Below are 115,970 nucleotides of genomic sequence, written 5' to 3'. Positions count from 1 at the left end.
CCTGGCCCGAACCCTAGGCTCCAGATGTTGTTGGAATGTCCATCAGGGAACTTAACTTGTCTGCCCACTGCCCTGTATGTTTAGCCCATGCTGCCCCTAGCAACCCACCACCCTAACTGAACTTGAACTCCACTCCACACTTCATTGGCTGACACTGAACTCCTCTAACCAGGAAGTGTTCCCCTTCTAATCAGCACATAGTGACCCCCCACTGGGCTAGTCCTAACCTCTGGGCTTCCATCAGGTCATTACTGCTTTTACTGCTGTATAGGGCATTCTTTTATACACAGGTGAGGTTTGTCAGGGCAGGTGTCATATGGATAAGTGGTGTCTTTGCGTATTCCCCTTCTGTAACACACTTGGCATCTTTTTTTGCGACCTTCCTTTCTTCGTGCTTTGAGGGACCTCACTGGGGAAGTGTGAGCTTGGCACAGTACAAGCACCTTCACTTCCTGAAGTACAGGGGCCCGCTCTTCCCTGATCGCCGAAGATTAGGGCCTTGATTACTATCCTGGAACTGAGGGTACTTACCGGTCTGGCCTCCACATCGTGATAGCACGAAAGCGTTGCACAATGCCATCTATACGATGTATACAGCCAGCATCTTGTATAACACTTTGGCATTTCTCATGGCACTATACAGCTGGAGAACTTGATCAGATAGATCAACTCCCCTCATATTTGTATTGTACCCCAGGACACAGTCTGGTTTGGTAACCTGTGTAGAGGTACCTCGTACAGCGGTGGTGGTGCTGCCATCACCACGTATAGTGGTCAAGAAAAGGATATTCCTCTTTTCCTTGCTCTTGACCACCAGCAGTTGTTGCTACATTGGGCTCTGATCTTACCCCGAGCAGCTGCCCAATTAGCGTCTCAGGGAGGGCTCTCTGATTTTTGCGGACAGTACCTCATGCTGTGGTAGCTCACGCAGAGAGGGACTTGAAGAGTGGGATTCTGGTATAAAGGTTATCTACATAGAGGTGATAACCTTCATCCAGCAGTGGATGCCCCAAATCCCACATAATTTTCCCACTCACTCCCATTACAGGTGGAGACTCAGGGGGTTCAACCCGGGTGTCATTCCCTTCATAAACTCTAAACCTGTGGGTCCGGGTCACCCCCCCTCTTTTTGCTTATGCTCACAGGGCCCCGCAGAATAGACGCACAGCTCCAGGGTTCACTCTACCTCTTCTGTGACTCGCTGGTGATAGTGCTTATGCAATGACGTCATCGCGTACGTGCTAGCATGTAATCATGCCACTCACCAGTATAACAGAAGTGGAGCTGTGCCTGCAGGGGATCGTTAGATAGGTAAGTGTGAAAAACTTTTTTTTTATAAAATTATTAAATGTTTGCGGCGAGGGGTGGCAATGAGGATGAATTGAGACTGGAGGTTGGGGTACAGCAAATGAGGATGAATTGAGACTGGGGGATGGGGAACAGCAAATGAGGATGAGTTGAGACAGGGGGTGGGGAACAGTACAATATGGTGGCTTGTAAAATTTTGGGCACCCCTGGTCAAAATTACTGTTATTGTGAACAGTTTAACAAGTTGAAGATGAAATGACTTCTAAAAGGCTTAAAGTTAAAGATGACATGTATTTTAGGAAACATACACACACATATATATATGTATATATATATATATATATATATATATATATATATATGTATATATATATATATATATATATATATATATACATATACATACAGTGGGGCAAAAAAGTATTTAGTCAGTCAGCAATAGTGCAAGTTCCACCACTTAAAAAGATGAGAGGCGTCTGTAATTTACATCATAGGTAGACCTCAACTATGGGAGACAAACTGTGAAAAAAAAATCCAGAAAATCACATTGTCTGTTTTTTTATCATTTTATTTGCATATTATGGTGGAAAATAAGTATTTGGTCAGAAACAAAATTTCATCTCAATACTTTCTAATATATCCTTTGTTGGCAATGACAGAGGTCAAACGTTTTCTGTAAGTCTTCACAAGGTTGCACACACTGTTGTTGGTATGTTGGCCCATTCCTCCATGCAGATCTCCTCTAGAGCAGTGATGTTTTTGGCTTTTCGCTTGGCAACACGGACTTTCAACTCCCTCCAAAGGTTTTCTATAGGGTTGAGATCTGGAGACTGGCTAGGCCACTCCAGGACCTTGAAATGCTTCTTACGAAGCCACTCCTTCGTTGCCCTGGCGGTGTGCTTTGGATCATTGTCATGTTGAAAGACCCAGCCACGTTTCATCTTCAATGCCCTTGCTGATGGAAGGAGGTTTGCACTCAAAATCTCACGATACATGGCCCCATTCATTCTTTCATGTACCCGGATCAGTCGTCCTGGCCCCTTTGCAGAGAAACAGCCCCAAAGCATGATGTTTCCACCACTATGCTTTACAGTAGGTATTGTGTTTGATGGATGCAACTCAGTATTCTTTTTCCTCCAAACACGACAAGTTGTGTTTCTACCAAACAGTTCCAGTTTGGTTTCATCAGACCATAGGACATTCTCCCAAAACTCCTCTGGATCATCCAAATGCTCTCTAGCAAACTTCAGATGGGCCCGGACATGTACTGGCTTAAGCAGTGGGACACGTCTGGCACTGCAGGTTCTGAGTCCATGGTGGCGTAGTGTGTTACTTATGGTAGGCCTTGTTACATTGGTCCCAGCTCTCTGCAGTTCATTCACTAGGTCCCCCCGTGTGGTTCTGGGATTTTTGCTCACCGTTCTTGTGATCATTCTGACCCCACGGGGTGGGATTTTGCGTGGAGCCCCAGATCGAGGGAGATTATCAGTGGTCTTGAATGTCTTCCATTTTCTAATTCTTGCTCCCACTGTTGATTTCTTCACTCCAAGCTGGTTGGCTATTGCAGATTCAGTCTTCCCAGCCTGGTGCAGGGCTACAATTTTGTTTCTGGTGTCCTTTGACAGCTCTTTGGTCTTCACCATAGTGGAGTTTGGAGTCAGACTGTTTGAGGGTGTGCACAGGTGTCTTTTTATACTGATAACAAGTTTAAACAGGTGCCATTACTACAGGTAATGAGTGGAGGAAAGAGGAGACTCTTAAAGAAGAAGTTACAGGTCTGTGAGAGCCAGAAATCTTGATTGTTTGTTTCTGACCAAATACTTATTTTCCACCATAATATGCAAATAAAATGATAAAAAAACAGACAATGTGATTTTCTGGATTTTTTTTTCTCAGTTTGTCTCCCATAGTTGAGGTCTACCTATGATGTAAATTACAGACGCCTCTCATCTATTTAAGTGGTGGAACTTGCACTATTGCTGACTGACTAAATACTTTTTTGCCCCACTGTATATATATATATATATATATATATATATATATATATATATATATATATATATATATATACAGTTAGGTCCATATATATTTGGACAGAGACAACATTTTTCTCATTTTGGTTATAGACATTACCACAATTTAATTTTAAACAAAACAATTCAGATGCAGTTGAAGTTCAGACTTTTAGCTTTCATTTGAGGGTATCCATATTAAAATTGGATGAAGAGTTTAGGAGTTTCAGCTCCTTAAGCTGTGCCACCCTGTTTTTTAAAGGGACCAAAAGTAATTGGACAATTGACTCCAAGGCTATTTCATGGACAGGTGTGGTCAATCCCTTCATTATGTCATTCTCAACTAAGCAGATAAAAGGCCTGGAGTTGATTTGAGGTGTGGTGCTTGCATTTGGAAGGTTTTCCTATGAAGTAAACATGCGGTCAAAAGTGCTCTCCATGAAGGTGAAACAAGCCATTCTTAAGCTGTGAAAACAGAGAAAAAACCCATCCGAGAAATTGCTACAATATTAGGAGTGGCAAAATGTACAGTTTGGTACATCCTAAGAAGGAAAGAAAGCACTGGTGAACTCAACAATGCAAAAAGACCTGGGCGCCCACGGAAGACAACAGTGGTGGATGATCGCAGAATAATCTCCATGGTGAAGAGAAACCCCTTCACAACAGCCAACCAAGTGACCAACACTCTCCCGGAGGTCGGCGTATCAATATCCAAATCTATCATAAAGAGAAGACTGCATGAAAGTAACTACAGAGGGTTCACTGCACGGTGCAAGCCACTCATAAGCATCAAGAATGAAAAGGCTAGACTGGACTTTGCTAAAAAACATCTAAAAAAGCCAGCACAGTTCAGGAAGAACATTCTTTGGACAGATGAAACCAAGATCAACCTCTACCAGAATGATGGAAAGAGAAAAGTATGGCGAAGGCTTGGTACAGCTCATGATCCAAAGCATACCACATCATCTGTAAAACACGGCGGAGGCAGTGTGATGGCTTGGGCATGCATGGCTGCCAGTGGCACTGGGTCACTAGTGTTTATTGATGATGTGACACAGGACAGAAGCAGCCGAATGAATTCTGAGGTATTCAGAGCCATACTGTGTGCTCAGATCCAGCCAAATGCAGCAAAACTGATTGGTCGTCGTTTCATACTACAGATGGACAATGACCCAAAACATGAAGCCAAAGCAACCCAGGAGTTTATTAAAGCAAAGAAGTGGAATATTCTTGAATGGCCAAGTCAGTCACCTGATCTCAACCCAATTGAGCAGCATTTCACTTGTTAAAGACTAAACTTCAGACAGAAAGGCCCACAAACAAACAGCAACTGAAAACCACCGCAGTGAAGGCCTGGCAGAGCATCAAAAAGGAGGAAACACAGCGTCTGGTGATGTCCATGAGTTCAAGACTTCAGGCAGTCATTGCCAACAAAGGGTTTTCAACCAAGTACTAGAAATGAACATTTTATTTAAAATTATTGAATCTGTCCAATTACTTTTGGTCCCTTTAAAAACAGGGTGGCACAGGTTAAGGAGCTGAAACTCCTAAACCCTTCATCCAATTTTAATGTGGATACCCTCAAATGAAAGCTGAAAGTCTGAACTTCAACTGCATCTGAATTGTTTTGTTTAAAATTCATTGCGGTAATGTCTGTAACCAAAATTAGAAAAATGTTGTCTCTGTCCAAATATATATGGACCTAACTGTATATACAGTATATATATATATATATAGCATTTTTTTGCATTTTAAAAATTACAATAAGGAAAATGGGCTAATGCAAAAGATTGAGCACCCTTTGCGATTTGTGTTCTCAGATAACTTTGGCCAAGATTCCAGTCCTTAATTAGCCTGTTAGCGTTATGGCTTGTTCACTATCATTGTTAGACAAATCCAGGTGTTACAAATTTCCCTGCTTTATGCAACCCAGCCAGCCCTAACCTTGTGCCAAAAAAACAGCTGCCTAGCACTCTGAAAATAAATATTGTGGAGGCCCACAAAACAGGAGAAGGCTATTAGAACATAGCGAGGCGTTTTCAAGTTTAAATTTCCTCAGTTCGAAATGTAATTAAGAAATGGCAGTAAACAGGAACAGTGGAGGTCAAGATAAGGTCTGGAAAACCAAGCAACATTTCAGTAAGAACTGCTTGTAGTGTTTCTAGAGAGGCAAATCAGAACCCCCACTTGACTGCGAAAGACCTTAAGAAAGAATAAGCAGACTCTGGTGTTGTGGTACTTTGTGATACTTTGTTCTACTGTTCAGAGACACCTGCACAAATATTGCATTCATGGAAAAGTCATCAGAAGAAAACCTCTCCTGTGTCCTCTCCATAAAAGTATGCAAAAGAACATCTAAACAAACATGATGTATTTTGGAAACAAGTCCTGTGGACCGATGACGTTAAAATACAACTCTTAGGCCACAATGATCAAAAGGATGTGTGGCGAAAAAAGGGCACAAAATTTCAAGAAAGGAACATCTCATCAACCAATACGCATGGGAGTGGATCAATCATGCTTTAAGTTGTGTTGCAGCAAATGTCACGGGGAACATTTCACAGGTAGAGGTAAGAATAGATTCAATGAAATTTCAGCAAATTCTTGATGCAGACATAACACCATCTGTAAAATAAAAGCTGAAGTTGAAAAGAGGATGGCTTTAACAAACGGATAATGATCCTATACATACATCAAAATCCAATATTGATAACCTCAAAAGGCTACTGCTGAAGGTTTTACAATGGCCCTCACAGTTCCCATGATATGAACATAATTGAAAATTTGTGGCCAGACCTCAAATTAGCAGTGCATGCAAGACGACTTAAATTTTCCAAAGAAGAACAGATGAAAATCCTTCAAAAAAGAATTGAAAGACTCTTGGCTGGCTACAAAAATTATTTACAAACTGTGATACTTTAAAAAGGGGGTGCTACTATGTCATAACCATGCAGGGTGTCCAACAATTTCAAAGGCACCATTTTCCTTTTTCTAATTTTTAAAATGTAAAAGATAAAAAAAATATATATTTTTTTTGCCTAAAACGCAAAGGAAATGTGTCATCTTTAACTTTAGGCCTTTTAGAGATCATTTAATCTTGAACTTGCTTAATTTTTCACAATAACAGTAGTTTTGACCAAACTTTTACATGCCACTGTAAATGATGATGAATTGAGACTGGGGGATGGGGTCCAGCCGGCGTTGGACTGGGGTGCCCTGGACCCACAGGAGGATCTGACCCTGTTAACTGTTATCCCCGTTATAGTGGAGCATCCACTGTAAAACAAAAGTGTCTCCTGCACATCTATTGTGCACACATCATAACTGGGATATACAATTAATGTTTGCATTAAAGAGGTTCTTTGGTTAAAACACACTGATTCATGGGCTCCACAGGATAGGTGATAACTTATTGATCGTTTGGGTCCGACCATTGGAATTCACACCGATCAGAAGAAATGGGAAGTTTTATGCTTGACAGGACACTTTTATCCCCATTTTAAAATGTAGTAGCAGGTGGGATGTCTAACCGCAGCCAGAAAAAAACAAATGCAGAGCTCACAGGCATTGAGGGAATGAATGGATCAGTGGTCAAGTTTAACATGCTGCTCCAGTCTAATGAGGATAAAAGATCCACATTCTGCCAATTGGTGTGGGTCCCAGCAGTTGGACCCCCACCAATCAATAAGTTATCACTTATCCTGTGGAAAGGTGATTACTTGTTTTCACCGGAGAAGGGCATCTTGTTCCAAGTATTTCATCACCAATGGAAATGGAACAATTAACCGTCATAGACAACACAATCTATTACTGCAAGACCAATAATACCACATACAAGGGAGAAATACTGTCACACTATGACCAGACCACATATTACCACAACATAGTAAACGAATATTATATACAACGGAGAAATACCGCCACACTCGCCACTGAAGTAAAAATAAACATGGCCCTTTAGGCAAAGACAGGAAATTAAAACAAAGGGGTAGCACAAAGAACAGTTGTTGTGGTAGCGGAGATCCACCAGCTTAGGGTTAGCAAAACACACGGTTCAGCACAAACATGAACACTTCTCTGGAAAAAACCTCTCCTGACACTCTGAACACTGAATGCCTCAGGAGGCCAACTATTTAAACTCCAGACCACACCTTGGGGTGGAGATAAGGTGGACAACTTCCCACCTGCTCTATGGTTGTCAACAAAAACTCAGCCCTTAAAATGGCCGATTAACTCCTCTCAACACGTAGTGTGCTGGAGCAAACTTCTGGCTTTCAAATCACTAAAGCTAATAGCCTTAGTGAGACATATCTCCCCTCCAGCACTTTGCTAGTGACTTTGTCACTGTGGGAAAGTGCAAATAATGAATTACAAAATTACTCTATTTAAAAAATTAATACCCCCCTCAAAGTGATCAAAACCACATTCAAGAAGTTTACTAACCCTTCAGGTGTTTCACAGGAATTAAATGTGGAAGAAAAAAATTAAAATTTTACCTTTTCCAACAAAAATGTTACTTTAGTCCAAAGATTTGCTTTTCACAAGGCTAACAAGAGAAAATTCAGTGTACAATATGTTGTGCAATTTCTCCTGAATACACTGATACCCTATATGTGGAGGACACCTACTGTTTGGGCACAAGACAGGGCTTGGAAGGGAGGGAACATCATTTGACTTTTGGAACGCAAAATTGGCGTCATGGGTTTACCGCGACAGATAGGAACCAGAAGACAGCGGCGTCTGATTTTTTCTACTCCTGCACAGGATTCTTATAGCGGTGCAGGGGTTAATCTGCTCAGTTGAGAGCTCTTAGAAGCTTTCCTGTATTAAGGCTCTCAGCTGTTCATTGTCAGCCACTCCCATGTCCTATATAATCTGGGCTCAAGCAAGCACTCATTGCCAGAGCTAGCTTATGCTGCATGGTTAGGAAATGGTGGTTTGTTGTAGTTTTTTGAGAAGGCGTTTGGTGGATTTATCTGAGACTGTTGCGAGGTTTTGGGTGTGTGCTAATACAGTTCTTCTCCTACTTTGGTTTTTCCTCTGTTGTTTGTGTATTTTTGTATGATTGGTATTTTCCTTTATCCCAGTTTGTATTACCTTGTTAGTCTGGTTGGTGTATTATAGTACACTATTACTGCCAACTTCCCTCGGTGGGGGAAGAGTAAAGACTGAGGGCAGATTCAGAAGCTAAAGCAAAGTACGTGACCCCAGCATCTTCACCATCAGAAGTAATCTGGGGAAGAGGGCAAGCTAGGGCGCCTCTAGTGTTGAATGTGACAGGGAAGGAGCCCTGGTCCCGGGATACCATCAAAGAGTCATGACAATTGGCTGGGATAGCGGATGCCATGTAGTATTTGCAGAGGCCCTGATGTGCCTAAACAGTGGAAACGCCCCACAAGTGACCCCATTTTGGAAACTACACTGTTCAATGAACTTATCTAGATGTGTGATGCGCATCTTGAACCCACAGATGCTTCACAGAATTTTATACAATTGGGCAGTTAAGAAAAAATAATTACATTTTTACAACAATAATGTTGTTTTAGCCCCAGATTTTACATTTTCTCACAGCTAAATGGGTAAAAATGGCACCAAAATTAGTCACACAATTTCTGCTGAATGTGGAAATACCCCATATGTGGCTGTAAAGTACTGATTAGCAACACAGCGATACTCGAGAGGGACAGAGTGCTATTTGTCTCTTGTTGACTCTTGGAGAACACATTTTTGTAGAATAGTTAGTAAACTCCATTAACCAAACACATAAATGCCAGAAGAGCAGAATCATCCCTCAAGTGACCCCATTTTGAAAATTACACCCCTCTCAGATTTTATCTCCAGATGTCGTGATGATTTTGACTCCATTTGGTTTTCGAGAAACAGGCAGAAGTGGATGTTGCTAAGTGGAAATTGTAAATCTGCCATTGTAGTGTACCTATATTGCAGTGCCCAGTACGTTGTAGTGCGTAGTACATTATGCCTAGCTCATGTTTCAGGAGCCATGCACCCGTAAATTAAATAGGCTCTCATAGCTACAAAACTGCCAAACATGCGGACGCTATATGTGGCTTAGGCACACTGTGGGGCTCAGAAGGGACATTTGGATATATGAGCACAAAATTTGCTGGATTTCTTTTGGGGCGAGGAGCAATAGCGTTTTTTGTATTATAAGTCACAATGACGCCCCCTATATTCTCACTAGATGGAGGCCGGGAGGGTGGTGACGTGTCGATGGGGGCATGCTGCAAAGCCTGCCCCCATCGGCACATCACCACCCTCCCAATGCAATAGCATCGGGCCTCCATCATAGTATACGGTATTTCTCTGGAGCCCCGCCTCTCACCGTCTCCGCTCCTTGCACCTCCGCACTCAGGAGCCCCAAAATCAGCAGCGCGCAGAGCAGCATCTCCCCGGGATCCATCTGCCGCGCCTGCTCTCATACATGTGAGCGGCGATCAGCACTCTGTCCCGCCAACATGGCCACCGCCGCTAGGATTGTCGGTGGGAGGAGTGAGGGGGGACGCGGGCTGCAGAGAGGAGCGAGGTGAGACGGGGAGCGACGGAGAGGAGCGACGGACAGAAGAGAGGGGAGACGAGGAGAGACGGAGAGGAGCAAGGGGAGACGGGGAGCGACGGACAGACTGGTACCACCAGCGGGTACCATATTGGTATACCCATCACTTGGGTATTCCAATATGGTGGTCGGCGTACTTCCGATGCGGCGCGGTGCATTGTGGGATTCGAGGACGTCCAGGTGGAAGTCGATGACAGACAATTTAAGGTAATTGTATAAATAGATTGACAGGTGACGGACCTGTGTGGGGACTTGTTTTTTTTTTGTAGATTGAGTTGAAGCTTTTATTGGGCACATTTTACATAATATTTGGGATCACATTTATCCGGCACTCTACGCTGAGCATTTATGTTTAATCTGGTTTTTATTGAAAAGATTTTCAGAACAAGCAAGTAACAAAGGATTCAGCCACATAATGATTACTGAGTACAAAAAGAAATCTCATTTACAACTGTATATCAAGACCTGTAACCAACAAGTCCCAAAATAGTAGAACAGGACAAAAGTCATTTTCCTTCAAGTCCAACAAAATCTGAAAAGAAAAATAAATCCATGGCGGAAGTAGGAATCCCCTATCCAGGGAGACTGTATGACCTTTGGCGATACATGTGAAGTGTCCGCTGAAAGAGAGCGACCCAAACAATAGAAGCTAGGGCACTCCTAATAATAATGGTATAAACATGAAAGGAAAGAATGAGACGAAGAGGAATAAGGGGGGGGGGGAAGAGGAGAGAGAAAGAACAACAGGCGGGAAAGGCAGTGAAGAAACCATGAAGTCTGATATAAAAGGGGGCAACTTGAACCCCTATAATGACATCCGTCTAACCCGTATTGTTCAATTTTCCTTATGGCCTAGAAAAGAGGGATTGAAAATCCTGAGTCCATATACATATTTCAAGGACTACGCTGAGCATTTACATCAGGGTTTACATCTAAATCTCCCAATGGCGTGATTCAGATGAAACCTGTCATGCTGCTGCAGTGCACCTAACAGAGCTTACCTGCAGCGCAACAATGAGGCTACCACAGGTGGCAGCAGAATAGTCAAACAAGCCAGGTCAAATCCTAGACTGTAGCGCAGTACCAAAGGTAAAAGCAAACTCGAGGTCAGAGGCAAGCCAGGAGTCAGTAACAGTTAGGAGGGGATAAGCCAAAAGACAAAGGACAGAAACAGGTCAGGATACATGCCAAGTCAAAACAAGGGAGTCTGCAAACTAAAGGGGAACACTGAGTCAAGATGGGAACAGGGGAAAACAGAGACACGGGTTCAGACAGCAAACGCAGCAGGACAAATCTGAGCATTCACTGTCAGCTTACAGCATCACTAGGCAGAAACTATAACTGACATGATTTGCAGGACATAGCGGGGCTAAATAGCAAACCTGAAACCAGACTGAAAAGTTAACCCCTGTCATGATCAGACCGGGAAAAGGGAAGACAGGACTCAAAACCCGGTCTGGATCATGACAAAACCCCAGAGGGATTCATTCACTATAATGAACCAGCAGTTACTCTGGAGTCCGTCTGGCCTCTGTTCAAAACTGTGATGGACTGCGCCGTTATGCATACCTAAAAAGACTGACACTACTGGATCATAGGTTAGACGGTGTCCACAGTGCCTCCATCTGCCTCATTATAGGGCATCTTACGCCTGGGGTTCCATCTGAATCACCTATTTCAGAGAATTACACAGAAACCTCGGATTAAGCCCTCAGCGTAGAGTGCAGGATAAATGTTATCCGAGAGTTACTGCAATCTCTGGGAGGCAGAACAAACAAATCAACAGCAGGTGAAGAATTGTTTTTATTTATTTTTTATGCCTTTCCTCGTTCGGTATGTGATTACACGACTTTATTATTTGGGTTGGTGCGATTACAGCGATACCAGATTTATATCAGTTTTTTTCTGTTTGGCTGCTGTCACACACTAAAAGATGTTTTTTGTTGTTGCAAAAGCTGGTTTTTGCATCACCATATTTTGCAAGCTATAATTTTTCTAGATTTCTGCCCACAGAATCATGTGAGTGCTTATTTTTTGCAAGACGAGTTGACATTTTTATTGGTATCATTTTCGGGCACATAACATTTTTTGATCACTATTCTATTCAGATACTCCACAACTCTACCTTCAACCAAGCGGTATTCTCCTAGGCAATCTGTGAAGTGATGAAGATCTGGTGACATAATTTTGGCTTTGACACACGATCATGTTATCTCTTATTGCTCATATTCCATTGCTTAATGTAATTGAATGTGGCCACATAATGACCAGGAGTTGCTGTGGCTGCTACTGTTAAAAAGAGCCAGCCAGCTCGGAGAATGCTATTTACCTGCAAAAATAGGGTTAATCTACAGGTAAATAAAGTCACAATGCTGCCCGGCCATTTAACTCAAAGCCGCCGGCTTTCAGTCGTGAGGTTGAGCAGCTACAATCATTGCTCACATCACTATTGTATACTAAACTGTTATCAACACTTTGAATGACAGCCAGTTCTGCAGCGCATCTGTGCAGAGCAAGCTGTCAATCAAAGTACGGGCGGGCGTGCTTACAGTATAGTATACAGTATAGTGATCGGTGACTGTAACTGCTCCACACACTCCCCCATGACTGAAAGCCGGCAGATCCCAAGAAGAAATAAGTACATTTTCTCCCAGTAGCTGCATCTTCAGTAAGGCAGCAATGTAATGCTATTTACCTGCAGATTACCCCTATGGCCGGCGTCACACTCAGCGTATGTAAATACGGTCCGTTTTTTACGGCCGTAATACGCAGAAAAGTCCCCAAAATAGTGATCCGTATGTCATCCGTAGGCAGGGTGTGTCAGCGTATTTTGCACATGGCATCCTCCGTATGTAATCCGTATGGCATCCGTACTGCGATATTTACTCGCAGGCTTGCAAAACCGACATCTAATGGATTTATGTGCTCAAATGTTCGGTAAAACATATATACAGTATATATATATATATATATATATATATATATATGTCATTGAGACACACACACATATATTCTGTATTTATATTTAATTCAGCGCAATATATGTGAAAAGCCGGTAATTCAATTGCCGGCTTTTCATTTCTCCTTCCCAAACCCGACAGGACACGAGACATGGTTTACATACAGTAAACCATCTCATATCCCTTTTTTTTTGCATATTCCACACTACTAATGTTAGTAGTGTGTATGTGCAAAATTTTGGCGCTGTAGCTTGTAAAATAAAGGGTTAAATGGCGGAAAAAATTGGCGTGGGCTCCCGTGCAGTTTTCTCCGCCAGAGTGGTAAAGCCAGTGACTGAGGACAGATATTAATAGCCTAGAGAGGGTCCATGGTTATTGGCCCCCCCGGCTACAAACATCTGCCCCCAGCCACCCCAGAAAAGGCACATCTGGAAGATGCGCCTATTCTGGCACTTGGCCTCTCTCTTCCCACAACCTGTGTCTTTATTTCATTAAAGGACTTTGTAATTATGTGTGTGTGTTTTATTAACTATTTCGTACTATTGTATTAATAATGGATACGTGTCATAATTGACGCCTCTCCATTATTAATCTGGCTTAATGTCACCTTACAATAGCAAGGTGACATTAACCCTTCATTACCCCATATCCCACCGCTACACGGGAGTGGGAAGAGAGAGGCCAAGTGTCAGAATAGGCGCATCTTCCAGATGTGCCTTTTCTGGGGTGGCTGGGGGCAGATGTTTGTAGCCGGGGGGGCCAATAACCATGGACCCTCTCTAGGCTATTAATATCTGCCCTCAGTCACTGGCTTTACCACTCTGGCGGAGAAAATTGCGCGGGAGCCCACGCCAATTTTTTCCGCCATTTAACCCTTTATTTTAGCAGCTACAGAGCCAAAATTTTGCACATACACACTACTAACATTAGTAGTGTGGAATATGCAAAAAAATAAGGGATATGAGATGGTTTACTGTATGTAAACCATGTCTCATATCCTGTCGGGTTTGGGAAGGAGAAATTAAAAGCCGGCAATTGTATTACCGGGTTTTCTCTCTAACACCGGTTCGTATTTCTCGCAAGTCACACTGCTGGTCTGTGTGTAATCCGTATTTTTCTCGCCCCCATAGACTTTCATTGGCGATTTTTTTGCGCAATACGGTGACAAACGCAGCATGCTGCGATTTTGTACGGCCTTAGAAGACCGTATAATACGGATCGGTAAAATACGGCTGATAGGAGCTGGGCCATAGAGAATCATTGGGCCGTGTGTTATGCGTATTTTACGGGTGTATTTTCTGCGCTCATACGTCCGTAAAACTCGCCAGTGTGACGCCGGCCTATATGTGCAGGCAAATAGCTTTTTCCAAGGTGACAGGTTCGCTTAAGATGCAAAAAATCCTCTCAGTTTTGATTTTGTGCAAATTTTGTGCTGTGCTTGGTGAAATTAGCTTTTTGCCATGTGACATGTTTCTGTACTCCAGGCTGTGAGGACGCAGCGTACTGCGATCCTTGGCCGCGTTGTGAGGGTCATGGCCAAGGTACCTGGTAAACCCTAACCTAAGGGGGGGTTCACATTTTTTCTGGGGGTCTAACATGCCGAGGTCTTTAACCCCTTTCTGCCAGCTGACGGAATAGTACGTCAGCTGGCAGATCCCCCGCTTTAAGGTGGGCTCCGGCGCTGAGCCCACCTTAAAGCCGCGACATGTCAGCTGTTTTGTACAGCTGACATGTGCGCGCAATGAGCACGAGCGGCATCGCGATCCGCCCGCGCCCATTAACTAGTTAAATGCCGCAGTCAAGCGCTGACAGCGGCATTTAACTAGCGCTCCCGGCCGCGCGGCCGGAAGTGCTCGCACTGCTGACCCCCGTCACATGATCGGGGGTCAGCAGTACATCGCCATAACAACCAGAGGTCTCCTTGAGACCTCTATGGTTGTTGATGGCCGAATGCTTTGAGCGCCACCCTGTGGTCGGCGCTCAAAGTACATGACCATTTCTGCTACATAGAGGTGATCTGTATTTCACCTCGATGTAGCAGAGCCGATCGAGTTGTGCATGCTTCTAGCCTCCTATGGAGGCTATTGAAGCATGCCAAAATTAAGAAAAAAAAGTGTTTAAAAATATTAAAAAAATAAAAAAAATATAAAAGTTCAAATCACCCCCCTTTCGCCCCAATCAAAATAAAATAATTAAAAAAAAATCAAACCTACACATATTTGGTATCGCCGCGTTCAGAATCGCCCGATCTATCAATAAAAACAAAGGATTAACCTGACCGCTAAATGGCGTAGCGAGAAAAAAAATCAAAACGCCAAAATTACGTTTTTTGGTCGCCGCGACATTGCATTAAAATGTAATAACGGGCGATCAAAAGAACGTATCTTCACCAAAATGGTGTCATTAAAAACGCCAGCTCGGCACGCAAAAAATAAGCCCTCACCTGACCCCAGATCATGAAAATTGGAGACGCCACGGGTATCGGAAAATCGCGCAATTGTTTTTTTTTTTTTTTTTAGCAAACTTTGGAATTTTTTTTCACCACTTAGATAAAAAATAACCTAGACATGTTAGGTGTCTATGAACTCGTAATGACCTGAAGAATCATAATGGCAGGTCAGTTTTAGCATTTGGTGAACCTAGCAAAATAGCCAATCAAAAAACAAGTGTGAGATTGCACTTTTTTTGCAATTTCATCACACTTGGAATTTTTTTCCCGTTTTCTGTTACACGGCATGGTAAAACCAATGGTATCGTTCAAAAGTACATCTCGTCCCGCAAAAAAATAAGCCTTCACATGGCCATATTGACGGAAAAATAAAAAAGTTATGGCTCTGGGAAGGAGGGGAGCGAAAAACGAAAAAACGGAAAAAGCTCCGGGGGTGAAGGGGTTAAGTGTAAACTGCTAGTGTAACACCCCAGGTTCCTGGTTGTTACAGTGGCATTGCTTTCCTCACGCGGAGAGTGATGTTATGCTTGGAAGTGAGAAAGGATTCCTTTTATCAGGTATTCACAAACATGCAACATGTTCTTACTCCAGGCCAGAAAGGGGAGCTCTGATCCAGCTTATGGGTGGCTCCCCTATATATATTTTGGCTGGAGGGGAAGTTAGCGAGTAGTTTGTCAGAGGGACAAAGGAGAGAGCAGTGAGAAGTCAGTAAGACTGAAATGGGCCGTGCAGCCACGTGAGGTGCTGCAGCTCCTGGACGGGAGAGAGAAGGGCGGAACAAGCTGTAGAGAGCGCGAAGGAGGAGAAGAAGCACAGGGGAGTTAAGAGCTGGAGAGAAGCTGTGACTGGGCTTCCTCCATGCTGAGCGCAGATACCGGTAGCCGGAAGACCGAGGTTGTGGGGGTAACTCTATGCCCCACGGCAGAAACTGGCGGGACAGCAGATTGCAAGTTACCTGTCCACCATTGACACCCGAGGACACAGTAGAAGATAGAGCCTGGGTCGTGATAGAGATCCTGTAAAAAGGCTCGAGCTACCTGTTGTACGGGTAGTGTCCCACCTAAAGGGGGACAGAGAGAAAACGTGAGGACCATGTGAGAGGCCTAAGGCAGCAAGGGACTACACCACAGCGCTAGAGGGAAGGCTTCCAACCCCACCTGGTAAGGGTGATTCCAGACTCGCTTCCAAGCCAGCCGGACCATCGACACCTGTGACCCGGTACCCTGGACTGAGGCTGCCTGAATTCATCAGTAAAGAGACTGCAACCCTGTGCCTTCCGTTTCTTCCTACACCACCTACCACCTGTCCCAACTATACCGGGAGCCCTGGGGACCCAGCTTCACCTGTGGAAAGCCATACCATCCCTGCTGCCATAACATCACCCCAGAGGATCCCTTTAAGCAGCGTCGGTCACCCCTGACCGAGAACCACAGGTGACATCCACAAACTTTTATTATTTTACAAACCCCATTAGGCTATGTGCCCACGTTGCAGAATAGTCGATTTTTCCTCATCAAAACAGCATGTGGATTTTGATGCATTTTTAACTTGATTTTAATGCGTTTTTTTCTAAGCGTTTTCGAGCACAAATAAAGTTGGGACAAAAAAAAAAAAGGCTCCTATGAGGCGATCATACCAGTCCATACCAGCCATCATCCAGGAAGACTGGACTGACCTGGGATTCTTATCTTCCTGGATTATGGGATGCTCATGGGATGGCATGATGGGATGCCCATGATGTCACTTCCTATTTGCTGCGGTTTTGATTTACAAAACCGCAGCAAATGCGCTTGAAATCCGCAAACATTTTTAATATTTGCGTATTTCAAGCTTTCAAATACAAATCTATAGCGACGGAATTGCAGCGATTCCGCAAACTAAATGAACATGCTGTGTATTTTACCGTGATGCGATTCCACTGCAGAAAAATATGCATGAGCACAGCAATTGTGGAATGCAATTAAAATTAATGGGATGCAAAATATCAGGTCTCAAGATAAATGTTGATAAGTCAGAGGCCCTATTCGTTAACACCTCAAAGACTGATCAAGATAATTTGATTTCACAATTCGGCTTTACAAGAAAGGAACATTCCCTATCATACTTAGGAATTAACCTTACGACCCATAGATCTTCCCTTTTTAAGTGGAACTATTCTCCCTTAATTGCAAAATTTAAGACTGACATAGCAAAATGGTCTCGTTTAAAAATTTCATGGCTTGGCCGGTTACACACTATAAAGATGGTTACTTTGCCGAGATTCCTGTACCTATTTAGATCGCTTCCCATTGCGGTCCCTTTGAAATGTCTCCGAGAGATACAGTCGATCATTTCCAAATTTATTTGGAATGGAAAAAGACCCCGTGTCAAACAAAACATAATGTGTTTACACAGAAAGTATGGCGGCATGTCAATGCCTAGTCTCTTGACATATTTCAAAGCAGCCCAAATAGCTCAATTGTCCAAATTATCTTCTAACAGTAATACTCCCAGGTGGGTGCAGTTAGAATCTTACTTCCTGCAACCTTATTCTCTTTGTGGCCTCTTATGGTCCACGGTGAGACTCCCGCCAGACATTCAGGTCACAGCTCCCTTCTCCGCCCTCTCTTTAATCATTTGGAGAAAGGAGAGATTCAAGCACAATCTTCAATCTAAATCTTCACCCCTTACAACACTGTTCTGTAATCCTATGTTTCAGCCGGGGTTAGAGCCTGCATTGTTCTCCTGGTGGATCGGGAAGGGGATCACCATGCTAAAACACCTTTGCTCCCCTTTCAATATTTTACTCACTAAGCAAGAATTTGTACAATGTCATAGTCCCCCAACTGGAGAGGCTATGCGCATCAATAGAGTTTTTCACTTTGCCAGTCAACATCTGTCACGGGGGACCCCTTTTCGGCTCACTGGTTTTGAACAAAGGTATTCTGGAAATCCTATGGGTAATGGGGTAATCTCACTGATATATTCCACGATGAATGCAGCTCATGTATCAGAGAAACTAAATTATATGCTGCATTGGGAGAACGACTTGGAGCTCGTCCTGCCCCTGGAGACGTGGCATAGATGTAGTGAAACCCTGTCGAGAGGCTGTCACCAAACATCTCTGACTGAAACATCACTTAAGGTGTTACATAGGACATATTATGTCCCAACCAAATTGCATGCCATTTATCCGCACATCTCTAAAGACTGTTTTAGGGGTTGTAATATCCCTGGAGATATGCTCCACATTTGGTGGAAATGTCCGATTGTTGAGAAACTTTGGCAAGAAGTTAATTCAATTATTATCCAATTATTTGGTAAACCAATTATCATAGACCCCACAGTACTCCTATTGGGTAAGATGCCATATGGTTTCTCGAAGAGTCTTCAGAGATTAGTGAATACGTTGTGCATGGCAGCTAAAATTCATATAGCTTCTAAATGGAGAACTCAGACACTGTCCATCTCAATGGTGAAAGACAGAATGAATGAAATTTTAATGTGCGAGAGAATTCAGGCAACTAGGAGCGATGACATGGATGCCTTTCTTCGAATCTGGAGCCCTTGGCTTGATCTCGATCATAGCACCCCACTGACTCGAACCCTCCTACTGTCTCCATAATTTTTTACATCATATATCTATGAATGCTCTTTAACATTTTTGGTTTATGGCAACAAATCAGCTCTCACCTACTTATCATCATCTGATGACACGACATGTTGAATTTCCCCCCATAATTAGTAAAACGAAGTGATGTTATTCCCCTTGTTGTTCCTATCCCTAGTCTGTCCTGTCTTGTCTTTCTAGTCTGGTTTATATGATTGACCTTTATGGATATGGTTACTTTTACATTTCTGTCATGATGTTCTGTAAATAACTATGTCTTCCTTTTTTTTACATGGAAGGTCAATATTGTTTTATACTGTTATGAAAACTTTAAATAAACATATTGAAACAAAAAATTAATGGGATGCGTTTTTAAGCGTTTCCGCAGCGGAAAAACGTGGCGGAAATGGTTAAAAAATGCAACGTGGGCACACAGCCTTAAAGACCGTCCCTTTTACTTGGGCGCCCAGGGCCACAGACGACCGGGTCACTGCCGCCGTGACACATCCCTTTAAGTAATTAAGTACCGGACCCGGTACAGAGCACGCCACGGCCCTGGCCGGCGTTCCACTTCAGATGTACGGAGCTGCTCTCTGGCAGAACACGCCGGAAGAATGGATGCACCACGGTTGTTACAGTAGCTGGAGAAATAATAGGAAGATGGATTCTGTACCGTTTGTGAGCAAGTTTTTTTTTTTGTTGGAACAGACTAACTCAACTACAGTGTGAACAAAACCTAAGGGGCGACACGAGGTTTTACCGGGCGCCTGGGACTTTGGGACCACTACAGTAGTGGCTGCTCTGACCAAACTGCAGACACAGTGCCGGCAATGAGATGGTTACACTCCTAAAGGGAATGAGCAGAGTTTCTGTCACAGCGGGTAATGGCGGAGTTCCCACGGGGCTGAGAAACCCTGCCGCAGCCCACCAGCCAGGGACGCGGACTAGTCGCACGGCAGCACGGAATACTCGGTGACTGCATTTCCACAACAAAGATGTCGGCCGCCAATCAGCTGCGCAGCCTGCCGCCCCGTCACATCGTCTGCTACCACGTGACCTCATGACACGGAAGCGCTGCAGCCTCAGGACGGGTGGCATCTGGTGAGGGGCGCAGGTAAGAACAGAGGTGGGTGACGCAGTACTGCAGGAGTGGGCTCTCCGCTGCCGGCCACTCGTGGGCTCTGGCCTGTGCGGCACTTACCTACCTGCGCCTTACATTGGGGAGCAGGCTGCTCTTACTGCTGCTGGTACATGGCAGGATAGTCACATCCGTGATCACCAGGGGCAGTGTCATGGCTTCTACTGATGCTCCAGTCACTGCATGGTATCACCCAGGGGCACAGCCCTCTTACTGTGGCCACGGCGCTTGTACTGGGGCCACGGCGCTCGTACTGGGACCACGGTGCCCACGTACTGGATCCCCACGGCGCTCATACTGGGACCACGGCGCTCATACTCTGACCACGGCGCCCACGTACTGCATCCCCACGGCGCTCGTACTGGGACCACGGTGCCCACGTACTGGATCCCCACGGCGCTCATACTGGGACCACGGCGCTCATACTCTGACCACGGCGCCCACATACTGATCCCCACGGCGCTCGTACTGGGACCACGGTGCCCACGTACTGGATCCCCACGGCGCTCGTACTGGGGCCACGGCGCTCATACTCTGACCACGGCGCCCACGTACTGCATCCCCACGGCGCTCGTACTGGGGCCATGGCTCTCATACTGGGACCATAGCACCCATGTATTGGGGCCAGGGCGCTCGTACTGGGGCATTATCGCTTCTATTGGGGCATCACAATCACTGCGCTGGTCCTGGGGCACTGCTGAGTGGCACTTACTACTGATGTGCAGGGTACACCTGGTGGCACCCTGCCATTACGGAAATCTTTAACACCCAGTCGCCCAGTTTTTCTGCTATTTCTACCATTGTGGTAGTCCGACTGGTGACAAATTTTAATAAATTCAGAAAATCGACAGATCGCTTCTCACCTGGTATCCAGCGCTGGATAGATTTCCCTGCTTCTCTATTCTGCAACCTGGCAGCCCCCCGTGTCATCAGTGTGGCACGTCTCACTCCCAGCTCCACCTATGGAACGTATCTTTACATATATAGACTGAGCCTTAGGCAGTTTTATCTGTCTGCAGATGAACATGGGAAAAATTGTCCGAGTTTTATCCAGAAAATTGTCATTTGTTTTCTCATTTTCTTCCAAGCGCCATCAATGTCTGTTTCTGTGGTGTCCGTGTGCGATCAGTTTTCATACATCTGCACTATAAAATGTACATGATCACATACAGTTCCTTAGGTTTATAATAAAAATGTATCTCTAAAAATTGGATATCACACGGATGTTCTGTATGAGATATTTTTTTCTTTTTACGCATTCATTGACGGGAATGGCTGAGTCTCATCCAAGAATTGGATGAAAGTAATGCATACTGCAATTTTTTTTTCTCTAAAGCTTTTTCAGTTATTTTTTTCCATTTTCTGAAAATTTTAAGCATCTTATGGGGCAAAAATATTTTAACCGGTTGGTATCTTTAAAAATCTGAAGCTAGTGGAAAAAAAAAAAACTTGCCAAAAGACCGAATGTACAGTGCATAAGTTTTAGGCAGGTGTGTGTTAAAAAAAAAAAAAAAAAAAAAAAAAAAAAAATTGCTGCAAAATAACAATGCATTAAAAAAAATATAAGTGTTCATTTACTTTTTATCTACCTAAATGCAAATTGAATAAATAAAAGAAATAAGAAATATAAATCAAATTAATATTTGGTGTGAGCACACTTTTTTTTAAACAGCCTCAGTTCTTCTAGATACACTTACACACAGTTTTTAAACCCCTTAACGACTGCCAGTACGCATTAAAACGGCTTGTAAGGGGCCTTATTCACTCGCTGCTGTTTTAAAACTGCAATTTGGGTATAAGGTTATAGCTACAGAATGCTGTAGATAAGCCCATGATGGCTGTGGCCGCAGTTTATAGCGGCAAAATGGGTGACAGATTCCCTTTAAGGTTTTTTTTTCTAAAGTAAAAAATAAATAAAAATGATGATGACTAGTGTTGAGTGCACGTACACTACTCACTACTCATGTTGTCATCAGGGGCACTCGAGCACCTGCGATATCTGGTGCTTACCTGAGCACCCAATGCAAACTCAAGTATCAAGCACTCACACTCAACACTAATGCCAACATATTCAATATGACAATCTAATGTTAGCAAATTCTGTGTAGTACCTTAGGGTTAAGAATCCTCATTATACCCCTGGATAAAATCCTTGATGGGTGTAGTTTCCAAAATGGGGTCACTTTATTCCCGTTGTTTAGGAACATCAGGGGTGTCTATCGATTTCAGCCATTTTTGCGTACAAAAAGTCAGTGCTGCTTCCTTTCTGAGCCCTACCGTGCGCCCAAACAGTAGTTGTTTCCACATATGGGGTATCGGTGTACTCATGAGAAATCGCACAACAAATTTTAGGGTTCATTTTCTCCTGCTACCGTTGTGAAAGTAAAAAACTTGGGGTAAAGGGCAATTTTTATTAAAAAAAAAAAAAGTTAATTAGTCTTTTTTTTTCCTTCCATATTCCATTTATTCGTGTGACGCACGAGATGAGTTAATAAACGTCAAAAATGTGGTTTTGAGCTGTGCAGTTTTTAGCATGGAGTCACGTTTGGGTATTTTCTTTCATATAGACCCCTCAAAGTCACTTCAAATGAAATATGGTTCCAAAAAAAAAAAAATAGTTTTGAACAGGCAGGGAACTGGATGCACTTCCGAAACTGCCTGTCTACAGTGGCTAGTGGCAACACGCTTTTGTTTCAAAATGTATGTGGTCACACTCTTATAATTGGTCTGATAAGCAGGGCTGGGGAGTTGATAAGCCAAACCTCCCCCTCCTCAATTTGCCTAAGGGTACCGTCACACAGTGAAATTTCCATCGCTACGACGGTACGATTCGTGACGTTGCAGCGATATCGTTACGATATCGCTGTGTCTGACACGCTACTGCGATCAGACATCACGCTGAGAATCGTACGTCGTAGCAGATCGTTTGGAACTTTCTTTCGTCGCTTGATCACCCACTGACATCGCTGGATCGTTGTGTGAGACAGCGATCCAGCGATGTGTTCGCTGGTAACCAGGGTAAACATCGGGTAACTAAGCGCAGGGCCGCGCTTAGTAACCCGATGTTTACCCTGGTTACCAGCGTAAACGTTAAAAAAACAAACAGTACATACTTACATACATTCCGGTGTCTGTCCCCGGCGTCTCAGCTTCTCTGCACTGTGTAAGCACAGCGGCCGGAAAGCGAGCAGAGCGGTGACAGCGGTGACGTCACCGCTGTGCTTTCCGGCCGCTGTGCTTACACTGTGCAGAGAAGCTGAGACGCCGGGGACAGACACCGGAATGTATGTAAGTATGTACTGTTTGTTTTTTTTAACGTTTACGCTGGTAACCAGGGTAAACATCGGGTTACTAAGCGCGGCCCTGCGCTTAGTAACCCGATGTTTACCCTGGTTACCTGGGGACTTCGGCATCGCTCCAGCGCCGTGATTGCAAAGTGTGACCGCAGTCTACGACGCTGGAGCGATATTCATACGACGCTGCGACGTCACGAATCGTGCCGTCGCAGCGATGGAAATTTCACTGTGTGACGGTACCCTTACTCCAACTCCATCATGCATGGCTCATTTTAAGTGATATATTTACTGTAGTAAAATGGTAACATCAGGCTTTTCATCACCATTAGGATACAAAAATCAAGCTATTAACTTGCCTTAATCCTGTAGTCCCGGTCACCCTTTCAGTTCTGAGATGAGTGCAGTCATTCCTTCCCAGTGCCTTTTTTCCTCTGATCTGTAGAGAAGGAGGTCACTGCTGAGCATGTACATAAAGTGCAGCAAGGATTCATCTCAGCTAAAAGCCGAGCTCCTTAGATTAGGAACAGAACAGACATTTATAGGACATTTCATAACTTTACCAAATTCTTATGAAAAAATGTACAGCACATCCTGCGTTGTGCTAATGTACCAAATTTATTATACATTTGACGAGTCTGAGTCAGTTCATTTTATACCAACTCCACCAAAATGGACACTGACTCCACAGCCCTGCTGATAAGGACGTGTTCTAGATCTGTATAGCCTTGTGTAAATGAAAATGAAACTTGCACATACAGTGTGAAAGTAAACGCTGCTCCTTTTCACCACCAGACATACTGTTCTATGATTAAGCAAGGAACCCTCCTCCATTATACTATCAGAATAAACATATATCTCATCTGTTCATATATAGAATGAATGTTTGACTATTTTACATCATGTTTGAAGCTTCCAGGATGTCTTGATGTATCGGTGTAATGTTTTGTGGTTTTTTGACAGTAAACCTTTTGGAATATTGTAGTCTACATTACTACACAAATCAAAGAAAGGTGTAAGGCTATGTATGTGCACATGGTGAGTAAATGGATGCAGACATTTCTGCATCTCTTGGCAGGAAAAACGCAGCTGCAAAACCGTGTGTTTTTGCTGCATTTTTGACCTGCATTTTTTTGACTGATTTGAGTGAGGTCAATGGTGGAAAACGCACAGAAAATTGACACCCCAAATATGCAAGTCAAAAATACTCACGTATACATGGGATCTAAGGGGTAATGTTTCTCCTTGTGGAGAGTGACATACCAGCTGGCTTGTCAAGGTAAGGAGGCTTATTCGCCGTGCAATGCTCCTCTGGGAAATTAAATATGCAAATTGCCTCTTCTGAGAAAAAGAGGACTTAAACTCTATAGCGCCACCTGTTGGAAGTAGCGATCCTACAAGTCCCAATCAACCCTTTAACGAGTTGATTGTGACTTGTAGGATTGCTACTTCCAACAGGTGGCGCTATAGAGGTTAAGTCCTCTTTTTCTCAGAAGAGGCAATTTGCATATCACGTATGCATGACACTTTGTTTCTCATTCATGTTGCTGGCATCAAGATGGCTTCAGTGTTATCTAGAAAATCTGCAAGGAAAAAATGCACAAAATCTGTAAAGTGTGCACAAGCCCTTAAAGCGCAGTTGAGGCCAGAAGGATACTCTTGGTCTCCATTGTGTAATTACATCTTAGGCCTCTTTCACACTAGCGTCGTGCACTGCACGTCGCTATGCGTCGTTTTGTTGAAAAAACGCATCCTGCAAAAGTGCTTGCAGGATGCGTTTTTTCACCATTGATTTGCATTAGCGACGCTTTGCCACACGTCGCAACCGTCGTGCGACAGTTGCGCTGTGTTGTGGCGGACCGTCGGCTGCAAAAAACGTTACATGTAACGTTTTTTGCTGCCGACGGACCGCCATTTCCGACCGCGCATGCGCGGCCGGAACTCCGCCCCCACCTCCCCGCACCTCACAATGGGGCGGCGGATGCGCTGGAAAAACAGCATCCGCTGCCCCCGTTGTGCGGCGCATTCACTGCTAGCGTCGGTACGTCGGCCCGACGCACTGCGACGGGCCGAGTACGACGCTAGTGTGAAAGTAGCCTTTACATAGTTACATAGTTACATAGTTATTAAGGTTGAAGGAAGACTGTAAGTCCATCTAGTTCAACCCATAGCCTAACCTAACATGCCCTAACATGTTGATCCAGAGGAAGGCAAAAAAACCCATGTGGCAAAGAGTAAGCACCACATTAGGGAAAAAATTCCTTCCCGACTCCACATACGGCAATCAGACTAGTTCCCTGGATCAACGCCTTATCAAGGAATCTAGTGTATATACCCTGTAACATTATACTTTTCCAGAAAGGTATCCAGTCCCCTCTTAAATTTAATTAATGAATCACTCATTACAACATCATACGGCAGAGAGTTCCATAGTCTCACTGCTCTTACAGTAAAGAATCCGCATCTGTTATTATGCTTAAACCTTCTTTCCTCCAGACGTAGAGGATGCCCCCTTGTCCCTGTCTCAGGTCTATGATTAAAAAGATCATCAGAAAGGTCTTTGTACTGTCCCCTCATATATTTATACATTAAAATAAGATCACCCCTTAGTCTTCGTTTTTCCAAACTAAATAGCCCCAAGTGTAATAACCTATCTTGGTATTGCAGACCCCCCAGTCCTCTAATAACCTTGGTCGCTCTTCTCTGCACCCGCTCTAGTTCAGCTATGTCTTTCTTATACACCGGAGACCAGAACTGTGCACAGTATTCTAAGTGTGGTCGAACTAGTGACTTGTATAGAGGTAAAATTATGTTCTCCTCATGAGCATCTATGCCTCTTTTAATGCATCCCATTATTTTATTTGCCTTTGTAGCAGCTGCCTGACACTGGCCACTGAATATGAGTTTGTCATCCACCCATATACCCAGGTCTTTTTCATTGACGGTTTTGCCCAGAGTTGTAGAATTAAGCACATAGTTATACATCTTATTACTTCTACCCAAGTGCATGATCTTACATTTATCCCCATTAAAGCTCATTTGCCATTTATCAGCCCAAGCTTCTAGTTTACATAAATCATCCTGTAATATAAAATTGTCCTCCCCTGTATTGATTACCCTGCAGAGTTTAGTGTCATCTGCAAATATTGAAATTCTACTCTGAATGCCCCCTACAAGGTCATTAATAAATATGTTAAAAAGAAGAGGGCCCAATACTGACCCCTGTGGTACCCCACTGCTAACCGCAACCCAGTCCGAGTGTGCTCCATTAATAACCACCCTTTGTTTCCTAAACCTGAGCCAGCTCTCAACACACTTACACATATTTTCCCCTATCCCCATTACTCTCATTTTATGTAACAACCTTTCGTGTGGCACCGTATCAAAAGCTTTGGAAAAGTCCATATACACTACGTCCACTGGGCTCCCTTGGTCCAGTCCGGAACTTACCTCTTCATAGAAGCTGATCAAATTAGTCTGACATGAACGGTCCCTAGTAAACCCGTGCTGATACTGGGTCATGAGGTTATTCCTCTTCAAATACTCCAGCATAGCATCCCTTAGAATGCCCTCCGGGATTTTACCCACAGTAGAGGTTAAGCTTACTGGCCTATAATTTCCGAGTTCAGTTTTTGCCCCTTTTTTGAATATTGGCACCACATTTGCTATACGCCAGTCCTGTGGTACAGAACCTGTTGTTATGGACTCTTTAAAGATTAAAAATAATGGTCTATCAATGACTGTACTTAGTTCCTGCAGTACTCAGGGGTGTATCCCATCCGGGCCCGGAGATTTGTCAATTTTAGTGATTTTTAGACGCCGCCGTACTTCCTGCTGGGTTAAGCAGGTAACCTTTAATTGGGAATTTTTATCACTAGTCATATTGGCTGCCATGGGATTTTCTTTTGTAAATACTGATGAAAAAAAGTCATTTAGCATATTGGCTTTTTCCTCATCCTCATCCACCATTTCCCCCAGATTATTTTTAAGGGGGCCAACACTGTCATTTTTTAGTTTCTTACTATTTATATAGTTAAAGAATATTTTGGGATTATTTTTACTCTCTCTGGCAATGAGTCTCTCTGTCTCAATCTTTGCTGCCTTGATTTGCTTTTTACAGAATTTATTTAATTTTCTGTATTTATTTAATGCCTCCTCACTACCTACTTCCTTTAATTCTCTAAATGCTTTCTTTTTGTCCCTTATTGCGCATTAGGATATGTTTGGCATATTAACATTAACATTAAGGATATGTTTGGCAGAAAGACCTGTCTAATCATTGTCTGAGTAGAAAACTTATAAACTAAAAACACCAAGTGTCATGGAAAATATACTTATTAATAAAAGTCAACAATATGTTGTACTTCATATCCTAAGCGTACAAGAAATATGTGAGAAAAATACAGCAAAAGAAAAGCAAGACACAAGCTTAATATTCTACAGTAAAATGCACATATAAGCTTAATAATGATGTATCAAATGCTGTCATCACAGTACAGTATCATATATAAATTTGTATTGAGTTCCTCTTTTCTGTAGTTCAGTTGTTTATTTTTTTTACATTTTTTTTAAGACCGTACGTTTTCATTATATTTTAGTTCTACAGGTTTTGTTGGTCTAGCTCAGGGGCCCCGACTTGTTGCTTGCGGGCCCATGGTGTGTGGCTCCCGCGCCTGTGATGTGTGACTCGCGGCTGTCTGCCATCTTGATGCATTAGCACCAGGTCTAACAAATGGCTATTAATAATAGACCACCAGATGGTGAATTTTGAGAAAAGCCCTGCACAAAAGAGCAGATCTGGATGCACATATTTTGGGGTTTGGAGATAATTTACGGTAGGTATGGTAAGCTGGAGACTGGATGATGCTGTCAGACGAGGGGTTTAAAGCTGAATGAACAGTGTGGTGGGAGTGCTTGATGGGGGTATTGTGGGAACCTCTGGATCTTGGTATACTGCCTCAGTGTGATGTCTGTGGAAAAGCTTTGGCTGGCATTATACCAGTAATGGGGTCTCTGTGTTGCTTCTGTGAGGGGGGTGGGAGCTGGATGTGGCTCGCGACTCTCTTAGACCTAAATGTGGCTCAAGACACTCTCTCAAATCTGAATGTGGCTCTTGAGATCAGAAAGGTTGGGGGCGTTATCCTTCCAAAATGTATATAGTTGCCTAATAATTTCCTGTTTCTTTCTTAGGCAATTGAAGTATTCATTTTGCCATAAGTTTTCTAATATTCCACCCAGATATCTTAAGAAATAGACACGCTAAGGATTTACACTGCATGTTTAATAGGAACGAGTGTGAACAGGCTGCCAATCATCTGACATTAGCAAAATGCTCGTTCATTAGGTGCAATAATTTTTAAGCTCGCTTAGAAGTTGCTTATTGTCACATCTTCCTTTGTTAACAGGAAGTGCTGCTCAGAATGATAACTGTCATGGTTCCCAATGGCAAGGGAACGTCAGAGAACTTAAACAACAGACTAGCTCTTGGGTGATGGAATCTCGAGCTGACCGTGAGCTAAACCTACCACACAACTAACAGTGGCCGGGTGACGTACCTACGTTTTATCCCTAGACGCCTAGCGCCAGCCGGAGGACTAACTAACCCTAATAGAGGAAAAGACAGACCTGGCTTACCTCTAGGGAAATTCCCCCAAAAAGGAGACAGAAGCCCCCCACATATATTGACGGTGAGTTCAGAGGAAAAGACATACGCAGTATGAAGGTAGGTTCAGCAAAGCGAGGTCCGCTTACTAGATAGCAAGAAGATACAATAGGGAACTTCACGGTCAGCTGAAAACCCTATTAAAATACCATCCCGAAATTACTTTAAGACTCATGTGTCAACTCATGACACCGGAGTGGCAATTTCGGCCCACAAGAGCTTCCAGCTACAGAAAAATAACATAACTGTGAACTGGAACAAAAATGCAAAACAAACTTAGGACTAAGAGTCCAACTTAGCTGATAGTAGTCTAGAAGCAGGAACATGCAACAGAAAGGCTCTGGTTACATTGATGGCCGGCAGTAGAATAACTGAGCAGCAAGGCTAAATAGGATACACCCATATCCTGATGGAAACAGGTGAACAGAGAAAGTGAAGCACACAAGTCCAGTACCACCCGTGACCACCGGGGGAGCCCAAAAACCAAATTCACAACAGTACCCCCCCCCCCTCAAGGAGGGGGCACCGAACCCTCACAAGAACCACCAGGGCGATCAGGATGAGCCCTATGAAAGGCACGGACCAAATCAGAGGTATGAACATCAGAGGCTGTCACCCAAGAATTATCCTCTTGACCGTAGCCCTTCCACTTGACCAGATACTGAAGTTTCCGTCTGGAAACACGGGAGTCCAAGATCTTCTCCACAACGTACTCCAATTCACCCTCAACCAACACCGGAGCGGGAGGCTCAACGGAAGGCACAACCGGTACCTCATACCTGCGCAATAATGACCGATGGAAGACATTATGGATAGAAAAAGATGCTGGGAGGTCCAATCGAAAGGACACGGGGTTAAGAATCTCCAAAATCTTATACGGGCCGATGAACCGAGGCTTAAACTTAGGAGAAGAAACCCTCATAGGGACAAAACGAGAAGACAACCACACCAAGTCCCCAACACGAAGACGAGGACCAACACGACGACGGCGGTTAGCAAAATGCCGAGTCTTCTCCTGGGACAACTCCAAATTGTCCACCACCTGTCCCCAAATCCGATGCAACCTATCCACCACAGTATCCACTCCAGGACAATCCGAAGACTCCACCTGACCAGAAGAAAAACGAGGATGAAACCCCGAATTGCAAAAGAAAGGAGAAACCAAAGTGGCAGAACTAGCCCGATTATTGAGGGCAAACTCCGCCAACGGCAAAAAGGCAACCCAGTCATCCTGATCCGCAGACACAAAACACCTCAAATAAGTCTCCAAGGTCTGATTAGTCCGCTCAGTCTGGCCATTAGTCTGAGGATGGAACGCAGACGAAAAAGACAAATCAATGCCCATCCTAGCACAGAACGCCCGCCAAAATCTAGACACGAACTGGGTCCCCCTGTCAGAAACGATATTCTCCGGAATACCATGCAAGCGAACCACATTTTGAAAAAACAGAGGAACCAACTCGGATGAGGAAGGCAACTTAGGCAAGGGCACCAAATGGACCATCTTTGAAAAACGGTCACACACCACCCAGATGACAGACATTTTCTGAGAAACAGGGAGATCAGAAATAAAATCCATAGAGATGTGAGTCCAAGGCCTCTTCGGAATAGGCAAAGATAACAACAATCCGCTGGCCCGAGAACAACAAGGTTTGGCCCGAGCACAAACATCACAAGACTGCACAAAAACTCGTACATCTCGAGACAGGGAAGGCCACCAGAAGGACCTAGCCACCAAATCCCTGGTACCAAAGATCCCGGGATGACCTGCCAACACAGAAGAATGAACCTCCGAGATGACTCTACTGGTCCAATCATCAGGAACAAACAGTCTACCAGGCGGGCAACGATCAGGTCTATCCGCCTGAAACTCCTGCAAAGCCCGTCGCAGGTCTGGGGAAACAGCAGATAATATCACCCCATCCTTAAGGATACCTGTAGGTTCAGAATCACCAGGGGAATCAGGCTCAAAACTCCTAGAAAGGGCATCCGCCTTCACATTTTTAGAACCTGGTAAGTATGAGACCACAAAATTAAACCGAGAGAAAAACAACGACCAGCGCGCCTGTCTAGGATTCAGGCGCCTGGCAGACTCAAGATAAATCAAATTCTTGTGATCGGTCAATACCACCACCTGATGTCTAGCCCCCTCAAGCCAATGACGCCACTCCTCAAAAGCCCACTTCATAGCCAAAAGCTCCCGATTACCAATATCATAATTTCGCTCGGCGGGCGAAAATTTTCGTGAAAAGAACGCACAAGGTCTCATCACGGAGCAGTCGGAACTTTTCTGCGACAAGACCGCCCCAGCTCCGATCTCGGAAGCATCAACCTCAAGCTGAAAAGGAAGAGTAACATCAGGCTGACGCAACACAGGGGCGGAAGAAAAGCGGCGCTTAAGCTCCCGAAAGGCCTCCACAGCAGCAGGGGACCAATCAGCAACATCAGCACCCTTTTTGGTCAAATCAGTCAAAGGTTTAGCAACATCAGAAAAACCAGTTATAAATCGACGATAAAAATTAGCAAAGCCCAAAAATTTCTGAAGGCTCTTAAGAGAAGAAGGTTGCGTCCAATCACAAATAGCCCGAACCTTGACAGGATCCATCTCAATGGAAGAGGGGGAAAAAATGTACCCCAAAAAAGAAATCTTTTGAACCCCAAAAATACACTTAGAACCCTTCACACACAAGGAATTAACCCGCAAAACCTGAAAAACCCTCCTGACCTGTTGGACATGAGAATCCCAGTCATCCGAAAAAATCAAAATATCATCCAGATACACGATCATAAATTTATCCAAATATTCACGGAAAATGTCATGCATAAAGGACTGAAAGACTGAAGGGGCATTTGAAAGACCAAAAGGCATTACTAAATACTCAAAATGGCCCTCGGGCATATTAAATGCGGTTTTCCACTCATCCCCCTGCTTAATTCGCACCAAATTATACGCCCCACGGAGATCAATCTTAGAGAACCACTTAGCCCCCTTTATTCGAGCAAACAAATCAGTCAGCAGTGGCAGAGGATACTGATATTTGACTGTAATTTTATTCAAGAGTCGATAATCAATACACGGCCTCAAAGAGCCATCTTTTTTAGATACAAAGAAAAAACCGGCTCCCAAGGGAGATGAAGAAGGACGAATATGTCCCTTTTCCAGGGACTCCTTAATATATTCTCGCATAGCAGCATGTTCAGGTACAGATAGATTAAATAAACGACCCTTTGGAAATTTACTGCCCGGAATCAGATCTATGGTACAATCGCAATCTCTGTGAGGAGGTAGTGAACCAAGCTTAGGCTCCTCAAAAACATCACGATAATCAGACAAAAATTCCGGAATCTCAGAGGGAATAGATGACGAAATGGAAACCAAAGGTACGTCCCCATGAGCCCCCTGACATCCCCAGCTTAACACAGACATAGCTTTCCAGTCAAGGACTGGGTTATGAGATTGTAACCATGGTAATCCGAGCACCAAAACGTCATGTAGATTGTACAACACAAGGAAGCGAATCATCTCCTGATGGTCTGGATTCATACGCATAGTCACTTGTGTCCAGTATTGTCAATACCCTTCAGAGGTATAGGAACTTCCAGAGGCTCTAGATCAAACCCACAGCGCCTGGCAAAGGACCAATCCATTAGACTCAAAGCGGCGCCAGAGTCGACATAGGCATCCGCGGTAATTGACGATAATGAACAAATCAAGGTCACAGACAGAATAAACTTAGACTGTAAAGTGCCAATTGAAATAGACTTATCAACCTTTTTTGTACGTTTAGAGCATGCTGATATAACATGAGTTGAATCACCACAATAGAAGCACAACCCATTTTTTCGCCTAAAATTCTGCCGTTCGCTTCTGGACAGAATTCTATCACATTGCATATTTTCTGGAGCCTTCTCAGAAGACACCGCCAAATGGTGCACAGGTTTGCGCTCCCGCAAACGCCGATCAATCTGAATAGCCATTGTCATGGACTCATTCAGACCTGTAGGTGCAGGGAACCCCACCATAACATCTTTAATGGCATCAGAGAGACCCTCTCTGAAATTCGCCGCCAGGGCGCACTCATTCCACTGAGTAAGCACAGACCATTTACGAAATTTTTGGCAGTATATTTCAGCTTCATCTTGCCCTTGAGATAGGGCCATCAAGGCTTTTTCAGCCTGAATCTCTAAGTTAGGTTCCTCATAAAGCAACCCCAAAGCCAGAAAAAACGCATCCACATTGAGCAACGCAGGATCCCCGGGTGCCAATGCAAATGCCCAGTTTTGAGGGTCACCCCGCAGCAAGGAAATTACTATCTTAACCTGCTGTGCGGGATCTCCAGCGGAGCGAGATCTCAGGGAAAGAAATAATTTACAATTATTTTTGAAATTCAGGAAACGAGATCTTTCCCCGGAGAAAAATTCTGGTATAGGAATTCTAGGTTCAGATATAGGAGCATGAATAACAAAATCCTGTAAATTTTGAACCTTCGTAGCAAGATTATTCAAACCTGTAACCAAACTCTGAGGATCCATTTTAATCAGGTGAGATCAGAGCCATTCAAGGATTAGAAGGAGAGAGAGAGACAAAGGCTGCAATTAGAGCAGAAATGCAACTGAGTCAACTAAAAAGCAAACTCAGAAGGATAAAAAAAAAAAAAAAATCTGCAGACTTCTTTTTCTCTCCTTTCTTCTGCCAACGGTTTTAACCCTTGGCCGGCCATACTGTCATGGTTCCCAATGGCAAGGGAACGTCAGAGAACTTAAACAACAGACTAGCTCTTGGGTGATGGAATCTCGAGCTGACCGTGAGCTAAACCTACCACACAACTAACAGTGGCCGGGTGACGTACCTACGTTTTATCCCTAGACGCCTAGCGCCAGCCGGAGGACTAACTAACCCTAATAGAGGAAAAGACAGACCTGGCTTACCTCTAGGGAAATTCCCCCAAAAAGGAGACAGAAGCCCCCCACATATATTGACGGTGAGTTCAGAGGAAAAGACATACGCAGTATGAAGGTAGGTTCAGCAAAGCGAGGTCCGCTTACTAGATAGCAAGAAGATACAATAGGGAACTTCACGGTCAGCTGAAAACCCTATTAAAATACCATCCCGAAATTACTTTAAGACTCATGTGTCAACTCATGACACCGGAGTGGCAATTTCGGCCCACAAGAGCTTCCAGCTACAGAAAAATAACATAACTGTGAACTGGAACAAAAATGCAAAACAAACTTAGGACTAAGAGTCCAACTTAGCTGATAGTAGTCTAGAAGCAGGAACATGCAACAGAAAGGCTCTGGTTACATTGATGGCCGGCAGTAGAATAACTGAGCAGCAAGGCTAAATAGGATACACCCATATCCTGATGGAAACAGGTGAACAGAGAAAGTGAAGCACACAAGTCCAGTACCACCAGTGACCACCGGGGGAGCCCAAAAACCAAATTCACAACAGATAACCTATGTACATCGATTGTATTACTGAACGTTATTTAAGGTACCTTCACACTAAACGATATCGATAGCGATCCGTGACGTTGCAGCGTCCTGGCTAGCGATATCGTTGTGTTTGACACGCAGCAGCGATCTGGATCCTGCTGTGATATCGCTGGTCGTTGGTTAAAGTTCAGAACTTTATTTGGTCGTCAGATCGCCGTGTATCGTTGTGTTTGACAGCAAAAGCAACGATACCAGCGATGTTTTACACTGGTAACCAGGGTAAATATCGGGTTACTAAGCGCGTCCCTGCGATATTTACCCTGGTTACCAGTGTAAAATGTAAAAAAAACAAACAGTACATACTCACCTTCGCGTCCCCCGCCGTCCGCTTCCTGCACTGACTGAGCGCCAGCCGTAAAGTGAAAGCACAGCACAGCGGTGACGTCACCACTCTGCTGTTAGGGCCGGCGCTCAGTCAGTGCAGGAAGCGGACGCCGGGGGACGCGAAGGTGAGTATGTAGTGTTCGTTTTTTTTACATTTTACACTGGTAACCAGGGTAAACATCGGGTTACTAAGCGCGGCCCTGCGCTTAGCAACCCGATGTTTACCCTGGTTACCCGGGGACCTCGGCATCGTTGGTCGCTGGAGAGCGGTCTGTGTGACAGCTCTCCAGCGACCAAACAGCGACGCTGCAGCGATCGGCATCGTTGTCTGTATCGCTGCAGCGTTACACATCATAAGTCCTGTCGGCTTGTCTCAAGGCTATTAACCCCTTCCCGACATTTGACGTACTATCCCGTCGAGGTGGGGTGGTCCCCCATGACCGCCGACGGGATAGTACGTCATACGCGATCGGCCGCGCTCACGGGGGGAGCGCGGCCGATCGCGGCCGGGTGTCGGCTGCATATCGCAGCTGACATCCGGCACTATGTGCCAGGAGCGGTCACGGACCGCCCCCGGCACATTAACCCCCGGCACACCGCGATCAAACATGATCGCGGTGTACCGGCGGTACAGGGAAGCATCGCGCAGGGAGGGGGCTCCCTGCGTGCTTCCCTGAGACGATCGGTACAAGGTGATGTACTCACCTCGTACCGAACGTCTTCTCCCTGCAGGCCCCGGATCCAAAATGGCCGAGGGGCTGTATCCGGGTCCTGCAGGGAGCACTTCCGGGTCGGAGCAGGCTGCAGATGAAAGCTGCAGCCTGCTCCGATGAAAGTATGATCGCCGATCTGATAGAGTGCTGTGCACACTATCAGATCTGCGATCTGTGATGTCCCCCCCTGGGACAAAGTAAAAAAGTAAAAAAAAAAATTTCCACATGTGTAAAAAAAAAAATAAAAAAATTCCTAAATAAATAATAATAAAAAAATATATATTATTCCCATAAATACATTTCTTTATCTAAAAAAAAACAACAAAAACAATAAAAGTACACATATTTAGTATCGCCGCGTCCGTAACGACCCAACCTATAAAACTGGCCCACTAGTTAACCCCTTCAGTAAACACCGTAAGAAAAAAAAAAAAAAAAAACGAGGCAAAAAACAACGCTTTATTACCATACCGCCGAACAAAAAGTGGAATAACACGCGATCAAAAAGACGGATATAAATAACCATGGTACCGCTGAAAACGTCATCTTGTCCCGCAAAAAACGAGCCGCCATACAGCATCATCAGCAAAAAAATAAAAAAGTTATAGTCCTCAGAATAAAGCGATGCCAAAATAATTATTTTTTCTATAAAATAGTTTTTATCGTATAAAAGCGTCAAAACATAAAAAAATGATATAAATGAGGTATCGCTGTAATCGTACTGACCCGACGAATAAAACTGCTTTATCAATTTTACCAAGCGCAGAACGGTATAAACGCCTCTCCCAAAAGAAATTCATGAATAGCTGGTTTTTGGTTATTCTGCCTCACAAAAATCGGAATAAAAAGTGATAAAAAATGGTCACGTGTCCGAAAATGTTACCAATAAAAACGTCAACTCGTCCCGCAAAAAACAAGACCTCTCATGACTCTGTGGACCAAAATGTGGAAAAATTATAGGTCTCAAAATGTGGAGACGCAAAAACTTTTTTGCTATAAAAAGCGTCTTTTAGTCTGGTTTCACACTTGCGTTTTTATCTGCATGCGTTTTTTAAAAAAAACCACGTGTGAAAAAATGCATGTAAACGCGGTAAAACGCATGCGTTTTTATAGAAAAACACAAGAAAACAAGAAAAAAACAAAAAACCCTAACCCTACCCCTAACCCTACCCCTAACCTGAAATACGTGGCACTGAAATATACGTTTATATACGTATATACGTATATAAGTGCCACGATATTTCAGTGGCCACGTATTTAAGTGCCACGTATTTAAGTGCCACGTATTTAAGTGCCACGTATTTAAGTGCCACGTATTTAAGTGCCACGTATTTAAGTGCCACGTATTTACGTGCCACGTATTTTTCAGTGCCTGAAATACGTGGCACTGAAATACGTGGCACTGAAATATCGTGGCACTGAAATATCGTGGCACTGAAGTATTTACGTGCCACGTATTTTTCAGTGCCTGAAATACGTGGCACTGAAATACGTGGCACTGAAATATCGTGGCACTGAAATACGTGGCTCTTAAATACGTGGCTCTTAAATACGTGGCACTTATATACGTGGCACTTATATACGTGGCACTTATGACTGTCAGAAAATGTTCAGTAAACGGTTAGGGGTGAGGTTAGGGGTAGGGTTTCAGGTAGAATTGGGGAGTTTCCACTGTTCAGGCACATCAGGGGCTCTCCAAACGCGACATGGCGTCCAATCTCAATTCCAGCCAATTCTGCGTTGAAAAAGTAAAACAGTGCTCCTTCCCTTCCGAGCTCTCCCGTGCGTCCAAAAAGGGGTTTACCCCAACATATGGGGTATCAGCGTACTAGGGACAAATTGAACAACAACTTCTGGGGTCCAAGTTCTCTTGTTATCCTTGGGAAAATAAAAATTTGGGGGGCTAAAAATAATTTTTGTGGGGAAAAAAATGTTTTATTTTCACGGCTCTGCGTTGTAAACTGTAGTGAAACACTTGGGGGTTCAAAGTTCTCACAACACATCTAGATAAGTTCCTTGGGAGGTCTAGTTTCCAATATGGGGTCACTTGTGGGGGGTTTGTACTATTTGGGTACATCAGGGGCTCTGCAAATGCAACGTGACGCCTGCAGACCAATCCATTTAAGTCTGCATTCCAAATGGCGCTCCTTCCCTTCCGAGCTCTGTCATGCGCCCAAACAGTGGTTCCCCCCCACATAGGGGGTATCAGCGTACTCAGGACAAATTGGACAACAACTTTTAGGGTCCAATTTATCCTGATACCCTTGTGAAAATACAAAACTGGGGGCTAAAAAATCATTTTTGTGAAAAAAAAAAATAATTTTTATTTTCACGGCTCTGCGTTATAAACTGTAGTGAAACACTTGGGGGTTCAAAGTTCTCACAACACATCTAGATAAGTTCCTTGGGGGGTCTAGTTTCCAATATGGGGTCACTTGTGGGGGGTTTGTACTGTTTGGGTACATCAGGGGCTCTGCAAATGCAACGTGACGCCTGCAGACCAATCCATTTAAGTCTGCATTCCAAATGGCGCTCCTTCCCTTCCGAGCTCTGTCATGCGCCCAAACAGTGGTTCCCCCCCACATAGGGGGTATCAGCGTACTCAGGACAAATTTGACAACAACTTTTAGGGTCCAATTTATCCTGATACCCTTGTGAAAATACAAAACTGGGGGCTAAATTTCATTTTTGTGAAAAAAAAAAAATAAAATTATTTTCACGTCTCTGCGTTATAAACTGTAGTGAAACACTTGGGGGTTCAAAGTTCTCACAACACATCTAGATAAGTTCCTTGGGGGGTCTAGTTTCCAATATGGGGTCACTTGTGGGGGGTTTGTACTGTTTGGGTACATCAGGGGCTCTGCAAATGCAACGTGACGCCTGCAGACCAATCCATTTAAGTCTGCATTCCAAATGGCGCTCCTTCCCTTCCGAGCTCTGTCATGCGCCCAAAAAGTGGTCCCCCCCCACAAATGGGGTATCAACGTACTCCAGACAAATTGGACAACAACTTTTGGGGTCCAATTTATCCTGATACCCTTGTGAAAATACAAAACTGGGGGCTAAAAAATCATTTTTGTGAAAAAAAAAAATAATTTTTATTTTCACGGCTCTGCGTTATAAACTGTAGTGAAACACTTGGGGGTTCAAAGCTCTCAAAACACATCTAGATAAGTTCCTTAGGGGGTCTACTTTCCAAAATGGTGTCACTTGTGGGGGGGTTTAATGTTTAGGCACATCAGGGGCTCTCCAAACGCAACATGGCATCCCATCTTAATTCCAGTCAATTTTGCATTGAAAAGTAAAATAGCGCTCCTTCCCTTCCGAGCTCTGCCCTGCGCCCAAACAATGGTTTACACCCACATATGGGGTATCAGCGTACTCAGGACAAATTGCACAACAATTTTTGGGGTCCAATTTCTTCTCTTACCCTTGGGAAAATATAAAAATTGGGGGCGAAAAGATCATTTTTGTGAAAAAATATGATTTTTTATTTTTACGGCTCTGCATTATAAACTTCTGTGAAGCACTTGTTGGGTCAAAGTGCTCACCACACATCTAGATAAGATCCTTAGGGGGTCTACTTTCCAAAATGGTGTCACTTGTGGGGGTTTCAATGTTTAGGCACATCAGGGGCTCTCCAAATGCAACATGGCGTCCCATCTCAATTCCAGTCAATTTTGCATTGAAAAGTCAAATGGCGCTCCTTTCCTTCCGAGCTCTGCCATGCGCCCAAACAGTGGTTTACCCCCACATTTGGGGTATCAGCGTACTCAGGACAAATTGTACAACAAATTTTGGGGTCTATTTTCTCCTGTTACCCTTGGTAAAATAAAACAAATTGGAGCTGAAATAAATTTTGTGTGAAAAAAAGTTAAATGTTTATTTTTATTTAAACATTCCAAAAATTCCTGTGAAACACCTGAAGGGTTAATAAACTTCTTGAAAGTGGTTTTGAGTACCTTGAGGGGTGCAGTTTTTAGAATGGTGTCACACTTGGGTATTTTCTATCATATAGACCCCTCAAAATGACTTCAAATGAGATGTGGTCCCTAAAAAAAATGGTGTTGTAAAAATGAGAAATTGCTGGTCAACTTTTAACCCTTATAACTCCGTCACAAAAAAAAATTTTGGTTCCAAAATTGTGCTGATGTAAAGTAGACATGTGGGAAATGTTACTTATTAAGTATTTTGCGTGACATATGTCTGTGATTTAAGGGCATAAAAATTCAAAGTTGGAAAATTGTGACATCTTCAAAATTTTCGCCAAATATTCGTTTTTTTCACAAATAAACGCAAGTTATATCGAAGAAATTTTACCACTAACATGAAGTACAATATGTCACGAGAAAACAATGTCAGAATCGCCAGGATCCGTTGAAGCGTTCCAGAGTTATAACCTCATAAAGGGACAGTGGTCAGAATTGTAAAAATTGGCCCGGTCATTAACGTGCAAACCACCCTTGGTGGTGAAGGGGTTAAACAATCGCTGATCGGCAGTCGTTTAATGTCCCAGTTTGTGTAGTGTAAATTGGCCCTTAGGCTAGATCAGTGTTCCCCAAACTCCAGTCCTCACGGACCCCACGGGTCATGTTTTCAGGATTTCTTAGTATTGCTCAAGTAGTGGAAGTATCATCATGGCATCAGGAATTGTCTCACCTGTGCAACACTATGGAAATCCTGAAAACCTGACCCGTTGGGTCCGTGAGGACTGGAGTTTGGGAAATACTGGGCTAGATTCACACATCCATGTGAGTGTTACCATCCAAGAGAAACGGACCACTCTTTTTTCCTTAAATGTCATTCTAGTTCTATCCTAGTTGCTTCAGTATTTTTCTAATCCCTTTTTTGTCACTGAGGCAAGTAGACTTTCGTCTTTTTTTAATTGACTTTTGACAATGTATCAGTTAGAAACAGATGAAACTCTGATAGAACTCTGATCAAACTGTGTTTTCCTAGTTTCATCTATGTCTTACAGATCCACATAGACTTCAATATCCAAGTCTGATCTGCAGAGCGGACTAGGATACCACATGCCATGAGTCTCACAGACAGGACACACAGACCCATTTTTTTAAATGGATGTATGTATGGCTCAATTGATGTAAATAATTTTGTGCCAAAAAGGATTCTAGGAGTGATACCTTTATCATGGCTAACCATCACTTCTAGAATACTTTTGTCTTTTTTGGGCATAAAAGTATTTTCTGGTTAACATGGTAACACAATATAACTTTTCTTGTACATCATGTATAGCCCAATGAAACTGTATGGGTCAGTGTGCTGTCCGAGAAAAAGACTGACAGCGCCACGACGTGTGACACGGATGTGTGAATGTAGCCTTTCACACTGTGTCTGTGCACTTAGTCTACGCTATACGTAGGGAGTTGTTCCTGATTATTTTGTTTTTCATAGGTCACCATTCACTAGACGGAGATCAAACGTGTGTTCTTTCAGCTTCCTTCTGGCAAGAGTGTGCCTGCATACTGCTAGTTCTAATATATACAGGGTGGTCCAAAAGTAGGTGGACAGTATGTGTAATAGGGTTATGAAGGGGGAGATTTATCAAACATGGTTTTTGGGGTTCAAAGTGCTCACCACACATCTAGATAAGTTTCTTGGGGGTCTAGTTTCCAAAATGGGGTCACTTGTGGGGGATTTCTACTGTTTAGGCACATCAGGGGCTTTGCAAACGCAACATGACGCCCGCAGACCATTCCATTAAAGTCTGCATTCCAAAACGTCACTACTTCCTTCCGAGCCCCGACGTGTGCACAATCAGTGGTTCCCCCCCACATATGGGGTTTCAGCGTACTCGGGACAAATTGGACAACAACTTTTGGGGTCCACTTTCTCCTTTTACCCTTGGGGAAAATAAAAAAATTGTTGCTAAAAGATCATTTTTGTGACTAAAAAGTTAAATGTTCATTTTTTTTCTTCCATGTTGCTTCTGCTGCTGTGAAACACCTGAAGGGTTAATAAACTTCTTGAATGTGGTTTTGAGCACCTTGAGGGGTGCAGTTTTTAGAATGGTGTCACTTTTGGGTATTTTCAGCCGTATAGAACCCTCAAACTGACTTCAAATGTGTGGTGGTCCCTAAATAAAATGGTTTTGTAAATTTTGTTGTAAAAATGAGAAATCGCTGGTCAACTTTTAACCCTTATAACTTCCTAACAAAAAAAAAAATTTGTTTCCAAAATTGTGCTGATGTAAAGTAGACATGTGGGAAATGTTATTTATTAAAGGGAACCTGTCACCCGTTTTTCCGTATGAGATAAAAATACCGTTAAATAGGGCCTGAGCTGTGCATTACAATAGTGTATTTTGTGGACCCTGATTCCCCACCTATGCTGCCGAAATACCTTACCAAAGTCGCCGTTTTCGCCTGTCAATCAGGCTGGTCTGGTCGGATGGGCGTTGTGACATCGCTGTTTCTTCCCCCAGATCTTGCTTATTTTTCCGTTGGTGGCGTAGTGGTTTGCGCATGCCCAAGTTCCGAATCCACTGCACAGGTGAGGAAAAAGAGCGCGAACTCGGCTTCAGGAAAATGGCCGCCGTGATCTCCATCTGCGCACGCGCGGCATCCCGCGGCCATTTTCCTGAAGCCCCGGGCAGCAGAGTGCTCCCTCTGCGCATGTGCGGCCACAGGAAGATGGCCGCGCCCACCGATCACCAGGGGAATAGCGCAGATCGCGCTCTTTTCCTTCAGCTGCGCAGTGGATTCGCCTGTTGGGCATGCGCACACCACTACGCCACCAACGGAAAGATGAGCAGGATCTGGGGGAGAAACAGCGATGTCACCACGCCCATATGACCAGACCAGCGTGAGTGACAGCCCAAAACGGCGACTTTACAAAGGTATTTCGGCAGCATAGGTGGGGAATAAAGGCACAAAAAATACACTAATGTAAAGCACAGCTCTGCCCCTATTTAACGCTATTTTTATCTCATCTTGAAAAAACGGGGTGACAGGTTCCCTTTAACTATTTAGTGTCACATAACTCTCTGGTTTAATAGAATAAAAATTCTAAATAAATAATAATAAATCAAAATAAATGTTATTATTTTCTGTCCACCTACTTTTGGACCACCCTCTATATATAGGAAAGCTATATATGAAAGCTCAATATGTTTCCTTTACCGAGAGCCACCCCCAAAAAGGCATGCATTTCACAATATACTTTTTTTTTTTAAATGGCTTTCTATGAGGAACTGATATTAAAGGTATTCATTGAGATGTGGCTACTGTGTGGGTGATGACAGGCGCAGTGTGTCTAGTGTTACTGTGTCAGTGATTAGAGTAACCAAAGTACTTGGGTAAAGACTCTGTAACATACAGCCATATTGTAAATATCTCATCTGAGCTGGTATAAAGCTAAGAAATGCTTTTAAGTGTTTGGTTTTGTTACATTTTGCACCATTTGGTGTTTAGAGACCTATTCGGTGACTTTGGACTGCCAAAAAATCATGGTCACTAACAACGTTTGCAATATTTTTAACCAAACTCTGTAGCTCTAGACTTTATTAATAAACGGTCAGCTAGAACTTATGTCATTACTTTTTCTTTTCCAGAATAATTAAGGAGCCTTCTGACCAGGCAAGATGCAGAGCACTGCAAATTATCTATGGCTACTCTCTGATATACTGGGACAAGGAGCCACTGCAAATGTATTCCGTGGTCGTAATAAGGTAGAAAGTGTAATCTTTTTGTTTAAAATTCTTAATGATGTTAAAAAGGCATTTTTTTTCGTACCTCAAATGTCAAGCAATATTCTAGCCATTCTTCGCAGGAGGACAGTCCCTGACTTACTTTGAACACAGTCTACTATGTCTGAGTGTCTGCCTCCAGTAGCCGTACATTCCTGAAAATGATGCACGTTCGCTCTGCCTGCAGCATTATAGTCTTCAGCGTATACGTCTGAATCCCATTTTGCGGGGCGTCCGGACGTAAGCCCCGACGGTACCAACAAAGGGGTGCTAGAACGCAGTATGAAAGTATCCTTACAAGCAGGAGGCAGGCTAAAGCTGCAGCATGAAGAACTCCTTTCCTGCCAAGTCACGTTGCAGATTCCTCAGAATGAATAGCAGTGGATCTGCAGTCCCTGGCATCCAACACTGCACAGTTGATGGAGCAACTGCTAATTTCCGGCTGCTACCATAATTGAGATCAGCTATCATTGGGTGTGCTGTGTGTCAGAACCCTACAGATCTGAAATGGATGACTTGTCATGCAGATAAGTCATCGATGTAGAAATAGAAGAGCAACTCTTTAAAGGGTTTACCTCATTATCTTGCTTCAGGAGCAGATTTCTCCCCATACCTTTTATTTTATTCAATCTCTGATATTGATGAAGATGACTTTATTATGTTTGCTATTTAGAAATGTTGGTATTATAATTGTTGAATAATACAGTCAGTGATACAGAATATATAATGAATCTGTAAGTTGTTAAGGTTAAACTAAGAGTACCTGTTTTTATCATAGAAAACCGGAGACTTGTATGCTGTAAAAGTATTCAACAACCTAAGCTTCCTCCGTCCTGCAGATGTTCAGACACGGGAGTTTGAGGTTCTAAAAAAGCTTAACCACAAGAATATTGTCAAACTTTTTGCTATTGAGGAAGAGGTAATATTTAGTCTGACATGTTTTTTTTGTTTTTTTTTATAAGTATATTCACATTAACGATATGTCCATTCTATTTGTTTTCAATTTATTGCATTTCACCTTTTATTAACACTATATCCTTATTCATAAAGATGACTTTTCCCAAATGCTGGAATAAAACTCTTCGAAATGTCCCAAAATGTTTGGGCAACCCAAATTTGCGTTTTGTGTTTTTATGCTTATCTTGGCCTGCTCTGCCTAAAAAAAATCATTACTTTCTCTATCGCCTCTCATTGGGGGACACAGGAACCATGGGTGTATGCTGCTGCCACTAGGAGGCTGACACTATGCTCAAAAAAAGTTAGCTCCTCCTCTGCAGTGTACACCCCACCGACTGGCATTATGCACTTCAGTTTAGCTTAGTGTCAGTAGGAGGTGGACACGGGTCTTTCATTAGACCCTTATCTACCTCAATGTGCGTTGTTTTTCTTTTAGGTTTTCCGGAGGGATACAGGGTGAACAGTCACACCTGTAGTCCCACAATACGGACTATGAGTACGGCGTGTACTGCCACCCCGTATCCTCATAGATCCGACCGCAGGACCATGATCCTAGCACACAAGCGTGCTCAGAAGTCCGGTCCTGCCTCCGTCCCCTACCCACTCGTCCACCAGAACCTGTCGGTTGCAGAGACGAGGATGTCCATCAGCTCCGTGAACGTCTCATCCCTTTTCAGGTTAGTACCGGCGTGGGATATTTGAGGTGAGTATTTTCCCATGCATCCCATCCCAGAAAAAGGGGGTGCTTTATTTAGGGGCTCTCAGATGCGGGTCAGCCTCCTAGTGGCAGCAGAGATCCCGACCAGAGCCTTAAATGCGGGCAGATGTAGGGGCCTTTTCCTGGAGCATATGCATTTAATAATGGGCCTCCCATCTCTTCTCAGCTGCCGCGCCGCATAGTGGCTGCGGCCGCCCTGCTCCGGCGCGGCTGCCTTTTGGATTTCCGTGCCACTTTCTTGCCCCTGTGACCGCGCTGTTCCGGCCGCTTTCAGTGGCCACTTTACCATCGGTACCAGCGCGGCCGCCGCACCGCTTCGGGTCCCTGCGGCTGCGCTGCTCCGGCCGCTGCAGGCGGCTGCCATGCCTTTTTATCCAGCGCGGCGGCTTTGCTAGGCTGCCGCGCCTCGTCCTCCCTGCGGCGCTCCGTTCCGGCGCCGCGGCCCTTCACTGGCGGTCACCGGTCTCTAATTTAGGCCCCAGCTTCTGCCCGGGCCTACTTCCGGTGCCGGACTCCGCCCCCTTCCCTCTTTCATCGGGCGGGCTTTTCTCCCGCCCGACAATTTCTCACTGCAGCACCTTTCTCCGCCCACCAGCGCCATCTTGGGACTCCCGAACCACGAGTCCTCTCCTCCCTGTACCGATGTTTGGCGCCACATCTCAGCGGTCACCATCCACAGATCGGTCCCAACTGCGACAGGAGCCCATACCACCCTCCTGCCTAAAGCACTACTTCTCGCCAGAGGTCCATCTCACAAGCCGGACAGCTTCCTCCGGAATCCGTTTTTTTTCGTCTGCTGTGAGTAGCTCTGCACTGCAGACTGACACCCCCCTGTCCCCTAACCCTCTGGCATTTTCTTCAGGGACATTTTTCAAAATGTCTACCTCTAAAGGAGGCCGCTCTCGTCCTCCTACTTCTTCCTCTAAGTCCTCTGCCTTAGTCAAATACTTTGCATGTTCGTCTTGTAACTGCAAACTTCCCTCAGGTCAGTCCTCTCCACTCTGTCAGGCCTGCAGCAACCCGATTGTTCCCACCGCCCAGGATGCCCCGGCTGCTCCGCTTGAGAGTGATACGCCCACCCCAGGCTGGGTTTCCTCTCTCTCACAATCGGTGGCGGATCTAACACGGGTGTTTCAAACACTGGTGTCAGTGCTGGACCGTTTACCCCTGCAGACTCCCGCAGTAGCCAGCGGGTCACTGGAAGCTCCATCCGAGCCGTCCAGCCGCAAAAGGTCCAGACAGGAACGCCGGTCTGAGTCTTCTTCTCGCTCCATCTCACCACACGGTCCTTCTCTGCGGTCGACTTCCCCCCGGTCCTCCTCCCCTGAGTCAGGCGAGGCGTTCTCTGATGCGCCTTCGGAGGATGTTTCGGAGCTGGATTCGAACCAAATCGCTACCATGAGAGATATGTTTCAGAATCTCATTGGAGCGATAAATCTAACCTGTGGCATCAAGGAGTCCTCTACGGAACCTGCAGATCAGGCGGTTTTGTTTAGACGGGCAAAACCACCTTCTACGTTTTTCGCTCCTCACCCGGAATTCGAGGAGATTATGACCAGAGAAAGAGAGAACCCGACCAGACGCTTTCAGAGAGGAAAGCGACTTGGCGTTTTATATCCCTTTTCTCCGGAGCTCACCGCTAATTGGACTGCTTCTCCTTCGGTGGATCCTCCAGTTTCCAGACTGTCCACCAACACGGTCCTTCCACTGTCCGGCGGAGCATCTCTGAAGGATTCCAACGATAGTCATAGAATCCTTCGCGAAGTCAGCCTTTGAAGCGGCCTCAGCTAAGTCTTTGCCCGGCCTTTGCTTCCACTTGGGTTTCAAAGTCCATATCCAAATGGGCCAAACAACTCAGTCGGGGCATTCTGGACGGGGTTCCACCCGGACGGCTGGCGGAACTTGCCAACCAGATTTCTCACGCGGGTGAATATCTGGTCTCCGCCTCCCTGGATGCCGCGTCTTGTGCGGCTCAGGCGTCCAGCAACGCGGTTGCCATCCGCCGGACCGTTTGGCTTAAGGCCTTGCAGGCGGATTTGTCTTCTAAAAAGTCCCTTACCAGCCTGCCTTTCCAGGGGTCTCGTCTCTTTGGTTCTAAGCTGGACCAAATCATTAAGGACGCCACCGGGGGCACAAGTTCTCTTCTTCCCCAGGCCAAACCTCGTCGTCCTCCTCCTAGACGTCAATTTCGGCATTTTCGCCGCTTCGCGGCGTCAAACTCCTTTTCACAGCAGCAACAGAGGCCACAGACAAGTCAGGAGAAGAAGCCAGTATCCTTTAGGCCCACTCCTTCCTGGCGTCCTCGCTACTCCCAGGGTAGATCCTCCAGGTCCAGGACTGGAAGATCCACCTCGGCATGACTCTCGGCAAGACCCCGGCCCACCTCCCAGGCTGGGCGGCCGTCTCCTCTTCTTCAGGGACGTCTGGATCACCTCAGTAGAGGACGCATGAGTCAGGGAAGTTGTATCCTCGGGATACAAGATAGAGTTCGTTTCACGACCCCGGGATCGTTTCTTCGAATGCCGACCTCCAAGAGACCTCGCTCTAGTTCCGGGTTTCTTCGCAGCCATCGCTTCTTTCCTCAAAGCCGGGGTAATCGTCCCCGTCCCAGAAAAAGAACGGTTCACAGGTTTCTATTCAAACCTTTTTGTGGTACCGAAAAAAGACGGCAAGGTTCGTCCCATTCTGGACCTCAAATTACTGAACAGGAGAGTTCGTCTGAAGCACTTCAGGATGGAATCCCTTCGTTCAGTAATTGCTTCCATGGAGGCTCAGGAATTTCTGTGTTCCATAGATATTCAGGACGCCTACCTCCATGTCCCGATATTCCCGGGACATCACCTATTCCTGCGCTTTGCGGTGCTCCAGGAACATTTTCAGTTCGTCGCCCTGCCGTTCGGTCTTGCAACCGCCCCAAGAGTTTTCACGAAGATCATGGCAGCGCTGATGGCCATCTTGAGGGTCAGAGGCCTGGTTCTGTTTCCATACCTTGACGACATCCTCATCAAGGCTCCATCCTTTTCTCAGGCTCACGAAAGCCTGTCCATCGTTCTCGACACCCTAGCCTGTTTCGGGTGGCTCGTCAACCGGAAGAAGTCCTGCCTTATTCCTTCTCAGCGCATCCTCTTTCTGGGCACGCTCTTCGACACTCATCAGACCAAAGTCTTTCTTCCCGAAGACAAGAGATCCATACTTCGTCGGGACATACGCTTGCTCCAGGGTCCTCGCCCTCCCTCCTTCCGATCAGCCATGAAGGTTCTGGGGAGGATGGTAGCAACATTGGAAGGGATTCCCTTCGCCCAATTTCATTTGCGACCCCTCCAGCAAGCAATTCTGTATCAGTGGAACAGGTCTGTCTTCTCCCTGGATCGTCCGATCCGACTGTCTCCCCGGGTCAAACGGTCTCTCAACTGGTGGCTGACGTCACCTCTCATCTCCCAGGGCAGGTCCTTCCGTTTGGTTCACTGGCAAGTGGTGACAACGGACGCCAGCCTGCTCGGCTGGGGTGCGGTGTTTTGCCATCTGACTGTTCAGGGCCGTTGGTCGACGCAGGAGTCAACTCTGCCGATCAATGTCCTCGAGATTCAGGCCATCTTTCTGTCCCTCCGTCACTGGGAAAGGATTCTCAGGGGCCTACCAATCTTAACCCAGACAGACAACGCCAAGGCTGTGGCTTATGTCAACCATCAGGGGGGACTCGGAGCTCCTTGGCCCTTGCCGAGGTATCCAAGATCCTCCTCTGGGCAGAGGCAACGGTCCCGGTGATATCCGCGGTGCATATCCCCGGCGTGGACAATTGGGCCGCCGACTTTCTCAGCTGCGAGGGTCTCACGGCAGGAGAATGGTCCTTGCACCAGGAAGTCTTCCATCAGATTTGCCTTCGATGGGGGACTCCGGACGTGTACCTCACGGCGTCTCGAACGAACAGGAAGGTTCCTCAGTTCGTCTCCAGGTCTCGCGATCCTCTTGCAGTGGGCATCGACGCTCTGGCCATTCTTTGGTCACAGTTCGCGCTGCCCTACCTGTTCCCACCCCTTCCCTTGCTTCCCAAACTGCTGAAAAAGATCAAAGTGGAAGGGGTGCCGGTCATTCTGATCGCCCTGGATTGGCCCAGGAGAGCTTGGTTCGCGGAGATCGTCAACCTTCTCGCGGACGCCCCCTGGCACCTTCCAGACAGGCACGATCTGCTGTCTCAGGGTCCAATCTGCCACCCGAATTCTCGGTCGCTCAGTTTAACGGCGTGGCTGTTGAGACTGCAGTTCTAAGAGCGTCCGGCCTTTCGGACCGGGTGATTCATACCATGATCCAGGCTCGGAAGCCTTCGTCGTCCAGGATCTACTATCGTATCTGGAAGGCTTACTTCCGTTGGTGCGAGTCCAACCGCGTTCCATCTATTTCCTTTTCCCTGCCTTCCATTTTGGCCTTCCTTCAGGCAGGACTGGATTCGGGCTTTGCTCTTAGTTCCCTAAAGGGCCAGGTTTCTGCGCTCTCTATCCTTTTTCAGAAGACGTCTTCTCGACCACAGGTTAAGACCTTCCTTCAAGGAGTAGCCCATGTGGCTCCTCCGTACAGGACCCCGGTGGATTCATGGGATTTAAATCTGGTCCTGGACGTTCTGAGGGTGTCCCCCTTTGAGCCTCTCAGGGAGATTCCCCTTTCAGTTCTATCATGGAAGATGGCCTTTCTGGTGGCCATCACTTCTATCCGCCGCGTTTCCGAGTTGGCGGCCCTCTCTTGCCGACCCCCGTTCTTGGTCATTCACCAAGACAAGGTGGTCCTCAGGCTTCCGCCTTCCTTCCTTCCTATGGTGGTTTCCACCTTCCACCTCAACGAGGACATCGTTCTACCTTCCTTTTGTCCAGCTCCGACTCATCCTCTGGAGCGATAGTTGAACAAGCTCAACCTCGTCAGGGCAGTGAGGATCTACCTGACTAGAACGGCCGCTTTCCGGAAGACGGATTCTCTTTTCGTCATTCCTGATGGCATGTGTAGAGGCCTGCCGGCTTCCAAAGCGACTATTGCTCGCTGGATCAGAACGGCAATTCTGGAGGCTTACCGGGTCAAGAACAGAGTGCCCCCTCCTGGGATAAAGGCTCACTGTACCCGGGCAGTCGGCGCCTCCTGGGCGGTGCGCCACAGGGCTTCCGCCCTACAGCTTTGCAAAGCAGCAACCAGGTCTTCCATCCACACGTTCGCCAAATTTTACAAGGTCCATACCTACGCTTCGGCAGACGCCAGCCTAGGCAGAAGGATCTTGCAGGCGGCAGTGGTGAGTCCTCTGACCTGATGGAAGTCCGTTTTTTCCCACCCCAGGGACTGCTTTGGGACGTCCCATGGTTCCTGTGTCCCCCAATGAGAGGCGATAGAGAAAACAGGATTTTTGGTCGCTTACCGTAAAATCTGTTTCTCGGAGCCTCCATTGGGGGACACAGCACCCTCCCATGTTATTCAGTTTCTATTGTTCTGTGTTCTATGACTGTTCTCACGTTTACAGTTCTCATGTTTGTGGTTATGTTTCAACCTTGTTGTTTTTCTCCTACTGCTTTCTCACTAACTGAAGTGCATAATGCCAGTCGATGGGGTGTACACTGCAGAGGAGGAGCTAACTTTTTTGTGCATAGTGTCAGCCTCCTAGTGGCAGCAGCATACACCCATGGTTCCTGTGTCCCCCAATGGAGGCTCCGAGAAACAGATTTTACGGTAAGCAACCAAAAATCCTGTTTTATTGACGTTACTCATGTCACAAATGTTATTCCTATCCCTAACGAAGCTGCATGTCACCGAGAAGATGCACACAATTCATTAAGTGATATACGACTATTGGTGAATTCAGCTCATCTTATCCCACCATGCCCCCAGCGTATCTTGTCCCAGCATGCCAAATGCCAATCTTAGTGAATCTGCCTCTTTGTGCATTTAAAATGGACTGACACGTAGACCCTTAATGACATAATGTACATGTACGTGTACCTGCCTTTGATGCAGGCTCGCAGACCGAGCCTGCATCTTTCCTGGCACGTTCTTTTAACAGCTGCAAGTGGAGCTCCGAATGCGGCTGCTCTACCCGTGACTGTTAACCTGTTAAATCGATGTCAATTTAACAAGTGCTGGGGGGCGCGTCATTCCATTTGTTCATCGGCATGCCTGTGATGTGATTGCTGATGCACTGTTGTGTATAGCACAATCGATCAGATGATTGCAACTTCAAGTTCCGTAAGGGTGTGTGTCCACGGGCCGGATTACATCCGGATTAGCTGTGGATTGAACACTGCATACAACCGCAGCGTTCATGTTACAGCATAGTGAAGGGGATTTTATGAAATCCCGTCTCCACTATGCGTGCGAACACGCATCCGGCGGCCCTGCGTTTCCGGACATGCAGCGCGTCTTTTTAGAACACAGCAAGGTAAATAACAGGGTCCTATGTATAGGGTGCGGCAGTGGACAACGCACCCTAAGAGGACTTTTAAAAGCAGTAAAAAGTTATAACAAAAAAAGTTTTTAAAAATATGAAAAAAAAGCCACAAGTTCAAATCACAACCCCGTTAAAAAAAAAAATACACACATTTTGGTACTGCTGTGTTGATAAAAGTCAGATGTATCAAAATATCAAATAAATGAATCTAAATGGTAAGTGGAAGAACTAGATTGAAATCAACGTGCCAGAATTAGGATTTTTTTTTGGCCACCACAACATTGCAATGCAATGTTTCAATCACCTCCGAACGCATCGTATTTACCTCAAAATAGTGTCATTAAAAAATGCAAATGAGGGTGCAAAAAATAATCCATCCCCCAAAAATTAAGTATTTATGCATGTTGAAAAATGTTGACAAAAGCAAGAATTTTTATTTATTTATTTTTCACAAATTTTTTAAAAAAATTTTTGCCACCCCCCTTAAAAATAAATAGATAAAAACTCTGCATGCTTTCTATCTGTGTACTCGTACCCACAAGGAGAATCATATTGCCAGGTCCGTTTTACCATATAGTGAACATGGTAAATGAAGAAAAATAAATTGTGGAATTGCACTTTTTTTTGCAATTTCAACGCACTTGGAATTTTTTACCCGTTGTCCACTATACTATGCGTCAGATTGAATGGTGTCGTTCAAAAGTACAACTCATCCTGCAAAAAAACAAGCCCTCATGCGGCATATTGACAGAAAAATAAAAAAGTTATGGCTCTTGGGAGGAGGGGGGGGAAGGGGAGAAAAAATTAAAACAGAAAATTGCCATGTCAGGAAGAGGTTAAAGACTCTTTAAAAATGCCTGTTTTTACATGTGTTCCAAACTATTGTAAGTGCAAAAAAGTGTTCAGAACACAGAGTAAATTTGATGTACAAAGTGAAGATTTACGTCTAGGAGTTAATTAACTATATGAAGAAACTATGATTTGTTCTTCAAGCTAATAATATTGAGATAGAAAATGTATAGGATCCATCGGTTTGCGCCAAGTTTACTTGGGTGTGCCGCTATTGGAATAAGAAAACAGCCCTTTCTGGTCAAGATCAGTGGGGTCTTTGAGGTCAGACCTTCACAGATCATAAACTGATGCCATTTTCTGATGAAATGTCATCACTATGAAATATGCCGTTTTTTATTTTTAAGGAGTTATTCCTATTATCTTTCAATACTTGATAATTGTGTATTCCAGATGTCCAGTCGGCATAAAGTGCTGGTCATGGAGTTTTGCCCATGTGCGAGCTTGTACTCTGTGCTTGAAGAACCCTCAAATGCATATGGATTACCAGAGTCGGAGTTTCTTATTGTTTCACGGGATGTCGGTATGTTATTTCTTGTTAATAAAGTGTTTTTCTCCTTTGCTGAGCTAATCATTGTCAGAAAATTAATATTTTGCTATTGTTGATATATCAAAGCATGGGCCATACATTTTCTCAATGGAGCAGGCTTTCCATTATTTTGCTTGATGACTGCTGGTCAGGTTATACCATATGTACACCATTAAACTGGTTAGACTTCTATGTTTAGAATTCATCTTTACTGAGAAATGTTCTTTAAATTTAATTTTTAAAAGTTCTCCCAAGATGTCAACTTATAATCTCTCCTTTGTCTGGGTGATAAGTATCTGAACGCTGGGGGGGTCCAGTGGTCAAGAGGACTTGGGTCCAGTATCCTTTGAATACAGCGCTCAGCTACATTCATCAGTCCTGCATAATTTGAATGGAGTGACAGTGCACATGAAGGCCACTGCATCATTCAACCATAGGACCTCCACTTTCATGATTGGTGGGACCCCCATCTGTCAAGACACTTATTGAATATTCTGTGACGAGGCGATTAATGTACATTGGCAGCATTTTTTATTTATTGGTCATTCTTTTTAGTAAACGTGCTGTGATTGTGCTGTAAGGCTATGTTCACATTTCTGTTTATCTGTTCTCATATAAAATACCGAATTCATTGGCAAAACAGATCATCTGCATTACTAATGCAGATGGAGGTAAAGGAGTTTCATTGATTATTATGGGCTCATCTGGGTTTCGGAACGTCTGTTTTTTAGAAAAAATTTGTTATGCTGAATCCCATAAAAATCAATGAGTTCCCTCTGCTTCTGTTTGCATCAGTTATGCAATGGATCCGTTTTGCCCACAAATTCCATTTCTGTACCACTGTGCAAATGGTGATGTGAATGTAGCCTATCTGTTAAACAATGAAGCCAAGTTCTATATTTTTGTTTTTGTCTGACATTTTTCAACAATGACTGACATTTCGATCTTTAGTGGCAGGAATGAACCACCTAAGAGAAAATGGAATAATACACCGAGATATCAAGCCTGGGAATATTATGCGCGTCATCGGTGAAGACGGACAGTCAGTTTATAAATTGACTGACTTTGGTGCAGCACGGGAATTGGAGGATGATGAGCAATTTGTGTCCCTCTATGGCACTGAAGAATATCTGGTAATTGATCGTGCCAAGTCATAGTAACATAGTTATTAAGGTTGAAGGAAGACTTTAAGTCCATCTAGTTCAACCCATAGCCTAACCTAACGTGCCCTAACATGTCTGTAATAATTATAGGGGATAACTCAGGAGACTCTTTGCGTGGAACAAGACAACTACAGGACACAGTTTTATAAGTGGTAAAGTCTATATTATCACACGGTGATTCAAACAGGTGCAGAGAGAAACTCAAGTCCACAACACTTGGTGCAAATAATAAACGCAGCTTAGCAGTCTTCGGGAAACTTCAGAGGAAAATGCAATCACGCAGAAAGTCTATAAAGCGCAATTATTCTTGAGGATACTTGACACGAATAAGTCCTTGCTTAGTCCACAACACAGATAGATATGCTTATAAGGCAGTTCAAATAATATCTTAGCTCAACCAGGGAGGTCTGGGTAATAGTCTCAGGTTCTTGCAAAGCAGAAACAGCTTACATGTTCAGCAAATGCAGATGGAAGTAAACACGAGCAGCAGATGAAGGAGGATTACTGGAACTGGTGTATGCAGCAGGAACTCAGAGCAGAGTAGCAGGATCACCACACAGGTTCACAGAAGCAGGTATATAGCCAGGGAGTCTCCAGAGGTCAGCAGCTGGATGCAAGGCAGAATACTCTAGCACAGACTGAAGGCTGGGGTGGAGTTTTATAGCAGGAAGACACAGTGCACATGAGACCACATGAGACCAAAGACGCCATCTTGGAAAAGGGCAGTAATGCACAAAAAGGTAATAAAAAAAGTTCAGAGTCCTGACAATGTCATTTATTAAAACAATCTCTATCACAGTATATGCCTTTTTATTGTTTTATTCTCTCTGAATTCCAGAGTTATTACCGCATAATGTGACACTAGTTAGATTTGAAAAGTGGGGCTTTGTCTGTATGGTGGAAACTGACTTGGGCTGGAAGGGGTTAAACCATATTGTCTCTTTAAACATGTCAGTGTTTCAGACTAAAACAGAAATATGTATTTTTAAGACTTACTTACTTGGATAACCCCCTTCTCAATCTCTGTCTCCCTCCCCTCTTGTATAATAATAACAGGGGATAATAGTGATTGAGAAGTGATTGTTCTAGTAGTGAACAACTCCTTTTAATACTCCTGACCGGCAGTGATTCTCATATAATCTCTTTAACCCCTTTCTGACATCTGACGTACTATCCCGTCGAGGTGGGGTGGGCCCGTATGACCACCAATGGGATAGTACGTCATATGCGATCGGCCGCACTCACGGGGGGAGCGCGGCCGGGTGTCAGCTGACTATCGCAGCTGACATCCAGCACTATGTGCCAGGAGCGGTCACGGACCGCCCCCGGCACATTAACCCCCGGCACACTGCGATCAAACATGATCGCAGTGTACCGGCGGTACAGGGAAGCATCGCGCAGGGAGGGGCTCCCTGCGTGCTTCCCTGAGACGATCGGTACAAGGCGATGTGCTAACCTTGTAGCGAGCGTCTCCTCCCTGTAGTCCCCAGATCCAAAATGGCCACGGGGCTGCATCCGGGTCCTGCAGGGAGTTCCTCCGGGTCCACAGGAGGCACTGGTAAGCCCGCACGGCTGTATGTCAGATCGCTGAAAAAATTTCCACATGTGTAAAAAAAATAAAAATAAAAAAAAATTGCTAAATAAAGAAGAAAAAAATATTCCCATAAATACATTTCTTTATCTAAAAACAAAAAAAACAATAAAAGTACACATATTTAGTATCGCCGCGTCCGTAATGACCCAACCTATAAAACTGTCCCACTAGTTAACCCCTTCAATGAACACCGTAAGAAAAAAAAAACGAGCCAAAAAACGCTTTATTATCATACCGCCGAACAAAAAGTGGAATAACACGCGATCAAAAAGACAGATATAAATAACCATGGTACCGTCATCTTGTCCCGCAAAAAACGAGCCGCCATACAGCATCATAAGCAAAAAAATAAAAAAGTTATAGTCCTCAGGATAAAGCGATGCCAAAATAATTATTTTTTCTATAAAATAGCTTTTATCGTATAAAAGCGCCAAAACATAAAAAAATTATATAAATGAGATATCGCTGTAATCGTACTGACCCGAAGAATAAAACTGCTTTATCAATTTTACCAAACGTTGGAACGGTATAAACGCCTCCCCCAAAAGAAATCCATGAATAGCTGGTTTTTGGTCATTCTGCCTCACAAAAATCGGAATAAAAAGTGATCAAAAACTGTCACGTGTCCGAAAATGTTACCAATAAAAACGTCAACTCGTCCCGCAAAAAACAAGACCTCACATGACTCTGTGGACCAAAATATGGAAAAATTATAGGTCTCAAAATGTGGAGACGCAAAAACTTTTTTGCTATAAAAAGCGTCTTTTAGTGTGTGACAGCTGCCAATCATAAAAATCCGATATAAAAAACGCTATAAAAGTAAATCAAACCCCCCTTCATCACCCCCTTAGTTAGGGAAAAATAATAAAATAAAAAAAATGTATTTATTTCCATTTTCCCATTAGGGCTAGGGTTGGAGCTAAAGTTAGGGTTTGGGTTGGGGCTAAAGTTAGGGTTAGGGTTGGGGCTAAAGTTAGGGTTAGGGTTTGGATTACATTTACGGTTGGGATTAGAGTTAGGGGTGTGTCAGGGTTAGGGGTGTGGTTAGGGTTACCATTGGGATTAGGGTTAGGGGTGTGTTTGGATTAGGGTTTCAGGTAGAATTGGGGAGTTTCCACTGTTTAGGCACATCAGGGCTCTCCAAACGTGACATGGCATCCGATCTCAATTCCAGCCGATTCTGCGTTGAAAAAGTAAAACAGTGCTCCTTCCCTTCCGAGCTCTGCCGTGCGCCCAAACAAGGGTTTACCCCCACATATGGGGTATCAGCGTACTCAGGACAAATTGTACAACATCTTTTGGGGTCCATTTTCTCCTGTTACCCTTGGTAAAATAAAACAAATTGGAGCTGAAATAAATTTTGTGTGAAAAAAAGTTAAATGTTCATTTTTATTTAAACATTCCAAAAATTCCTGTGAAACACCTGAAACTTCTTGAGTGTGGTTTTGAGCACCTTGAGGGGTGCAGTTTTTAGAATGGTGTCACACTTGGGTATTTTCTATCATATAGACCCCTCAAAATGACTTCAAATGAGATGTGGTCCCTAAAAAAAAATGGTGTTGTAAAAATGAGAAATTTCTGGTTAACTTTTAACCCTTATAACTCCCTAACAAAAAAAAATTTGGTTCCAAAATTGTGCTGATGTAAAGCAGACATGTGGGGAATGTTACTTATTAAGTATTTTGCGTGACATAACTCTGTGATTTAAGGGCATAAAAATTCAAAGTTGGAAAATCAAAATTTTCGCCATATTTCCGTTTTTTTCACAAATAAACGCAAGTTATATCGAATAAATTTTACCACTAACATGAAGTACAGTATCTCACGAGAAAACAGTGTCAGAATCGCCAAGATCCGTTGAAGCATTCCAGAGTTATAACCTCATAAAGGGACAGTGGTCAGAATTGTAAAAATTGGCCTGGTTATTAACGTGCAAACCACCCTTGGGGGTAAAGGGGTTAATAATAATCTATATAGCGCCAACTTATTCTGCAGCGCTTTACAGTGTTTTAGCACACATTATCATCGCTGTCCCTGATGAGGCTCACAATCTTAATTCCCTATCAGTATGTCTTTGGAGTGTGGGAGGAAACCCACGGAAACCACTGAGCCACCGTGCTGCTTGTATCTCCAGTGTCATTTTTAAGACTGTGATGTTGTATTTTAATAGCCTGCAACCAAAATATCTATATATTTTCTTGGTAATAGAAATGTCTTTTCTAGCACCCAGACATGTATGAACGTGCGGTGCTTCGCAAAGAACACCAGAAGAAGTATGGTGCCACCGTGGATTTGTGGAGCATTGGAGTGACCTTCTACCATGCAGCAACTGGCAGCCTTCCTTTCAGACCTTTTGAGGGTCCTCGCCGTAACAAAGAAGTCATGTATGTCTGTAATTTTCCTGTTGGTACAGTTGCTGCTAGTATGAATAGACGTTGATGAGAATCGGATCCTTGTACAATATTTACTGGTCGTTAGACAGCTGCCTTGACAATTTTATGGCCCAACATTGAGAGGTGCCTCTCCACTTCTAGTGTCAGATTGGGTGGCAAAGTATGCCTGCATGACAAGTTTAAGGGAGCGCTTTGGGCAAAACTGATGTGCTATTCCTAGTGGGTAGTCTGTAAGGGGTGGTACATGACACCGAGAACTTTCTCTTTGGTTACTTTGATCAATGCCCTGCATTAGGCATAAAATAGTGTCTACGTTTTTCCTGGAGTGTTCCTTTTAGTGGGAACGCTTAATTACTAGATGATGTAGAGCTGCCAAACTTGTGAGGCCACCAGTACTACAGTCTTATAGAGATTTCATGTCTTTCTGCTATTGGTTTCCAATCTTTGAAGACCAGCAACATTGATAATATGCGGTCATGAGGGAAATACTTATAAGTAAGTGTAATGTTATTTCTCTTCCTGCAGGTATAAAATTACTACTGGGAAACCATCTGGTGCAATATCCGGTGTCCAGCGAGCCGAAAATGGTCCGATAGAGTGGAGTCGGGAATTGCCCCTTAGCTGTAATTTATCCTTGTAAGTACTTAGAATTGCATTATAGTTTTCATAATCTTGTTAAGCAACATGAGAGGGACACTTTGCCGTGTACATGGTATAATCTGTTAATATGTGTTCTCACACAAGTCATTGATAATTACAGAGTCGCACACTGTATGACAAAGACTAATTAAAGGCTATGGGCACACTGCGGCTTTTAGGCACTGGCTTCCCCACCGAGTTTTGCAATAAACTCTTCAGGAAAATGTCAGTGGTGTTTTTCCTGAAACGTCTTTGTTTGCTTTCTCACCAGTTGCTTTTTGAAGCAAATTCTCCACCAGTAGTTTTGTTTTTCTCCTTATATGTATTAAATAGCGATCTGCTACCGAGCGGAAGCCGCCTGAAGAATAGGCAGGTCATTTCTTTTATCTGCTTGGTGTCTTTGGAAATAAGAAGTGGTTTAAGGGGACCTGTCAGCTGCCTGAGCCTCCCCTATGTCTGTATTGCACCTTTTTCCTGTATTCTAACAAGCCTCTTTTTGCTGTTTAGCGATTGCTGTACAAATGTTAAATTAACCTTAACCAAATATTCACACACTGTAGTGGGAGAATAGTCGGAGGAATGTTGATTTCCTTGAGTACCCCCTCCTTCTTTTTTTTTTTTTCTTTAGTATTTCTGTTCCTCTTTTTTAGGTGGGTTATAGCGTGTACCCACTTGAAAAAGATGCTGTGTGCACATAACCCTAGTGCTATTCCCCTTTCAGAATCGCTCAATACCTGGGTAGTGTTTGCAGAAAAAAAAAAAAAAAAACCTTGTTTTACTCCCTTTCGTCATGGGAGCAGGATTTTCTGAAAGATGAATACCTCTTTAACCCATTCCTACACTAGATTGTTAATACACGTCTCCCACTCCTTACGTGGTAGATGCCGGCTATAATGCATAGCCAATATCTGTATTGTATCGAACAGCCACGATTGAAGCTCAGCCATCGTGAGGTTTACTATGGCAGTTGAAGGCCTGTTGAAGTTCAGCCACAGTCCAGCTCCATAGGATACCATGATTATTCCTATCTACTATATAATTGTCTAAGGGTCACTTCCGTCTCCGTCTGTCTTTCTGTCTGTCTGTCTGTAACGGAAAACCCAAGTCGCTGATTGGTCGCGGCAAAACAGCCACGACCAATCAGCGACGGGCACAGTCCGGCGGCAAAATGGCTGCTCCTTACTCCCCGCAGTCAGTGCCCACTCCATACTCCCTCCAGTCAGCGCTCACAGAGGGTTAATGGCACTCCCGTTAACGCTGCTATTAACCCTGTGTGACCAACTTTTTACTATTGATGCTGCCTATGCAGCATCAATAGTAAAAAGATCTAATGTTAAAAATAATTAAAAAAATAAAAAATCGTTATATACTCACCGTCCGTCGGCCCCTCGGATCCAGAACAGGCCTTTCCCGCTCCTCGCGAAGCTCAGGTGACCGCTCAATGCATTGCGATCTCGCGAGATGATGACGTAGCGGTCTCGCGAGACCGCTACGTCATCATCTCGCGAGACCGCAATGCACTCTTGGGACTGGAGCGCACGAGGAGCATCGGTAAACGGTTCGCCTGGATCCGGGGGCCAACGGAAGGTGAGTATATAACTATTTTTTATTTTAATTCTTTTTTTTAACAGGGATATGATGCCCACACTGCTATATACTACGTGGGATGTGCTATATACTACGTGGGCTGTGCTATATACTACGTGGGCTGTGCAATATACTACGTGGGCTGTGTAATATACTACGTGGGCTGTGTAATATACTACGTGGCTGTGCAATATACTACGTGGGCTGTGCAATATACTACGTGGGCTGTGCAATATACTACGTGGGCTGTGCAATATATTACGTGGGCTGTGCAATATACTACGTGGGCTGTGCAATATACTATGGGCTGTGCAGTATACGTGGCTGTGCTATATACTACGTGGCTGTGTTATACACTGCGTGGGCTGTTATATACTACTTGGGCTGTGGTATATACTACGTGGGCTGTGGTATATACTACGTGGGCTGTGGTATATACTACGTGGGCTGTGTTATACACTACGTGGGCTGTGTTATACACTACGTGGGCTGTGTTATACACTACGTGGGCTGTGCTGTATACTACGTGACTGCTATATACTACGTGGCTGTGCTATATACTACGTGGCTGTGCTATATACTACGTGGCTGTGCAATATACTACGTGGCTGTGCTATGTACTACATGGCTGTGCTATATACTACATGGCCGGCCGCGAACAATCAGCGACAGGCGCAATCCGGCCGGGAATTGCCGCGAGATTTGAACCATGCTTCGCTAATTGGTCGCAGTTGGCCGAATCCTGTGTATTCAATGTATTATTCTAAAATCTTCATAAATAAACTACATTTATATTCTAGAATACCCGATGAGTTAGAATCAGGCTACCGTCTAGTACTACAATACTTTTCTATTGCAGAATATAGTACAAGCACTAAAATGATCACAGGTTTGAGTCCCCTAAGGCAACAAAAAAATAATACACTTTTTTTATTGTAGCATCTTTAAAAGTCCAATCTATCAAAATGTAAAATTATAAAAAAATAAACATTTAACCACCAGAATTACGTTTCTTTTGTCACCTTGGCTCACTAAAAAAATGCAATAAAAAGTGATCAATACATTTTATGTATAACCTAAATTGGTATCAATAAAAATGTCAGTTCACTACGGAAAAAAGTAAGCTCTCGCCCAGCTCCATTAACGGAAAAAGAAGTGCAGATCTTGCTACACAAACCCAAATATTTTTCCACACAATTCTGATTTCTTTTTTCAAGCACTTAAATAGAAGAAAAATTGATGCAAGATAGTTATAATTATACCGACCTGGACAATACGGTTTCAAGATCTTCTTTATCATACAAAGAATGCAATTAAAAAAAAAACTAATGTTGAAATTGTAATTTTTCTTACCCATTTAATCCCACTTGGAATTCTATTAATGTTTGTCAATACAATTGTATGGCAAAACAGATTACGCCATTTAAAGCTACAACTTCTCCCGCAAAAATGAAGCGTTCTAATGATTGTTATTAAAATAAAAAAATAAAAACGTTATCGCTGTGGAAGATGGGGAGGAAGAAATCGAAAGCGTAAAAATGGAAAATTCCATAGTTTTTAAAGGTTTAATGATATTGTTTAAAAAATTGTTTTACCTGTCTGCATTCCACGTTTCAATAAGGAGATATATTTGCTACTTTATTAAGACCACTGTCGATTGTTTTCGAGTAGTAAATTGCACAACAAGGCAGTTTAATAAAATTCTGTTCCTATTCTCTTTTTCTAGTGGCCTACAATCACTTTTCACTCCAGTACTGGCAAACATCCTAGAAGCTGATCAGGAGAAATGTTGGGGATTTGACCAGTTCTTTGCTGTAACTAATGATATTTTCCACCGAACTGTGATCCATGTCTTTTCTCTTCAGCAAATGACACTCCACAAGATATACATCCATGCATATACCATGTGAGTTTGAGATTGATGGTGAGAAGTTGAAATACTTTTAAAGGGTTAAAATGTTGCTGGAATTTGAAGTGACGTCCATTATTTTGTGCTAAAGGGGCTCACCAAACATGTGATATAAAGGCCCCCTTCAAACAGCAGCTTGTCCTAGTCATGTGCCAGGACTGGCTGCAGTCTGAAGAAACAAAGCTTGTGAATCAAATAGGAAGCAGGTGTAATCCAGCGAGAGACTGTCTTTTGGATTAAAATATAGATTTTAATGAGCCATTAAAATAGAAAAAATACAGCTCTGGCAAAAATTGAGACCACTGTAAAATGTTCAGTTTGTCTGATTTTTCTCTTTATAGGTATATTTTTGGTAAAATGTAAATTGTTCTTTTATTTTATAAACTACTGAGAACATGTCTCCGAAGTGCCAAGCAATACATTTTGTATTTATTTTCTGAAAATGAGAAATAGTCAAAATAACAAAAAAATGCATTGCTTGCAGACCTCAAATAATGCAAAAGAAACAAGTTCATAATCATTTAGAAACAACAATACTAATGTTTTAACTCAGGAACAGTTCAGAAATCAATATTTTGTGGAATAACCATTATTTTTAATCACAGCTTTCATGCGTCTTGGCATGCTTTCCACCAGTCTTTCACACTGCTTCTGGGTGACCTTATGCCATTCCTGGTACAAAAATGTAAGCAGTTCTTCTTTGTCTGATGGCTTGTGACTATCCATCTTCCTCTTGATTACATTCCAGAGGTTTTCAATGGGGTTCAGGTCTGGAGATTGGGCTGGCCGTGACAGGGTTTTGATGTATTGCTTGGAACTTTGGAGACATGTTGTCAGTGGTTTATAGAATAAAAGGACAATTTACATTTTACTCAAAAATATACCTATAAAGAGAAAAATCAGACAAACTGAACATTTTGCAGTGGTCTCTTAATTTTTGCCAGAGCTGTATTGTCACTGACTGTGAACCACAAAAGCAATACAGCACATTACAGCTACATACACATAGTGCAGCGTTTCAACCAATGCATTTCAACCACCATCTTAATCATGGTGATGTGTGTTGTTAGACCACATGGTTTTGACAAATCACCCTTTTGCACTGCTTTTAGATTTCTTAAAATCTGACTTTGGTCGAGTAGGCTGCAGGCAAGCCACAATGTTCTATAGGTGGTGGAGCTCATACTAATGAATAGCCACTCGCACCTACCATTTCTGAAAAAACGGCTGATTAATTATGCCATTGCACACCGAAAGTGTCAGTGACATGGTTACATGTATTGCACCATTATGGCTAGCAGTGTACTATTTTTACTGATACAACAAAGTCTAGCAGCCTGCCTGGGGCCTCAAGTAACAGATTGTCTTTTTTACATTCACTTTTACTTTGTTTCAAAGAAGCTTAAAGGCAGTCTGTCAGTAAGATCAGTCCCCTCCAGCCACATATATGGACAAACAGGCTTTTCAGAGCTAAATCCATTGACGCCTTTATATCGTCTACCTGTTGCTGCATTTCCAAACAATCAGCTTTTAATTTATGTGCAATTGAGTCATTAAGTGCTTTGGTTAGAGCAGAGCACTTCTCCAGCCATTGCCTCCCGAGGTTGGGTTGTTTTCCTGCCCAGCACCAGCCTCTGTAGCTTTATTGATGGTGCACTACCTGTGTGAAGTTTGGTGCCTGGCAAGGAAATCAGACAGGGAGCTGTCAATCAACATAAAGAGGCTGCAGCTGGGCAAACAAACCACCATCCAAGGTAGTGTCACACCCAGAGCACTTAATGCCTTATTTGCATATTAATTTTAAATGCTGGTTGCTTAGGAAGTGCAGCAACAGATATAATGGTGTTGATAAATGTAGCTCTCAAATTCCTTTATGCCTATATATGTGGTGTTCGGGTGAGCGGTTAATCTTTCTGACAGATTTCCTTTTAAGGTTTTTAACACTTTTATTCTGATTATTGGTAGTCTAAAATCAAAGACTTTATTAATGGGAACTTGATATAAATATATTCATGATTTGCCTGTCGTTTTTGGCTGGATTTTCCCTGTTTAAGCAGATGATGTTGGACACATCACAAAGTATTCTGATCCATGTATTCTCATTTTTTTCTCATTATTTGTGATGTGCACACTGTTAGGAACAAAACAATTGCAAATGACACCAAATGGAAGTGAATATTGTGCCCACCCTAGAATATTGTGTGTTGTTGTTTCCAGGCCTACAGAGTTCCATGACTTGGTGTACAAACAGACAAAGATCCCATCTCAGAACCAGGAGTTGCTTTATGAAGGCAGACTTCTAGAGCCCATCAGACTAGCCCAGCATTTCCCTGTGACTACAGAAGAAAATCCTATTTTTGTGATAACTCGGGAAATGATGACAGTCATTGGACTGCGATATGAGGAAAGTAAGTACATTTATTAAGGCGACAGAAACACTGTACTGCAGTAGGCCACAACAGTACCAATCATTCACCAAGTCCACTCCGCATCAGCTGTGACCGCTTTACCAAATACAAATGTCCCCCAAATTAGGCTTTGGTCACACTGTACTTAGGTTCTGTTCTTTCTTATTATTATTAATATTTATTTATATAGCACCATTAATTCCATGGTGCTGTACATGAGAAAGGGGTTACATACAGGGTTATAGATATCAATTACAGTAAACACGTTTACAGTGACAGACTGGTACAGAGGGGAGAGAGGACCCTGTCCTTGCGGACTTACATTCTATGGGATAGTGGGGAAGAGACAGAAGGTCAGATGTGCTGCAGCTCTGGCGGTGGTGAGGCGGCTGCTCTGGTGATGGCGAGGCGGCAGAATGGTTATTGCAGGCTGTAGGCTTTCTTGAAGAGATGGTTTTTCAGGTTCCGTCTGAAGGATCCGAGGGTGGTGGATAGTTGGACGTGTTGAGGCATGGAATTCCAGAGGATGGGGGATATTCGGGAGAAATCTTGGAGGCGGTTGTGTGAGGTACGATTAAGTGTGGAGGAGAGTAGGAGGTCTTGGGAGGATCGGAGATTACGTGAAGGAAGGTATTGGGAGATTAGTTCAGAGATATAGGGAGGGGACAGGTTGTGGATGGCTTTGTAGATCAGTGTTAGTAGTTTGAACTGGATTCGTTGGGGAATTGGGAGCCAGTGGAGAAATTTGCAGAGGGGAGAAGCAGGGGAGTAGTGAGGAGAGAGGTGGATTAGCCGGGCAGCAGAGTTGAGGACAGACTGAAGTGGTGCAAGAGAGTTAGCGGGGAGGCCACAGAGGAGGGTGTTGCAGTAGTCGAGGCGGGAGATGATGAGGGCATGCACAAGAGTTTTGGTAGATTGTGGGCTGAGGAAGGGATGGATTCTGGCAATATTTTTGAGTTGGAGGCGACAGGAGGTGGCAAGAGTTTGGACGTGCGGTTTGAAGGACAGGGCAGAGTCGAGAGTTACCCCGAGGCAGCGGATTTCAGGTGCGGGAGAGAGCGTGATGCCGTTTACCATAATAGATAGGTCAGGTAGGGGGGATACGTGAGATGGGGGAAAGATGATGAGTTTGGTTTTGTCTACATTGAGTTTTAGGAAGTAAGAGGTGAAGAAGGAGGATATGGCTGACAGACACTTCGGGATTCTGGACAGCAGAGAGGTGACATCTGGGCCAGAGAGGTAGATCTGAGTGTCGTCCGCATACAGGTGGTACTGGAAGCCATGGGACTTTGAGTTGTCCTAGGCCAAGGGTATAGATGGGAAAAAAGTAGGGGCCCTAGGACAGAGCCTTGAGGGACCCCAACAGAGAGAGGGCGGGATGAGGAGGTGGTGTGGGAGTGGGAAACACTAAATGTGCGGTCGGAAAGGTATGAGGCAATCCAGGACAGGGCAAGGTCCTTGATGCCAAGGGAAGAAAGAATCTGTAGCAGTAGGCAGTGATCGACTGTGTCAAAAGCAGAGGACAGGTCAAGAAGGAGGAGGATGGAGAACTGTCTGTTAGCTTTGGCTGTGACTAAGTCATTAGTAATTTTGGTCAGAGCAGTTTCGGTGGAGTGGTGGGGGCGGAAGCCAGATTGGAGGTTGTCAAGGAGAGAGTTAGATGAGATGTGGGAGGAAATTTGAGCATGGACATGCTGCTCAAGGGGTTTCGAAGCAAACAGGAGCAGTGATATGGGGCGGTAGCTGGGCATAGCAGTTGGGTCAAGGTTAGTTTTTTTGAGGATGGGTGTGATGGTGGCATGTTTGAAGGCAGAGGGGAAGGTACCAGAAGATAGCGATAGGATGAAGAGATGGGTTAGGGCTGGAATGAGCATGTTAGTGAGGTTGGGGAGCAGGTGGGAGGGGATGGGGTCAAGTGCACAGGTGGTGAGGTACGATTTGGAAAAGAGGCGAGTAAGCGCTCCTTCAGTGATGTTGGAGAGGGAGGTTATTAGGGAAGGGCAGAGGTCTGGTATATGGAGTGGTTGGGGTGGTGGAACAGTTAGGGTTTGCCTTGTTTGGTCGATCTTGTTTTTGAAGTAGGTGGCAAAGTCCTCGGAAGAGATGAGGGGAGTTGGAGGTGGCAGTGGTGGGCGGAGAAGGGAGGTAAATGTGCTGAATAGTTGTTTTGGGTTGTAGGATAGTGAAGATACAAGGTTAGTGAAATAGGTCTGTTTAGCGGAGGTGAGGGCTAATTTGAAGTCAAATGTAGCTTGTTTGAAAGTAGTGAAGTCGTCTGGCAGGCGTGTTTTCTTCCAACGCCGCTCCGCAACCCTGGATGCTTGTTGAAGTTTTTTTGTGAGATTGTTATGCCAAGGTTGCCTATTGGTTCGTCGCACTGTGCCATGCATGAGAGGGGCGACTGAGTCTATGGCTGATGTCAGGGTGGAGTTATAAAAAGCGGTGGCGCTGTCCGTGTCGTGGAGTGAAGATATGGAGGACAGAGGTAGAAGAGCGTCTGGGAGTCTGTGAATGTCTAGATGTGCGAGGTTTCTGCGAGGATGTGGTAATGGCTGGACATGGGGGGGCGGGTGACGAGGACAAGGATGAGAAGGTGAGTAGATGGTTGTCAGATAGGGGGAAGGGAGAGGTTGTGAGGTTAGATAAGGAACAGAGGCGGGTGAAGATGAGGTCTAGTGTATGTCCGTCTGTGTGGGTGGCTGTGGAGGACCACTGAGTGAGTCCAAAGGATGAAGTAAGGGCCAGGAGCTTGGAGGCTGCTGGCTGGCGGGTGTCAGTAGGGATGTTAAAGTCACCCATGATGATGGTGGGGATGTCAGCAGAGAGAAAGTGAAGGAGCCAGGTGGAGAATTGGTCGATGAAGGCAGTGGCTGAGCCCGGTGGTCGGTATTTGACAGCCATTTGGAGATTGGAGGGAGCGTAAATACAGACAGAGTGAACCTCGAAAGAAGGGAGGGTCGGGGTTGGATAGGGTTGAAGGAACAGTTTTTAGAAAGAAGGATACCCACTCCTCCACCATGTCTGTTGCCAGAGCGAGGAGTGTGGGTAAATTGGAGGCCACCGTAACTCAGTGCAGCAGGGGAGGCAGTGTCAGGGGGCGTCAGCCAGGTCTCAGTGAGGGCCAGAAAGGAAAGGTTGCGGGAAGTGAAGAGATCATGGACCATGTGGAGCTTGTTGCAGACAGAACGGGCATTCCAAAGTGCCCCAGAGAGAGGAAGCAGGGGGGTGGGGGTCAGTGGCACAGATTTTTAGTGTGAGGGGTTGCGATAGTTTCTCATAGTGTGAGGAGGATAGGGGTGATGATTAGTGATGAATGAGGCGGGGGGGGCAGGATTGGGGGGATGTGTCGCCAGCAGTGAGAATAAGCAGAGAAAGAAGCAGGTGGGTGAAGGAAAGTGATTGGCTTATATTATATTTTGGTGGTAGAGGTCTGAGGTTAGAAAGCAGGACTGCAGATGGAGCGAGGTGGGGGGTAAGAGAGAGGGGGAGATAGTTATGTGGTTTGAGGGTGCAGGGGTATGGGGTTAGTGGAGATTAGTGGAGCAAAAACAGTGGGGGAAATGTGAGCATGGTTAAAGAGCAGGGAAGAAAAGAAAGGTAAGTAAAGTTGGAATACAGTGATTAGTCTTACCATCTGGACGATTTCTGGACTATTTCTGGTATATTTATCATATTACTAGCTGAAGAGCCCAGCGTTGCCTGGGCATAGTAAATATCTGTGGTTAGTTATAGCACCTCACCTCTATTATTTTCCCATCACGCCTCTCATTTTTCCCCTCACATCTCTCATTTTCTCCCTCGCACCTCTCATTTTCCCCTTCTCTCCTCTTATTTTCCCCCTCACTCCTCTCATTCCCCCCTAACACTTGTCATTTCGACCTCACATCTGTCATTTTCTGATCACTCCACTATTTTCCCTCATTCCTCTCATTTTACACTCACACCTTTTCGTTTTCACCTCACACCTCTCATTTTCCCCTCGGTATATACATGTTTGTGATCTCCCTTATATATAGTATACACCTGTATGTCATCTGCTGTATATAGTATATACCTATATGTCATCTCCCCTGTATATAGTATATACCTGTATGTCATCTCCCCTGTAAATAGTATATACCTGCTGTATGTCATCTCCTCCTGTATATTGTATATACCTATATGTCAACTCCTCCTGTATATATAGTATATACCTGTATGTCATCTCGTCTGTATATAGTATATACCTGCTGTGTGTCATCTCCTCCTGTATATACCTATGTGTCATCTCCTCTTTTATATTGTATATACCTGTATGTCATCTCCTCCTGTATATAGTATATACCTGTATGTCATCTCGTCCTGTGTATTGTATATACCTGTGTGTCATCTCTTATATATAGTATATACCTGTATGTCATCTCCTGTATATAGTATATACCTGTAAGTCATCTCCTGTATATAGTATATACCTGTATGCCATCTCTTATATATAGTATATACCTGTATGTCATCTCCTCCTGTATATAGTATATGCCTGTGTGTCATCTGCTCCTGTATATAGTATATACCTGTGTGTCATCTCCCCTGTATATAGTATATATCTGTGTCATCTCCCCTGTATATAGTATGTACCTGTATGTCATCTCCTCCTGTATATAGTATATATGTGTGTGTCATCTCCTCCTGTATTAGACCTCGATCACACGTTATTTGGTCAGTATTTTTACCTCAGTATTTGTAAGCTAATTTGGCAGCCTGATAAATCCCCAGCCAGCAGGAAGCCCTCCCCCCTGGAAGTATATTTTAGCTTACACATACACTTGATAGACAGGTCATGTGACTGACAGCTGCCGTATTTCCTATATGGTACATTTGTTGCTCTTGTAGTTTGTCTACTTATTAATTAGATTTTTATTTTTGAAAGATAATACCAGACTTGTGTGTGTTTTAGGCCGAGTTTCATGTGTCAAGTTGTGTGTGTTGAGTTGCGTGTGGCGACATGCATGTAGCGACTTTTGTGAGATGAGTTTTGTGTGGCGACATGCGTGTAGCAACTTTTTGTGTCTCGAGTTGCATGTGACAGTGTAGCAAGTTGTGTGCAGCAAGTTTTGCGCATGGCGAGTTTTGCGCATGGCAAGTTTTATGTGTGGTGCATTTTGAGGAGGTGCAACTTTTGTGTGAGGCAACTTTTGAATGTGTTGCAACTTTTGTGCATGTGGCAATTTTTCCATGTGTGCAAGTTTTGCGTGTGGCGAGTTTTCCATGAGGTGAGTTTTGCTCATGGCGAGTTTTGAGTGGCGACTTTTGTGTTTTGACTTTTATGTGGCGAGGTTGGTGTATGTGTGGTGAGGGTGGTATATGTGTTCAAGCTCGTGGTAGTGTGTGGCGCATTTTGTGTGTGTGTTCATATCCTCGTGTGTGGTGAGTATCCCATGTCGGGGCCCCACCTTAGCAACTGTACGGTATATACTCTTTGGCCCCATCGCTCCCATTCTTTAAGTCCCCCTTGTTCACATCTGGCAGCTGTCAATTTGCCTCCAACACTTATCCTTTCACTTTTTCCCCATTATGTAGATAGGGGCAAAATTGTTTGGTGAATTGGAACGTGCGGGGTTAAAATTTCGCCTCACAACATAGCCTATGACGCTCTCGGGGTCCAGACGTGTGACTGTGCAAAATTTTGTGGCTGTAGCTGCGACGGTGCAGATGCCAATCCCGGACATACACACACACACACACACACTCAGCTTTATATATTAGATTAGAAGATCCACACCAATATGAATAAATAGTTCCCTATGGTAGCAATGGGTAATGAGCCGTAAAGGGTAGTTCCCGTTCAAAATACTCTAGCCCGCTGACTGTGTTGCCTTTAAAAAAGAAAATCAAATTGTACGTACTTATCCTCTCTGGGTCCAGCGCTGTGTCACCACCACTCGCCCAGTCTCTGTAGTTTGTCACTGTGGCGTCAGACTGCACTACAGCAAATTACCGAACTTAGCGGTTATGCCAATGTACGTTGTAGTTGCTGATTGGTTGCAGCGGTGACGTCCCATCTATAATGCTTCCGCCAAACATTGAGCTCAGCAAGCCATGCCGTCTAGATTGGCAGAAGCCCAACGATTTAGGTGACATTATTGCTGCTACCAAACTACAGAGACTGGGCGAGCAGGGAGATATGGAGGTAGACCCAGGGAGGATAGGTAAAGCTCAGTTTATTTTTTTTTTTTCTGCCTATTAAGTTTTTTTTAAAGAGTGCCACTGTTTTAAAATCAAAAACTTTATTAGTAAAAATATTGTGTATAATGTCTGATATTAATGTTAAAGGGAATCTGTCGGTAGGATCAACACTCCTAAGCCATCTATATGGACATTCAGGCCATTGGAAGCTGAATAAAATGATGCCTTGATATCTGCAATCCGATTATTATCCTATTCAAAAGTAATCTATATTTTTATTAACATGTAAATGAGATGTTTAGAGCTATGGCCATCTGCCTCCTGGACATATTTTAACCCCTTCACCCCACCTCCCAAGCCTGTTTTCATTTTGATGACCAGGCAAATTTTACAATTCGAACCAGTGTCACTCTGGAATTCTTGAACAGATCCCACTGATTCTGAGATTTTCTCATGACATATTGTACTTCATGATAATGGTAAAATTTGTTTAATATGGCTTGCATTTATTTGTGAAAAAAACACATTTAGCAAAAAATATAAAAATTTCTTAATTTTCAAACTTTTAATTTGTATGCTCTTAGACCATCAACCACGTGTCTACTTTACATCAGCACAATTTTTGAAACATAATTTTTTTTTTTGTTAATCTTTTAGCTCTTTTAACTTCCTATCAGCAATTTCTGTAAATTTTGTTGGAATAATGAGAACCATTTGAAGTGGCTTTAAGGGGTCTATATGACAGGAAATACCCCAAAGTGACACCATTCTAAAAACTGCACCCCCTCAAAACCACATTCAAGAACCTTATTAACCCTTCAAGTTCTTCACAGGAACTGAAGCAATGAGGTGGGAAAAAAACAACATTTTTTGCCACAAAAATATTACTTTGGCCCCAACGTTTTTTTTATTTTCACAAGGGTAACAGGAGAAAATGGACCCTAGAATTTGTGCAATTTCTCCTGAGTATGCTGATAACGCATATGTGTGTGTGTGGGGGGGGAACTACTGTTTCTGCACACAGCAGGGTTTGGAAGGGAAGGCATACCGTTTAGCCTTGAATGGCTGGAAATGTTGCGTTTGTAGACCCCCCTGATGTAACTAAACAGTAGAACACTCCCCCCTCCCCTCTACTCCACAGGTGACCCCATTTTGGAAACTAGACCCCTCAAGGAATTTGTTTAGATGTGTGATGGGTACCTTGACTTCCCAGGTGCTTTATATAAAGCCGTGAAAATAAAAAAACAAAACAATTATTTTTTCCCACAAAAATGTTCTTTTCGCCCCAATTTTTTTTTATTTTCACAAACCTAACGGGAGAAATTGGACATAAATTTGTTGTGCAATTTCTCCTAAGTACGCTGATATCCCAAATGTGAATAAATACCTACAAACAAAGGCACCACATGCACAATATTGTTTATAAAAAATCCTTTATTAATGACAGATAAACCATCAAAGTGGTCATAAAATTGCCTGATGCGGCAAAGGTGAGACACAACAAACACAAAAGGTGGACAATTAGACCTAAAAATAACAATACTTAATGTAGATTTGAACAAGATGCTATACACATGGGAACTAGATATGAGGCAAATAAGATATACAACATAGCAGGGCACATAATAATATATATAAATATGACACAGCAAAAATAGTTGTAACATAAGTACTTAGGACTGGTATATGACACGTGAAAATCACATAGTTTAAGTAAACCACACATACTGGTCCGTGAGCTGTGTAAAAAAAGCCCTTGTTAAGCCATATGGCCACAGGAACTACCTAAAAACAAATGTTATACCCACATGAAGAGAGAGGTCCAGGAGTCCACCACACCCATGGTTTATCTGTCATTAATAAAGGATTTTTTATAAACAATATTGTGCATGTGGTGCCTTTGTTTGTAGGTATTTATTTATGCTTGGCTAACCACGATAGGATTTGTTATTGGTGTTGTATCCCAAATGTGAGTTAAAATTGCTGTTTGGGCGCATGGCAGGGATCAAAAAGGAAGGAGTGTCGTTTTGGAACACACTTTGATGTGGTCTGAAGGCATAATTTAGCTTTTGTCAAGCCCCTGAGGTGCCTAAACAGTGGAAACCTCCCACGAATGATGCTATATTGAATTGATCTACTGTTTTCCTGGTATGTGACTCTTATAATGTGGCATATGTGAGTTGTGTAGTGTACGTCAGGGTGGCATACGTGAGTTGTGTAAATCAGAAACTTAGTAGTCCATGGGAGTGAGGGACAGTTGGAAACATTCTTTTATACACAGGGCAGGTTTGTTGGGGCAGGTGTCATATCACCGAATGGTGTCCTATCTTATCCCTCTTCTGTAACACACTCTGCAACATATCTTTCTTTGCTGTTTGAGGGACCTCACTGGAGAAATGCTGTCCTGGTACGATACGGCCACCTTCAGTTCTGGGGCCTGCTCCTTTCTGACTTCCAAAGATTTGGGCCTCGATCACTACCTCCCAGAGCTGAATGAAGGTCCCGGTCTGGCCAGCACATCGTGACAGCATGTAAGCACTATACAATGCCATCTGTACGATGTGCACTGCCAGCTTCTTGTACCATATCTTAGCTTTGGCACTGTACAGTTTGAGGACTTGATCAGGGAGATCAACTCCCCCCCCCCCCCCCCCCCCAGTACACAGTGTGTAGTGGTGCCTCGTACAGCGGTGGGAGTGCTGGAGTGCTGTCATCACCATGTATGGCGGTCAAGAAAAGGACATCCCTCTTATCCTTGTACTTGACCACCAGCATGTTGTCACTATCTTGGGCTTTGGTCTCACCCTTTTTTAGCAGTTGCCCAATTAGCAACTTAGGGAGGCTTGTCTGATTTTTCAAACAGTACAGTAAGCTGTGGTAGCTTTGGCAGAGAGGGATTTGAAGAGTGGGATGTTGGTATAAAAGTTATCTACATAGAGGAGAGAACCTTGATCCAGCAGTGGGTGCACCAAATCCAACACAATTTTCCCTCTCGCTCCCAGGACGGGGGCATTCAGGGGGTTCAATCCTGGTGTCCTTCCCTTCATAAAAGGTACTCTTGCACAGCATGTAGAGTTTCATTCTGTACCTGACCCTCTTACTGGGCAAGTATTGAAATGTATTAGGGACTCATCCACGCAGATGTCCCTTTAGGGAAAGTACACCTCAGCAAACGTGTGAAGTACTCAATGACTGGCCAAACTCAGGAATCTGTGGCTCATAATCTTCTGGAGATGAGGTCCATATAGGGTCACTAAGTGTCAGTACTGGTGCAGTTTCTGTCCTGGGGCGGCTGCGTGGCGGTTCGTTATCACTTGAGGAGAAGGAGCATGAAAAATAAAGGAGTGTGGCATCCTCTCCCTCACTATCCGTGTCGGAGGTAAGGAAAGTGTATGCCTCCTCGGCTGAATATTCTGAGAGGGATGATGCAAACAAGTAATGCTTCTTTCAGGAACAACTGCAGCAGAAGTGTTGGCACAGGCTTGAAAACGTCTGTGGCACCAAAAGACCCAGCAGATGTGCAACAGGACACCACAGTGACAGCCCTGCATTGTCTCCAAGCTGGAGTGAGGAAGTGCAGAGTGGTCACTGTGAGGTCAGACCGTGTCTGCACACTGGTGACGCTGCCGTTACCTAGCATCAGACTATGGTCCGTGCTGTTAGGCTGTGTGCACACGATGCGGATTTAGTGTGGATCCGCAGCGGATTTTTCCGCTCAGAAACGCTGCAGTTCCGCACTGTGATTTACAGTACAATGTAAGTCAATAAAAAAAAAAAAGAAAAAAAAAGGCTGTGCTAATGGTGCAGAAAAATCCGCATGAAAACCGCTGCGGACCCCTTCCATGATCGAAATCCGCAGGGGGAAAAAACGCACAAAATCCGCAACAAAAACGCACAAAATCTGCGGAAAATCCGCGCCTACTTTTTCTGCCAGGAGATGCGGATTTTGTGCGGATAATTCTGCACCCCAATCCGCAACATGTGCACATAGCCTAAGAGCACAGATCATTGGCTGTAACACTGAAATCACTGTGATTGGCTGTTCAGAATTGAACAGCCAATCACAGTGATCGTAGTTTTGGGGGATGGCGACACCCTAACGTGATCACCCTGACTCCGGTCATAGTGCTGCTTTTTCTCCAGGACGAATCCCATACGTCCTAAACCAAGAATTTCTTCCCTTCCATGACGTATGGAATACGTCTAAGGTCGTTAAAGGGTTAAATGATGGGGGGCATTACTAAGGTCAGCCAAGTAATGACTGACAATCTGCTCTTCTAATCTACATGTTTTAACCTGGTAACTCCCCTTTTATTTAAATAAGCTATGGAGTCAGATTCTCATGCAGATCTGTGCCTATCTTACAAAGCGCATTTACATATTAAGAAAAATGTGATTTCCCCCACAACCTGTATCTCAGACTTCAGATATCATTGTATTCAGCTGCCTATGACCTACATGCCCAACTAGCTGGTTTAGGAGGGTTGATCTTCCTGATGATTTCCTTTAACTTGTAGCAGGATAGTTGCAATTAAATGCCGTCCCAAAGATCCTGTAAAAACGGTTTCTCCTAGGCTGAGGCAATAGCTTTAGTGTGCCCCAGCTATTTCATTCATTGTAAATGGGATTCTAAGGAAAGTCCTGGAATTAATCATCTGTTTTTCCTCAGTATCAATCCCTAAACTTCACTCACATTATGACTTGGACATTGATGCCAACATGGCTAAGGTTTGTGCCTTACTTCTTAATTTTACTTATAACATATCCATTTTCTGTTGTCCTGCTATATATGTCCTACTTTGTTCACCAGGCTGTAACTGGGGTCGTCTGCTACTACTGCCGAGTAGCCTCATCTCTGCTACTTACACAGGAACTGACACGAAAAGGAATTTCTTGGCTCATGTAAGGATTTGTTTCTTTATTATGGTGTAAAGGGTTATTGCAATTTATCTAGGTTTTGGCATAGCTACAATAACACGTATAACTGTTTTTCTCCTGAGAGCACCCTGTACTGCAGTGCATCAATGTTGAGGGATGGAAAATATGAAAATGGGAAAGAATTAAACGGAATCTGTCACCAGGTTTTTGCTATGTAATCTGAGAGTCCCATGAGATAGTGGCAGGGAGCCTGATTCCAGGGATGTGTCACTTACTAGGCTGTGTTTTGCTGTTTCAATAAAATTAGTGTTTTATGAGCAGGAAATTATCACTACAATAGTAGCTGACTTTTGCTCCTAGTCCAACCACGTCCCCTGCGCTGATTAGCAGCTTACTGTCAATATATAATGTACACAGCAGCCAATCCAGTGGTGTGGGCAAGACTCAACATTCTGAGCTCTGCTAGTTCTGCCAAAGACAAAACGGTCATAGTATCACAACTCCTGCACCCAGGAATCTAAGTGATAAATCTTTGGGAATCGGGGCTTCTGTCCCTACATCATGCTGCTGTCATATTACGTAACAAAAACCTGCTGACAGAGTCCCTTTAACCCCTTTACAACTTATGACATACTTATACGTCTGGCCTCTTCCTTCCTTTTGATGCATGCTCCAGCGCTGTGTCCGCATCTTTTCAGGCACATGACAGCTGATCTGATCAGCTGTCATGTGCCCCTAACAGCTACGGGTGGAATAGCGGGGTGCAGATGGGTTAGCATGACAACCAGGGGTCTGTAGGAGACCCCGTACTACTTGTTGCAGATCTGCCATGAGTGTGGCCCGTGGCCGTTCATAGCAGATGATCATTTCTGCTACACAAAGCAGGCCTGAAGCCCTACTATGTGTAGCACAAGCGATCAGAAGATGCAGCTTCAAGTCTCTTAAGGAAATTATTGAAGTCAGTAAAAAGCAAAATAAATGTTTAAAAAAAATATATATATATATCCAAATTACCCCCCTTTCACCTCATTCAAAAGAAAACCTAAAATGCACATCTGGTATCGCTGTGTTCATAAAAGGCTGATCTATCAAAATATAAAAATAATTAATCCAATCAGTAAACGGCATAACAACAAAAAAATCAAAGCGCCAGAATTACGGATTTTTGCAATAACAGGTGATCGAAAGATCATATCTACCCCAAAATGGTATCAGTAAAAACATCAGCTTGGCGCAGAAAAAAGCAAGCTCTCACCAAGCCCCAGACCCCGAAAAAATGGAGACGCTACAGGTATCGGAAAATGGTGCCATTTTTTTTTTTTTTTTACAAGCTTTAGATTTTTTCCCCAACACTTTACTAATATCTTTGAACGCGCAATGACCTGGAGAGTTATAATGGCAGGTAAGTTTTAGCATTTAGTGAATATGTTAAAAAAAACACTTGTGGAATTGCACTTTTTTTGCAATTTCACTTCACTTGGAATTTTTTTTCCCGTTTTCCAGTTCACAATATGGTAAGACCAATGGTGTCTAGTGCTAGAGCTGATATAGAAGTGGTAGTTAATATTAAAATGTAATGCCATGTTCACATCACTTGCTTGTTCTCATACTTCTTACTTGTCAGCAGTGTCATCTCTTTTTCAGTGAAGTAATGAGGAATGAGTATAACGAGACCGTTCATAAAAATACTGAAGTCCATCTGCAATTCAACTTCTGCAACAGAACTATCGAGAAAGACCTCAAGACGTAAGTTCTGAAACTACCATTGTGAAGTGTCCCCTTATGTTCTGCAGATTAAGGACCAGACCTAATTTGGCCTTTAAGTCAACACATCATTTTTGAGAGTGTTTTTTTTTTCGTTAAAGGGTTGATTGTGACTTGTAGGATCGCTACTTCCAATAGGTGGCGCTGTAGAGTTTAAGTCCTCTTTTTCTCAGAAGAGGCAATTTGCATTTTTTTTCATTGTCACATTCCAGGAGCCATAAATTTATCTTTTTTGTAGACCTAGCTGTATTGCTGTATTAGAGCGTTTTGTTTTTTTTTAATGATTAGTTATATTTGTCAATGCCACCATTTTTAGGGTATACATAACCTAACGTGACTTTTATTAACTCCTTATGGGAAGAAAAATAAAAAAAAAGGAAACCTCCAATTCTGCTGTTGTTTTTGACATTCTATATTTTAGACCTTTCATCTGCTGTACAAATAAAGTATTACCGTATATACTCGGGTATAAGCCGAGATTTTCAGCCCCCAAAAATTGGCTGAAAGTGCCCCTCTCGGCTTATACTCAAGTCATGGTCGGCGGGTGAGGGGGAGCGACGACTGTCACATACTCACCTGCTCCTGGCGCTCCTCACGCTGTCCCTGCATGTCCCATGGTCTCCGGAGCCGGCAGCTTCTTCCCCTGTTCAGCGGTCACGTGGTACCACTCATTAAAGTAATGAATATGGACCCCACTCCCATAGGGGTGGAGCCGCATATTCGGTACCAGTGACCGCTGAACAGAGGAACAAGCTCCCGGAGACCATCTGTCCGGGAGAAGCTGCCAGGGACCGCGCCGGGAGCAGGTGAGTATTTCATATTCACCTTTCCTCGTTCCACCGATGCTCCGTCTTCCGCGTCCTCTGCAGTGACTGTCCTGGTCAGAGGGCGCGATGACGTATTAGTGTGTGTGCCGCCCTCTGCCTGTACAGTCAGTGCGGAGAGACGGGACGCTGAGGAGTAGAGGGCAGCGACAAGAGTTGAATGTCTTTTTTTTTATTGCAGCAGCATTTATATGTTGCACATTGTTATATGGAGCATCTTATGGGGCCATAATGAACTGCATGGAGCATTACATGTGGCCCATTGTTATATGGAGCATCTTATGGGGCCATAATGAACTGTATGGAGCATTATATGGTGCTGCTCCTGATTCAATATGGATATTAAAAAACACTTAACCTACTGATGTCTCAATTAATTTTACTTTTATTGGTATTTTTTTTATTTTTGACATTTACTGGTAGCTGCTGCATTTTCCATCCTAGGCTTATACTCGAGTCAATAAGTTTTCCCAATTTTTTGTTGCAAAATTAGGGGGGTCGGCTTATACTCAGGTCGGCTTATACTCGAGTATATACGGTAACTGGTACCACATTTATGTTTTGTATATGTTTTATTACTTTTATACAATATTGTTTGGAAATAAAAATCATTTGTTTTGTGTTGCCATGTTTTGCAAATTGTCTCTTCAGAGAGGAAGAGGACTAGAACTCTAGTGCCACCCATTAGAAGTTTCAATCCTACAAGTCAATGTCAACCCTTTAACGAGCCTTGTCACATGTCTTAGGATAAAAGCCAAACCAGAATCTCAATATGCAGACACTATTTCGGGGTACTGCCCATTGTCAGTGCAAAGTGCGGCTTTAAGTTTCCTCATCTCGGCATGCTTAACATGTCACTCTCCGCAAGGAGAAATGTTTCTACTTGGATAATGGTCAGACGCCTCTCACACAGCCAAACCAGATCTCACACTTTGCACTGATGAGGGGCAGTACCCCGAAACACAGTGTCTGCAAATTGAGATTCTGGTTTGGCTATTATCCTAAGTCATGTGACAAAGCTCGTTAAAGGGTCGACATTGACTGTTAGGATTGCTACTTCCAATAGGTGGCACTAGAGTTCTAGTCCTCTTCCTCTCTGAAGAGACAATTTGCATATTTCCCAGAGGAGCATTGTGTCTTCAAGTCTCCTCATCTCGGCATACTTAACATGTCACTTTTTGCAAGGAGAAAGGATACTTCTTTGATACCTGTTGCCTTATTTTGAAAGTCAGAATTTTAATACAATGGAGCTATAGGAGGGCTTGTGTTTTGCAAGACAAGCTGTAGTTTTCACTGGTACTGTTTTGGGTTGAATCTAATTTTTTGATTACTTTTTTATATATTTTTGTAAGGGAATGAACAAAAAACTGCAATTCTACCATTGGTTTTTGTATTTATTTTTTCGCATGCTCCATGTAGGGTAAATCAAAACATGGAATTATAGTATGGTTTGATACAATTACCGCCATGTCAAATTTTTTAAAACTTTTTTTATGTTTTACCACTCTTACACAAGAAAATCACCTTCAAAAAGTTGTTTTTTCTCTCGTCATCATATTCAGAGATTTTTTTCATCTTTCCAAGTATAAAGTTAGGGTTGTTGTTTTTTTAACTTGTTTATTGAAAAGGTAGTATCACACAAAGCAACAACATTTTAAATCATAATTGTGGATATTCCAACATGTAACAAAAACACGCAGAAGATAAATCAGGCTTCATAAACTACTTATTTCAACAGTTACATAATTACAAAGTCATTCAGAGTGAAATTTAGGTAAATCATACAAATAAAGAATTTAACGATGAACAAGAGTTACCGTACATGACTCCTGGTCTAATTTCATAATTTAATTTACATTAAACCTTTCTTGTTATAACTTTAACTCCCTGTTTAACCTCGAAGGTTAGCCATAAGGGCTTAAGGAGTTCCTCCTGTTTGCGGAAATCTAACTCATGTCTCCCACACCTTTTATAAACTTTTCTGGGCATTTACTATGCTTACATATTTATTCCGCTTAGGAATAAAGACACTCTGAGAAAGATACCAAACAAACATAACAGGTTCTATGGGAATATTAGTATTTAGAATTAAATACTAAGATAAGAATTATTGGATTTCTTTCCAAAAGGATCTAATGATTGGCACTGCCATGTCTTGTGCCAAAAATCCACATTTTGGAAATCAGACTGGGCACGTTGCATCCCTAGATTTACCTATTTTCCCCCAATCTAAGCGGTGTGAGATAACTGATTTATGATATTTAGTTGAATTAACTTATTATTTACATCCGGAGACACACAAGTTGGATTCAAATAAATCCACACCTAATTCATCGTTCAGTGATGGAATCTTCGATTTCGGTATATCCACTACTGCTAATGGAAGACTCAGTATTTTCACATGCGTGAACGAGAATATACAGGTGCTTCTCACAAAATTAGAATATCATCAAAAAGTTAATTTATTTCAGTTCTTCAATATAAAAAGTGAAACTTCATATATTTTATAGAGTCATTACAAACAGAGTGATGTATTTCAAGTGTTTTTCTGTTAATGTTGATGATTACGGCTTAGAGCCAATGAAAACCCAAAAGTCATTATCTCAGTAAATTAGAATACTTTATAACACCAGCTTGAAAAAATGATTTTAAAATCCGAAATGTTGGCCTACTGAAATGTATGTTACGTAAATACACTCAAGACTTGGTCGAGGCTCCTTTTGTATCAGTTACTGCATCAATGCAGCGTGGCATGGAGGCGATCAGCCTGTGGTACTGCTGAGGTGTTATGGAAGCCCAGGTTGCTTTGATAGCAGCCTTCAGCTCATCTGCATTGTTGGGTTTGGTGTCTCTCATCCTCTTGACAATATCCAATAGATTTTCTATGAGGTTAAGGTCAGGCGAGTTTGCTGGCCAATCAAGGACAGTGATACTGTGCTTTTGAAACCAGGTATTGGTACTTTTGGCAGTGTGGACAGGTGCCAAGTCCTGCTGGAGAATGAAATTTCCATCTCCAATAAGCTTGTCGGCAGAGGGAAGCATGAAGTGCTCTAAAATTTCCTGGTAGACGGCTGCGCTGACTTTGGTCTTGCTAAAATACAGTGGACCAACATTGGCAGATGACGTGGCTCCCCAAACCATCACTGATTGTGGAAACTTCACACTAGACCTCAAGCAGCTTGGATTGTGGCCTCTCCACTCCCTCCAGACACTGGGACCTTGATTTCTAAATTAAATGCTAAATTTACTTTCCTTGTGGAGTGTGTAAGTGACTGCCTTCAAGACATCTGTCAAGTCAGCAGTCTTCCCCATGATTGTGGAGCCTATTGAAACAGACTAAGGGACCTTTTTAAATGCTTGGGAAGCCTTTGCAGGTGTGTTTTGTTAATTTTTCTAATTTACTGATTTGACTTTTGGGTTTTCATTGGCTGTAAGCCATAAGCATCAACATTAACAGAAATAAACACTTGAAATAGATCACTCACTCTGTAATGACTCTATATAATATATGGGTTTCACTTTTTGTATTAAAGAACTGAAATAAATTAACTTTTTGATATTCAAATTTTTCGAGAAGCACCTGTAGTCTAGAAATCAATCCACCTAGACTTTGAGATTTGACAAGAAAAGAAAAAAAAACACCTTTCTACCAGAAAACTGTGAATGAAACGCGTGACGTATCTGTAGATGTTTATAAAAATGGGAATCATGGATTGTAATTGTGCAAAGAAGCTGTCAGCAGGATTGTGCACAGTAACCTACAGATAATGTTAGGTTGGCGCCGTTATACTGATTAAAATGATACCTTGAATGATGAAATCCGTCTTGTGGTTGTTGTTTAATCTTTATTTTCAGTTAATGATATGCTCGTGCTCCGGGGCGGCCTGTGGGGGTCTTCATGTGGTGCTCTGATTAGGTATTCATAATGCAGACTGCCGACAGGGCACTGATCCCTCACTGACCTGCCCCCTAGTTTACATAATGAATATTATATATACATTCTAAATTAAAAAAAAACCCTTCTGCGGGCAGGCACCAGCTGTGGCACCTGTGCTGCAGCTTAATCAATGTGTAATGGCATATAATTATTATGGTGTACATTATCTTGATATTTAAAAAAAAGAAAAAAAATCCATTTGAAAATGGTGCCTGTGCAGTAGCAGCTATCAATGTATATAGAAGGGAACAATAGCTGCTACTGCGCAGGCGCTGGCGGTACCATCTTGGTAGAAGAAAAAATTCCTCCTCCAAGATGGCATCGCCCCGGCGCCTGCACAGTAGCAGCTATCCGTTCCCTTCTATATACATTGATAGCTGCTACTGCACAGGCACCATTTTCAAATTGATTTTTTTTTTTTAAATATCAGGATAAACTCAACCATAATTATATGCACAGTACACATGCGATTATGCTTCTCCGCAGGTGCCACGGCTGGCACCTGCCTGCAGAAGTTTCTTTTTTTTTTTTTTTCAGCATGTACATGTAATTCACATTCGTTATGTAAACTAGGGGACAGGTCAGTGAGGGATCAGTGACCTGTCAGAAGCCATACTGATGAATACCAAATCAGAGCACCACATGAACTCAAAACTGAAAATAAAGATTAAACAACAACCACAAGACAGATTTCATCACCCAGGTATCATTGTAATCAGTATAACGGCGCTGACCTGACACTGTCTGTAGTTTACTGTGCACAATCCTGCTGACAGGATCACTTTAATTGTTAATATATCCCTCTTTTCCCCCACAGTTCAAAATTCTGGATTATTTCAAAATGGTGTAGACCAAATTTATGCCACAGTGGGGTCTCCAAGGGAATATCCCTGTAACTATATCCTTTTTTAAGCTTCCATCCATACTGTTCTTGCCAGTTTATGAATGGGAAGTAGTTTGTTGCTGCTTGGACAGTCTTCATTTCCTAATATAGGCCATAAGAGTTCAGAAAGTGCCTCAAGTAGCTTTCAGGAGGTTTAGTCATATCGGCCTGACCCCAAGGCCCCTAATTTTTAAGCTGACTTGATAAATAATATAAGGACATATTAGGGAGTGCCATTCCAGCACCAAGTATAAAGTTCTATTTTTTTATGTAACAAGCTGAAGTTTTTATTGGTACCATTTTGGGGTGCATGCGTCTTTGTAATCATTTTTTGTTTCATTTTATGTAATGGAAATGAAATGAACAAAAATGGTAATATTACTGTATTTTTTATATTTTTTCACCATGCAGGATACATATTGATATATTTTTATTGTACTGGTCAGATATTATCTTTCTTGTTTGTTTTATTATAATAAATGACTCTTTATTCTGAAAAATTTTATTTTTTTTTTCATCTATTTTTCAACATTCAAAAACATTTTTATTTTTTTTTTACAATATCTATTAGTCCCAGAAGAGGACATGAACATTTTATCTCTTTATCGCTTTAGTAATACATATGTAATGCAGAGCATTATCCAACCTGTGAGTGCTAGATTCACAGGCAGCGTAATAGACTGGTCCAGAGGCATGACTTCTTGATGTAATGGAGATTTAAAGTTTAGTCCTCCAGTTGACATAGAAACAATCATCTTCCCGCGATTGCAGTGCGGGGAGCAGATGGAGTGACATGAAGGAGAGATCTTCCAGTGTCACATTCTATACATGCTGCAGTCCCTTTGACCACGGCAAGTAAATAGTTAATAGAGCACTGCAAACACTGACAGCATTTAATTTTCTCTGCTACATCTTTGGTAGCAGGGGGAATTGTTTACTGCTGGACATCAATCACCCCGGGATTATAATCCTAGGGTGAATAAGCGCTGACTTTTCACACCCTAATGAAAAGTGGCCCTACAGTGATGGAACTGGTTAAGTAATGTAACTAAAATATTTCTCAGGAATCTCCTTAGTACCAATTTCTTCAACTTTGGACAACAAGTGTAATCCCTTTTCCCGTTCAGTAGTATCTCATGTGTAATTGCAGGTACGAGCATGTGATGCAGATGAGCGTGGAGTCAGAAATATATGAAATACATTCCAAACTGCTGCGGGTGAGTAGATCCCATCACCAGTACTCTTCTGACCAAACATTTAGGGACACATTTTAGTTTTCCCAAAGTTTGGTGCTTCAGTGTTTTTAGATCTTTCAGTCAGATTTTTCTATGGTTCCTAAAGCACAATTATAAACATTTCATGAGTTTTTAACTCCTTCATGGTAAATTTCCATTTTTGTGTTTCCGTTTTTTCCTCCTCATCTTCCCAGCGCTATAACTCATTTTTCTGTCCACATAGAAATATGAGGGCTTGATTTTTGCAGAACATGTTGCACTTTTGAATGACTCTCTCTTTTGCCACAAAGTAAACTGGAAAATAAAATAAAAAACTAAAAATAATTGTATTCCTTTATAGCTGTAAAAATACAAGATACTTTTACTGAGAATAATTTAGAAGTGTGTTTTATTATTGGGACTAGCATACCGTGACTGATGTTTTCATGGTATGTCCAGTTATATTAAGGGGATCTGTCACCCCATTTTTCGCCGATAAGCTGGAGCCACCGGCATCAGGGGCTTATCTACAGCATTCTGGAATGCTGTAGATAAGCCCCCGATGTAACCTGAAAGGAAAGAAAAACAGGTTATATTATACTCACCCAGGGGCGGTCCGGTCCGATGGGCATCACAGTCCGGGTCCGGCGCCTCCCATCTTCATGCGATGATGTCCTCTTCCTTGCTTCCTGTCACGGCTCCTGCGCAGGCGTACTTTATCTTCCCTGTTCAGGGCAGAGCAAAGTACTGCAGTGCGCAGGCGCTGGGCTTCTCGGACCAGGAAGCAAGGAAGAGGACGTCATCGTATGAAGATGGGAGGCGCTGGACCCGGACCGTGACGCCCATCGGACCAGACCGCACCAGGACCGCCCCTGGGTGAGTATAATATAACCTGTTTTTCTTATCTTTCAGGTTACATCGGGGGCTTATCTACAGCATTACAGAATGCTATAGATAAGCCCCTGATGCCGGTGGCTCCAGCTTATAGGTGAAAAATGGTGTGACAGATTCCCTTTAAAGGTAACCTGCCATGTAAAATAATGCTATTAACCTGCAGATATGCGGGTTAATAGCTTTCTGAAGTTGCCCAGCATCCGCACTGAGAGCCAATGAACTTTATTCCTCCTGGCAGCACGGCATTCAGTCATAGGGGTGCCGCTGGCACGATTTCAGTCATCGCTCGGTGCACAGAGAGCAGCGCCTGTAACCACAGCACTGACTGACAGCCGACCATAATACTGATTCTGCTGTCAGTCAGTACTGGGGGCGTGGTGTCAGAATGCTATTAACCTGCAGATTAACTCCATTTCTGTTAGTTTATAGGGTTCTTTTACATGTCGGGGTCCATTTAAAGAACCTGTCACCAGAAAAAAAACACTATTCATGTGCAGATGTGACAATAATATGCAGGTTAATAGCATTATTAACCTGCCCAGCGCCTGCACGTAGCCGAACGCTGCTGGGATAAAATAAACTTTGTTCTGCCCAGCAGCGTTCTGATTTCAGTCACAAGGGGCAGCGCCGGTGCTGGTTCAGTCACCGCTCTGAGTATGCGGCTGCTGTAACCGAGCCCCCGGCCCTGACTGACAGCCAGAAACAGAATGCTGCCGGGGAGAAGAAAGTTAATTTTCTCCCCACAATGTTCAGCTAAGTGCAGGCGCTGGGCAAGTTAGTAACGCTATCAACCTGCAGTGTTTTTTTTTCTGGTGACAGGTTCTCTTTAAGTAAAATATCATTTGCAAATGGCTTTTGCAGATTTTTCTGCTGCTTTAGTGTGTTTGTACATTTGTTATTGTACTTTAATGCCAAGCTTAATTCTATTTTTCCCAGCTTTCTAGTTCTCAGCAAAACTTAGAAACATCACTGCGAGAAATTAAGAATGAACTGTCTCCTGGGGGTAGTGTAACTGACTCCTGGATCAACCTCGAAGGCACACACCCCAGTGATAGGAAGTAAGTACGTAAGGCGCTATTAGTAAAACATTTTCTTACATTTAAAGGGATGTTCACCGCTCCAGTCCCCTGCCTCCAGCATCTCAGTAGGGGTTGTGTGGTGGGTGCACTCCTGAAGATTGACAATTCAGACCAGTGCTAATGGCATGACCACGCCACTGGTCCGAACTGAGCAGTCTCCCAAATTGCTAGTAATGGCAGCTTTGCAGAATGGGAGAAGCGCAGGGGCAGTGATGCTGCTCGGATGCAGCCTGCTTTAAAATGTCGGGAGTAAGCTCTAAGCATGAGCCTGCTAGTGTGCTAGGTAATCTCTTCATTCTTCAGATTGGAGAGAATTTTTAATAGGTAAATATTAAAGTTACCATACTTGTTTTTACAAGGATTTTGTAATGTTACCCATTTAAGAACTTGAAAGAATCCCCTTAGCACTGCTGCTGGTTTTTATTTTTTTAAAGGAACACAAAAGGATTAAGATGGATGAACATCTTATGAATATGATTTAATTGTCTACAAACTGGAAATGCGTCAACCAGTAATATTATTTTAATTTTGTTTCTGGTAGTGTGGAGAAGATGCAAGTATTACTCAGCTTGATAACAGAAATCAGCTGTCAGTTCAAGAAGGATAAAGCACAACGTAGTGAGTCCGCTTTTCTTCATGTTGATTGCCTTTCTTTTCTTCGAAAGATTTTTCCCTGTTTGCTTTTCTGTCTTATGAAAACATATTTTTGGAAATTATGAATAATAATAAAAAAAACAGACACAGTACTATTATACTAGTGCAAGTGGAGTTATCTGATCAAAGATCATATGATGAAAATTATCCCACCCGTACAAGCCACCAAAAGTGAAATGCCAGGTGCATCCAATAGCTTTTGTCTGGGAAAAGTGTAGGCATTAGTTCTGCTTTCAGCCCATTAACAATTTAAGTGCTTAGTCTGTACATCTTCAAGCAAATGTCATAAGACTGGGAGACTGCGTAAAAACTAGATAAATTATGCATCAGTTTTTGATGTGTTTTTTTTTTTTTTTTACATTTTTCCATATTTCATTGCACTGAGTACTAGGCCTAATACTAGACTCCCTGTATTTTTCAGCAGCCACATGAACATAAACAACACTAGACTGATTTAGACCCCACTAAGTTGTATTGAAGTATTTAGTTATAATGCTCTGATTAGGGCAAAGGTCATTGAGTGGGAAGGGGGAGGACGAGATCTGTGTCCATCCGGTATTGTGACTGGTGGATTCTGTATTATGTATTTTATACAGAGATGTTGGCTTTCATTGTATTAATGTCTGATTTATATGAATGCTGAAAGGTTTTCTATACTGAACAGCAAGTGTGAAAATTGCAAGTTTTCTGAATTTTTTTTGTTTGTCTTTTTGTAGGACTTTCATACAACGAAGAACAAATACACAAGTTTGATAAGTAAGTCCTAAGACCTTAGATTGCAATCACTGACATTGAGCAGCCTTGGATTTTTGTCATTGCAGCCTGAAGCTTGCTCTTCACTGAGATTTGTACTTTACTTTCTGTATTGAACACTGTAAAATTAGAACAATATCATTTACCAAGAGAACTCACAGGATGTCGTGCCACCATAGAGAATTGCTTTATCTTGATGTCAAAAAAATGGGAGAACTAGCAATATACATTTAATTAGCGCTGGCCCAGACATTAATGTGTTTGGAAGATGCAGAGGTACCCCAGCAAAAATACGTTTTTATACCTGACCAACACAGAAAAATACTTTTGTGGTATTATCTTAAGCTAGTAGAAAGCTGCTATGGCTGGCAGCAACTTATCCAAACAAAAAACAGGTCGATGCAGCATTCTGTTTAGGAAACCTTTTGGGATTTTGCTTGGTGCAAAAAGCCATTTTCACTCAAAACATTTCAAGAGGGTGTTTAAAGGGAACTTGTCACATCGGATATCACTTATCTGGAGATAGAGGGTTATTAACAGGATAATAGCATTAGAAAGGTGCCTGGCCAACTGGAAATTTCAGAAAGAAGCCATCGGCTTTCATTCATACAGGCCAGCGCAGCTGTGGTGTATCAGCACAGAGTCAGCTGTCAATGTAGCAGGGCAGTGACTGTAGCCGCTGCTCTCAGTGCTGTGTGTGGGGACTGTAGCCGCTGCTCTCGGTGCTGTGTGTGGGGACTGTAGCCGCTGCTCTCGGTGCTGTGAGCAGTGACTGTAGCCGCTGCTCTCGGTGATTAGCCGCTGCTCTCAGTGCTGTGTGTGGGGACTGTAGCCGCTGCTCTCGGTGCTGCTCGCGGTGACTGTAGCCGCTGCTCAAGGTGCTGCTCGAGGTGACTAGCCGCTACTCTCAGTGCTGTGATGAAAAAACACCTACAGAAATAACATGGATCCCACACACACCGTGTGTAGTTGTAGAAAGCTGTCGAGGTCTACCCATGTATATATAAGGACAGTACCGTATACTCCGGATATTCATAAGTAACAAGAAAAAATGGAGTTCTATACGAAATATTGAATAAAAACCAATATTTTATTATAACAACATAGTAAAAAGACAATATTACAAAAAATGTAAAGAAAAAAGGGGAGACCCTAGTACAAAAACATCCACGTCACAGACACATAAATTTGTATATCACCATGGTGTAAGTGTCTAAAAGAATATTTGTATTAGCACACAATGGTAGAACATAATTCTAGTTCTCATATGGACCAGTGTCCTCCATGCAAAATACGCAGGAACACCATTTGTAATGCATATTAAACAAACAGTTTCTTACCCATGGTAAAGTAAAGTAACCAGTGCCTGGGACTCTGGAGACCCCCTGACGCGCGTTTCGCATAGCTTTCTCGGTTTTTTAATTGCTCTAAAGAGGGGGTGTCTGTCATCCTCTGTGCTGCGGTGGATCAGGCAAGGTAAATACGGACCTATATCATTGAAATTGCTAATACTTTTTTCCATTGTCCAGCTCTAACAGACATCATTGTCTTCTTCTCCTAATCACAAAATTGCATGTTTATGGGGCTTTTATTTCTGTCTCAAATACTAATTTAAATTTTAGGAAGAACCCCAGCATTCTTCTTATAGAGAACATGTCAAAAAAGCCCTTAAAGCAGATCAGTCACCAGATTTTACAATACAATCTGCATATAATAATAAAATTATTTTAAACCTGGTGAGTGGTGTACTTTGAAAACCCAAGTCAGAACGGCTGTAACATCTTATTTGAAAGTTTTCCCAACTACTATTAAAGTGAGCATTTTCGCTTTAGCTGTACTTAAAAATAAAAAATATATATAAAAAAAAACAAAACTAATTTTAGTGTCCAGATTATGCATCCATTCTGACATGTATTTTTAAGAACTACACCAGCGACATCAGGTCTAAGATCTGTTTAATAATGTGCAGTTTGTATTGTGAAATCTGATGAGAGATCCACCATAAAGCCTGCTAGTTATGCTGTATTTTAAAAACAATTCTGATTTTTCTGCTCTTTATACTATAATTTTTTGGGGATACATCTATAAAATTTAGACCATTCATTTTTCATGTATTCATGTTGTTCAGGTAGATGTTGTGGCTCCTCATAAGTTTGTTGTGCACGTGAATATGTGACACCTCCAAAGATATCTTATTAATGAAAACGTTCATAATCTGCACACACTCTAAGGCCATTTTCACACATCCAACATTCTCTTTCCTAAGTAGGGACTGGCTGCAGGTCTCCTAACCCAAACTTAAGAGCATTGGCATTTACAAGGCTGATGAGTTCAGGCAAGGAGACCTCTTGGACCATGAGTTTTGGATGTGTGAAGCCAACCTTAGTTTTCAAAAAGTAAAAAAAAAATGCCTATCATAAAAAAGTAAGTAGGCGACATTGAGAAGAAGACTGCTTCAAAGGGGTAGTTTCAAATAGTGTGTGTATATATATATATATATATATATATATATATATAATGTAAAACTGCCTGAGATGGAGAGTACAGGGAACTCGGGAAACATTTGGGGACCTCTACTAGTTTTGAATGGCGTCTGTCAGCAAAAAATTACGTTCAAAGTAAGTACAAGAGTCCGATGCATCATGGTGTGGCCAAACGTTTACCGTATTTTTCGGACTATAAGACGCACTTTTTCCCCAAAAAATTTTGGGGAAAAATGGGGGTGCGTCTTATAGATGGAATATACTTACAAATACCGTGGCGGCAGTCCCGGTCCGATGCTGCAGCCTCCCTTCCCAGGCTGGTGCGGCTCTCTGTTGCGGCGGCGGCCTGTTGGGCAGCGGTGGCGGTGCTCTGTGGGTTGGGGGTGGTGGTGCTCTGTGGGACGGGGGCAGCGGTGGCATGTTGGGCGGCCGGGCTCCACCGGCATTTCGTGAATGCCCGGAGGTTCGTTCAGATCCATTCCTGCGATGCGGTGGCCTCCGGGATAATGACCCCCCACAGACCACCGCCGCCCCTGTCCCATAGAGCACTGCCATCCCACAGAGCACCGCAGCCCCACAGAGCACCGCCGCCCCACAGAGCATCTGTCGCAAAATGCCGGCGGAGCCCTGCCACACCACAGAGCAGCACCACCGCACCATCCTGGGATGGGATTTCCCGGAGGCCACCGCACCAGCCTGGACCACTGAACAACCCCTGTGATCACTCCTCCACCTGTGCTGAAACCACTCCCCGGTAGGCTGAATTCGAACTGTAAGATGTACCCCCATTTGACAAATTTTTTTCCCCTATTTTCCTTCTGAAAATTTGGGGTGCGTCTTATGGTCCGGTGTGTCTTATAGTCGGAAAAATACGATAAGTGCACCTTCCCACCTGCTTGTTTTCCCTTTATCTCCACCCACTGTGATCTATGATCACAGCTGTGGATTTACAGAGCCAGAGAAGGGCAGAACTACAGTGGGTGTATTTGATACTGTCCATTTTGCAACTTTTCCCACCTACATAGAATGGAGTAGTCTGTAATTTTTATCGTAGGAACACTTCAACTGTGAGAGACGGAATCTAAAAAAAAATCCAGAAAATCATTGTATTATTTTTACATAATTTGCATTTTATTGCTTAAAATCAATGTTTCATTCAATAGAAAAACAGAACTTAATATTTGGTACAGTAACCTCTGTTTGCAATAACAGAGGTCAGAAGTTTCTTGTAGTTCTTGCCCAATTTGCACAACACACTGCAGCAGGGATTTTGGTCCACTCCTTTGTACTTATGTTCTCTAGATCTTCCAGGTTGCGGGGCTGTCACTGGGCAACATTGAGTTTCAGCTCCCTCTTTCTGTTGGCTTCAGGTCTGGAGACTGGCTAGGCCACTCCAGGATCTTAAAATGCTTCTTATGGAGCCATCCTTAGTTGACATGGCTGTGTTTAGGATCATTGCCATGCTGGAAGACCCAGCCACGATCCATCTTCAATTTTCTTACAGGTCATAATCTCGCGATCCATCCTCCCTTTAATGCATTCATCCTGTCCCCTTTGCAGAAAAGCACCCCTACAGTATGATGTTTCCCCAACTATGCTTCATGGTTGGGATGGTGTTCTTGGGACTGTACTCATCCTTCTTCTTCCTCCAAATGCGGCGAGTGGAGTTGATACCAAAAAGTTTTTTGGCATCTGACCAAATTACCTTCTTCCATGCCTCTTGTGGATCATGCTGAAGGTCATTGGTGGACATGTGCTGGTGTCATCCCAGCCTTGTGCAGGTTCATATTTTTGTCCCTGGTGTCATTAGATCTTTGGTCTTGGCCATGGTGGAGAGGTAGACGTCTGACTGAGTGTGTGAGCAGGTTTATTTATACAGGTAACGAGTTCAAGCAGGTGCAATTAATACAGATAATGAGTGCAGAGTACAAGGGATTCTTAAAGGAAAAACTCACAGGTCTGTGAGAGCCAGAATTCTTGCTGGTTGGTAGGTGACCAAATACTTATGTCATGTAATAAAATGCAATTTTAATTATTTAAAAATCATACAACGTGATTTTCTGTTTTTTATTTTTAGATTCTGTCTTTCACAGTTGAAGTGCACCTATGATAAAATTTACAGACCTCTCCATTCTATGTGGGTGGGAAAACCTGCAAAATCTGCAGTGTATCAAATGCTTCTTTTCCCCACTGTATATGGGGAAAAAAGTAGGAGGCAAGGGCACCAAACAGTATGGCTAAAGCCAAGGGTCTTGGGCATGCTCGAAGAATATGGTCGAGTCACTGGCCGCATGTCTCACAGCTGTGCGATAGCCACAACACGTGCAGGGATTGCCTGTTTATTATCCAAGCACCTTCGCTGATCACTAATAATTACCAATCTATCAGTATTTTAAGTGGGGGCTTTTCCTCAATTGAACATTCTGTGTTTTTTTATTTTAATACTGAAAATCAGTCTTGATTAATAAGAATGTCAGTGGCAGTCTCTTTACATGCAGTTTAATTTCTGTGCAGGCAGAAGCTGTGCATTCAAGCAACAAAGGCCCACACGCTGTTCACAGATGAATGTGTTAGCAAGTATGAGAGTTTCCGCAGTAAAGTGCAGGAGTGGATGAGGTAGGCGCAGGTTGTCTCTTTACTGAGTTCTTACAGGAGCAAGTCTTGTTAGTTTATCATCCTTTATTTTTCCCTGTAGAAAGATGATGCTCTTAAGGAAACAGCTCTTCACACTAAAAAGTCAGTGCTTTGATATTGCTGAAGAAGTGTCAAAGTGCCAGCATTACATTAATGAGGTATGACTGCGCGCAATGAGGATTTTGTCATAAATATTTAGATTAATACTTTATCATTATACACTTGAATATTGACGTTGATATGTCTTTTTTGACCTCTTAATAATCTAATTGCAGTATCAAGAAAACATGCCTCAAAAAATGTTTCCCAATCCAGGGGGAATAAAGCCAACAGTAAATCCAACTTATACCAGCCCCAACACCTTAGTGGAAATGACCCTTGGGTGAGTGATTTTTGGCTTTTCATTTGCATCAATTAGTTACATAAGGATGAGAAAACTTTATCAGTAACTTGGCTTGGTTGTCTAAACATTTTAAAATATTCTAAAAACGTAGTTAACAGGTGTTTTATTCTATATTGTTATTTTAGAGATTTCCATTGTTCTGTCTTATTGTTCCATTGTTTTGTCTCATGATACTTTACTGTGAATATATGTTTGTTTACTTTTATAGTTGGGCAGATCTGTTCACCGGACTCTGGTCCATTGGCCAGGTCACTAGTCTCTGGCCAGTGGATGGGAGGCTTGTAAATCTCTTCCAGGAACCCTGGCGTGGCTTTTGAAACTAGTGCTGTCATCTGTGCATCCTGTTGCAATGATGTTGCGCCAGCCCAGCCAATCAAAAGGGATCCCGAATGGTATGAGATTGCAAACCTCCTATACAGCAGCCAGAGACTACGGACCTGGCCAATGGACCACAGTACCACAAATCAATCTGCCCAAATCCATTAACTAACTGGCACTAGTATCACTTTTATCAGGATTTCCACTTATTGTTTAATGTGCTGCTACCATAAAAAAATAAGTGGAAATCCTGTTGGTAATGAGCCAGGACACCCCAAGCACATTAGATGGTCAACTGATCCTGCTGAAACTCAGCTGTCATCTTATGGGCATTGACACCTTACATCCTCATCTGCTAAGATGGAGAAATAAGATAGAGTAAGTTAAAATGTATTACTTAATCAGTGAGTAGAAGTCTCCATTAAGGGTATGTGCACACGTCCGGATTTCTTGCAGAAATTTCCTGAAGAAAAACGGAAATTTTGTGCAAGAAATCCGCATAATTTTTTTGCGTTTTTTTCCCGTTTTTTTAGCATTCTGCAAGCGTAATTAGCTTGCAGAATGCTAAAGTTTTCCAAGCGATCTGCAGCATCGCTTGGAAAACTGACTGACAAGTTGGTCACACTTGTCAAACATACTGTTTGACAAGTGTGACCAACTTGTTACTATAGATGCTGCTTATGCAGCATCTATAGTAAAAGATAGAATGTTTAAAAAATAATAAAAAAAATAAAAAATGGTTATACTCACCCAGACGATCTCCTCAGCGGCGTCCGTTCCTATAGATGCCGGTGTGGTTCAGGACCTGTGATGACGTCGCGGCTTGTGATTGGTCGGGTGAGTCACATGAGCGGTCACGCGACCAATCACAAGACAGTGACGTCATCACAGGTCCTGAACCAAACCATCTATAGGAACCGAAGAGAGAGCATGCACCGGAGAGGCGGGAACACTTCGGGGGCCATCAAAGGGTGAGTATAGGACTATTTTTTATTTTAATTCTTTTTTTTTTACCAATTACATGGTGCCCAGTCTGTGGAGGAGAGTCTGCTCTCCTCCACCCTGGGTACCAACCGCACATAATCTGCTTACTTCCCGCATGGTGTGCACAGCCCTGTGCGGGAAGTAAGCAGATCAATGCACTCCTAGGTGTGCGGAATCCCCGCAATTCCGCATTTTTAATGAACATGTCGCTTTTTTTCCGCGATGCGATTTTTTCGCAGAAAAAATCGCAACATTTGCACAAAAAATGCGGAATACCCTGTAAATAATAGGAGGCATATGTAAGCGTATTTTTCGCGTTTTTATCACGTTTTTATAGCGAAAAAACGCGAAAAAAAAACGCGAAAAATCCTGAACGTGTGCACATGGCCTGAATATTACATGAGAATTGGTTTCCTTATCTGCATGATATAACTTTACACAATATAATATTTTATGAAGACGTTGCAGTTCTAACTTTTATTACTTTCCAATAACCAGTAATTAAGGTACGGGTATATGTGGTTTATACCAAAGAGAAAAAGGAGTAATTCAATAACCTAATATAAGCAAATATTATACTATATAAGGTTCAAGTAGACAGCAGAAACTATACAAGAAAAAACTACCTGAGCACTAAGTTAAGCAAAAAAAGAACTACAAAAAGTATTTATTAAAGACTCTAATAAATTATTTGTTATTTTGATACATATTTTTTGCATTTATATTTTTTTGCTTATCTTAGAGCTCAAGTCGTTTTTTTTTTTTTATGTATAGGGCTATATGCGTTCCCTGAGGAGAAATGTTTGAGGCATAAGGGCATAGTATAGGCATTTAGTTTTTTTGCCATTGAAACTTAACTTTGACATCACTAAATGTCTAGTCTGAAGCGCACAATTTTTTTTTTACTTTTTACCATCTTGAAATCATCAAACCTATAACAAAAAAATACATATTTTTTTCATTATCAGAATGCGGAAATTAAAAGAAGAGATGGAAGGTGTTGTCAAAGAGTTGGCAGAAAATAACCACATCCTGGAAAGGTAAACGGGACAAGTCTTTTTCTGGCAAAAAGAAGCATTTTGTCCATTTACTTACTGTATTTTTCAGACCATAAGATGCACTTTTTTCCCAAAAATTTTTTTGGGGAAATGAGGGTGCATCTTGTGGTAGGAATATACTTACAAAATACTATGGCGGTGATCACGGTCCGACGCTGCAGGGTGATGCAGCCTCCCTTCCCAGGCTGGTGCAGCTGTGTTGCTTCTCTGTGGGGTGATGGTGGTGATGCTCTGTTCAGTGACGGGGCTCTGCCGGCATTTCTTGAAAGCCCGGAGGCTCCTGCAGATACAGTGCTGCGATGCGGTGGCCTCCAGAAAAATGGCCGCTGGTGGCGGCGCATTCTCAGATTCAGATCTCGGCAATGAGATCTCGTCCCCCAAGATGTCGGGATGAGATCTCGTTGCCGAGATCTGAATCTGAGCATGCACTGCCCCCAGCTGCCATTTTCCCAGAGGCCACTGCATTGCAGCACTGGATCTGCGGGGGGCCTCTGGACTTTCACGAAATGCCGGCGGAGCCCCGCCGCTACCACCCCACTGAGGAGCACCGCCACCGCACCAGCCTGGGATGGGATTTCCTGGAGGCCACCGCACCAGCCTGGATCACCGAACAACCCCTGTGACCACTCCTCCACCTGTGCCGATCCCCCCCCGGTAACCTGAATTCGGACTGTAAGACAGACCCCCATTTGACACACTATATTTTTTTCCTTATTTTCCATCTGAAAATTTGGGGTGTGTCTTATGGTCCGAAAAATGCGGTAAGTAATTCTAGATGTACAGTTGTGCTCAAAACATAGTAACATAGTTATTAAGGTTGAAGGAAGACTTTAAGTCCATCTAGTTCAACCCATAGCCTAACCTAACATGCCCTAACATGTTGATCCAGAGGAAGGCAAAAAAAAACGTGGCAAAGAGTAAGCTCCACATTGGGGAAAAAAATTCCTTCCCGACTCCACATACGGCAATCAGACTAGTTCCCTGGATCAACACCCTATCAAGGAATCTAGTGTATATACCCTGTAACATTATACTTTTCAAGAAAGGCATCCAGTCCCCTCTTAAATTTAAGTAATGAATCACTCATAACAACATCAAAATCTGAAAATTTGGGGTGCGTCTTATGGTCCGAAAAATGCTGTAAGTAATTCTAGATGTACAGTTGTGCTCAAAAGTTTACATACCCGGCAGAATTTTTGCTTTCTTGGCCTTTTTTCAGAGAATATGAATGATAACAGCAAAACTTTTTCTCCACTGGTTAGCGGTTGGGTGAAGCCATTTATTCTCAAACTACTGTGGTTTCTCTTTTTAAATCGTAATCACAGCCCAAAACAATCGTTGTTTCTAGCCCTACTGTAATCAAAATAAAACATGTACAATGTATAAAACATTTACAGAAACCACTTTAAAATGCTTTTTTAGTTATTCTCTATAGTTGGATACAAATATTTAAAGTGAAAAATACAGGGTTTTTTCTTTACATTTTCCATATTATCAGCAAAATAAAAAATGTAAAAATTAGGTCACATATATAATGAAAAAGAGGGAATAATTATTTCATTATGTAAGCAAGAACATGTTTTAAAACTGTTTAAAACCAAATGTACAATGGGTAAAATGGCCCAGTCTTGAGCTGGTTACTGACATGTTGAATAATGCTTGTTTTCTTGATTAAATATTGGTATGTGTTGTTTTCTCTGTAAGGCTAGCCATTTTGATCATATGTCCTGTTTGTTGTACTACGTTATATATTTCTGAGGTTGGTTTGCTTTATTCTTTCTCCTAGATTTGGGGCTTTGACCATGGATGGGGGCTTTCGGAATGTGGATTGCATATAGACGGCCTTCATTTAACCTGAAGTGGCATTTCATTCAACCTTATCTTTTGCCTGCTTCTTCCTTATCTGTACTTTCAGTGCCAGAGATGTATGTATATATGTATTATAATGTTAATATATGGTGATGGCTGAATTCACTCTAATTTTGATTGATTCAATTGCCGTTGTCCAGTTTCTTAAACTCTTAAAGTACTGTAATTTTGAGTTGAATAGTGTACAGATAATATCTTAATGCATATATAGTTAATGCTTATTTGAATTAAAAATATACAGGGTGGGCCATGTATATGGATACACCTAAACAAAATAGGAATGGTTAGTGATATCAACTTTCTGTTAGTGGCACATTAGTATATGGGAGGGGAAAACTTTTTAAGATGGGTGGTGACCATGGCGGCCATTTTGATGTCAGCCATTTTGGACCCAACTTTATTTTTTCCAATGGGAAGAGGGTCATGTGACACATCAAACTTAATGATAATTTCACAAGAAAAACAGTGGTGTGCTTGGTTTTAATGTAACTTTATTAATCCATGAGTTATTTACAAGTTACTCTTTGTTTACAGCCATTGACATGTCGCAGAGGTTAACACGTGAGGGGCGGATAGAAATTGTGTTTTTGTCTGGTGAATGCAGTGCCCGGGTCATTGCAGCAGATTTCAATGCAAGACACCCTACGCAAGAACACTGTCACCATTCCCATGTTATTTAGGTGTATCCATATAAATGGCCCACCCAAAAAAGTTTGCCTCATCACTGAACATAATGTTCTGTGTAAATTGAGGGTCCTGTTCCAATTTTTGTTTTGCCCATTCTGCAAATTCAGCGCACCGATCTGGGTCATCCTTGTTGAGATGCTGCAGCAGCTGGATTTTGTAACGGTGCAATTTGTGAGTAGCTGATATCCCCGAAGGGATGTTAGACTGATGCCAGATCGGCGCGCGGAATTTGCAGAATGGGCAAAACAAAAATTGGAACAGGACAGTTTTCTTGCGTAGGGTGTCTTGCATTGAACTCTGCTGCATTGACCCGGGTACTGCGTTCATCAGACATCAGCACAATTTCTATCCGCTCCTCACGCCTGCGACATGTCAATGGCTGTAAACAAAGAGTAACTTGTAAATAACTCATGAAAGAATAAAGTTACGTTAAAACCAAGCACACCATTGTTTTTCTTGTGAAATTCTCAATTAGTTTGATGTCACATGACTCTCTTCCCATTGGAAAAAATAAAGTTGGATCCAAAATGGCCGCCTTCAAAATGTCCGCCTTGGTCACCACCCATCTTGAAAAGTTATCCCCCTCCCTTATACTAATGTGCCACAAACAGGAAGTTGATATCACCAACCAGTCCCTTTTTATTTAGGTGTATCCATATACATGGCCCACCCTGTAGTATAATTATTTTACTTTAGTCTGCTTTATATTCTCCAGTAAAGTGTTATATTTTATATGATCTGTGTGGACCCAAAAGTTGTTTGCAGAAAACTATTAACCTTCATTGGATATATTAAAAAAAAGTCTTGTTGAATAAAAGCGAGCTTTTGTTTTCGTATATAATATTTTGTGTCTATTCACTCTACTACTCTAACAGCCATTGGTTCTGTAAAGATTTTATTGGCCATATAACTAAAGGCTCCATTCCATCAAATCCCCCTCTCCTTGGCGTTTATTCTTTTCACAATCTCTTATATTATGTGACATGTCTGTGTCCCTTCAATGCGCTCACCATATAAATAAATGTGCCCTTAGTTATATGCGAACATTAAAGGGGTTTCACAAGAACAAACGTTCATTTTAATCAGTATATCTTGGAATAATAATAAGTTCCACAATTGGATGGGTGTAAATTGCGGTAAATGTCCCTGTGCTGAGATAATCTTATAAATGTGTCTTTCTGTGTACTGTGTAATGGCTGTGTCTGATCATACCACAGCAACTGGGCATGGGGACGAGAAATAAGTGTACAGACATTACAGCATGGGCATCACAAATGATTTTTTGTTTGAAGTAAAGCATTGTTTAAAAACAGGCAGGGAGATGTTTCACTTTACAAGATTAATAATCAGCTGCAATCCCATACTGTCCTGTCTGTATCCTCTCTTTTGCTTCCTCTCCTGCCCAGGAGCTGTGCTATGATCAGACCATGTCCCTGTACGGTCACAAACGGCCATTACACAGTACACAGCAAGGGCACATTTATAAGATTCTCAGCATAGCAATATTTTATTTAAACACCCCGGACTGTGGAAATTATTAGTATTCCAAAATCTATTAATTAAATAGAAGTTTTGTTCAAGGGAAAACTCCTTTAAATATATGAAATCTGAAATCAGTTACTGTTGTGCAGATTATACTAACAAAAGTGAGGCACTTAATTCACAGTTTGATCAAATTGTGTGAGCTCATGTGCCAGCGACGAGGCAACCTCTTTAGATGGGAACCTACTGTCATAGCCAAAAGTTTTGAGACTGACACAAATTTTATTTTTCACAGTTTGCTGCTGCAGTGTTAGAAATATTTAACTAAAATATGTATGGTTCCTGAAGAACAATAAGTATTTAAGTTTTTATACATCACATGTATACAAAGACACAATATTTACAGTGTTGTCCCTAATTTTTCAAGATGTCTGCAGTTTGTCCTATAATGCTGGATATCAGCTTCTGGGCCAATGCCTGACCGTTGGAAACCTATTTTCGTCTAATCAGTGCTTGGAGATGATCAGAATTTCTTTGATTTGTTTGTCTACCCAATGTTTGAGGACTGACCACTGGTTTTTAATGTGATTGAGATCTGGGAAGTTCATGGCAATGGACCCAAAATGTAAATGTTTTTATTCACCAAGCCACTTATCACTTTTTGCATTATGATACAGAGTTCCATCATGCTGGAAAAAGCGTTGTTCATCACCATGATGATGGGAAAGGCACTGTTCATCACCAAATTGCTCCTGGATCATTAAGAGAAGTTTATTCAGTCGCCATGACAGCACGACGAGAGAGGGGATCCGCCCTTCAGGGACAGGAAACCTACAGACATAAAAGGGCGGTACCTCTCTCCCGCATCAGTTGGTTTCCTGTCCCTGACAGCGGAACCTCTTCAGACAGGCCTTATGAAGAAGGTCGAAGATATGAAGATCCCACTCCTGACAGGCCGATGCAGGTAGCGGGGGTCCCCTACCTCGGCCTGATCAGGGGGCCGGAAGCACCACACGGCAGGGGGACTGCTTGTGTAGGTGACAGCAGGAGGAAGCAGCCTTAGGCGTATAGGCTGGCTTCTATGGTGGCCGCAGCTGTACCTGCTGTGTGGGGGGCTTGGTGCTGCGTCTGCTGGGTCCTCTGGGTCTGCCCGTTTCTTGCGGTGGGGGTCCGTATCGATCCGGGGGGTCTGTTCCCATCCTGGGCCGCTTGTCTGCTTGCGGGCGGCTGCGGCGTCCGGAAGGGGCGTGTCCGGATGACGCGGCGAGCGGCGCGGCCTGATGACGCGGCCGGGCATGCGCAGTAGCGCCTTTTCCGGCCGATGACGGCGTCTGGGGCGGGCCTGGCCTCGGGGGGGGGGGGGGGGGGGGGGGTCCGACTGTCTTACTGCGGGCAGCGGCGGCGCGGCACGGAGCAGCGGACCCCATCGGTATTCATATCGAATCAGCACCTGGAGTTCCCTGCTGACCCCCATCCGGGGGCGGTACCCTTTGGATCTTATTAAAGCTGCACACAGAGGCTGCTGAGTGTTCCTGATTCGGTCCATGATGGAGTCGCCGGAAGGAACTCAGAGCAGCCAGCAGCAGCAGCCACCGCTTCAGCAGTCAGAAAAGCCTCGAAGGAGCTCCCAGCGTCAGTCTAGTGGCAGTAGCCGCGCTGGTGGAGCTAAAGGGGCTCAAAAGCCAAGACCAGAGTCCTCAAGCCGTAAGGAATTACCGGCTACGAAGGACCCCCCATCTACGGTACCACTCATTTATGGCTGGGTAAGTGATCTCAGTGAAAGTTCACTTATTGATGGATTGTTCCCCTTATATTCCCTCTCTCCTTACTAGGGGAGGAAGTGTTTAACTAAGGCCAAACATAAGCAGTGTGCCGAATGTGCAGAGCCGCTTCCGGATGGGTATCTAAAAAGATTGTGCAGACCCTGTATTCAACAATTACTAGAGGAAGAGGCTCCTGATCTGACCTCTACTATAAAAGAGATGGTTAGACAAGAAGTTAGAAGTTCTGTGAGATCCAGATCTCGGGTAACGGAAGTTAAAACGTCATCCCCTGTATCAGAAGTGTTTTCGGACTCGGGTGAGCTGAGCTCAGGGTCCATTCCGTCTTCTTCCTCCTCTGAGGAATTGGAGTCTGGTCGGGCCTGTTTGTCCCTTGATAAAGTTAACCATCTGGTTAAAGCGGTCAACAGTACTATGGGGATAGAGGACACCCAGTCGGAATGCTCCATTCAGGACGTTATGTTCAGGGGTATAGAGCGAAAATCCCGAAGGGCCTTTCCAGTGGTCGATAAAATTAAGACACTAATTTCGAGGGAATGGAAGAAGCCCAAGAGGAAGGGGTCACTTCCGCCTGCATTTAAAAGAAGATATCCCTTCGAGGAGGAGGCTTCATCCTCATGGGATAAAGTCCCGAAGCTAGACGCGGCAGTCGCCAAGGCGTGCAAAAAAACATCTCTTCCTTTTGACGACCTGGGGAACTTAAAGGACCCATTAGACAGGAAAGCTGATATCTTCCTTAAAGGAGCGTGGGAGACTTCGGCTGGATCCTTGAGACCAGCTATAGCAGCCACCTGTACAGCTCGGTCCTTGATGGTGGTTAGGTCACCTTGAAGATCAGCTCAGGGATAAAGTCCCCAGATCTGAATTATTAGCCTCTATGCCTATAATCCAGGATGCTGCAGCTTTCCACTCAGACGCGTCGGCAGACTCGGTCAGATTGGCCGCCAGGTCCTCAGCGTTATCTAACGCAGCCCGGAGATCACTATGGATAAAATGCTGGCCAGGGGACTTACAAGCCAGAACAAAGTTGTGTAGCATTCCCTGCGAATGAGCTCATTTATTCGGACCCGTCCTAGATGAACTGTTAGAAAAAGCGGGAGATAATAAAAAAACGCTGCCCTTTTACAGACGGGACTACAATAGAAGATGGTCTAACCGCAGAAAGCCAAATAGAGATTCTAACAGGGATTCTAACAGATACGACAGCAACAGAAGAAGGGGTAAAGGATTTATGTTTAATCCTTCACGAGACTAAGAAACCACAATGACTGGCGGACCAGGTGGGGGGTAGGCTTTTGGCCTTCTACCCGGCCTGGGTACAGATCACGAGCAGTCCGTGGATTCTAGGCATTATGGAAAAGGGCTTAAGGTTCGATTTCCACCATATTCCTCGGGAACAGGACATATTAATAATTCCATACCTGGATGATTTACTAATTGTAGGTCATTCAGAATCACATTGCAAGGACCAGCTAGAGAAGGTGATGGGAGCATTGCACAGGCTAGGCTGGATTATCAACCTTAAAAAATCACGTCTACAGCCCCTAAGGTCACAAGAGTTTCTGGGTTTATTATACACTCTAGTCGGCAGGAATGTCGCCTGCCGGATGCAAAAGTAGCTAAGATTCAACAGCTAGTCACCAGGGCAATCGGTAATCCCTTAGTGTCTTTAAGGAGTGCAATGTCCCTCTTGGGTTCCCTCACATCTTGTATCCCGGCGGATCCCTGGGCTCAGTTCCACACCAGGACACTACAGTGGGACGTCTTACACAATTCCCATCGTCTAGAAGCTCACCTCGTCAGTAAATTTTCACTTTTTGCGGAAACTACGCATTCACTTGTTTGGTGGACACACGCATCGAATCTACGTAAGGGGGTCCCTTGGACAAATCATATATCTAGAGTATTAACTACGGATGCTAGCCCTATAGGTTGGGGGGCTCACTTAGGGGAGGATTGGGTTCAGGGGCTATGGTCTCAGTCTGAGCAGAACTCATCCTCCAATCTGAAAGAGCTATTGGCTGTAGAATACGCCTTGAATAGGTTCCTTATACCCCTACAGGGTCAACACGTCAGGCTGTTATCAGACAACCGGGTAACCGTGGCCTACATTAATCGTCAAGGAGGTACACGATCCAGTTCATTAATGAAGGTCGCAAATCATATTTTTCAGGTGGCCGAAGAACATCTTCTCTCCCTAACGGCTCTTTATATAAAAGGAAGTCTCAATACCAAAGCTGACTATCTAAGCCGCAACAAGCTCAAACAGGGAGAGTGGTCGCTAAATCCAGTCGTCTTCAAGCAGATCATACAAATATGGGGTTGTCCAGAAATAGACCTTTTTGCCAGCCGTGGGAACAAAATATTACACCAATTCTGCTCTCTAAATAAGAGACAACCCATATGCAGTGGACGCTCTTCTGATATCATGGCACTTCAGTCTCGCATATGCCTTTCCCCCTCTAAACCTAATCCCAATAGTTCTGAGGAAGATTCGGGAGGACGGGGCCCGGGTAATCTTGATAGCTCCATTTTGGCCCAAGAGATCTTGGTTCCCTTGGCTGAGGAAGATGTCTGTCTGCCAACCATGGATTCTTCCAGAATTGCCAGATCTGCTCTCCCAAGGCCCAATCCTCCATCCACGAGTAGCCAACTTACATCTAGCGGCGTGGAATTTGAGAGGTCTTTACTAAGGGGGAAGGGATTCTCGCAGGATTTAATAAATACACTCCTTAAAAGTAGGAAAGCCTCTACAACAAACATCTGTTAGGGTGTGGAGAAAATTTCTATCATGTTCAGGGGCTCAAATTGACCAGAGACCATGTATAAACCAGATTCTTTAATTCTTACAAAAGGGTCTAGAGATGCGTTTGGCCACTAGTACTCTCAGAGTTCAGGTGTTGGCTCTGGGGGCGCTATACAATTTTAACTTAGCCAGCAATCACTGGATATCTAGGTTTTTCAAGGCAGTCACTAGGTCCAGACCAATTATTAAACAAAAGTTAGTTCCATGGGACCTGAATCTGGTACTCGCAGCCTTAACGCAAGCCCCATTCGAGCCTATTGATACTATCCCTGTAAAAATCCTTTCAATTAAAACAGCCTTCTTGGTTGCACTCACATCTGCAAGAAGGGTTAGTGATCTGCAGGCACTTTCCAGACTTCCACCATACATGCAGGTTAGGGAAGATAGAGTAATCATGAAACCCGATCCCCTTTATCTTCCAAAAGTTGCTTCAAAATTCCATAGAGTACAAGAGGTAGTCTTACCTTCATTTTGCTCTAATCCTGCCAATGATAAGGAACGTAAATTTCATTCCTTAGGGTACTGTCACACAGTGCAATTTTGATCGCTACGACGGTACGATTCGTGACGGTCTAGCGATATCGTTACGATATCGCAGTGTCTGACACGCAGCAGCGATCAGGGACCCTGCTGAGAATCGTAGGTCGTAGCAGATCGTTTGGAACTTTCTTTCGTCGCTTGATCTCCCGCTGACATCGCTGGATCGTTGTGTGTGACAGCGATCCAGCGATGTGTTCGCTTGTAACCAGGGTAAACATCGGGTAACTAAGCCCAGGGCCGCGCTTAGTAACCCGATGTTTACCCTGGTTACCAGCGTAAACGTAAAAAAAACAAACAGTACATACTCACATTCCGGTGTCTGTCCTCCGGCGTCTCAGCTTCTCTGCACTGTGAGCGCCGGCCAGCCAGAAAGCGAGCACAGCGGTGACGTCTGACGTCACCGCTCTGCTTTCCGGCCGCTGTGCTTACACAGTGCAGAGAAGCTGAGACGCCGGGGGACAGACACCGGAATGTGAGTATGTACTGTTTGTTTTTTTTACGTTTACGCTGGTAACCAGGGTAAACATCGGGTTACTAAGCGCGGCCCTGCGCTTAGTAACCCGATGTTTACCCTGGTTACCCGGGGACTTCGGCATCGCTCCAGCGCCGTGATTGCAACGTGTGACCGCAGTCTACGACGCTGGAGCGATAATCATACGATCGCTGCGACGTCACGGATTGTGCCGTCGTAGCGATCAAAATGGCACTGTGTGACAGTACCCTTAGATGTGAGAAGATGCCTCCTTAGATATATCTCAGTTTCAGATGCCTGGAAAAAAGATAACTCTCTGTTTGTAGCCTATCAAGCAGTGAGGAAGGGTCTTAGAGTATCTAAAAACACTCTAGCTAGATGGATCAGGGAGGCGATCTCTCTTGCTTATACAGCAGGTGTCAACGAAGTTCCAGATGGTATAAAGGCACACTCCACGCGGGCCGTAGCATCTTCCTGGGCAGAGAGATCAGAAGTATCGATCGAAGACATATGTAAGGCGGCCACATGGTCTTCTCCATCTACCTTTCTTAGACACTACAGATTAGATCTGGGTAGTTCGTCGGACCTCACATTTGGGAGAAGGGTACTGGAGGCTGTTATCCCCCCTAATCTTCCTTACTTCTCCGAAAGTCTCTCGTTGTGCTGTCATGGCGACTGAATAAATACGTACGCTACTTACCTGGTAGCAGTGTTTTTTCAGGAGCCCATGACAGCACCCTTATATTCCCTACCCTATTCTTTTCTTGGATAATGCAACACTTTTTCGTTTTTCCTCTTCCATGTTCACGCACATAATAAAATGTACATAATCGTATGCTGCATCTGTGTTATTAACCAAGGTGGTCCTCTCCTGCTCTGGAACCAACTGATGCGGGAGAGAGGTACCGCCCTTTTATGTCTGTAGGTTTCCTGTCCCTGAAGGGCGGATCCCCTCTCTCGTTGTGCTGTCATGGGCTCCTGAAAAAACACTGCTACCAGGTACGTATTTCTCTTGGTGGATGTTTAGATGCATTCTTTATTCAAGGTAGTTGTCATAGGCAAAATTGTGAGTCAACCCACTCCCCTGGATGAAAAGCAAACCCACACATGACTGGTCAGAAGTTTTACTGTTGGTATGTCACAGACCTTATAGTAGTATAGAAGAATAGGAGACAAAAAAGCGCATATAGGGTCTTATCCTCAGGACTGCTCTTAGAGAATTATGAGAGAACTGCTCACCTGATGGTGCAAAGTAAAGGCGTGTAATTTGTCAGCTGCTGCAGATCCACAGGTCGGCGCTGCGACCTCTTAGAGACGTTATAATAGATGAATGTGGATAAAATCTGCGCTGCTGTGACAAATAATGAATCCAGATATAGTTGTAAGGTGTTCAGCTCATGGCTTCTTCTTCAGGAAGTTTCCACACAAAGATATCAGATATATATCTTTGTGTGGAAACTTCCTGAAGAAGAAGCCATGAGCTTCGAAACGCGTTGAATAAACCACCTGAACACCTTACAACTATATCTGGATTCATTATTTGTCACAGCAGCGCAGATTTTATCCACATTCATCTATTATAACAGACCTTATAGTAGTACTCCCTTTTCTTCTCCAGGTTTCAAATTATCTTATACTTTCCGCAAAGTTAATTATTTTGTACTTCAGTAACCATAGAAACATATGACTAAAAGATTTATAAACACTAAAACGGCAAACTTTTTGGAAACCAAAATTTGTCAGACTCAAAAGTTTTGGCCATAACTATACCCTAACAGACTTGTCTCTCATAGGGCAGGGCCTAGACTTGTACATTTATTTATTTTTGCTGTGAGTTGCTTGCGAGTGTAGATTTGGGGCTAAGTGCCTTTGCATTGGCTAAGCACTCCTTCTGTCCAAGACTGTGTTTAATTAAAGCATGATCCTTCCTATCTGCCCTTTAAATTTGTGGGTATTGGCCCATGAGAGGTAAGTGTGGAGACACGGGGGTCGGTGGGCGCCTTTGGTCGCTAGCCGGAACCTCATGGACCAGGGATCGTCCCGCCTAATGTCCACTGTCATTTTAACGTGGGTATAACACTACTCAGACAACACAGGGTGAGTGTTAAACAATGTGGCAATGCTTTATTGAACCACAAAACAGGCAGATAACACGTAGAATAGTCCCAGCAAAATACCCCAAGATGGTGCACATTAGAGTCTCACCCTTCCCCTGACTCCTTGGGATAATGACAGCTGTTACTTCAGAGCCCAAAGGGTCGGCTACCCAACCTGTGGCACGCACAGAGAGGAGGTAACGACAAGCTTAGGAAGATGACAGTCCATTAAGGTACAGAGCCAATTGACCCAAGGGTAACAACCTGGCTTCTCCGAACATCTCCATGGAGCCAGCCGACCGGCGACTCCCAATCCTGGCTTTCTCCAAACATATCCATGGTTCAGCGATGGTCAATGGAGCAGATCTGTATTATTCCAACCGGGGTCAAAAACCTCTAGGTTGTTTCCTGTAGAGTGATAGAGCCATGTCCTTCAAGATGGAGCCATGATGAATTGGGAGCAGTCCTGTAGGATCCTCTGGATATTTGGATACAGAGGCATGTAACCTATTTTTATACTTGACAAGTGTCCTTCTTTCAGTATTTACATAAAGGATAAGAATGGAGATGAGATCAAGTAGCATTACTTGATTATTTAAACTATTTGCATAGTTTTTCCTATGTTTTAAAAATCAACAAACTACCTGATCTAGAGAATTATTAATTAAGCATATCAGTAAACATGACAAGTCATCAAGGATAAATGCACAATACAAGTCAATATAACAGGCTTACACAAACAAAAGTCTGTTTTCTTGACCAGCCAGCAAGAAATGCTTAAATTCAAAAGCCAACATACAGATAACAGCCTAATCTTTTTGGTTTGCTAAACATATGTCTGGTTAACTAAGATACTACACTGTGTGCAGAATTATTAGGCAAGTTGTATTTTGATCACATTATACTTTTTAAACATGTTGTCCTACTCCAAGCTGTTCAAGCTTGAGAGCGAACTACCAATTAAGTAAACCAGGTGATGTTCATCTCTGTAATGAGGAGGGTGTTGTCTAATGACATCAAAACCCTATATAAGGTGTGCTTAATTATTAGGCAACTTCCATTCCTTTGGCAAAATGGGTCAGAAGAGAGATTTGACAGGCTCTGAAAAGTCCAAAATTGTGAGATGTCTTGCAGAGGGATGCAGCGGTCTGAAATTGCCAAACTTTTGAAGCGTGATCACTGAACAATCAAGCGTTTCATGGCAAATAGCCAACAGGGTTGCAAGAAGCATGTTGGGCAAAAAAGGCGCAAAATAACTGCCCATGAATTGAGGAAAACCAAGCGTGAAGCTGCCAAGATGCCATTTGCCACCAGTTTTGCCATATTTCAGAGCTGCAACTTTACTGGAGTAACAAAAAGCACAAGGTGTGCGATACTCAGGGACATGGCCAAGGTAAGGAAGGCTGAAAAATGACCACCTTTGAACAAGTAACATAAGATAAAACGTCAAGACTGGGCCAAGAAATATCTTAAGACTGACTTTTCAAAGGTTTTATGGACTGATGAAATGAGTGACTCTTGATGGGCCAGAGGCTGGATCAGTAAAGTGCAAAGAGCTCTACTCCGACTCAGACGCCAGCAAGGTGCAGGTGGGGAACTGGTATGGGCTGGTATCATCAAAGATGAACTTGTGGGACCTTTTCAGGTTAAGAATGGAGTGAAGCTCAACTCCCAGACCTACTGCCAGTTTCTGGAAGACAACTTTTTCAAGCAGTGATACAGGAAGAAGTCGGTATCATTCAAGAAAAACATGATTTTCATGCAGGACAATTCTCCATCGCATGCCTCCAACTACTCCACAGCGTGGCTGGCCAGTAAAGGTCTCAAAGAAGAAAAAATAATGACATGGCTCCCTTGTTCATCTGATCTGAACCCCATAAAGAACCTGTGGTCCCTCATAAAATGTGAGATCTACAGGGAGGGAAAACAGTACACCTCTCGGAACAGTGTCTGGGAGGCTGTGGTTGCTGCTGCACGCAATGTTGATCGTAGACAGATCAAGCAACTGACAGAATCTATGGATGGAAAGCTGTTGAGTGTCATCATAAAGAAAGGTGGCTATATTGGTCACTATTTTTGAAGGGGTTGGTTTTTGCATGTCAGAAATATTTATTTCTAAATTTTGTGCAGTTATATTGGTTTACCTGGTGAAAATAAACAAGTGAGATGGGAATATATTTGGTTTTTATTAAGTTGCCTAATAATTCTGCACAGTAATAGTTACCTGCACAAACCGATATCCTCCTAAGATAGCCAAATCTAAAAAAAAAAAGACGACTCCAACTTCCAAAAATATTAAGCTTTGATATTTCTGAGTCTTTTGGGTTGATTGAGAACATAGTTGTTGATCAATAATAAAAATAATCCTCTAAAATACAACTTGCCTAATAATTCTGCACACAGTGTATGCGGTGTCTCCACATTGCTACCCCATCTTAATTAGCCAGACTTGATAGGATTACGATCATCCTCCTTCACTTATGGGGAACAGTTCAACAACATGTCTTTAAGCACAGTCATGAACGTAAGAGGTCTTACCATTATGATGCAAAACTTTGTATCATCCAGTTTCCTCAGCCCATATCCCATGTACTTCTTGCGAAAATAAACTCCACACGTAATTGATGAGAAACAACTGGTATCCGTTGTGTTCACACATGGCATTCTCCACATTCCGTAGTTCCCGGATTAAATCCCATTCAATCTGTTGATGCTGGCACAGCTCCTGTAGTTTCTGTTGCGGCTATACATCAATTCTGGTCTTCCGAAGGCTGAGTTGGGGGTAGACATAGTAGCGTCGGAAACCAACTGCACATGCCTCATCATTGGTCTGTTGGGTCTGTCTGTATGCCTCCCTGGTTGTGGAGCCCCGTACAGTGTGAGAGCACCAATCCCCTGCAGCTCCCCTGTCTCCACTGGGCTGAGTAGTATCCCGCCGCTGCCACCATAGTGGCATACCAGGCGGTATTTCCTGATGAAGGGGGCATGAGACCCCTGAAACGCGTTGAATAGAACCACTGTGAATCAACTATACTCTCCTGAAATTCATCTTAGCGGCAGCGCGGAAATTTAACTACAAATCTCCTTTTGAAGACAATAAGCTTAGGAAAATGACAGTCCATTGAGTTACTGAGGGTCACCATCTGACTTCTTCAAACATCTCCATGAAGCCAGGTGACCGGCTGCTCCCAGTCTTGGCTTTCTTGAAACATATCCATGGTTCAGCGATGGTCCATGAAGCAGATCTGTATTCTTCCATCTGGAGCTGAAAATCCCTAGGTTGTTTCCTGTAGAATGATAATCGTGTCCCTCGTGATGGAGCCATGATGAACTGGGAGCAATCCTGTTGGATCCCATGGATGTTTGGATGTCTTGGCAGAATCTCTGGCTGGCTGTCTCTGTCAGACAATACTGAGGCATGTAACCTATTTGTATACTTAACAATTGTCCTTCATTCAGCATTTACAGATGGATAAGAATGGATATGATATCAAGTTGTATTACTTGATTATCTAATATATAAAGCTGAATGTGTGTGTGTGTGTATGTATGTATGTATGTATGTATGTCCGGGATTGGCATCTGAACCGTCGCAGCTACAGCCACAAAATTTTGCACAGTCACACGTCTGGACCCCGAGAGCGTCATAGGCTATGTTGTGAGGTGAAATTTTAACCCCGCGCTTTCCAATTCACCAAACAATTTTGCCCCTATCTACATAATGGGGAAAAAGTGAAAGGAAAAGTGTTGGAGGCGTCGCAGCTACAGGCACAAAAATTTGCACAGTCACACGTCTGGACCCCGAGAGCGTCATAGGCTATGTTGTGAGGTGAAATTTTAACCCCGCGCTTTCCAATTCACCAAACATTTTTGCCCCTATCTACATAATGGGGAAAATATGAAAGGAAAAGTGTTGGAGGCAAATTAACAGCTGCCAGATGTGAACAAGGGGGACTTAAAGAATGAGAGTGATGGCGCCAAAGAGTATATACTGTACAGTTGCTAAGGTGGGGCCCCGACATGGGATAATCACCACACCACCACGGGGATATGAACACACACACAAAATGCGCCACACACTACCACGTGCTCAAACACATATACCACCCTCAGCGCACATTTCACCACACATACACCAACCTCACCACATAAAAGTAGAAACACAAAAGTCGCCGCTCAAAACTCGCCACGCGCAAAAATCTCCACATGCAAAATTCGCCACACGTGCAAAACTCACCTCATGGAAAACTCGCCACACGCAAAACTTGCACACGCAGAAAAATTGCCACACGCAGAAAAATTGCCACATACACAAAAGTTGCAACACATGCAAAAGTTGCCTCACACAAAACTTGCACATACTCAAAAGGCACCACACATAAAACTCGCCACGCGCAAAACTCGCCATGCGCAAAACTTGCTGCACACAACTTGCTACACTAACCTGTCACATGCAACTCGACACACAAAAAGTTGCTACACACATGTCGCCACACAAAACTCATCTCACAAAAGTCCCTACATGCATGTCGCCACACGCAACTCAACACACACAACTTGACACACGAAACTCGCCCTAAAACACACACAAGTCTGGTATTATCCTTCAAAAATAAAAATCTGATTAATAAGCAGACAAACTACAAGAGCAACAAATGTACCATATAGGAATCCGGCAGCTGTCAGTCACATGACCAGTCTATTATGTGTATGTGTGAGCTAATATATACTGCCAGGGGGAGGGCTTACTGTTGGCTGGGGATTTATCAGGCTGCCATTTTAGCTTACAAATACTGAGGTAAAAATACTGACCAAATAACGTGTGAACGAGGGCTAATACAGGAGGAGATGACATACAGTTATATACTATATACAGGAGGAGATGACACACAGGTATATACTATTTACAGGGGAGATGACACACAGGTATATGCTATATACAGGAGGAGATGACACACAGATATATACTATATACAGGAGAGATGACACACAGGTATATACTATATAGAGGAGGAGATGACATACAGGTACATACTACATACAGGAGGAGATGACATACAGGTATATACTATATACAGGAGGAGATGACACACAGGTATATACTATATACAGGAGCAGATTACCTACAGGTATATAGTATATACAGGAGGAGATGACATACAGGTATATGCTATGTATAGGAGGAGATGACATACAGGTATATACTATATACAGAAGGAGATGACACACAGATATATACTATATATAGGTGAGATGACACACAGGTATATACTATATACAGGAGATTACATACAGGTATATCTAATATATAAAGCTGAATGTGTGTATGTATGTATGTGTGTATGTCCGGGATTGGCATCTGCACCGTCGCAGCTACAGCCACAAAATTTTGCACAGTCACACGTCTGGACCCCGAGAGCGTCATAGGCTATGTTGTGAGGTGAAATTTTAACCCCGCGCATTCCAATTCACCAAACAATTTTGCCCCTATCTACATAATGGGGAAAAAGTGAAGGGAAAAGTGTTGGAGGAAAATTGACAGCTGCCAGATGTGAACAATGAGGACTTAAAGAATGAGAGCGATGGTGCCAAAGAGTATATACCGTACAGTTGCTAAGGTGGGGCCCCGACATGGGATACTCACCACACACTGGGATGTGAACACAAACACAAAATGCGCCACACACTACCACGTGCTTGAACACATATACCACCCTCAGCACACATTTCACCACACACACACCAACCTCGCCACATAAAAGTCGAAACACAAAAGTCACCACTCAAAACTCGCAACGCGCAAAACTCGCTACATGCAAAACTCGCCATATGCAAAACTAGGCTCACGCAAAACTCGCCACACGTGCAAAACTCACCTCATGGAAAACTCACCTCATGCAAAACTTGCACACACAGAAAAATTGCCACATGTACAAAAGTTGCACCACATGCAAAAGTTGCCTCACATAAAACTTGCACATACTCAAAACGCACCACACATAAAACTCGCCACGCGCAAAACTCGCCATGCACAAATCTTGCTGCACACAACTTGCTACACTAACCTGTCACATGCAACTCGACACACAAAATGTTGCTACACGCATGTCACCACACAAAACTCATCTCACAAAAGTCGCTACATGCATGTCGCCACACGCAACTCAACACACACAACTTGACACATGAAACTCACCCTAAAACACACACAAGTCTGGTATTGTCCTTCAAAAATAAAAATCTGATTAATAAGCAGACAAACTACAAGAGCAACAAATGTACCATATAGGAAATACGGCAGCTGTCAGTCACATGGCCTGTCTATTATGTGTATGTGTGAGCTAATATATACTGCCAGGGGGGAGGGCTTCCTGTTGGCTGGGGATTTATCAGGCTGCCAATAGCAACCAATCACAGCTCAGCTTCTATTTTGCTACAGTTAATTAACCTGAGCTCTGATTGGTTAATATAGGCAACAAAGACATTCTCAGTATAACAAAGCTAATATATGTTGTGAAATTCTTCTATTAGCTTAGTTTTTGCCTTTTAATAATTACATTTCTATCTATTTGTTTTGTGGTTTTTGTGTGCAGAATAAATTTTTGTTAACACATTCTATTTTGCTAACAGCAGTCATTAACCCGGGCGAAGCCGGGTAGTACAGCTAGTATAATATATTTCCATAGTTTTTCCTCCTCTGTTTTCTTGACCAGCCAGAAATAAATGCTTAAATTCAAAAGACAATATATAGATAACAGCCTATACTTTTTGGTTTGCTAAAAATGTCTGGTTAATTAAGATACCATGCTGTGTCTCCACAGCAAGTTTGTTAGTGTAGACTCCCATCTACAGGGGTTACCTTGTCGCTGTCAGATGGGATCAAATTATGAGCTATATGCCTACATTTTAGAAGTATAGTCTTTGTAGCAGTAATGCAGTTCTTCATGCACATATACTTTATCACCCTCCCATAGTTCAGTTGTATTTGTATGTTAGTGCAATACAGTCACAGCAAGCTGCATATTTATTTCATTTTGCTATGAGATAGTTGTCAGTTTAGTTTTTAGCATTGTGCCTTCTTCGTGCTTCAAATCGCTTGCCGTGGAGAGGCATAGTACTGAATTATGCCTTTGCAAACGCCAACAATAAATGTTCTGGTTCTAAATTACAGTAACCACTCCTAAATAAAAACAATCCACTAGGAGCTAGTTATCATAAGCCCTTCGGCCCCCATACACCTTGAACTAAGGTGAGCTCCCAACTCTTCCCGACAGATGATGTCGGGAGAGATAAGGATCTGGCATGTCTTATTTCCGACCGCTGATCATTTTTGTTCTTTCTGAGATAAGCTGCTTGCCAGCAGTGCTCTCAGAGAACGGAGGAGTGCTTGGCTTAGCACTCCTGTGAATGGGAGAATCGGGCTGGCTGAATGATCCGTCTTACCAACAGCTGCAGACATGGACAAATTGTTAGTACCCTTCTGTTTAAAGTAAGAAAACCTTACAATGGTAACTAAAATAACTCGAAATTGAGAAAAGTAATTTTCAATTTAAAATAACTGAATCTCACCTAATGAAAATCAGACTTTGCTTCTAATTTGTGGTATAACAGAAAAATGAAAACTAATAAACCTGGCCTGGACAAAAATGATGGCACCCTTAACTTAATACTTTGTTGTACAACCTTTTGAGGCAATCACTGCAAACAAATGATTTCTGTAGCGCTCAATGAGACTTGTACTCTTGCATTTTGGCCCACTCCTCATAGCAAAGTGCTCCAGTTGCCTCTGGTGTGAAAGTGCCTACTCCATACTGCATGTTTCAACTTCTTCCACAGATGATCAATAGGATTTAGATCAGGTCTCCTACAAGGCCACTTCCAAATTGTCTAATGCTTTGCTATTTGGGTCATTAATCTGTTGGAGGATCTATGACAGACTCAGATCAAGCTTTCTGACACTGGGCTTCACATTCTTTTCTAGAATGCCTTGATAGTCTTGAGATTTCATTGTATTCTGCATAGATTCAAGAGAGTGTGCTAAATGTAATCATGCAGCCCCAAAACAACCAAGCCTCCTTCTTCTTTCACAGTAAGTGCAATGTTCATTTATTTGTATGTTTCATTTTTGCTTCTGAAAACTTAGAGCTGATGTGAATTTCAACCTCCTACTCTCTGGTCTCCCCTCTAGCAACCTTGCACCACTTCAATCTATCCTAAACTCTGCTGCCCATCTAATCCACCTGTCTCCCCGTTATTCCCCAGCCTCTCCTCTCTGCCAAGACCTTCACTGGCTTCCTATTGTCCTGAGGCTGCAGTTCAAAATTCTAACTAAGACATACAAAGCCATTCACAACCTGTCTCCATACATCTGTGACAAGGTCTCCCGGTACTTACCTACACGCAACCTTCGATCCTCTCAAGATCTCCTTCTCTACTCTCCTCTTATCTCTTCTTCCCACAATCGCATACAAGACTTCTCCCGTGCTTCCCCCATACTCTGGAACTCTCTGCCCCAACACATCATACTTTCGCCTACCACGGAATCCTTCAAAAGGAACTTGAAGACCCACCTCTTCCGACAAGCCTACAACCTGCAGTGATCCTCAGTCTACTGAACTGTTGCATGACCAGCTCTACCCTCTCCTAGTGTTTCTTCATCCATCCCCTGTAAACTGAGCCCTCGCGGGCAGGGTCCTCTCTCCTTCCGTACCGTTGTGTGCTTTGTATTGCTCATGTTTATTGTACTTGTCTATGTATTCCCTCTTTTTTCACATGTAAAGCTCCATGGAATAAATGGCGCTATAAAAAATGAATATTAATAATTTACCAAAAAGCTCCAGTTTTGTCTCATCTGTTAAAAGGACATTCTCCCAGAAGCATTGTGGCTTTTACAATATGCATTTTGGCAAATCCCAGTCTCGCCTT

The 115,970-nt window shown here is 43.4% G+C and overlaps 1 protein-coding gene across 2 annotated transcripts; it reads left to right on the top strand.

Annotated features, from left to right (window-relative positions):
• Window positions 1–19,880: 19,880 nt before the first annotated feature.
• On the top strand, window positions 19,881–97,299 carry TBK1 (TANK binding kinase 1). Of its 2 annotated transcripts, none has more exons than XM_077265214.1 (21): window positions 19,881–20,006; window positions 43,095–43,211; window positions 44,008–44,148; window positions 52,562–52,691; window positions 53,649–53,830; window positions 57,678–57,838; window positions 58,373–58,483; window positions 61,800–61,979; window positions 64,200–64,390; window positions 75,222–75,280; window positions 75,363–75,454; window positions 77,075–77,176; window positions 83,989–84,055; window positions 85,883–86,004; window positions 86,567–86,643; window positions 87,396–87,435; window positions 92,430–92,531; window positions 92,611–92,707; window positions 92,825–92,931; window positions 95,223–95,294; window positions 97,099–97,299. In XM_077265214.1, exons 2-21 carry the CDS (start codon window positions 43,125–43,127, stop codon window positions 97,148–97,150), a joined length of 2,172 nt encoding a protein of 723 aa, XP_077121329.1. In that variant the 5' UTR covers window positions 19,881–20,006; window positions 43,095–43,124; the 3' UTR covers window positions 97,151–97,299. The 2 variants fall into 2 exon arrangements, with proteins under 2 accessions (XP_077121329.1, XP_077121330.1); XM_077265215.1 differs by having other exon boundaries at window positions 19,911–20,018.
• The last annotated feature ends 18,671 nt before the right edge of the window (window positions 97,300–115,970 follow it).

The sequence above is a fragment of the Ranitomeya variabilis genome, chromosome 5 (genome assembly GCF_051348905.1).
Source record: "Ranitomeya variabilis isolate aRanVar5 chromosome 5, aRanVar5.hap1, whole genome shotgun sequence".
NCBI lineage: Eukaryota > Metazoa > Chordata > Amphibia > Anura > Dendrobatidae > Ranitomeya > Ranitomeya variabilis.
The sequence above is the reverse complement of the archived record's forward strand: the minus strand, read 5'-3'. Positions and strand labels throughout refer to the sequence as shown.

Coding starts and splice junctions, on each gene's coding strand:
- TBK1 (XM_077265214.1), top strand. CDS start 43,125: ATGCAGAGCACTGCAAATTATCTATGGCTACTCTCTGATATACTGGGA. Junction 61,980..64,199: donor TACATCCATGCATATACCAT/GTGAGTTTGAGA, acceptor TGTTGTTTCCAG/GCCTACAGAGTTCCATGACT. Junction 84,056..85,882: donor TACATTCCAAACTGCTGCGG/GTGAGTAGATCC, acceptor TATTTTTCCCAG/CTTTCTAGTTCTCAGCAAAA.